The sequence below is a fragment of the Pelodiscus sinensis genome, chromosome 7, assembly GCF_049634645.1.
Source record: "Pelodiscus sinensis isolate JC-2024 chromosome 7, ASM4963464v1, whole genome shotgun sequence".
In the NCBI taxonomy this organism is placed as follows: domain Eukaryota; kingdom Metazoa; phylum Chordata; order Testudines; family Trionychidae; genus Pelodiscus; species Pelodiscus sinensis.
In genome coordinates, this window is record NC_134717.1 from 51,666,508 (window position 1) to 51,788,403 (window position 121,896).

A 121,896-nucleotide genomic window follows, 5' to 3' on the forward strand; every position below is an offset into this window, starting at 1 on the left:
ATCTCTGTTGTAAATTTTATTTTTGTTTAATATAGTCTTGTGGTTGTCAGTTTAAAACCCAGACTTAAGTTTTTATTTCAACGCGCTGCAAACACTCCACTGGTGAATAGATACAGAACGAGGGTCCCATCCTGAAATACCATCCCTAAGCAGATTGGTCGGGATATTAAATTATCTCTCTGGGAAATGTCCTTTAACACCCTTGACATTTCCTTATTCTGTTCGATATACAGGTAACAATAACTGAACTAGAAGAACGGAGTCCTTTGAATAAAAATAGTGTTGGAGAGCATGGTGGTTCTGACTGACACCAGTGGTGGCAGAGAAGGAACTGAAGGGACAGTTGGCTGTGCATGCGTAGTAACGGCACTGCGCATGCAGTCTGCTTCACGTGCACAGCCTACTGGAAGACACTGCTACCAAAAATCTCTGATGAAGGGTATGTCTACACTGCCACCCTAGTTCGAACTAGGATGGCTAATGTAGTCATTCGAACTTGCAAATGAAGCCCAGGATTAAAATATCCCGGGCTTTATTTGTATGTTCCTGGACGCCACCATTTTTAAATGCCTGGTAGTTCGAAATTCCTGCCCACGGCTACACTCGGCACGGGCTAGGTAGTTCGAATTAAAGCTCCTAATTTGAACTACCATTACTCCTCATTGCAGGAATGACTACATTAGTCATCCTAGTTCAAACTAGGGTGGCCAGTGTAGACATACCCAGAGGCTGCGTCTAGACTGGCATGATTTTGCAGAAAAGCGGCCACTTTTGCGCAAAATCTTGCTGCCTGTCTACACTGGCCACGAGTATTTGCACAAGAACACTGACTTTGTAATGTACAAAATCAGTGGCTCTTGCGCAAATACTCTGACTCTCCAGCTCAGGGATAAGCCCTCTTGCGCAAGTATTCTTGCGCAAGAGGGCCAGTGTAGACAGCAAAGTTCATTCCTTGCACAAGAAAGCCCAATGGCTAAAATGGCCATCAGAGCTTTCTTGCGCAAGAGAGCGTCTACACTGGCACAGATGCTTTTGCGCAAAAGATTTGCTTTTGCGCAAAGACACATGCCAGTATAGACGCTCTCTTGTGCAAATACTTTTAACGGAAAAACTTTTCTGTTAAAAGTGTTTGCGCAAAATCATGCCAGTCTAGACACAGCCTAATACTAGACACATTATTAAGTAAGGTCTTCCATTTAACAGCATACCTTGTTCCCTGTTTATCTGGAGAGAGATTGTTTTTAGAACCCTGTCTCAATAGTCTCTTACATGATAATAACTAGCTGTTTGGAGAAAAAAAGAAGTTTGTTGAGAGGTGCTGGAGCCTCTATTTCTCGGCTCTGGACCCTTCTCTTAGATAAGGCAATAAGACAACCCCATGCAAAAGGAGAAAACAGAACAGCAAAGATAGAAAATCCAGTGCCCTGTCTCTGGTGTTGACAACTCATGGCTGGCACACCACAGGCATAGAACCTGACTGTATCAGCCACTACAAGACCTAGCAAATTTGTACCAGCATTGAACTGCTTAGAGCTTTATGTTTAGCAGTTTATTTCTGGTCACTGGCTTACAATAGTGTTGTAAAATACAGTCTTGGCTGGCTCAGCCAGCCTCTTATTAAAACAGAAGTCAAAATGAGAGAGATAAGAAGAAATATGACTGGGAAAGAAGATGACATGGCAAGGATACAGCCTCATATTCCATCTAATGTTTCACACTTCTACCAGCTGAATCCCAATGTCATTGGGGTCCCTATGTTTAGGCTGGTCTGCTCAGGGCATCTCAGAATCAGGATGACAGACAGATGCCTAAGGTCCCAGTAGGGGTGGCAGCCATCTTGGCAAAACTCATTCCAGAAGCAAATTTTCAGTCAGACATCACTTTTCCTCAGGTTTTTTTTAGGATGCCAAAGGGAGTGATGGGTTACATAGCCATTATTAGCTCTTATTATTTTGACTCAAGTAGGCCTAATTTTCAACAATCAGTTTGGGTTAATTGCTTTCTGGTTCCAATTTTCATGTTTGCCAAGCATGATTTTAAGACACTCCTTGAATCTTATCTGCACGCTTTTTTTGTTTGGCTAGTTCAGTCAGTCTCGCTTTTGCATAGTTTCCCAACAACATTTGTTAGTGGTTGAGACAAGAACCTTTATTTCCTTTGTGCTGTTGATCTCACGATTAGGGTTAATTTGTAGGTCCAGTTTACAAGATGCCGAACACAGGACTAGAGACCATGAACAAACTCAAGTTTTCCTGAAAGTTTTTGGCCCAATTTCATTACTGACCAGATATAAAATAGTTGTGCAAATACCTCTTCATAAGCCCAGCGTATTCTTGCAGTTCTGTATTCTGCTTTGTTTCTCAAGAAATGCTCTATGGTTATAGAAGTGTGCAGAGGAAGCAGCAGAGGTTCAGAAGCAGTTAATGATTCAGAAGGAGCTAATGATTAAATACAGAAACTTAATCCAGCCAAAGCATTTTCTAAATATCCTCATTAAGATCTAATCTTAGGATAATTACTAAAATGCTACAAGGGACATCCCCTAGCACCAACTAAACACTCCCACCAATGGTCAATAATACAATTGTGACCTATAAAACTCAAAGAATCATTTGAAGTCAAAGTCTTCAGCTCCTTCAGCCCTTCCCCTGATAAAATTAAAAAGTTTGGCGCTGGCATTTAAGTTGCTGTGGTGTACAGAAACCGATGAAGATGCATAAAATGATGTGTTTTATTACTGTAATTCCCACATGCTATGGTGAGAGGGTGATGAGTCAGAAAACCAAGCACTTTTGAGTATGGATTTGTGCTTAGTGGGAAACCATTCAGGCTGAGATTAAAATTCATGTGATAATGAGAACTCATAAGTTAGTTTTTCACATCCCTATTGCACACTTGTTCCCATTATTTCTAAAACATGTTCTTCAATCTTTCCCTTCCTCCTTGAAATAATGAGCCCCTTTTTTCAACCCATATTTCTAATTTCTCTGTGTTAAACATTTTATCTTTTCGCAAAGTAACTTTAAATTTACAAGCAGCTAAAAGTTGTTGAAATTTGGCGCTCGGAGGAAAACAACAAATTAAACAAATTTGTTTAAACCCAGTAGGTTTATAAATCTTTCAGCATTCCACAGCTCCAACTGCACGCCAATTACTCCAGCCTCACATACAAATTTAAACTTGACATTACCTACTGAGTGTTGCATACCAAATTGAATTTTAAAAATGGGCATTGCTTTCCAATAATGAATTAATACATTATATTAACTTGATATGCTATAGAATAACATTATGTTCATGGGTCTCATTTATAATTGTATTCTTTGAACTTGAATTTTAAAGTTTGCATATTATAGCTGTGCTAATTTTCAGTTTAATGCTTTTAAACAACTAAAAATCATTTGGTTTTGAAAATTAAGTATGTTCAACCTTGATAGTTTTTAACCTAAGTAGGGGGTCATTGCTTTTGTGGAAAAATAATAAAAGAGAAGTGAGGTGCAGAGTTAGCCTATGTGACTTCTACCTAGGATTTAGTTTCAATCCAGTTGCTTGCCACTTTAATTCAGCCTCTCCCCAGCTTCATGGTATGCAAATATTTCTCTTCTGAGCCCCTTACGGCCAATCCAGAATTTGAAAATAATCACATAGAACAGTGTGCAATTTAAGGTCCTGACAACAAGTACAGAAATGTTGTTTTATGCTTCAGGAAACTGTGCACAGACCATCTGCTGCTTTGGTGATTCCCATGATGCCTGTCAAAGTGAGTATGCATGAAAAGGCAAAGAACAGAACAGGCAATATTATCACATTGTTTGGTGTAAGAACCTGAGAAATTTCAGCATCTATGCTGGACATCATTTTGATAATAATCAGATCCACATGGACTATCACAAGCTCACCTATGGTACGTGGGCCTCAGGGGAGCACCTCTATTGGGTGTTTTCATTAGGATGATGTCATATATTATATGGACACTGATTTAAGATATTAATATGATCAAATGCCCCAGAATCATGAGAAGTGATGGGAGACGGAACACAAATTATGATCCTGTTTGTTATGTTCAAAGAAGGTCTATATAAAAAGAGTTTAATTCCCGTATAACATTCCCCCTTTCCCACACACACATACCACCAATGGGGGGTGGGAGGGAATAAATCACATTAGAAAGTCAGATTGCTATATTTTTTTAAAATCACATCCCCAGAAATCCCCTGAGTTATATCTAAGAGAATCAGGTCTCTGACACCTAAAATATAACACTGCCAGAATTGTTATGCTTTACTTGAAAGATACATACAAAAACCAAATTATTTTAAGCTATACTAGAGAACTGCAGCTATTACATTTATTCTAAATACAGTACCTAAAACTTGGGCCATTTGCAGCTAAATGTCATATTCTTCACATAGAAAGAAAGAAAAAAGTATATATACACCCAGAAAACTAAAAGATCATTAAGGTTGCAGAGCCAAGTTTTGTGGCAGGTAAGATGCTCTTGGAGATGGTCAGCAGTGCCACCACCAGATGAGGGGCAAGGGGACAGGGTGGGTATGTTGGCTTTCATTGGGTGCTCAGCACCTGCTAAATTTTTCCTGTGGGAGCGCCATCCCTGGGAGCACCTAAGGAGTAAGTACCTATATATTAACATTGCCTATGTATTCTTCGTTCAGCCCCCTTATGTGTATGTATTATGATACAGTCTTTCATTATGTTTGTTTCTATGCTATTTCTTCCACAATACCCTTGCCTCTTTCAGGGCACAAGTTAGAAGGTACTTTCTTATTGAGCAACTAATTGAATCATGGAGAGAAAGCAGAATACTTCCTAGGGTGTACTTTCTTAAATCTGGAGACAATTAATTTCTTTCTGGGATTTAGGATGATGAAGTTTAGGACAGTTTAAGTGCTTCGCAAATTTTTTCACAAGATATCTGTGAAGTGCGGAGTTGGTATTATCTCCATTTTACAAATGGGATACTGAGGCAGACAAATTAAGATCAGAAGATTTTACTAATTTTGGTCCCCAGTTACAGATACCTGATTTTTTTTTAAGAGTACAGGCAGTCCCCGACTTACGTGGATCCGACTTACGTCGGATCCCTAGATACGAACGGGGTGAGGCAACTCCCGCACATGCGCAGCAGCATTCCCGGGGCTCGCTCACCTGGGTCCTAGGATCCTTCTCCTCCTCGGGCCGGCTCCGACTGGGGTCCCGCAGAGCTGCCGGGCAGAGGAAAAGTGCCTCCCCACGCCCGCTGCCCCCCCACCCCCCTGCCAGCAACAGGCTGCCCCCTCCCCTGAGCAACAGGCTGCCGAACAGACAAAAGCAGCCTCTCTGCCCCTCCTCCCCCTATACATGCCGGGCTCCCGGAGAGCAGCAGCGTCCCCGGGGCTCGCTCACCTGGGTCCTAGAATCCACCTTCTCCTCCTCTTCGGCCGGCTCCAACTGGCCTCTGCCTGCAGCAGCTGGCCACAGGGACAGGGATCCCGCAGAGCTGCCGGGCAGAGGAAAAGTGCCTCCCCACGCCCGCTGCCCCCCCCCCGCGGCCTCGCATCCTGCATGCCTCCCCCCTCCCCCCCTGCCAGCAACAGGCTGCCCCCTCCCCTGAGCAACAGGCTGCCGAACAGCAGACAAAAGCAGCCTCTCCGCCCCTCCTCCCCCTATACTTGCTGGGCTCCCTGGGCAAACAAAGACTCCACCAAAACAAACAAAGTGCGTGGCCTCATTGTGTTAGCAAAAAAAGGACCCTCCTCCTAGAACCCTGGGTGGTGTGTGGAAATAAAGCTATTAGCTCAAAGCATGGTGCAGAGCTGTTTGGTATTTGATGAGTTACTCCTTTAGTCCTGAGTTTGTCACAGGGACAGAAATAGATGTGAAATCTTCTGAACAGGGGAACAGACAGCAAAACAAACATTAGAGGGGAGTTAACCTTTCCCTATGCTATCCAAAACTAAAAAAAATGTTTGGCTAGAGTTTCCCCTACAATATGTACCAGTTCCGACTTACATACAAATTCAACTTAAGAACAAACCTACAGTCCCTATCTTGTACGTAACCCGGGGACTGCCTGTACTGCGCATTACATAGCCCTTTGTTTGTTCAAAGCACAGTTCCCATCAACTTCAGCTCCAGCTGTGAATGCTCAGAATTTCTGCTGAGGATCATATGATTAGTGATCACCTGGGGTTTAAGTGCTTCACCTAGCATCATTAAAAAAAATTGGTAGCAGAGGAAGAGATTTTCTAGTCTGCATTCAACTGCCTAGACCATGAGACCATCCTCCTTTCCCACAATCGGCTGCTTTACTCTTTATATTACACCTCCAAACTTTTGGGACAAATATGGCAGGGGTCTGCAGACCATAGCCACCTTTACTATATAACCCTGATTCATCCTGTACACTCAATGAGGCACACATCTTTTAGGGGAGAAAAGTATGTTCTCATTTAGCTGAAGACTGTATCATAATACATACACAGAAGAGGGCCAACAAGATTGCACAGGTATATCATAATTTAGCTGCCTTAATGCTCTAAAGTAATTTTTCATGTGTAACCTTCTAGGTTTTAAAAAAAGCAAATGGAAAGGATTAAGCTAGTACAGTCAGATAAGTCTACTGATCATATGTGAGATTTTTGAAAGCCTTCCAAAGCTGCCATCTTTGGGCAGATTTTCATGGAGGTGGCCAAAAGGACACCCCCCTGCCAAATTTTCAAGTCCCTACCCCAAAGTTCACTAAAGCAGTTTTACTTCTAAAAAGTAGGCAAAATATATTTCCTTTGGCCCCATACTCAGAAGTTACTAGTGGTGCAAGTAAAGTAAGTTTGGGGGAACAGCACCAGTTAAGGGTGTGGCTGCCCCACATGACTCTGCCCACCTCCAGCCTGGGGCCATCACCCTCTTTTCCTCCCCATTCCATTTTACCTGGAGGGTGGGGACACTGGAGGGGTTACAACAGGCAGAAGGGCTGCCAGCAGTTCTGCTGCTTACCCTGATCGGTCCCTGACAGCAGGGAAAAGGGCAGAAGCCCCAGCCCCTACCCTTCCTCTGGCTCTGTACAGCAGTCAAAGGACAGGGCTGTGGGGCAGGGGAGTAGGGCTGAGGGTTCTGCTCCTTTTCCCACTGGGAGGCCAACAGGAAAGGAGTAGAATGCTGGCAGCTCCTCCCTCTGCTGTACCACTCCCAGCCTCCCCACCCTCAGCCGTGTTCTCCTGTGGGGCTCTGTATACATGGAGCTAGAGGACCAGCAGTTCCATGAAGGGGCTGGGAGTATAGTGTCTTTCCAGTACACCATACTGGCTGGAAATATCTTGCTGCTATGGCACACTGGACTGGAATTCTCGCACTGCTGGAAATTACTGAATTGGGTTCCCCTACACAATAAATGTTCACCTTGAGGCAAATATCCAGCTTGAAAAATGTTTCCTTGCAAACATTTGAAGGAAGTGAAGGGGGGGGGGGGGGAGGGAGGAGAGGAGAAAGAGTTTATAGGAAGTTCAACATAGGGTCAGGGTGGATGAAAATAAAAAGAACATAGTTTGGTTATGGAAAGAAAGTTGGACTGTATCTGAGAAATCTCAGAAGTTTGGATGAGCATTTAGAAACCTGGACATTCAAACTGCTAAAGTAATTTTCGAGTTGGCTGATGTTTGCAGCTTAAGATTTTTTCCCTTTCAATAGGATCTTTTTATAGACTTGACAGATCATCACCACAGCACTTGATAGAGAACAGATTTTATAATCAAAACCGGGAAGCCTCACACAACAGCAAAAAGTAAGTCATCGTTGTAAATGCCCGCAGTCTTTATTATTTACTTAGATGTTCTCTTAGCTATATAAAAGCTGTTATCCTGGGATAATAAATCATTTTTCATGACAAGGATCATGTGGTTTCATTCACTGAGGGCTCAGTTTTTCAACCGAGCTGTATCACTTTGACATCAAAATAAATGTGCCACAATGAAAGCAATCCTGAAAACTCATATGATACAATTCTCTGCAGCAGTAAGTCTCAGACATGAAAATGGCATAGCTGTAGGTTACATAATGGAAGCCATTGTAGCACTTTTGGGTTCAACCCAGAACAGTAAGGGGCTGTGTCAACACCTGTTATGCGTGTCTGGGTGCCTTAAATGCTATGCTGTTAGGGTTCATGGCCCTGACACTAACTGGCAGCTTATGCACATGCAAATCACACACTGAATTCCACCTTCAGTGGGCCTAGACTGTCCACTCCCTAGTCTGGTGGCAAAAGGGCCTAACTCAAGTTATATACAGTATGTTATCCACTAGGAACTGGAGTGTGACTGACTACCCATGCCTCACAAAGCCATTATGGAAATGTACTGCACTTGAAATCCATTTGGCAGTCTCAGTAGATATTTTGAGTACAGAATGGATTTTGTGGGCTTTACCACCTCTGTCACTCTTAGAGACTGTTTCCCTTGGGATTAGCTCCAGATCAAGGCAGGCTTGTGGGACAGTGCTGGGAATCTTACACTGCCCCTGCCTTTGGAGCTAAAAATTCCCGATAGACAAAACTTCAGAATTCGTAAGACTTTCAGGGCTGCCAACTCTCATGATTTTATTTCAAGATTTGCATTGATGTCAATGTAAGGTCAGATCCTTTAGCTGTATTATTGGAATTAGTTTTATTCAAATAAAAAGTTGAAACATTTGAAGAGTTTCAAGAGAGCAAATCAATTCATCATTATACCATTTACTGTGGAACAGCAAACCTCTTGTTTGAAAGAATTCATCTGTCCCCACTCAGCTGGGATTACTGGAGTGTGTTGCGATACAGACCTTCGGAAGCCACTTTCAAAAGCCAAGGTCCTTGACATTCCAGGTACTAACTCTGAGAGCAGGGATATTCGAAGTGAGGCTCAGGAGCAGCAAATGGCTCTTTAATGTGTCTCCTCAGGCTCCTTGTAGGACATGTATTAGAACACCATGAGATTTAATTATTAACCAGTTTAATGCCTTGTCTACACTTACCCACAAATCAAAGCTCCGGCGATCAATCTTCCAGATTTGATTTAGTAAAGACCCACTAAATCAAATGCTGATGGTGCCCCTGTTGACCCCACTGGGTCATGAGGAGTTCCTCACTTCGACCTATTGGCAGTGGTGCTGCTTCAGAAATATGATTTAAAAGTGCATCAATTCCAACTACCCAATTCTTGTAGCTGGTGTTGCATATCTTAAACCTAATTTCTCCCCCAGTGTAGGCCTGGCCTAAGATTTTAACCATTTAGTGTGTAATTAACCAATTGTAGTTGATAAAATAATACTTGGTCAATCACTTGGGTGGAAGAATATTTTTATATAGACACACATACACACCCCTACCTATGTAGAGAGAGAGTAAATGAAACAATTAACACTACTGGGTTTCTTTTGGGTAATGTTGATTGCCAATTTGGCTTCTGAACCCCTGAGGTCTCAGCTCTGAAGAAGAGTATGCTCTGGATTTCTCTGCTCATTCTTGCCCAACTTGATCCCTTCAATCCTATTCCCTCCAATCTATATCTGCCCCAGTCTCACTTCTTCCTCACACCAGGCCCCATTTTTCAGGTTTCATGTCCATTGCCTAATAAATCCTAGTCTCACCTCTTCATATTCCCCATTCTAGTCTCTCTCTTCCCTCTCTGTATAGACCCTGTCTCCTCACCAACCAGTCAAGGTCAGGCCAGACTCTGACTCTAATAAAGCTGGCCAGAGCCTATGAATTTCCAGTTCAGGAAAAATGTCAGAATTTGGTTTTGTCCTAATTTCCAAACTAGAAATTAGAGAAACGAATTGCACGATAGGCTGCTCTGGACCCACAAGTCCTAGAAACCTGGTGGCCCCACATATCTAAACTATCCACATATCTAGCATGACTTCTGGGAACCCTGCTGTGCTAGCAGGAAATTAGGTAGAACAGAATCCTGCCTGGCAGACAGGATTCAAAGAAAGTTTGTCAAGTTTCTGCAAGAAAATCCAGCTGTCACAAAGCATAATATTCTCATGAAGTTAACTAGCACTGGTCTCCTTATTAAGACAGTCCTAGTCCTCTACATCTGAGCCCCTTATCTGCTCATTCTGTCTGGTCCCCACAGCCGCTACCTCCTTCTCTTAAACCTAGTCCCCATCCACGGTTCTTTGTCTCATTCTCTGTCTTCAGCCAGCCCACCTACTGCTGAATTTCAAGAACCTGCTCCAAAGCATGAGATGGCTAGAATGTGTCAAAGAAGTCACCAGAAAGGTCTCATGTGGTCCAAGCAAACTATTTTCTACTTGGAAAGGGCTATTTGTTTGACGTTTTCCAAAATAATTCAGCCTGTGATAGATAACCAGTGTAGAAAATTCCATGCCAAATGGTTGAATGATTTAACTACTACAGGTTGGACCTCTAGTCCAGGCTTCCCTTCTCCAGCAAAATCTGTGATCCAGTTCTCAGACTGGAGCACTCATGAGGAAAAGCCAGGGCTTCGTGATCAGCAACTCTTCCCCCGCCCTCCCTGAGCACTGTACATAGCTTATTTGAGATGTTCACGCTCAGTGACGGAGGGAGGGAGGAAAGGAGAGGTGGGGGCTCAGGAGAAGAGGCAAGGTGGCTGCAGAGTCCCACTGCTGGGAGCCAGGAGCAGGGCTGATGCACTCTCACAGGGCTGCACACCTGGCTCTCAGCCACAAGGCTCTGCAGTCACCCTGCCTCTTCCCCAGAATTACCCCCCATCCCCATTCCCACACAGTCAATGCCAGCCCTTCTGCTGCTGCCAGAGTGGAGCTCCGCAGCCAGCAGCAGCACTGCCCCTGATCCAGCCAATTCCCCAGTTCAGGACCAGTCAGGCCCTGATGGAGTCAGACCAGGGAGGTACAACCTGTACCCAAACAGGGCTGACAGCCTCAATGGGCCCCAGGGTAAGGCCTGCTCTGAGCCTCCATAAGGCACAGAGCCTCAGGTGGAAGGGACAAAGCTGAGTCTAGGCAGCCCTCAGCACGGCCTGGAGAGCACAGTGCCTCTCCCAGTGCTGCCTTGAGCACATTGTGCAGTGCTGCAGCAACCATTTAAAGGGCCTGCTGCTCCAGTCACTGCCATGGTGACAGTCGGAAGCTCTGGGCCCTTTTGTACCACGGAGCCCTGGAGCAGTTGCCCCTCCCCCATCAGCAGACCTGCCTGTACCTAGTTCTATCTTCTGATTGTATCCCTCTGGCTGGATATGCTCCCTATTCGCTTCACTACTTAAACAGAAAAATCTAATGCTGTATTTAATACAATTACTCAAATATCTAAGAAATAAGCTTTGTTGCAGATTCCTTCCATCACATAAATTTAAGAAAGAGGAGGCCAGTTGGAATCCACCATGTAATTGAAAAGTTGTGTAGCAAATATTTTGAAGTAGTTTTGTAGATGTTCCAGTGAACATTGAGCTGCATGAGATGTGAGAGTCCTCTAAATATAGAATAAAAGTTATGCACCATAAAAATGTGTAATCTCAAATTTAATTAGAATATGCTTTTTGCCTTGGATAACCATCATCTATGCTATTCAGCTATGAAGTGTATATCTGATTATTGTTTACAGTCAAGGACAGAAAAAAAAATCAATCTAGTACTGAAAAAAAAATCAAGTCCCAGGTCTCTCAAGGTGAGTGAGAACTTTTGACCTTAGTTTCTCAGTGTGAACATATTGCAAGACCTTGTCTGAAAATTCCTTAATTGAGATTAGATGAATTTTTATTTAATCTGATTACCACCAACTGTTCAAAATGTAATAAATACTGGCTATTTAAACCCATTTGTTTGTCCCTGTAAGAAGTCATTACTCACTGCCATGGCACCTCCTGCTGGTCTCCTTGGGAATTAGCTCTTCAGCCTTGGAGCATCTTATGTTGGCTGGTGTCTTGACCTTAGTTACCTGTCTCTGGCACTGGCACCAGTGCCCAAGGCGCCCTTCCCTCACAGTACTGCCCTGTCTGCCTCTCCAAAGCCCTAGTATCCTAAGGCCTTGAGCAAGGCCTCAGCCTGGGAGTTTGCCTGGCTAGAGCTTCCCAGCTCTGCCTTCCTTTCCCCAGCCCTGCTGTGCTTCAGCTGTAGCTTACCCAAACAGCCAGGTCATTCCTGCTCCACAGCCGAAACAAGAGGATTTTTTTTTCCTCCTTGTCCTCAGGAGCCTCTATTTCTACAGTCCTAGCTGGGCCCTAACTGGCTGCTATATGCCTCAGCTGCTTGCTCCACAGCCACAGCTCCATCCCACAGCTGAATTTAACCTGTGTTAGAGCCAGTGTGATCAAACACCCTGTCACAGTCCCTTTCAAAAATTCTCTTAAGACCACTCGGATATGACGCTATCTATGGAGCAAGCTTACATGGAGTACAATCCTTTATTAGGGAAAATTCCATATTCTGGTTCCATATTTTAGTTCCCACCAGCAACAAAAAAGGTCATTTACTTGTAGACCTTTAAAGTAATTCACTGGGGCTACGTCTACACTGGTGTGATCTTGTGCAAAACTCTTTAGTGCAAGAGTTCTTGCGTTAAAGTAGTTGTGCAAGACAGCGTCTACATTAGAACGTCAGTTTACTTGAACAAGAACATGTTGTTGCCAGGGAAAAGACATTTAAAGCTATTATGTTCAAGATGGAGTCTCTTTAGATTCCATTTTGTTTTCCTTCTTCTCCCTGTGTTACCCTTTTCCCGCCAAAACCTAAGTGCACACGGTCATCTGCTTAGTGCACCCCGCACTATAGTTTGCACTCAGTCCAAAACTGTGCACTGGGCACTAAAATGAGCTGCACACCGCTCAGAAACCCTCCCTACTGGAGTGTTGCACACAGCACCATTTGCTGCACACCACCCTTTTCCCACCTTGAAGGGCTTATAAGCCCTGACCAAGGAAGGGTTCGGGTTCGCCACCGTCCGTATCGTAGCCTGTCAGTCACTGTCTGCTGTCCCAAGTCCTGTCAGTGTCTTGTGATAGAGATGTAGCTGTGTTAGTCTGTTAGTCTCCCGTGGTGATCCATTTTAGTTTGTGGGTTCTGGTATAAGGATTTGTTCGAGTATGGGAGAGAGAGTCTCGTGAGTGTGGGAACGCCCCACTTACGAATTACTGGCTTCTGTCACATGGACTTGAACTCATTTACCATCATCCTTACCCGCTGGATTAGACTGGAAGTCGAAGGGCTACCAAGCGCCGACCCCAGAGGGAATCTACCCAACTCACTGGAGGCAGAGATCCACCTGCAGGAGGGCTGTTCGACTGGGACTACCTTTCCCTGTCAGCGAGGGACTCCCTGCTGTCCTCCCCTAAGGCTTTACACTAGCCACAGGGTGGAAGGTCGCAGGCATCAATTGCCATCTGCCTCTGATTTGTAAAGTATGTTCCCCTTTGTTGTATCCGGGACTTATCTATCTTCTTTTCTTCTGGGATAGGGTGGGTTTACACTGTTGGTGGTGGTGTATGTTCTACTGTTCAAAATATATGGTTTGGCCCTAAACATTGGTCTAGCCTGATTTGTGGTTACCCAATCCAACGGTGATCAGATACGTAACACCAGGCTGAATCTGGCTTCTGGGAGGGGGACACCCGGCTTTAGGCCGTGGGCTTAGTCATTGCCACTAGCTTTAGCTCCCACAACAATTGCTTACCTCAGTTCCCCAGGTAACAATGTGGCTAATGTAGACAGACAGCAAGTTTTTGCGCAAGAGCAGCTGCTTTTGTGCAAGATCCCACCAGTGTAGACACAGCCTGGAAGTCTTAGCATTAACACAGAAGAAGAAATATTATAGTATCAACTAACTAGAAGGAAACCTGAAATTCATTTAAAGACAGAAAACTCATTGTGGAGCAAGAAATGAATGGTTACAAATGAGAAATTACTATGAGTCTTTCATTATTCCATTAAAAAAATATAATTGTGAGTGAAAACAGTCACACTGAAGTCAATTGCAAAACTCCTGTTGACTTCAGTGGGGCCAGAATTTTACCCCATATTCTCTACTTTCTGTGCTCAGATACCATGCCAAGGTCTTAAGCACTTTAAATCTCCTAGTGTAACAAATAAGAGTATGTAACACAATTCCTTCCCATTTTTAGAAAGTCTTGGTAACCGAGGCAACTGGGCATTATAACAGACTATCCAGCTTTTATAGGCTGAAGCCTAAAGTTTAATAATGATCCTGGCAGTGCAAGGAGGGGAGGGAAAGGAGGTCTCACAAGTAATAAAAGCTGCAAACAAGTATTCCCCAGGTAACACCAAGTTTCCACAAACTATTTGTGCAGAGTGATTGCAATTTTCTGGGGAGCATGCAGCTTGCTGTAGCTTCTACAACTACTACAGTAGTAGTTTTCTGGAGTGGAAAAGTAGCTTATGTATCCACTGTAGCATCTCCAGTCCCTACAGCATCTCCAATACCATCATGCACTACCAGGGACTCTATGGGCAGCAGTATGCAGTATGCTCTGTTACAGGACTACTGCAGTTAAACAACTTAACTCCTACAAACAAATGGAAAGAGTATTCAGAGATGAGTTACACTTATCTCAAGTGAATTTGGGCAATAATAATTAAACCAACAGCATTACTAGGCAGGGTGCAAGATTTCCCCTCATGTGTAGGATCCCTGCAGTTTAGCTGTTACACGCCAGAGGCCAAATTTGTGTCATTTATATCCCAAATAATCCCACTGCCTTTAATGCATTTGCACAGCAGGTAAGTAGGCCCACAATGGGCCCCCTGCTGTTTTCACTGTTTGTCCTTTTGGGAATCAACTAACATGTGCAGAGGTGCTCGAACTGGTGGTGCTGAGGGCACCTCCTGACTTAAAATGGTTCCCATCATATATAGGGTTTACAGTTTTGTGTTTTTGGCACCCCCACTATAAAAACTGTTCTGATGCCACTGGTCAGGTGTGCCAAATTATGCAGCAATCGGTGAATAACATAGGAAAAGATTTACCATGAATAAGGGTGATTCTTTCAATCTAATTTCACTTGACATGCCTAACAGGTTCCAAACTCCATCTCAGGCAGGAGCATAATCCATTGATATACATTACTACACCACTGATACGCGACTGATACTCAGTGAATATACTGTCAGTTGTTTTATTACCCATTTGATAAGACGCCATTTTGAGTATGCTTAATTTTTTGCTGGTCTTCATGGTGGAATATTTTTGTGGACATTAAAATACCCAGATGCCAAAGATCAGTCTGTTCAAGTCCCAACATTTGAAAATATCAGAGGAATTTGTTTTGTTTGTATTTAAATGTTTCTTTTTGAAATACATGATTGAGATGTTGTATCCACACACCTGACCCTTCTATAATCTTCCTTTCATCTGTATCAGGGAGGGCAATAAACAGCCCACAGTTCACCAGAGTTATCCCCATTATAAAAATGGGTAACAGCTAGATCGGGGGGGGGAGGGGGCCAATTTTTGCAAGGAGGCCACTGAATGAATTTTGCTACATGGTCATGGACTGGCTCCATCCTCCCCACCTGGAAAGGGTGGGGCCTGGAACAGAAGGGATGGGGCTAAGGATTAGCCTCTCCCCAGAGTTGTTTGGGGCCAGAAGCTTTGAATTAAAAACATAGAAAAGGGCTTGCAGCTCCCAGGCCTGCCACTATCGTGTTGCCTGGCAGCCACTGGGGTTGCTGCAGCTGTTTAAAAGGCTCATGGCTCTACCTCTTCCTGTTACCCTCACAAATTTCTCCATCTCTTCCACACTTTATGGACACCCATCCTTACCCAATTCCTAGGGCTCAGGGTGTAACTTCCTGCAGGTTTGCAGGATCTTTTCCCCACTGAAAGAGCCTTACACAGTAATATTCTTATTCTCTATTTATTGACAATTTCCAAACCCTTCCAGGGTACTGCCATGATCGTGAGCAGTGAACCATTTAAATGGGATCCTTCTGCCTAAGCTCCCATGTGGAATTTCACTGGCATAGGCAACAGGCTATAAATAGAAAGTGGCCAGATACAGTCCAATGGCCAGCTCAAAGTGTTAGGCAGGCTAGATCCAGCCCTTGGGACACATTTTGCCCAGCCTCGCACTAGATGGTGAACCTAGCACCTTTGTGGTAATAGCTGAAGGGAAAAAAATATCCTGTTCTATTTTAAGTTATATATTTCCATACAAAATGAAGATAAAAAGGATGTCAGTTTTAGTTGTCTTTTCCCCCCCCCCCCGCCCCAAATAAAAGGGGGACTACTTCCAGAAAGGCAGTATAGGTGGTTGCCTAAAGCAGCAGAACATTAGGGACAGCAAACGGTAAATGACTGTTTACAGTTTAACTGTGCGCTCTGAAGGTCAGGCAAACTGGAAGATGTTTAAGTCGGGAAAAGCCCTAGGGCTGCCCAAGCTAATGAGATTTTGTATAGATCTACAGCAACTCCCTGTGATAGCACATTTTTAAAAGTCTCAGTAGACAAGCAATAAAAAAGACAGGGGGAAAATCTTGCAGATCTACAGTTCATCTGAACATAATTAAAATACCTCTGTGTACGTGGTTCTGGTCTAAGCATTTATTACAAGGGGAAATCCTAGACTCAACAGGAGTTTTGCCAACTGGACTTCCAAGTGGTGAGGGTTTCTCCCCAGTGTTTAAAGAACGAACTCCAGCTCACCTTATTCCACTAACTAACTCTGTTGAAATCAGTGGGACTGCTGACAACAATAAGACTCAGAGGATTTGGCTGCCTATATCCATTACACTCAGATGCTGGACTGAGCAGTGGGACATTTCTGAAAAAGAAGCTGAATGTATAATACCAACATGTGCCTTAACTTCAGATATTCATGAAGCACATTGCCTTTCTGCTCTCAGTTGCATTCCGTCAACGAGTTTTGCTTTCTCCTTTGGAAGTCTTATAAGGGACTTGTACAAAAATTCCCTATGACTATTCTTTACTCTCCAGATGCATGCTTTGCCATTTTGCACATCTTAAACTTGAAGCTTTATAAATCCCAATCACAAGACACCTGTGAATTCACATGGCACTTGATTACTTGTAAAGCAGTGTTCCCACTAAGCTGAGCACTTGGGTGGTGACCCAGGAGAGATTCAAATGCTCCCAGCTGATTAGCAGAGCACACGTGCTTCAGTATGTGCTTCTACTGGTGGCACGTCTGCACATGCCTTGGTGAACATTTACAAAATGTCTGTTTACAAAAATTCTGCACATGGATGGAAAAAGTTATAGGGAATATTGGTGGCCAGTCCACATTTTTATGGTTCATTAGTCAGTGATAGCCACCAACTAAGGAATTTAGTCTTAACTAAAGTAATAAAAGCTTTGTATTTTAGCACTGGGTTACAAGTCTGCTGACAGCCTAAAGAGGGTTGCTTACATTTGTCTGTTAGTAATTTATTTTGATGTCTCAAACCCTTTGTATAAGCGACGAGGAGTCCTGTGGCACCTTATAGACTAACTGAAGTGTAGGAGCATAAGCTTTCGTGGGCAAAGACCCACTTCGTCAGATGCATGTCTGACGAAGTGGGTCTTTGCCCACGAAAGCTTATGCTCCTACACTTCAGTTAGTCTATAAGGTGCCACAGGACTCCTCGTCGCTTTTGCAGATTCAGACTAACACGGCTACCCCTCTGATACTCAACCCTTTGTATGTTACTTTTGAAAGTCCTGTTTTAATACTTAGCAAGTATACAGCACTTTACATCTTCTGATCACTGTCTATGAAGAAAGGTCTGTAAGTAATGATCCCCTCACCTCATTTTGTTTTGAACAGTTGGGGGCGGGGAGGTGGAGAGAAACCTTAAATGACTTCTCTGAAGCTAGACAGAAAACACCCAGAAAGAGAATTAATCCATTCCTGACACCCAGCTTCCCTTTCAGTTAACTTCAGGTGAAATTCAGTCCTGTACAAAAAGGTCACCACATGGGCTATGCTCCACTTCAGCCCTATTTTGAAGATTTAAGTGGCACAATGGCCTTTGACTGGCCCTAGCAGCATCCCTGTAGTATTTGTACATTTTCTTTATAAGTATTTCATTCTTTACTGCCCTCACATTAATCCTCTTCTGGTGGATTCCCAAGGCTTAGCAGTGCTATTTACTATAGTGGGATTGATCAGACTGGTTCTCACGTTGGGCTGTAGTAACTCGAGTCTGCTGGATAAATTGGTGAATTAAAAATCTATCATAACAATGGTAAAGTTCATCTTCCCTCCTGTCATCTTCTCTTGAGAAAGAGCCCTTCCTTTCAGCCACAAGAATGTGTTCAAGCACAATTAAAATTTGAAAAAAAATTGGATTGCTTCCTTAAGCTGTATTAAAACTATGGGCCAATCAAGACAAGGAAGTCCTAACAGCTGGATCAATTTGTTTTAATTTACTCTGTTTAGAACATATTCAGATTCCTTACCCAAGCTAGACTTTATTTTTGTTCAGGTTTCCTGCTGACATTCTTAGTACAGCTGAATAATGCAGAACACATTAAAGTGTTCTTCAACAAGAACACGGAACATATTCTTCTACACAGATTTGCATTACTTCTGCCTCTAATAGAGCAATTCTCCTTTAACCTAGAGCACACAGGCTTCAGATTATCTAATGGATCATTCAGACATTTTAATATAGATCTTGATTTTCAATACTGGCTAAAGTTTTTTTTCCAAATCTCTTTGGTACAAGATAATGCCAAGCATTAAAATACTCTCTCTCGTGGTATTGTAGAATCTATTTGCTAATGGCTTAAAAAAAAAAAAGAAGAAGAGGGAGCGGGGGGATTCAGAAACAAAGATTGCATGACATTAAAAGCAAAGCCTTCCCAGATAGAGTTTTTTTCCTCCCAACCGCCTCCTCTTTTTTTACTAGATTAAAAAAATGTTTCAGGAATTCCTTTTTATCTAGGTCTACTCAGACTACTACTAAATCATCACCTGCTCTCCCTACTCAATTCAGTACCTCAACAAAGAAACAGGTATTTGTGAGAGGAACCTCACATTAAAAGTTATTAGCATAATTCTATATTCTTGCATTGAAAGAAAAACAAAATCAAGGAAAGCACTTCCTTCTGACGAAGAAAGTGATAACCATGTGTCAGGGCTGTTCCCCACTCTGGCACTCTGAGTGCAGAAGATGAGTGCCTACAAGAGACCTTAAATACTTTGCCTCTATAGGCTCTGTTTACAAAAACTCGCCAGAGTCAGATTCACTGGCTCTGAGAAAAAAAAAAAGGTTACATCTTCAAGTGATTTAATCCTGAAGAAAAAAAACCCAGGATGGAATACTTGAATTCCTACCCATGGGGTACCCGTAAGAGAACTTGAAAAAAAGAAAAACAAGCTGCAGTCTTTGGTAGCTGACCACTCAGTCCTAAGCAAGCAGACACACACAGAGACCCCCTGTTACTTTCCAGGTCACAAGAATCAAATCATCGCCTTAAAAGGGTGATTTTTATTAACCAAACAGAAGATATACTTGATAAAGCATACTTGGTTGCTAAGTATTATAGAGTAAAACAAACTAAAAACACAGAAAATCTCTGGGAACAACTCTTAGATAGTGAATGGGGAGCAGACATGGATTCACACAGAAAAGTTTAAACCAAATAAACCACCAAAATATAGAAAAATACCCTGATTGCGACTAGATACACTTGTCCCTCTACTCATGATCCATGCTGATCTGTACTTCAAGGCTCAATTCACTCATGTCCAGTATTTCTTGTAGGCATGATAATTCGGATTACTGCATCTGCTACCTCCAGCCCTCAACTTAGAATCACACAAAGAGAGCAAGCAAGATATCTAAATACAATTCATATTTCAGCATTGTATCCCCATTGGTTCTTCTCTTCCCTTCCTTCCCTTCCCCTCGCCCCCCTCCCCCCCCCCCCCAACACCCTTGCTAGCTACCTGAGTTTAACCTCTTAGTCACCGGGTGCTGGCCAGCACTCCTCCTATCCATCACACCCAGAGATTGAGGGGGGAAAAAAATCAAGATTAAAATTCAGATATTTATTATTAAACATAAATCTTTCCTCACCATCTTTTACTCAGTTGTTCACAATCATACTTCACTCTTACCAATATAGGTGCTTGTTTACCACAAGTGACAGAAATATGGTTCTGTTAAAAATGTTGCTCTCTGCCCTCATACACCTGGGTTTTTGCTTGGGAAGTTAGATAGAAACAAATATGTATTCTGGATCTAATATTATCTCTGTGTTTTCAGTTTCCTGCCCTTCCATGTTAGATTCTAAACTGGCATTCACTGGGAGCTTTCTATTTTTGCTGCAATATCTTAAACAAGAACACCCATGATATTTCCTTCGTAAGGGCAGACTTTTGTAAGTGCCGGACTTGAGAAATTCTGCAGAGAAAGCCTCTATATCATGGGCTGCTCCCCATGTAAGGTGCTGCAGGTTACTCTACATGCACTCACAGCATTCTTCCACAGTGCATTCATTGCTTAAACAGAGCCACTGCTTTTAATTTCTCACTTTCCCTTGAGGACCCCATCAAGTGTTCCATAATTGAATAGGAGAGGTTTTTTAATGAAAATTGAAAGGCACAGGAAGTGCTTTGATCATCAGTGCTTCCACTTATAGAACAGGTACAGGAGAGTAGCATATCACTCCAAATACATTGTTGAGAATGACAGCATAGTGTCATGTCAACATCTCTCTTCTGTTCTCTTCTCTCAAAATCTCTCTCCAAAGCCACACAGAGAATCTTTTCTTCAAGTTGAACTTTACCACTGAGAAAAGTTGCCTTTATCTCTGTCATTAAGGATCCCTGGATCCCTGTTGGGTAACTTGCATTTAACAGGCAACATTCTGGGCTACTTATATTAACTGCAACAGTCTGAACAGCTTGAACTTCAATAAAGTGTAGAGTAAATGACTGAGGTAATTTAACCTCATTAATCCTCAACCCAATAGAACCATTTGATGTCTGCACACTATAATGTAAATATGCCCCTGTAGGAAACCGCCACCCAAAACTGCAGCAGCCCTAGCTACAGTACTGTCACTGTTGGGTAAATAGTTACATAATTGCCAAACTTTAATTCAAGCAGCATTGCCTTATTCACATATTTTATTCAACCTAGTTAACAATGAGAATATCTTGGTACTGTCTCCCTAGAATTGTTCCTATAAGAGTGGGGCATCTGACAGACTTACTGGGCTGCTTGGCAAAATTTGGAGGGGAGGGGAGAGCACTTCAGGTGCAAGAGGTGAGGCGAAGAGCTAGCCTCCCCGCAACCAGCCTTTTAGCACCTTCCAGAGACCTTTACCTTCAGCTTCAGCAGGGATTTCAAAGGCCAGGAGCCCCAGGCCCTTTTAAATTGCTGCATCCAGGGTCAGCTGCACCTCCCCCTTCTCCCCCCCATACACACACAGCAGGCCTGTGTAACAGGCACTAATCTATCAAGAAGCACAGTTCCAACATGAATGTGTGTCACTAGCAACTCTTCTACAAGTAATGTTATAGTCAAAGTAACTCATTATAAAGTTTTTTCCTAGTATCTAACCAAAGATTTGTAAGGGACATGGTTGAATCCCGCTTTGAAAGTTTTCAAAATAGTTTGGACTACCACCTGTTGGGGATGGTTTAGGTTTACTTATCTCTGCTATAGGTCAAGGGGTTGGACTTTGTAACTTCTAAGTTTCTTGCAGCTTCCATTTCTATGAAAACAAGGGAAAAACATAAAACACAGTGAATAGTCCTGCAGCACCTTAGTGCAGGTGTGGATCCAGCCTACTAAGCCACCAGATCTGGCTCACAGAGGCAGAGGGGAGCCCCAGGCAGGCTCCCTAGCTTGCCCCGCAGCCCCACGTGCCATGCAGACACACGGACATATCATGGAAGTGTGGGGCCCTCGACTACTTTCTTGGAGTGGCCCCCCATCAAAAATTATTGCCCACCCCGCCCTAGAAATTAACAAAAAATGTAGATGTTAACGAACTTTCGTGCACACAACCCACTTCTTCAGATGAAAAACAGTTCATACCATGTTCATATCCATCTCACTACCAAGCATTAGAATTGAGTCATAGGTATGATCAGTAGAATTCACAAAAAACAAATCTTAAGACACTACATAGTTTCAAGTTGGTACTTTCCACCTATTCTATATTTTTGCAGGTAGTATCCTTGCATAGCTAATCTGCCATTTACACCCAGCAGTTAAGATTGTTCAAATGGAAAAAGTAGTTTTAATCTTTGTAAAAATGTCCAGAAAACATTTGTATTAAGTGTTCCTGAACCACAACTACCAAACTTGGAACAGGCTAAAAAGCTAACAGTTACTTATAAAGTCTTGACCTCTTTCCCCAATCAGAGAATTAAGTGCTGTCCCTATAAACGTTACCAACATGGGGTGAATTACATGATCAAGTCATCTGTTAGAGTGCTTTAGAGCTCTATTTTCTTCTTTCTGCTATATTAGTGTGTTTATAGGATACCATTAAGGAGAGAGCAAAATAGTACAGTTACTCTCTTTAGACTATCCATTGAGCAGGCATTTCCCAGATCATTAAATCCAAGCTCTCCAGTCCATATTTTATCACCAAATGCCTTTACTGGAAGTGTGGATGCTTTAACCACTCTTTCTTCATCAACAGTATAGCATGTAAAGGAACAAAAGTGCCATAAGGTTACCTTACCCTCCTAGAGTCACTTTGTTTCAAAGAGCTCAAGTACACTGAGTCCTTTCAAAATAAGTGACTCACCATCTTCTGTAGGCAAGCCAGGAATGAATTCTTTAGATCATGCAAAAGCATTTTAACAATAATCTAAACTAAAAAGGTATTCTCACTTCACTAGTTTCATCATCTCTTACTAGGTATCAGCGAGTGGATTTAAAGTTATTGCACTGAAAACTTCTCATGAAACATGATTTTCCTTCAAACGAAACAAGCATTCTTTAAACAAATTTGCAGTGCCAGCATAATTCTCCCTTACTCCAAGCAGGTAGAGTGTGTTGGATTTTAAATTGCTATTTAACAGAATGCTATTTTGTATCAAAAACAATTTGAAAAAGTGACATAATTCAAGAGTGATAGAATTAGCTATAAATATTGTGAATGAGGGTTTCTTGTAGAGAGAAGCTTTTTCTTAAAGAGAAAAGATTGAACAATTTACATTTCCAAACTGCACTGCATGCCATCTTTTAAATCACTCTCCAGATGCTGAAAAATATAAATCCCTGATGGTAAAGCTGAAATACATCTCACTATTGGGGTTTACCTTTCACAAGCTGCATGAAAGATCAAAAGTATTTCCTTGTTCTAAACACAAAGCCTGGTCCTACACTATCAAGTTAGGTTGATGTAAGTGCCCTTGAGACAACCTAGTTGTCCATATGTCTACACTTAAGTTTGTCTCCCACCACTAAGTGCCCTGTTACAGCAACACAGTGATACCACCACCACCAAGTCATGGTCTATATTCTGAGGATGCCTGCTAGTCTCTCGGGTTCAGGAGACTGCCATGAGTAGCATGCCCACCTCTCGCAGCTGGTTTGCCTGTGGAGAAGGAAGAGAGATGGTCAGTCATCCCAGGAGAGACAGTGCCTCAAGCCTTGCCCTCATCTCTGAGCCAAGAGTGAAAGTTCTCAGCTTAGACAAAGGCAATGTGCTTGGAGCAAGGTCATGTGTACTCTAGCCAGTGGGCCCACTCCTACAGGGGCCCAGATGCCCCTGGGGAGGGAAGCCTCATTACCCTCCCCCCCTCCATCCCAGGGATAAGCAGGCATATGAAGGTGCTGGCAACACTGGGATCTTGTGGGTGGACAATCCCCAGGCCACAAAGACCAAGTAAGGAGCACATCTCAGCCTCTTGCTTCCTACCCCCTGCACCCTGTGTGTGTAGGGAATGTGATGGTACTCACCTGATATGGATTCCCTGGCTTTGGATGATGCTTGGGACATGGCCAGAGCATGGAGTATTCGCTCCAGGGTCAGGAGGGTGACAACTTGCCTAGTCCGGCTCCTCTTCCTCCTCGTCTCTGTCTCCCAGGAGGGTGACGAGCATCTCAAGCCCTGAGTCCACTATTGGGGGGGGCATGAAGAGGGGAGGGAAATGTACTGCCCCACTCCCTAGGATGTGGTCCAGGTCCTTGAAGTAAGGACAGGTGTGTGGTTTCTTCCCAGAGCAAGAGCTGTGCTTTTGCACCCTGGTGTATGCCTGGCGGAGCTCCTTCACTTTCATCCGCACCTGTTCCTCGGTGCAGCTGTGCCCTTTGTTGGCCAGGCTCTCAGCCATCCAGCCATAGACATGCATTTAGTTCCTACATCTAGCATGGAGATCCTGAAGGTTTGCCTCCTTGCCCCAGGCTTCAGTGAGGTCCAGAATCTCTGCACCATACCAGGAAGGCGCACACCTCTTTCAGGCCCAGGCAGGCTCCTTGGAGCTTCCTGACTGTTCCCTGGAAGCAGCAGAGGGCTGGCTGGTAGAAGCAAACTCGCTCATTTTTCTAAAAATGGAGGCAGTGGCAGCTTCCGGGTGGCCTATGGCTGTCAGGGGCTCCTGTGTGCCACAAGCCCTTTCCCCAGAGGCTGCAGCTTTAAGGGCTCCAGGGGAAAAGGCAGGAGTGCCAATCAAGAGGAAGGGCAGAGATAACAAGGTCAATTCAGTCAACTGTCATAGACTCTTTCCTTGCTGCTGTCAAGGTGGCCAGTGTACAGATTCATGAACCAGGGAAGCAAGTAGTCTCTGATGACAGCTTTCTCAACAGTCTTAAAGATGTGAGTGTTTTGCACCTTCCCTGATCAGCCAGCATTTGCATTGGTTAAGTGACTACAGTGATCCACCAATGCCTGCATACCCATAGAAAAGTAGTCCTTTCCATTGATGTACGCTGCATTGATATGGCTTGGTACCAGACTGGGAATGAGTGCCATCTGGCATTCCACATTGGCTTAGGAACCCGATTGCTGCAAATCCATCTGCTAGGTCTTGCACATACTGAAAGTCATAAGCCTGCATAGCAGGATATGATTAGTGACCCTGCACATTGCATGACAATGCCCCCCTAGGGTTCCCCCCCCCCAATCTAAAGTATCGGGTAGCAATTTAGCATTACACTTTTCCGCAAATAACCACTCGCTTCTCCACTGTCAGTGCAGCTCTCATTTTGGAGTCCCACCAAAGGAGACCTGGGGTGAAGTTGGCACACAGATCCAGCCAGGAATGTGAGCTTTCACATCTCAAAAGTTCTGCAACCACTGCTCATCATCCCAAGCCTGCATTACAGTGTGATACCACTAGTCAGTGCTTGTTTCTCAGGAGCAGAAGCAGCACCATACCGTCTGCAGCAGCTCTAGGAATTCCAACCCCATTTTGAATTAGCTTTCACAACATCCCACAGCAATCTGTCCTCCAAGAAATTGTCACATTCCCGGCTGATTCCGTTCTTTTTTCAGCTGCGTAAATACCGGCGGCTCTTACATCCTGTACTTGCAAAGCTTATTTCAACAGCACAGAGCTGTGCAGGCTCCATGCTTCTGTCAGGGAAGGCAGACAGTGAGGAGGACTATGTGGGTTTGTTTTTTAAAATAAATGTGAAGTTACTGACTTACTGCCTCAACTCTCCAAAACAGTGCACTGAATGGTGGTGGGATACTTAGCAATGATGCACCACATACTATACATCACAAGTAAGCATTCCTAGTGAATACATGCAGTTCCTATGCCAGGACCCATGTAGTATATTAATTGTTACAGCTTTATGCCAACAATTTGCATCAACTCAAGTCTGTAGCGTAGACCCAACCTTTTGTGGAAAAATCTCTAACATTTCCATATAACCATGTATCATTCTCACATAAAACTTTGTATTAAGAGAAATTTTGTAAGTCCAGAGAGAGAGAGAGAGAGAGAGAGAGAGAGAGAGATCTTGTCCTTTTAGATATGTCTTTATATTAAGATCTCTCATAGAATCCCTTGTATTAAGAGAAACCTTGATACATAGACGCTTTGTATCAAGCCTTTTTTGTTATAGGTCTTAGGAACAGTTAAGGTAAAGAAAAATGTCTTTTTCTAGGAGTAGAATAGATCTCTCCCCTTTCATGGATTGTCCTGTTGAAATGAAGGAGGTGTGAATGGAGAAGCCTTGAAAGGGGAGCACCTCCAGCAGCAGTTGCAAGGGTGGAGAGGGGCTGGGAGCCAGATCCAAAGACAATAAAACTTGTGAAGTGAGCTTATTGAAAAGAAGATTGGACATACAGACTGCCTTGGGAGTTAAGCAGCAAGTGCCTGAAGAACCCTCTTTGAAGCAGCATTAAAAAAAGGCATCACAAGTATCTCACTGCATATGTAAATGATGACTAACGGGCTGCATGAGAGGGATACATATGAGGCATCTTGAAGAGAGACCCTGGGTTTTCATCTTGTCAACATCGGTGTATGGATCCGGATCAGCAGAAGCCCAGCTCCACCTCTTCCCCATCTAACTCACCTGGCCAGTGTAGTTAGGAGGAGAAACTATTGGTAACAGCAAGACAGAGTGTGTGTGTGTGTGTGTGTGTGAGAGTGCATGAGTGTAATGTATCATATGCATATGACAAAGTATTGATTGATCTATGTATGTTCAATAAATGTGGTGTGTTGCCTTATCCCCCTGAAAAAGATCCTGTGTGCTTCTTTTAAGCACACCACTTTGCTTCCGTGTGGTAAGAAGTAAAAAACAGTGCATAGCTTTCTCCTGATTCTGTTAGTATCCCAGCTCTAACATCTAGGGCTCTCAAACCTTTGATCTTGCTCACAAAGAAAAATAGAAGGTTCATTGTGTGCAACAATAAAATTCACATCGATCATGCACAGCGCTGATTCCATGCTGAGACTGGAAAGCAGAGTCCAGCCTGTAATCTTTCCAGGTAGTCCCATCAGTGCCACTAATTTGTTTCTCAAATCTGTTTTACTTCTCCCAATGCATTTTTATGGACTGCATGCACCAGACTCAGTGGCATTCTTAAATTAAAATTCGTTTCTCAGTGTTCTACTGTGTCCGACATCTGCTCCTTACTTAATTTTTCTTTAATGTTTGTGTTGTAGTACAGTGCTTCCAGCATGGTGTAATGAAACACTACTTCCTTTGCCACTTCTATTAATGCCCAAATAAGTTCGTCCATTTCTGATCTTCTGGGCCTGCTTGCCATCATAAAGGCTATTAACTATCAGTATAATTGGAAGACATTAGAAGCCATAGACCCTACTTATTTTAATGGGCCACTTCACATTGGTTGTTAAAGAGCAATTCAAGAAATGCCTGAAAAGTAAAATACAGCAACTTTTAAGACAAAAGAATAGACATTGAGAATCTCTGGCATTATCTCAGCAGGACTGGCATCACAGACGTACATTATGTTAGTCTAACTAGTTGATAAAAGAAAGTTAAACTTGTAAATGGTAGTATTAGTCATCAGCATTGGAAGATTTAGAGCTACATTAGAGCACCCTTCAAACAACTACACTACTGAAAAATTAAATCATTTATTGTTCAAACAAAAAAGGCAAAAATGTAAATCTGAGGAGGAGGAAGTCTTTAAGGATTTAAATGTTTTTGATTCCCAATAAACCAAGTAACTTTAGGCAAGGTTGTCTCTTCACTGTCATATCAGCATTCTCCCAAAATATTCAGAATTTTGCATTACCAAGATACAAATGCAGATTTAACTTCTAGTCCTGCATCCTTGGAACCTGACCGGTACTGAACCAGAGCATTTTCGAACCATGGGACATGAATTTTGTCCAGCTGTATTACCAACACTTCCACTGCTCATTGGGATCTTAGAAGATATTTAGGGGTAAAAGCAGCACAGAATACTGAGAGCCAGACTGGAGTCTCTAAATAAACTTTATGGGACTGCAGGAAACTTGGCTACACCCATGATAGGTGGGCATCCAGCTAACTAAAATCATTCCAGACCATAGATATTGCCAGCCCAGAAAGAGCCAAACAAGAGAGGTTCAACCTGTAATTTGAACCCCTGTAAATATTAATGAGGAGATCAAATCAGGACTTTGGGAACTCACCCCAATAAAAGAAACATTGAACCCAACCCAGCAAGATTCTAAAGGCTCCTGCTCCCTTAATGTGGGCTTTTGACATAAGCAGGACTTCAACAGAACTACTTAAGTGTTTAAATGCTTTGCTGAACACGATTGAAACTCACATATCATGTGTTTAAAGTGTACCTATGTCAAGTAGCAATAAGGCTGAATAGTTAGTCACTTATGTCTGGGTGATCTGCGCCATTTAGGTATATATCAATTCACTAATACCAAACAAAAAACAACTCATCGAGATACAACCTGAGGATTGGATAAATTGGCGTACCTCCATTGAGATGATCTAGTACTGGGTGAGAGAAGTCCGAATAAAAGGATCTTCTGAATATATTCATTGCCCTAAAGATTTATTCCATTGAATTATTATTTCTTTCATATCTCTAGTCTAAATGCTGTAATTCAGTAAGTGACATCTGTTCCGCTGGAAAATCAAAGTCACTTGTGATAAAATATTTCCAAAAGCACCAGGCCTTAAACAGAAAACATGATTATAAGGATTCAAAACGTCTTCCAAATCCATTCAAGAGAACATGTATTTAAAGAAATAACCTGCAGCATTTTGCTACAAGCAATGAGAGAGTAAAGCACTTGAAGTGCAGAGCCACTAATGCGTTTCAAAGGTATAGAATAATTTCTTCAATTGAACTTCCAATTAATTGGAAAGAGCTTGCTTTTACTTTTATCATGGCTGAGTGAAGGTACGCTTCTATACAACCGCATACAGCTAGCAAAGCAGCAATCCTGTCTTCAAAAGTAAGTCGACACTTCTGCCTATTCCACTTCACTAATAAATTCCTCCTAAATGTTGTCAACCATGAGAACCCAGGCCAACACTGAAGTTTTAGTGATCAATTAAAACTAATATCAAAGCCTATTGTAGCCTGTTGAAAACTTACTGATTTTCAATTCATAGCTTATTTTTGGTCTTTCTAACCTTTGGAGCAGCTTTTTCACACTTCAAGTTAGTTGGTTCCCTAGCCAAAGGGCTAATAGCTTGATCATTTTTAAATGAAATAGTGGATTTTTTGTGACTCACTCAAGTATCAGATGATTTTGTACTGATAAGGTTAGAGATGGATTAAATCATCACCTACAGACTTATTGACGTACGTGAAGTGTCTTGGTCAAGGACACTCCCGAGGGGATTTTCTGTATGTGTGGGCTTCATACCTTATTTTGTATTCATGTATCACATATCCCCTAGTCACCCTGAGACCTGAAGGAAGTCATCCATTCTCTCTAGAGGACCTTATTCAAATATTAAAACAATTACAAAGCAGTAGTTTGTTTTGAATTTAGGTCGCACACTTTGAAGGTATACTAATGATCATTCCATATTTTGCCTAACTTAAAATCAATATGAACTTTCACTAAGGTTTCAAAATGCCTTTCCAATTACTTTGCTTGCTTTTAAAGTAGTGAGGAATCATATGCAGAATTAAAAGATTCTCTAATATCTCTCAAAAAGATGGGTGAAATTCTGACCCTTTTGAAGTCAATATGAATAGTGCTATTGTCTTTAGCAGGCCCAGGAATTCACCCTATGTAACACTTCATGACCATACTAGCTGGCTCTCTCTCTCTCTCTCGTTATTTTAACAGGAAGTTTAAAAGATATTTTCACATCATTCCTCTACACCACATCACCACAGCCTACCAGTCTATCCCAAGCCTTTCTAGCTGCTCTTTAACTACACTCCTCAGTTGATGCCCCTCAGCTGTCAGGACATCCTAGCAGAGTCTGATCATTCCAGATTTCTGCACTGATCTCATCTATTAGTTTCTCTACATGCAAATAGCATCATTATAGTCCGACACCAAACAAATTACACATCAAGTAACCTTTCATGTTAGGGTTTTTGTGGGAATGGCAAGCTGAAATTATTTGTACAGTTTTGCCAACTAGCAAATACTAGAGCGGTTCATTCAATATCTGAAAATTCCACTCACATCTAGTAAGCGAGCACGTAGTGCGGTATCAAAAAAAAAAAAAACAACAGTGAACTTGGGGTAAGAGACTGAGGTGCAGGAGGGCTTGTGGGATCTTGGAGAGAGTTTGGGTGGGGAGGGAGTTGTGACCTGGGGCAGAGAACGGGGGTGCAGAAGTTTGGGTTGTGACCTAAGGTAGGAGTGGGTTATGACCCAGAGCAGAGGATGGGGTGCAGGTCTGGGAGGGGGGTAGAGGGTTTAAGGTTATGCAGGGTAGGTAGGGGCTGGGATGCCAAAGGCAGACTAGCTGGGAGACGCTTACCTGAGCAACTCCCAGCTATCAGCCCAGCAAGTTATTCAGCCAGGCTCCTGCCTTCCATGCACCCACAGGCTTCACAGAGCAGCCAGCTGTAGCAGCCATGTGTGCTTCTCTGAATGCTGTGAGCCCAAGGGGAGAGGTAATTTGTGTGCTGCCTGTTCAAGCAGGCAGCTCCCATTGACTGGAAACTTGCCAATGGGAGCTGTGAGATTGTGCTGGGGATGAGGGCAGCATGCAAAGCCTCTCCCCAGGTTCACAGCATTCAGCTTTCCTGGGTGATGGGTGGGACCGTAATTTGCTTACCCTGATCTAGTTAACTTAAAAGTAAAGAAGCCTGTCAGAGCTATTAGCAGAACACAGAACCTGTGAAAGAGCCATTCAAATGGCAATGAAGCCATTTAACAGGCATTTGCAACCCCAATATATATGGTCAGTTTCTGAATTTACAGTGTTAGTCTAGAGCACTGTTTCTCAACCTGTTTTAATAAAGTACCCATTTAAAAAAAGATAAGTACCCCCACTACCTACAGTTTTCAGACACACAAGACAAGTTATCTACCATTTGTTTAAACAACTTAATCGTAGCTAGGCAGGTGATGAAGTTTTTGCGTATAAAAAGTACAAAATAAAGCGCTATAAAACTTAAAACAAAATTCAGTTTTCTCCAAATTTCAGTTGTGTTGACGTATCACACCCCTCCCCCACCTTCTGTCTCGGGTACCCTTAAGAGTACTCGCACCACTGGTTGAGAAATACTGGTCTAGAGGATCTTAATTTTTAAAGCAAATTTTAAACTATTTAATTAGTGTGTTGCTGAAGATTATAAAAATCACATCTCTAAAATAAAACGCCACTCTCCCCATTGGGCGTAGGGGCACCAGTTTAATAGTACTGTGTAGGGCTCCTTAAATCTTAAGGATGGTCCTGCCTGAGGCTTCAGGTGAGTTTTTGTTAGTGTGGGTATTCGTAAGTCAGATCTTTGTAACTCAGGTAGTGCCTATACTTTATTCAAATTCTGCATTTAGAATATTAATCTATTCATTAAGTGAGGCTCCAATACATATGAACCTTATATATCCCAAAAGACTTCTGGCAAACTTCATTGGATCCAGATGCAAACAACATATTTAACCACAGATACAAGTATTTTATGAAATTTCATTTGTGTTGTAGAGTGTGTGTGTGTAAAGTGCCAGCTACCTTTTAAAGGTCAATGGAGTATAGTAGAGTGAAACATACATCCGCAAGACTGCAATTTATTGGACTTGCTGGCAGGAAGAATTTAAGCATCTGGATTCAGCAACTGCAGCTATGGCAAATGCCAGTTGAAATGTCAGCCAGAGAGTCCAACCCAGCATTTTAAAAGACCAAACATTTGGGGACATCTGGTAAGTCCAGCAGGCGTTTTAGCAAAATTTGGCATTTGAGAGTTAAAGCAGCTGGAGAGATTGACTCTGGTCTGTCAAGTATCACTCACAAAAGTGTCCTTGTTCATGAAAAGTCTTCAGCTTGTGCCTACAAATTAATCTGCTGAAGATCCTTCCTAACAGGAACGGAATGAGTTAAAGCATTTTCCTGAATTGGGGCCTTTGATTATAAACCCCTAAGGAGAGGGATTTGTATACATTTACTAAGTAGTATCAAGTTCATCTAGGAGCGCAACCGAATAAATCATTATCAACAGGCTTCTATTCCACCAACACAAAGCAGCTACAGAAAAAAGTTACAGTATTTCTATATAGTCATATAGCTATTCCCATATTGGAAGAGGAATAGGCTATATTGGAATAAGGCAAATTATACCAATAGAGCTACAGCCCCATTAAGAGTTATACCAGTATAACTAAAAATCTCTTCCCTAACTGAAATAGGTACAAAAGCTGCATGCAGGCCTTACCTGCAGGTGATGCAAATGACACAACTGGGAAAAGCGAAGAGTAGAGCTGAAATGCTTATTGCAACAAGGAATTCTGGGAAGATAACTGGCTATAAATAAATAGGTTAGGGTGCAGAGGAATATGAACGTGTTTATCAGTGCAAGAAGAGCTCTTCTAAAGTTGGAAAAAGGCTTTTTAGTAGTTGGCTGCACCACTCCAAAACAAAGATATCAAAGGCTATAGAATTTCTCCCATGCCAGGGGATCAAGTGTCATTATGGAGGTTGTTTGGTTAATGTGTGTTTTTTCAGCATACAGCTAAACCAAACTAAAGCCTGTTAAATACACTTTGAAAAATAACTTCTCTCACTCCAGAAATTCAATGTTCTTATCAAAACACAAGCCTGACACTGGGGCACATTGTGTTTGCTGTTTAGGTGCAGCTTAGTAGCTCAATGCAATTTCATTTTAAGTTTTCATGCTGCAAGTAGTCCACCTTGCCCTACAGAAGCGCACAAATTTTCTCTTCTGATATTGGCTAAATAATAATTAGCAATAAAATGATGAATGACTATAAGCCTGTATCTATACTACCACAGAAAGTTGACCTAATGTATGCAACCCCAGCCTCATGAATAATGGTGAAAATCAGGTTTGCAACTTCTACTCTTCATTGCTAGAACATTAGAGTCTTGAATAGTATTTGGTTAACTTCAGTAATGGCCTGGGATCTGCTTAACAACGAATATGGTTTCGATTTATTTCTCAAATTGTCTTTTCCTTGAGTAAAAGAAACAAAAACCTACTTTGAGTTTACTTTCCCAAAAAGTCTTTAGTCATTTGTTCAACTCACTCTACCTGTTTTGTTGCTATTTGAAATGGTTAATTAATGTTAGCCAGCTTTAAATCTATTCCCACTTCAGTGTGACAAACACTTAGCCCTGCCAAGTTGCTGTCAGATTTCCATTCATGCTAATGGCAGCCGTAGCACCCACTCTCTACATTTTATTGTTAATGTAAATGCCTGGGAGTAGTGTCAAACTGTAATACTTTTGATAGACAGGTTCTGGCCATTAAACCTACTACAGTAGCCAACCATATCCTAGTGATTTCATTGCACTAAAATAGCAGAGTGGCGTCAAGTTGTCAACATGTTGCATAGATATGGAGATGTCATTTTCTATTCATCCGAATGGACATACCTCCTCCTACCCGGATGCACCTTTACACAACATTTTATTAGGAGCATCTGGTGAAATAATCAGTCTTATTTTCAGTTGGACAGGTAGTATTGCTCATTAAGCCCTAAGCCATTATTAATATCCTAAGATTTAATATAGACACACGGGTTTGAACGAAACATTAATATTAAACATAATTATATCGTTCTTTCACTAAGTCAAATGTGTAAGATTAAAATAATGGAATCCACAAAGTAGAGGATTGGAGAAAACACCCTAGAGAATTATATACTGAAGACAGAAATCCTGGAGAGAGAGAACAGACCACAATCCCTTGCAGATCTTTCCTCATCACTAATTTTAGTTTTTCCAGGACAGTCCAAGAGCTTGAATACAGTTTTAGGTTGAGGCAATGAACTCCTAGCTTACTAGCACAGAATGCTTATCTCTCTCTATTCTGCCAGGATTTTGCAGGCTCAAGAGAACAGTAATTCAAGAACAGCGTAATAAAATACCCATTTAATTTGAAAATGAATATATATTTGCCCTTTCACTTTGTTTTAAGTTATTCCAAATAATCACAAGACTAGAGACCACACAAAATATGTTTTTCACCACAATATCCATTGTCAGGACATAAATGCAATGGATTTAGATCAGTTCAAAAGCTCTACAGTATTTTGTTAAAGAATTACAGGCCTAACATTTTTCTGTTCTGTCAAATGCTATAATTTAAATTGGGGAAATCCTGAAAAAGGGCAGTGAATATTTGAGCTTCTAAATGTATTTTGTTTGACTTTATTCTCCTAGGACATATCTACACAGCAGCATTATTTCAGAATAACATCAATTCTTCTTCGGGTAGTCCCCGTGGGTGCTCCACGTCTGGTGTCGGGCTGGTCCCGGCGCCGCGAATCGGCGCTTGCCATAGCTGTAATCGACCAGGTCGCGCATGCGCGAGTAGCGTTCGCGCCTTTGAACAGACGCGCGCGACCCGGTCCCCGCCAGTTCCTCTCATCCGCCCCTGGTCGCGGACGGAGTTCTTCTTGTCTTCTCTCTACCTCAGAGAAACGTGAAAAAAAAATATTATTAATTAACACTGCCATTTAAACAAAAGGGAAAACTGAGTAACCGGACGTAATTAATCTTAAAACCGGCGGTTCAAACCGCGGCTCCGGTCACTTTCGCCGCAGCCTTAGTCCCACCAGCTTATTTTTTTTTTTAAAGGAAGTAAAGTAATAATAAATAAATAAAATAAAATAAATAATAGAGATATACAAAATATACAGAGAAAATAAAACCAACAAGGAAACGGGAACAGAATATCACTCGCAGAGAGGAGCGCGGGACAAGCCCTCTCAGTCCTTTAAAATGCCGGGCTCTCCCGGCTTCAAGAAATGTTCTGTGTGCAGGGACTCTATGCCGCTCTCGGACGGCCACTCTGCCTGTGTCCGCTGCCTCAGGGAGGCACATATTCCCCAAAAGTGTGGGCACTGTGCCAAACTCACATCCAGAGCTCGTAAGGAGCGGGAAAGGCGGCTGAAAGAAATTTTATTCGATAAGGCGTTGATGCCTTCTACTTTGGCAGGATCCTCTGCCTCGGACCCTACTCTGGAGAAGCGGAGGGCTCCTTCCCCAAAGGCACCTTCTCCGAGCAGGAAGAGAGCCTCTCCTGCAAAGTCCCTGCCAATAGCCCCACAGCCGCAGGGCACCGCAGGAGGAAAGCCGGGTGCCTCTGGTTCCAGGGCACCCCGTGCACTGGCAGGAAAAAAGCCGCCCGGCACGTCAAAGCCGCGGCCGCAGCCGGCACCACAGGAGCCCCTTAAAGGGCCAGCTCCGTCGGCACCCACGCTCCCGGTGCCGACCACTCCAGCCTCCTCACGCAGTTCTCCTCGCAGGGAGCTGTCCTCAGCACCGTGCGCACCGGGAGAGCAGCCTGCAGACCAAATGCCTGCCTCTTCACATTCTATTGAATCTACAACCCTGCAGCCTTCCTCTCAGGAACAGCTCCCACCTCAGGCTTCTAGGGCACCATCCAACTCAGATGCTCGGGTGCTTTCTCTCTCACCCTCTCCGGAGGCATCTTCTCGCACTTTGGGTCGTAGGAAGAGTTGTAATCGCAGGGTGTCTTCTCATCATCACCACCATAGGGAGCGTAGTTGTTCGCATCACAGGCGCTCTAGGTCTCGATCTCCTTCCAGACATTCCACGTACTCATCACAGCGTTTGTACTATGATAGGCATGGCAGCGCTAGAGCATCTAAGCACTCATCACCTGCACACTCTGCTCGGCATGGCTCACATTATCATGACCGTTACTATGACGAATTTTCGCGCTGTAGTCAATCACGATCTCGCTGTAGGTCACCATGCTCTTGTCGCTCAATAAGTCCAGGTTCCACACATTCTGGACGGTAGAGACAGCCTTCCCAGAGACCCGTGCCGTCCCCACGATCCCCGACTCCTAGCAATCAGACCTGGAGGAGGGACAACTTTGAGTCAGAACCAGACAAGTCTCCTAATGCTAATTCTTCAGTATCTTCGGCTGTCAAAGCTATAACTCCGAACGAGTCGTCACTCCCTGATGATCTAAAGGAATTCCAGGATCTGTTTCGCCGTGTAGCACAATCGCAAGAGGTGCAGATTACTGAGACCCAAGGAAAACAACATAAGCTGTTCAAAAATTTGCATCCGAAGCAACAGAGAAGGATCGCCCTACCGATAGATGAAGCCATTATGGACGTGGCCGAGGATATCTGGCAAACGCCAACCTCAGTGCCACCTACTAACAAAAGAGTGGACAAGAAGTATTTCGTACCATCAAAAGGCCTGGATTTTCTTTTCAATCACCCCCAGCCTAATTCGTTGATCGTCGATGCAGTCCGCCATAAGGCAAAGACTTCGCACTTTAAGAATTCCCTTCCGGACAAGGATTCTAAAAAGCTGGATTCATTCGGCCGTAAGGTCTATTCTTCGTCAACCTTACTCCTTCGCATCGCTAACTATGCTGCGCTCCTATCAAACCATAATTTTGATAACTATTCCAAGCTTCCTGAACTAATGCAATATCTTCCGGACAGTAAGAAACATCTTCTGAAAGCTGTAGTTCAAGAGGGACTCGCGGCATGCAGAACATCTCTACAAATCGCTGCTGATGTGGCGGACAACGCGGCGCGAGCCATGGCTTCAGGCATCGCTATGCGTAGGGCCTCATGGCTGTTGTCAGCGGGAGCTCCTAGGGAGTTACAAACCAAGGTCGAGGACCTGCCCTTCGATAAGCAAAAGCTGTTTGCCTCCTCAACCGATGAAATTTTACACTCGGGGAAGGATTCACGTACTACCCTCACAACTCTGGGTATGTACACACCACCTTTCAGACAAAGGAGATACTATCCGTTCCAAAGGAGGTATGACTATTCCTCGTATAGGCAACAGCAGCGCGCACCTGAACAACCCAAATTTCGACAGCGCCCGCAGCGCAAACGCCAACAACAGCAAAATCGTCCACCAACCAGACCTGCTCCTAGGCAGCAGGTTTGACTCACATGCAAAGGACGCGAACATGCCTCCAGTGGTCAGTATACAGAAGCGCGTTTCCAACACATTCAACCACCGGCTGAAGCCCTACATACATCAATGGGCCAGCATTACATTGGACCGATGGGTCCTAGAATTAACAACATCAGGCCTCTCGATTCCATTCATTTCAGTTCCCCCCACTACCCCCCCTACCTTGGCTCTGATTGTGAACCTGTCCCACGAGAACGTTCTTCGAGAAGAAATCCTCCACCTCTTAAACATAGGTGCCATAGAACGGGTCCCGAAGGAGTTTCATGGAAAAGGGTTCTACTCCAGGTACTTCCTGGTTCCCAAGAAGTCAGGGGGGTGGAGGCCAATCCTCGACCTAAGAGGTCTAAATCGCTTCATCCGCAAACAGCGCTTCAAAATGACCACGCTGGTCAAGATCATGCCAGCACTAAACAAAGGAGACTGGTTCGCAGTCCTAGATCTACAGGACGCTTATTTCCACATTTCAATTCACGTGGCACACAGGCGATTTCTACGGTTTGTGGTAGGAAACGACCACTTCCAGTTCAAGGTACTCCCGTTCGGTCTTATATCGGCACTGAGGGTGTTCTCCAAGACACTAGCGGTGGTAGCGGCACATCTACGCAGGATAGGAGTCGCAATTTTTCCTTACCTGGACGATTGTCTGATCAAGGGGCTCACCTGCGCGGAGACCTCCCACATGGTGAAGGTCACTCTAGCTCTATTCAAGTCTCTCGGCCTTGTTGTAAACACAGAAAAATCCCGACTGCAACCAACGCAGATCCTTACTTTCATAGGAGCGCGGCTAAACTCTCTCGAAGAACGAGTGCATTTGCCGGTAGAGCGTTTCCAGGTCATAAAGGACCTGGTGATAACGATTTTGTAGTCTCCTATGCTACCAGTCCACATATACCTGCAGCTCCTGGGTCATATGGCGGCTACTACAATTATCGTGCGGCACGCAAGACTAAATTTAAGGTGCCTACAACATTGGCTGGCCACCGTGTACAATCCCGCCAGGCACAGCGTCCGCAAAACGGTGGTGATACCCATGCAGGTCAAACAGTCCCTCCACTGGTGGACCGACCCCAGCAACATGTTAGTAGGGGTTCCGTTTCACGCTCCGCAACCAGCAAGAGATAACCACGGACGCATCTCTCCCGGGTTGGGGCGCTCACATGGGTACTGAAAAGGCACAAGGCCGATGGTCCCCAGCGGAGATGTTGTTGCACATCAACCTCCTCGAGCTGCGGGCAATATTTCACGCATGCAGACAGTTCAAACAGCACATAAGAGGAACAACAACAAGGATTCTAACAGACAACATCGTAGCGATGTATTATGTGAACAGACAAGGCGGTGCTCGCTCCAGATCCCTTTGTGCAGAGGCAGTTCGACTGTGGAAGTGGTGCACTCGAAACGACATTTCTCTCGTCGCTGCATACTTACCCGGTGCAGAAAACACTATCGCAGATGCTCTAAGCAGACATTTTTACCAGGACCATGAGTGGGAAATTCATGCGGACATCCTCAGGCCCCTTTTTCACCGCTGGGGTCAACCGGACATAGACCTCTTTGCCACAAGGACCAACGCGAAATGCAGAGCTTACTGCTCCAGAGCGGGAGTGGACATGCACTCTCTGGGAGATGCGTTTCTTCGTCACTGGGGAACATCACGGTTATATGCTTTCCCTCCTGTTGTGCTCATTCCCAGGGTGCTAGAGAAGGTTGTCATGGACAGGGCACGAGTGCTGATCATAGCCCCGGCTTGGCCCAGGCAACCGTGGTACTCGACCCTCCTGCAGCTCTCGACTCGGATACCGTACCGATTCCCTCATCTACCGGACTTACTGTCGCAACAGAAGGGCTCTCTTCTCCATCCGAGGCTGGACACCCTTCACTTAACAGCCTGGATGATAGATGGTTCAGCACGTCCGAGATGCTTTGCTCGGACCAGGTAAAGCGCATCTTGCTCTATAGTAGGAAAGAATCGACTAGAAAGACCTCTCTCTCAAAATGGTCGAGATTCACTCGTTGGTGCGCTCCTAAAGACCTCGACCCCTTTCTTTCACCACTTAATGTCATATTGGACTATATTCTCCAGCTGCAGACGGATGGGCTATCCATATCATCACTTAGAGTTCATGCAGCGGCAATTGCGGCCTTCCACATGCCCATCGAAGGGAAGTCAGTTTTTTCCCATCCTATAGTGGCAAGATTCTTTAAAGGCCTCGTTAACCTTAATCCACCAGTTAGGCCCCCGCCACCTGCGTGGAGTCTTGACTTGGTCCTCGACGTTCTAACAAAAACCCCGTTTGAACCTCTAGCAACCGCTCCCTTGCCTCACCTCACAATGAAAGTACTTTTTCTCCTCGCTATAACGTCGGCACGTAGGGTGAGTGAGCTCGCAGCACTGATGTCATCACCCCCATATACAGTTTTTTCTAAGGAGGCTGTAACATTGAGATTACATCCAGCTTTTCTGCCGAAGGTCTGTACCGACTTTCACATCAATGAACCGATCGTTCTGACATGCTTTTACCCAAAACCTCACACGTCTAGATGGGACGCTCTTTTGCACACTCTAGACGTCCGCAGGGCTCTAGCCTTCTACATAGATAGAACCCGTGGTTTTAGGAAAACAGATCGTCTGATTGTCTCCACCCTGGGACACTCTAAAGGTCAAGCCTTATCTGCCCAACGTATCTCGAAGATCATCGTTTCTTGTATTACTACCTGCTACAGCATGGCTAAGAAACCGCTTCTATCACACCCTAGAGCCCATTCGACACGAGCGATGGCTACATCAATGGCCTTTGTCAGAGGAGTACCCTTACGCGACATATGCCGTGCTGCTACATGGTCTTCCAACACGACGTTCGCAAGGCATTACGCAATAGTGCAGCGCTTGGCTTCTGATTCGGCCCTAGCCTCAGCGGTGTTGCCAAGCCACAATACTAGTGATTCCGTAGCCCACGTTTAGTGGATTACTGCTCCGGAGTTACCAGACGTGGAGCACCCACAAGGACTACCCGAAGAAGAAGAAGAAGAGGTTACTCACCTTCGGTGCAGTAACGATGGTTCTTCGAGGTGTGTCCCCGTGGGTGCTCCACGACCCACCCTCCTCCCCGCTACGGAATCTTCTTTATTATCTTTTTCAGATGGCGGTGAGAGGAACTGGCGGGGACCGGGTCGCACGCGGCTGTTCAAAGGCGCGAATGCTACTCGTGCATGCGCGACCCGGTCGATTACAGCTATGGCAAGCTCCGATTCGCGGCGCCGGGACCAGCCCGACACCAGACATGGAGCACCCACGGGGACACACCTCGAAGAACCATCGTTACTGCACCGAAGGTGAGTAACCTCTTCTTATTCCAAAATAATGTAGTGTGCGTCTACACAGCAAGCCCGTTATTTCGAAATAACAGACTTCTTACTCCGACTTCTGTAAACCTCACTGTATGAGGAGTAAAGGAAATTGGGGAAAGAGTGCTATATTTCAAAATAAGTGCTATGTAGATGCACCCAAAGTCAAAATAAGCTATTTTGACTTGAGCTACGTCAATGGTATAGCTCAAGTTGCGTAGTTTATTTCAAGTTTATCAAAGTTTCCAATTTTTTTCAGAAAGTGAAATAACCTATATTTAAATTAAATGCTGTGGCAACATTTTATAATGAGACTTGTAGTTCAGGTGCCTTGTTTCCCCTACTCTCCTCTATGACTGAGTTCCCCATCTACAGACTGTATCTCCCATGAGATACAGGACCAGGAAATCCCAATATGCACCAAAATTGCAATCCAAAAGTCAAGGCCATGATGAATCATGGAATATATGAGCCATTCTCCCTGGTTAGACTGTAGAGGACTATGAAAGCATGAGAGCTCAGCAGTCCAACTGCCATATCGGACCACAACATCTCAAAACCATAATTTGGAGTTTGAGGATATTTGCCAAGAAGTTACATTTTTCTCTGCACGTGCTTAGAGTGTATATGGCAGGATAGGGGAGTGGAAGATGAAGTAGAAATAGGTTGAGATGGGGGATAGTTTTCCCAACCAGTTCTAACATGACAAGCATGGTCAACCCATTTTTCCTCTTCCACTTATAATGCTAAAGTATGGTCAACTGTATTGTATAGACTTTTGAGGTAGATTTCCACTTGGTGATAATTTTGTTTAACAAATCAATGGAAGTATGGTTTAAACTAGCTGAGAAGTGAATTTAAAGATTTAGTACTGCAAATGTATGTTTTTCTGTACTGTTTACTCTTTTAAAACTTCACAAAGAACAATACTCAGGGTGAGTTTAAAAATTCAAATGTTAAACTCAAGCCTTTAGTAGAAAGTTACAACTTTGGGACACTGGGCCTCTCATTTTGGGTGACAGCAAGGGACCTAAGAAAGAAAGTAAAATAAAACAGGGGGAGAAAGGAGAATTGCTGCTATTAACTGAATGGAAACGAATATCTTCATTTATTTCATTGGCAACAACAGTGCCTTTTCTGTTCACTCCTTTCAGTGAAAAATGTTAGGAGGCCACTGAAAACAGGAATAGTCAAAATGTCCACTAAAGCTACCTCACTACAGAGGGCATCTTTCCTTTCCAAGTTTTAAATATAATGCATTTTCTGCAGCATTGCCTTGCTGTCATGCCACTGGCAGGAGTCCTGAGGGAAACCACAGCATTTCTAGACAGAGGAAAATGACTACCCTCCACCTAGAACCAAGTGGCATTTTCAAAGTCAGCCCTGCCCCAAATCTTGGCATCCTCAGAATGCTCTTCCATTCCATAGTGAAATTCCAGTACCTTTGGATTGCTAGCAGAGTGGAGTTTGAGGTCAGTTAGGTAAGTACCTAGAGGCAATTAATAATCATCTTATTGCTGTGTGAAACAGAAAGGTTCATTCAAATGAATGAGAGGCCAGTCTCAGACAGAAGCAGGAAGGAAATTCTCAGGTCAGTCTAATAAGGCTTGTTTAGAGGGGAACTCAGGAAATTCAGGTACAGATGCAGAAGTGAAGTGGCCTTAGCTCACTGTAGCTTTGCAAACTAAGACCTATTTATTTCTTAATGAGAGCATGCATATGGGGGCCAACATGCTTTCACTGACACACACTGACTGCATAACTTGAGTGGATTCATCTTAGCTTCACAGTGTGCCAAGGGAGGTCAATGATCACACAGGCCTGGGTCCTCTGACATGCCATCCCCAAGCCAGTATATGCATTGAATTGGGAACCTACATCTGTCCCTGGATAGATTAATCAAATGACCTCAGTAGCCTGTGGAATTGAAGATCACTTATGACTGCACTTCAAATTAATGTAAATTGGTAGCAACTTTGACCAGATGGAACCTCTTTAAAGGAAAAAGAATATTGCTCCATAATTTAACGTAAGGTACTTTTTGCTGACACCCATCCAGAGGCTAATTTCCTCATTCTCTTCCAAATCTGTATATGCAACTATTAACATTCATGCAAGCCACAGGACAGCGTATAATAACCCCATCCAACTATTTAATATTCTAAAGTACCTGTTCATACCACAATGCATTTTTCAAGCCAATGCTTGCATAGGTCATAAAATATTGTACCCACTCAACTTAGAGGAAAATGATTGCCAGTCACTAGCAGGTGAACAAAATGGATATATGGCACATGATTTGCCCAAAAATGTGACCACAAAAGCAGTCATCCCTTAGAATGTCACTATAAGAAACTGACAAAGATATGAACCCTGATGCTACAAAGTGACCTTCTAGTTGCTAGCACATCTCGTGCTGTGTGACTGAATCAGCATTCTCTAAATGCCTTTAAGCAATAAAAGTACCCACATCAGCTTTCTTATAAGTAATTTTTAGATGACCATTGATTTGACACCATTTACAACAACATGTTGTTTTCAGGCACAATATTACAGAATATCATTGAAGTGTTGAGCCCCTTGTAGCCCTAAATATCTCTGCAACTCAATTTTTTTAATTGAGTTTTCTTTCTTTACACGAATACAAGCTGCTATCTAATCAAATCTGACAACAATTGCAAAGAACATTCAGCCTCCCTCAACACAAATTATACTGGCTACAAGAATTTCAATCTTGGAAAAGTAAACTGTTTGCTGCTTCAGCCTTTCTTTACTTTCATGATAGATATATTATTTCCTAACTGCAGGTGTTTGGGGAAAACTGCTTGAATTCCCTTAAATTATGTCTATTAAAAGGTTACTAGTGACAGACAACAGATTGGTGCATATAAAACAGACCTTTTGTCAGATTATTAGCCCACTGTTTGGCTGTATGAGGCCACTTACCTAAGTAGATTTTTTGTTAATTTACGAGCAGTATTTGAAGCACACAAAGAGAGGTAGCAGCATGAGTGACATGTAGTCCAGTGTCAATCAGCCTAAAGACAAGGTGGGTTCCCCCCCAAACCCACACACAGAGAGCTCCAGAGGAAATTTAGCAAGATTAGGAGAGAGAGGCAGTGAACCTGTGAGAAGATTATTGCCATTTTATTTCTTGCATTTTTTACATAAACAAGGCTGACATCTTCTGGCAAGCAGCAGTTAGGTTTCCACACACACTTAATTAATAACTGTTTGGAGGCTACACAGGACAGAGCCATACTGTGTACTATTACAATGTACACAACAGGATGACTATGAAGTCCAGTGAATATGACTGAAACAATCCCATAGAAATAGCAGCTAGAACAGAGGGGCCACCAGATTGACATTAGTTACAAAATGGAAGAGATCTACTATACTGAGTCCATTCTTCTTCCAGTAGAGGGTTGTTTCCCAACAGCAGACTCACCTTTGTTTTGTCTAGTAACTTTCTTTAAAAGACCCAAATGAGATTCCCTTGTGAGGCTCATTCACATTCAGGGGCGGCAGGTTTGTATAATTTTTGGTGGTGCCCCATTAGCCACACTTCCTGACCCCCCATTAACCAGGCCTCTGGAGGTAACACACTCGGGGCAAGATGGACACATGACCACAAGTAAAAAGCATCATGTCACCCCTCTCGAAGGGCTTTTCCCACCATCCTCCTACCAACAGGGATTAGTTTGGCCCCCCATCAAACCCCCCTCATGCAACTATCCTGCAATTGCATTAACCCAATGTGTGTGACATTAACTCAGGGGCAGAGAGGCTGGGGGAACGGTTCCCTCTAAGGCTATGTCTACACTCACGGCTTCTTGCACAAGTACAGCCGTTCTTGCGCAAGAAAGCTCCAATAGCCACGTTAGCCGGAGGGGTTTCTTGTGCAAGAAATCCCTGCCGAGCATCCACACTGCCCTCTTGAGCAAGATAACTTACACCTGTTAGAAAAGAGTGTAGCTCTCGTGCAAGATGCTCCCTCTTACCATACCGTACTGTAAATTTCCTTGTGCAAGAGCAGGTAGGCAGTGTAGCGGCTCTGTGGATTCTTGCGCAAGAGAGTGTCCACTCTGCCATGAAGGCTCTTGCACAAGAGCACAGCTCGCACATGGCAGTGTGGACGTGTTCTTGTGCAAGACTTCTTGCATAAGACCCCTTGCGCAAGATGTTCTTAGGCTATGTCTACACTGTTCTTGCTCAAGAAGCTGCCAGTGTAGACATAGCCTAAGAGTTTCCTTCCGTGATCAGAATGAATTGTGTTGTGCACCAGTACTGAGTTCATGTGGCTTGTTTACATGTGCCATTGTGGCACCTAAGTTATTAATAAATATTTTATAAACCTTTACCTTTTCTCTCTGCTACCATGTCTCCTACCCTTGCTCCATCAGCTCCCCTGGTGCCTGCTGCCCCCCAAACTCCTCACTCTCCTCTGCTGTCCTGACTCCTGCCCTTCTCACTGCCCTCAGCCCTCCTGCGACCCTCCACCCGCCCTTCTCTGCCCCCTGTGCCCACTCCTCCAGTAGCCGCACTCTGATCATGTGAGCTACCCCTCTTCTAACACCTCCCTCGCCTCTCTCCTCTGGTGCTGATCCCTCTCCTGCAGGTGTCTGCCCTTCCGCTTCACCCCCAGAATCCCCTGGAACCTGCACCTTCCCTTAGCCCTGCACTCTCCTGGTGCCTCCCCCTTCTCTTACTGCTTCTACCCCCTTTGCCTGCTTTTTCTCTGATGCCCATCCCCTCACCACTCTCTACCCCCATTCCTCCTTCTTTCAAGCCTTCTCCCAGCACCTCCCCCTCCCCCTTCTAGCCCCCAATGCTCTTACCCTCTCCTCTCCCAGCATCACCCTGTCCCCCCTCCCACTGACACATCCCCTCCTGCCCTTTTCCTCATTGCCTGTACTTGGCCCCCTGGCATTTGTCTCTTCTCCACGCTCCCCTCCGTGCCTTCCCCTTTCTTCCCCCTCCGCACAAGCCCCTTCCTCCCCTCACCTTACCTTCTGCCTTCCGCTTTGCAGGGCCGGAGTCTGTGCTCAGGCCCCAGACGTCCCCGAAATCTGAACGCAAAGCTTGGCCGTGTGGCACAATGTCGTGCCAAACAGTTTTAAAGTCCCGGGCTGTGACGTCACCCCACTCACCCGTAAATGCTGCACATGGTAGCAGCAGCCAGCAGCACGCGCTGGCGAGGGGGAGGTGGACTGAAAGCTAGGGACAGGACGGAGGGGGGATGCTCTGGGGCCAGGGTGGGAGGACGCGTGGGGGGGCCAGCAGGTAGGGGCCGGGGCTCACTCCGGGCAGGGCCAGGGGAGAGACCCAGGTCCAAATATTGGTGAAGCAGAGCCCCAGGCCCACAAGCCCATATAAATCACAGCCCATGTCCACATTCCTGATAGATCTCATTCTTAGTTCTTGATCCCGCAAAATAGTTTACACATCCAAAACCCTACCTGCACACGACGTTCCATTGAAGGTAGTGGGCATCTGCCTGGTCACAAAATTTCTATCTGATAAGATCCCATTGCAGGTTCAGGGCCTTAATTTGAAAACCCTAATGCAAGTCCCCCTCAGTTGCAACATAACATCAAAGACACTAGAAATTATTCTTAACTGGCCTTTAATTTAAGAGCAAGAAAGAGTAAGCTGTATGACGGTGTCCTTGTACAGAATTCCCAAAAACAAAATGTAAGAGGAATACAATATAAAAGTGTCTGACTCCAAAAGGTCATTTGCAGGTTCGGGGCTTTAAATACTAAATTACCTCTGTCCCTATGTTATTCCTTAGTTCTGTAAACTAAACTTAGTGGAAGTTTCATAGTGCATATACATAAAAGTTATTTTTTCCTGGAGTATTTTACCCTAAACATCTATCCAGGAAACATCAGTGGTGAAATTTAGCTATCTTGATTACACTCATGCACAAAGAGGAGAAAAAAGCTTTAAATGTTTTTTCAGAGATTGTAATTTTTTTTTTTCAAAACCCGTGTCTGAAAAAAAAAAAAAGTCATCTTTGGGCTGGCATCAAAATATGGCAAATTTAAGGTGAAATGACTTATTCTTTTAAAGAGTGTGAGCTTATTCAGTTAAGGCAGGACAGCAAAGGGAAATGAAGCTGCGATTTAAATAATCGCCACTACATTTAAATCAAAATGGCCGCCACGCTGTGCCAATCAGCTGATTGTCGGCACAGCGCAGCAGTCTAGACGGGGATCTGCCAACCCCATAATCCTTCCTTGGCAGATCTTTTATGCCTCATTTCATTTCAGTTGAAGTCTTTCCTCTGGATCAAGCTTAAATCCTCTCTGGTGTCCACTATAACAGTATGGCTCCCTTTCCACCCAGTCCTCCTCAGCACAGAATACTAAACTTACCTCACGCACAGTGTCTACTCCACTATCTGGTAATGGAGCATAGGGTTCAAAGTACAAACCTACATCATATTCACACTGAGAGAATAATGGCCTGTGAGTAATGAATTGGTGGTCTCAGTCCACACCACATATCCAAAACTTTCCCTCCAACATCGGTACAAAGGACAAAATTAGCAGATAAACCAAGGCCTAAATGGGCAAAGAGACCGACCTACTCTTCCACCCTTGGAAATAGTCCCTCCAAGTCAGAGTTGACTGGTCAGATGGCAGGAGAACTTTGCTACCCTGCAGCTATTGCTTAAATTAACAGCAGCTGTCAATCAAGTACCTTTCCTAGCACAAAAACTCAATTTAGAACATCAAGTGCTATAATATCACATCTAAAATACTTTTGGGCTATTTTTCAAAGCTAGAATAAATGTGGCATAAAGTCATCCATCACCTACAGGCCATATCATTTAGTCAATTAAAAAAAGACCAGATTGCTGAAAGATTTATAAGTCCACATTTATAAAAAGTGCGAAATTCCAAAACATTAATAACAGTTCAAGAATATGAAAAAATTAGAAACCTGTACATCAGAGCAGATAAGCATCCATTTCTCTTGAAGATAAGAAGCAGAGCAGCCAACAAAACTTACAGTAGCAACAGGCTTGCAAGATCAAGGTGAAAACGAAATACCATTAAACACTTCATAAAGACAAGTCATATGGCTTTTAAGGAAATTAAAAGTGAGATAATAGCCAGTTAAGAATGTTAAGGCACTTGACTTTGTCTTGACTCCTCTTAACTGGTTATCTACCCAGCAATATCCTTAAACCAGAGTTATGCAAAATATGTATTCTAATAATACATAGACTTTTAAGTCAGGCACTGGATAACATTTTAGAAGCCAAGCCATTTAAAATGGCTTTTCAAGCCTCATAAAAGACTTACTAGATCATCTTATTCATTTTCTGCATATACATGTTTTTCCACTATAGTTTCAGGTACTTTACCCAGGCTGGTGTTAAAAGTCTTATATAATTAGATTCTAGTATTACCATGGTATATCCCACACTCACACAGCATACAAGCATTCATCTTCCAACTTGGTGTTAGCAACTTTCCAAGAGATGTGAAACATTACTTACTTTTATATAGACAACCATCTCTCTTTTCCTTCCAGGACTATGCACAGAATTTGAAAAGGACTTTTTAGTCAATGTGTTAAATGTTTAGCCACCTCCAAAATTAAAAATAGGTAGGAGGCACAGGATATTGACATGTTTTTCATAGATCTAAAGGTAAATAAAAATATAGCTGTAGAGTAAAAAAAAAGACATCTTTTTACTACTGCAGTTATTTTGCAAATGGTGCAGGTATTAACAGTGGTGGTTACAGCAATGACAGTTCAAGATAGCAGAGAGAGAATTGTTCCCCCTACTGAAAATGGGATATAGAGCCTTCAACCTAGATCCCGGTAGTACTCAATGTTATAATTAAAAAGGTCTGCAGGAAATAAGAGGCTCATTCCAGTTTTGGCGGAGTGGGGGAGTAGACATCTCTCTCACAAAATACATCTACTAATTGTCCATCACTGCAAAAAATTCAATGACTGTGTGACCCAGCAAGCTACCACTGAGGCAGTGGAGAGAAAAAGCAGAGAAGCACCTGAAAGAAACTAACTCAGGTGAGCATTCTAATTATAATCAAACCCATCATAGAATACTGGAACTGGAAGGGACCCCAAGAGGTCATCAACTCCAATCCCCAGCCCGCCCAGCAGGACCAACCCTGATATGAAGGCCAAAAGAAGAATTTCAGAAAGAAAAATCAGCAGCAGAGCACACACGGAGGTACTCTCCAACCCAGGCATCTATAAAACTCAGAGAAATAACTGAGTGTTCCTTCTGCATTTAAAAGCACAAGACCTGCCAACACTCTGGAGTTGAGCCACCATTTTAAATCATGTAACTGAGCCTGCAGATTATCCTCATTTATGACCTCAGCAGCACCACAGTTCCTCATTCAAAGAAAGGCGAAACCGTAATTTTCAGTTCATTTTAATTCTTTGTGATGTGTATTTTTTAATTCTGTATTCTCTGGTGTATTTTTTAATTCTGTATTCTCTGTATTCTGTATTCTCTGTATATCTTCGTTCTTCCTTCTGCATAAAGGAAGCTCAGTAGAAATAGTAATAGTCTTTTAGAACAGAAAAGCCAAGTTTAACCAATGCATCAGGGTGAAAGCTAATCTGATTGATTGCACGGAGTTTGGAAAGTGTGGCTGCTTGCATTGTGTCCAGATGCTATATATAAACTCAGGGACTGGTTTGACTTAAATTGAAGTAAACCAAGACACTCCCATTAACTTCCACGAGCACTGGATCGAGTCCTTAGTTTAAGCAGCTTGGGTCAAGCTGTACAATAGTGACAGGATACCTGTGCTTTGGTTTATTAACTATTATACTTCATCTTAATACTTAATTGCCATCTACAATAGACAGAGTTCTTCCTTTCTCCACTGACCATTGTACCTCTAACCAGCCAGAGTTTCATTGGAATAGATACTGAAATACCCTCTCAGGGAGTCCTTCTAGTTTGGGAATAAGGCATAATACTGGGTATTGCAAGAAAACTTGCTTCTCTCCATAATGCACTTGTTCTGCAAATAAACAAAGGGCTTCAGTTTGCAAACCCGTGATGCCTATACTCTTCTGAGTCACTCAGTTTAAAACAGAAATTAAAAACCTAACCCCCACTCTATTTTAATACAGTTCCAAAATATTAGAATTAAGGACCCAGAATTAGAGGCCTTTGTTTGATCCATCTACTGAACGTGAAATCATGCTTTTATATAATAGTCAATTACAATGGCTAATGCCAGGTTAACAGATATAGAAATCCACCCACTTGTGCCAGAGTAAGTCCGCCCTATAATCTGCAGATAAATCTTCAATTTGAATTCTTTCTAAAGTATAGTTTATATTATACTGAGCAGGTATAGGCTAGGAGATGCACTATTGATACTAACTACTTTGGCATCATCTGTATCTTTCGGAATCAGTTTACTAGTGTGAACATTTCAACTATACTTGTTTAATTAGTTCCAGAGTTATGCTGTTCTGTTCTTGACCTTTCAATCAAAAGCAGATGTGCATTCATTAATACGCTTATGCTATTTCCATCCTGATTTTAAGGCCTGTAACTGCCCCTACTTACCTTAAAAAACTGAAGATACTGTAGAAGAAAGAAGCCTGATTAATTCTGAGTTTAGATTAACTCATCAGCACCATCTGCATAAATACTTGCATGTTTGCTTTTAATGATGAGAAGGAAATATCACTCATTACATCAAAGGCACATCTTGCAATTATCTACATTCCATCTTTAAACTACTTATTAGCTTATTTGTTGCTCTAACCAATTAGCTGTTGCTGAAGTTATTATTCAACATGAGGAAAATGAGTTTTTGTGCTAACTAGAGCTGATTAGAACATTTATACAGACATTTCATCAAAATATGCTATTTAGCCACAGATAAAACATTTTTTAGAGATCTATTGGCTTGGCTCAAATTTTCATTAGAAAGAAACAGACAGACTTAGAGCATGTTCTCACACTGTGTAGCTTGGTGATTAATGTACTGGCCTAGGATGTAGAAGGAACCTAGTATGAATCTCTTCTCTGCCTGATTCAGTATGACTTGAGATGAAAAACTCTGCAGTATTTCAGGCCAACACAACATTGAACCAGCATCTTATGTTTCAAGCCAGTTCTCCAAACCTAGACTACATAAACACATGTACTGTCCCAAAAGCTCTAGTTTTGCTCTCAAAAACATTTCCACACAATTTTGTTCTCATGGGAAAAAGTGTTGTTGTTTCACAAACTAGTTTTGAAACCTCACAAGTTGCCATAAAACAGAATGGGTAGTTCTAATAGTAACCTTATTCTTTCCTTCTCTTCTCCCCACTTCCCTATTACATAAACTTTGTTTAGACTGAGATCCCCCAGAATCTTTCCCCTCTCCCACCATACACACATTATAGCTCAGAGTGTAAAGATCCAGAAATCCAGTTACCTATAGTAAATTGATAGTCTGTACCAAACAACTAAAACCCCCATTTTATACTTAATCTAGTAGATAGCTCAACTTTTTTTTTTCAGTCATCAGTGACTCAGACACACGTTCTCTTATTTTTCCCAGTATGCCAGATCCCCTTCCTATCTGACCTTTTGATCCTCCCTAAAGAGGTTATAAAAATTGATCTTAACATTTCAGTCATGGGAATCATCCTAGCAGGTTTCACTAATAGCAACTAGATCACATTTGTGCTTGTAAATGGTTCTCCTATTTGAAAATAAATCTCTTGATGACCTTTGTTTCCTTGAGGAATTTTATTCAGAACACCAGGGTGCCGTGCTAAATGAGTTCTCTTTTCGCCCACCCCTTTTGCTATTAGGTTAATGCCACACTGACTACCCTAACCAGCTTCACCCAGGAAGTTTAGTTCTCTGACAGTGGTCACTTGTGGAAAAACTAGGAGACAGAGAAACTTTGCCTCTCTTTCCCTCCTTCAGTGATGGACCAATTACCATCTACCTCAAATATTCATTATTGCCTTACTTAGTCAAGGCTTTAATAAAATGGTTTTCTGGTTTGATAAGGGAATGTAGGCTCACTCGTTTCTATTTGCTCAAAATCCAGGACCCTGTATGAGGAATGTTGTATTTGTGTGGCAAGAAACTCATGTCATCACTTGCTTTAAGCAGTAACAATAATCTCTTATTTTGTTTTATCAGAACACAGAAGACTGCATTCTAGCGAGGAGGAAACCAAACAGAACCAGCCCCCCTCCTTAGGAAATCCCTTCCTCTCTAGGCAAGAGCTCATGGGTAATAACAACAGCATCCCTAAGGAGTACATTCTTCTACAGAAACTGCAGTGCCCCAATGCATACATAACAGTCTCTCCTACCCACTTACTGGGTCCTTGGCCTACTTACTACTATTCCTCTCTTGCAGGCTGTTCATCAGGAGTACACTCTGAGAATCTCTTCTTATAGGGGCAGCTTCCGAGAAGTATATTCCAGGAGGTAAGTTACTTACTACAGTTCTTCTCTCTCAGTTCTTCCTGTATAGGAACCACCCAGCCCAGTTTTTCCCAGCTGTGCCTAATCTATAATGAGCTGTCTCCCCTCCAGGTGGCACATAATCAGCTAATTGTCCTTGCCAGCTCCCATTAACCTTTAACTCCCATTAATTGTCTCTGCCAGTACAGGGGTTTATATACAGCATCACATTCCCTTTCTATGGAGAGAGAAGCCATCCCAACTGTACAGCTGTATCTTTCCACAAGTGAGTCAATGAGACACAAAGCTAAAAACATCTATGTTACTGATCTAACCAGATGTTCCCTTCCAGAATCTTCTGCTTTCTGTCTGTCTTCCATTGCTTGTGGGATCAGGTGAAATGCCAAGATTATTTGGATATTCCTCTGTTTCAGCACCCTTCTGGGTTCTTGAAGTTTCCTTCAATACAGAGTCATTAGTGGGGCTCCATCTCTATCACAGAGGTTGTGGAAGTCACAGATGCTGTGATTTTCTGCAACATACGTGATTTCTACAGCAGCCAACATGGTTCAGCCAGGGTGGCCCATGTAGCTGGCTGGGTGAGCCTAGGGACAGCCACACAGGCTGCTGCTGGAGCAGTTCTGCAGCCAGACAGGGGTAGAACAGCCTGGGGGGCCAGTCATACCAACCACTTCTAGCACTGCCCTGAGCAGCAACCAAGCCTAGAAAGCTCCCCAGCAGCTGTTATCAGCAAGTCCCAGCAATGAGCCTGGGGCAGCTGGAGCAGCCACTGTCAATGACTCCCAGGAGCAGCCGTGGGTCATCCCCTACAGCTGGTGCTGCTGACCCCACAGCCCCTGCCAGCAGTGCCCCATCCAGGACATCTCCGCAGCAATGATCCCCAACAAGGGACCCCCAGAATAGTTCCCCAGCAGTGAAAGTCCCCCAAGATTTAGTCAGGGGTATTTAAAGTATTAGTCATTGACAGGTCACAGGTCAATTTCTGTTTATTGTCAGTAACCTGTCCCTGACTTTTACTACAAATACACACGACTGAATCCTAGCCATAGTCATCACTACCGACCCATACCATCTGCAGTGGCTCTTTGCCCCTTGACTTCAGAAGCCTATTTAGTGTTGGAATGATGGCTAGTATCTTGACTCTGAGAAGACAACAAACCATAGCAGTGGGGTTGACAGACTTGCTGGGCCCCTGGGCAAGGCAGGGAATGGCACCACACCCCAGAAGTGGTGGGATCTTGTGTGGAAGGGGCAAAGATGAAGCTAGCCTCCCCCGGCAGCCCTCTGCGCTGCCTGCAGTGTGCCACACAGGGCTTTGGCCGTAGCCACAGCAGCCTGGAGCCCCAGGCCATTTTGAATCACTAAGTGCCAGGGCAATTGTCCTCTTTGCCCTCCCCCACATTGGCAGGCCTGCATCATATTGTTGTCTGCCTGACCCTTGCAGAATGTTTTTTCCATCCTTCTTATTTTATAGTCCCCAATAAAGACCATCTTTCTTCCTTGAACAGATGAAGATCCTTTTGGGTGAGTCTACACTGCAGGACTTAACTCAAAATAAGCTATGTAAATTGAGCTACATCAATTGCATAACTTATTTCAAAATAGCTTATTTTGAAATAGGGAGCATCTACATGGCACTTATTTTGAAATAGAGCACTCTTCCTCCGACTTCCCTTACTCCTCATACAATGAGGATTACAGGAGTCGGAGAAAGACGTCCTCCAGCTTGACAGTATTTTGACACTATTTTGAAATAACTGCCTGCTGTGTAATCACAGACTATGTTCTTTTGGAATAGCTCTAGTTATTTTGAAATAGTGTTGCAGTGCAGACATACCCTTTGTGGACAATCTTGATTTTTTAAAAAGTTAAGCCAATGAGCATCCACAGATGCGTCCCATACACCCCGCTATTACATTGACCAGCCAAATGCTGAGAGAGAACTTATATGGTTCTATGCTGGGGAATTGGTATCCACTGGAAACGTGTATCTTAGAGCATTCCCACCTGGTCCACTTATATCTGGTGGTCAGAAGATACACATCTGGAAGCAGACAAGGATGGGTAAAAATGACACCTTGAATTCTTGTGTTTATGAAGTATCCTGATTTGGTCTCTCTCTGGGTATGTCTACACTGCAACACTATTTTGAAATAACTAGCACTATTCTGAAATAACAGTCCATGTCTACACAGCAGGCAATTATTTCATCGCAGCCACCAACTTATCCTTCATACACAGGAAGTCCCTTCTGGCTTCAAGCAGGAAAGAAAAGAGGACATATTCCTTGCAGTTCAAAGCCACAGTTCCATCATTTGTCAGCATGATATCAACTGTAAATTATACCTAGAAGTAACATCTCACACATGCCCTTTCTGAAATGTTCCTGTTTGGTACCCCTGATCACATCTCATGAGTTCACCAAGCAACTGACTTTTGATTACAGGCTGTAATAATAATTCTAATGATCAATTAAACAAGGAAAAATTAAAGGAAGAAAATGAGGTAACAGCAGCCACTTTTAAACAATTTTTCCTTCATCTAAAACTGACTTACTTGTACTGCCTTATTACATCTGTGCAGTCTAACTAGAATCTGCTTTATTTCCTAGTCATCAAAAAAAGCCCATAAAATCCAGAGATCTGAAACTGGAGTTATCTGTCAAGTGACTAATTGCTCTTGATAGACCTGGTTCAGGGTGTTATATGCACTCTTAAATCTTAGACTTAAATCTGGGTAAAAAAGGAGAACCATTAAACACACTTAGTGATCTAAGTACTAACCATTTATTTCATAGAATTTAATTCAGGAAGACAGGTAATCTGGAGTCAGGGGATGGTTCCTGAGCTACTGAGTAACATTAAATCCAAAGGAAGATAAATCACATTTAGTGGTTAATTAATAGTTTATTATGTTTGTTAACGCTGGGACTAGGTCAGAAGGAAACCTAATATATTTTGTAGGAGTCAGGTCAAAGGAAGTCGTTAAAAACACCTTGCACACATAAGGTTCCTGGGTACTATATTTAAAATCAATTGAGCCACTGATTAAATGAAAGATTGGCCACAATCATTAACAAAATAACAATCCACTGTAAACCAGCATGGAAAACAACACCACACATATAACAAGAAATAGTTTTTCTTGCTACAGGGAGCATGTAACCAATCAGGACCTGATCCTTTACCACTGAAGTCAATAAGAGCTTTGCCAAGTTCTCAGAGTGTAGAAAACTATCCTCAATGTAGTCCTTGTGACAGATGAACTTCAGAAATTTTGGCATTTTAGAACCAACTCTCACTGGTTATAATAACCATCCACATCCCCTCTGGATGGATATTTTTCAGCAAAGTTTGGAGGCATATTTCTTGGAACATATTATTTAATTATGCTAATTTTTTTCAGAAATGAATTGGACGTCTTTACTTAATTTTCAATACACCACTATCACACTGACGATATGACTGAAGTCTCCATCCTCCAACCTTTTTCCTCCATCCATCTAACTTCTCCATCCTCATATCAAATTTCATCCATGCATTTTTTAATTAACACAGAATTTTTCCTCATCCCCTGCTCAACTCAATACTTCTCCCCATTGTCAAGCATTAGGACAACGGCAGATTTGTTAACACCATTCAGTGTGACTCTTCCATGTTAACTTGAGATTTCTAACACTGAGAGCAGTTCACACTATCTGCCCAGCATTCCAACCCATTCAGGGCTGATGCTGGCAAGTGACATTAACACCTAAGATTGGTTCAATTGTAGTCAGTCAGTTCCATTTGTTGACCTGAATATGTTGGCATGCCCCCGACTGACAGCCAATAAATGCTTTAGGGAAAAGATGTTGACATTCACACCTAAGAGTCCTCTTGTACTGCCAAATAGAAAAAACAATTTTCTTTCCTCTTTCTTTTGATTTTACAATGTGTGTTGTCTGGGTTATTGCTAAAATTGTACAGCATGCTCATACCTGTGAAGGGCACAAATAGCTGTGAAGGAGGCTTAGTAATAAACTCCCTCATTCCAGGGTGCCTCTGTAGTGTCAAGCTGCAAACTCATTCACATTGTGGTTGTAATAGTCCCCTCAATCCACACTGCAACCCTTTGATGGCAGGCACTCAACTAGCTGCTTCTTGGTTTCCTCTCTACCCTCTTCACTGTGTCTATCTGGCCTTCACATGGCCTGCACCTCTTTTTAAACAGTTTCCCCTAACAGCTCCCTAGCTATACCTCTTGGGCTTCCACTCTACCTTGTCCTCCCTCCTACCCCCTGCTTCCTTCTTCCTAGACCCTGCTACCCACCAAAAACAAGTTCACAGATTTCATCGATTCCAAGGCCAGACAGGCCCATTTTGGTCATCTAATCTGACCTCCATATCATAGGCCATAGAACTTCTCTGGAATAATTCTCAGAATAGATCTTTTAAAAAACATCCTATTTTTATTTAAAAATGTTCATTGATGGAAAAACCACCACACCCTCTAATACATTGTTCCAATGCTTAATTACACTCACCATTAAAAATGTACATATTATTTCCAGTCTGAATTTGTCTAGCTTCAACTCCCAGCCATTGGATTGTGTTATAACTTTCTCTGCTAGCATAAAGAGCCCATTATTACATATTTGTGCTCATGCCGGTATTTGTAGACTATCATAAAGTCATTCCTTAACCTCCTCATTGCTAAGCTGAATAGACTGAGTTCTTTGAGTACAGTAATTCCTCATTTAACACGATAGATACGTTTTAGAAAATGATCGTGTTAAGTGAAAACGTGTTATGCGGGGTCAATTTTCCCATTGAAAATAATGGAAAAGGTAGGGGTTGCATTTCAAGCAGTGGTGTCGAAGTCAATTTTCTATTGGTGCTGAGTCGTCAACATCAACATTAGAGGATGTAGATGAAACAGGGCTATCTTGTTCATCAGATGATCTTTTTTTAGGTTGAACATGAAAACAACTTTTGATAGAGAGCTGCTTTGCTGCTTTTTGTTTTTCATTGTAAAGTTGCTGGTAGCAAGATATAGCACTTTCTAAGCTTTTCGCTACTTTTGAGCTCTGTACGCGATCAGAATCGTTCTCATAAAAAATGTTTACTGCATCACTTATAAGCTTAAATGCTTCAGCCATAACTTTCATTGATAATGTTTGAATAACTGGCTCAGCATGTTCAGGCTCATTTTCCAGCCGCTGCTCATCCAGAAGCTTCAACTCGTCGATAGACAACTCCTCCCCATGAGAGTCAAGCAATTCTTGCACATCAGTAGCATCCGCCTCCTCTAATCCTGCTTCATGGGCTAGGGCTACAATCTGCATTTTAGCTTCAGATATTTCAGTGTCAAACTCCCTAAACTCATGAACACATGCAGGCCATATACGGTGCCAGACTGCATTAAGGCAACTTGATGAAACTTCTGCCCAAGCCTCTACTATAATATCTATAGCATCTTTAATGTTACATTTTCTCCAGAATTCCTTGATTATAGGCTTATTCTCGCTATCTGTCTCCCTTATAAGCCTAGCAAACGTACGGCGCAAGTAATACGCCTTGAAAGCAGCTATCGCTCCTTGATCAAGAGGTTGAATTAATGAGGTTGTATTGGGGAGTAAAAATAACACACAAATATTTTCTGACAGATCAGTAAGGCAAGAAGGATGCCCTGGTGAATTATCTAGAAGAAGTAAAATTTTGAAAGCAAGATTTTCTTGCAAACAGTAGTCTTTCAACTCAATAGTTAGGCGTTTGCAGAAGTAGTCTTTGAAGATGCTTGCAGTTACCCATGCTTTCACATTAGATCTCCAAACAACAGGAAGATGATCCTTTGAATACCCAGCTAAAGCTCTAGGGTCAGCAGAATGGTAAACTACTACCGGTTTGAGCTTGCAATCCCCGTTGGCATTGGTGCATAGCATCACAGTGATACGATCCTTTGTAGCCTTAAAACCAGGTGCATAAGCCTCATCATGAGAGATATATGTGCGTGCTGGCATGCACTTCCAGAAGAGTCCTGCTTCGTCCAGGTTAGACGAAGAGCCACCTTCCTTTATAGTAGCTTCAAATGTCGCTGGGAATGATTCAGCAGCCTCCATGTCAGCAGCAGCTTCTCCAGTTATTTTTATATTATGTAAGTTTGAACACTTTTTAAAGTGTTCGAACCAACCATGACTTGCATTAAATGGCTTTGCATCAGTTTCATTCAATTCTCTTTTAACAGAATCATATAAAGCTTTGGCTTTTTCCTGAATAACAGCCAAATTCACTGGCATCTTTCGTTGTGTTTGGTCTTCAATCCACATAGACAATCGCCTCTCCATATTTTCCATTAGGTTAGTTCGTGTACGAACAACCTTCTTCAAACTTACTGGTGTTGCATTTTTGCAACTTTCCTTAATTTTCTCAGCTTGGGCATGGATTGTGTGCACACTAGACTCGTGTATATTGAAAGCGCAGGAGATATCACAATTGCGTTCACCTTTTTCAATTCACTTAATCACTTCAAGTTTCTCTTCTAATGTAAATGATTTTCTATGCTTCTTGCTTGCAGAAGCAGACGTATCATTTTCCTTACACTTTCCACTCATGATAAGGGATACAGTAACACACAGCAAGATACAGTACAGTATCTAACAATTCAGTACAAGACGTCGTGGTTTGTTAACTCAAGATAAACATGTGAGTGAGAGGAGGAGCGCTGTGACCACGTGCACAGTGTATTCATCTGCTCATGCGTACAGTACAGTACAGTAAAACTCCCAATAGGGCATCAGCTGGAACTCAGAAGTGCGCCTGTCAACCGCTCTCTCAGCAGGACTGCTGAGAGCCGCACGTGCGCTCGTGGATCTAGCCTGCATTTGTTAGCAGCCGGGACCGGGACATAAGGTTAGGGGAGAAAAGGGACTGGGTTACAGCAGGGAGGGGAAGTGTTTGGCTCTGGGGAAGGAAAGGGGAGGGGAGGAGAGGAGAGGGGGATTGGGTTGGGAGTACAGTATGTCCCTGTGACGGGACTGACGGGACCTGCACTGTGTCCAGCGAGGGAGGGTCGCCAGGGAATGGCATGGTGAACAGCGAACCCTCCGCTGCTTTGCAGGGGGAGAGGGAGCCCCATGTAGCCACCGGTGACAGACCAGGTGGGGAAACCCAGCCACCGGCCTGCAAGTGGGGGTGGAGGAGAGGGAGCGAGGTGTCCAGCGGGAAGGAGGGTCGCCGGGGAAAGGCGCAGCGAGTGGCGAACCCTCCGCTGCTTTGCAGGGAGGCGGGGAAAGCCCTGCACAACCGCCGGCGACAGGCCAGCTGGGGAAACTGTTATTTCGGGGATGGTCATGTTATTCAAAAAACCATTTTATCAATATCCTTCTTGAACTGTGGATACCACAACTGGATATAGTTTTCCAGCAGCGGTCACACCACTGCCAGATACGGGGGTAAAATAAACTCTTTCCTCCTACTTAAATTTCCCATGTTTGGATATCCAAGGACTGCATCTACCTTTTTGGACACTGCACCTTAGGTTTGCATCTGATGACCCACTATGACATCTACCACAACCCCCAAATCTTGTTTCTAGCCACAGTGTCCCAGCATATAGTCCTACAACTTGTACATAAGGCTATCATCTGTGATCCTAGAGGCATATATTTATTTAACTGTATTAAAATACATATTTTCTTGTACCCAGCTTACCATGCAATTCAGATCACTCTCCATCTGTGCACTGTCCTCTTCATTATTTACCACCTTTCTCAACTTTTGAGTCTTCTGCAAACTTTCTCAATGACGATTTTCTGGCAAGTCATTAATAAAAATGTTAATTAGCCCAGTGCCAAGAACAGATCCCTATGAGATCACCCCCTTGAAACACACCCACTTGGGTGATTCCCCATTTACAGTCACATTTAATCAATTTAATGTGTGCCTAGTTAATTTTATATACTTCTAGGTTTTTATTCGGAATGTCTGCAGTGCCAACTCAAATGTCATACAGAAGTCAAGGTATATTACATCACCGCTATTATCTTTATCAGCCAAACTTCTAACCACATCAAAATAAGATATCGAGTTAGTTCGACAAGATCTATTTTCCCTAAAGTTCTCTTGATTGGTATTAATTAAATTACCTTCTTTAAATTCTTTATTAATTGAGTCCCATAATAGCCACTCCATTATTTTGCTTGGGATCAATACCAGACTGACAGGCCTATAATTACCCAGGTCATCCCATTTACCCTTTTTTAAATATTGGCACAACACTAGCTTTCTTCCAGGCTTCTGGAGCTTCCCCAGTGTTCCAAGATTTATTGAAAATCTACAGGAACAGTCAATTGAGCTCCTCAGTGAGCTCTTAAAATGCTTGCATGCAAGTTATCCAGACCGGCTGATTAAAAATGTTTAACTTCAGCAGCTGCTGTTTAACATCCTCTGGAAATACTAGTGAAATGGAAATGATTATATCCTAGGACATGACCATATCCTCTTACTTTTTCCCAAATACAGAAATAAAATATTTTGAACATTTCTGCCTTTTCTGCATTATTATAGATAATTCTGCTAGTGACTTCTAGTAAATGATCAAAACTATTATTATGTCCTCAATATCCCTTCAAAACTCCCTCTTACTGTCCTTAACTCTCCTGGCCATAGATTTCTCCTTATGTCCCTTTGCTTCCATTATCAATTTTCTACAATCTCAAGATTCTTTTTCACATTAATTACTATCAGCTTTCCCTTCTTCAATTTTTATTTTCTATATTTGTATGGTTTCTAGAGTTCGTTCAACACCTATTTCCCAATCCACCAAGTTCTGTCCCAGCCTCCCATCTATTGTTATCCCACCACTTCCTACTCCTCTCTCTATATCAGTCTCTATCCTATTTCCATCCTGCCATTCTAGATCCTTTTTCAACCAGTTCTACACCTCCAGACTCCCTCAAATCACCTGCATCCTTCCAACCAACTACCTTTTTAAATGCCTAAATGGACTCTTAAGTGAGACTTCCATCTTAGGTAAATAAACTGTGGAAGGAGAGAGCTTGCTATGCAATAATCTACCATGAGAGCTGGGAGGATTTGGATTTTCCATCCCAGGTGCTATTCGTCAGGAGAGGTCAGGATTTACTCTTCACAGGTCTCTGGCTCTGTTGATGAAGATAACCAGAAGGCTGCTTGTGTGTGTGCTCAGTGATGGGTTCCATGTCAATTTGTGCACTCAATCTCCACTGCAGACCTGAAAGACCACAAATCAGATAAGAATCGAAAGTTCCCAGCCAGGTTTATTGTAAAGCCATGTGTAGTAATAGTTGTCAGTAGACTCTATTGAACCACTACGCATATGTACTCTGTAACAATGGAATGACTCAATCAATGGAAAATTTCCATTGCCCTGTAAGTCATCCAAAGACTGTCCCCTTAGACACCACTTTATATACAGGTACTATCAACTTACACATCACTTCTGACATGTCAGGTTACCACTCATTGATGCTACTTAGATACCACCCATCTGTACCTCATGGTTTAATTAGATCATCTCTATCCATCATGCTGTCATTTTAGACCCTTTCCTGAACCTGGATCTGTATCTGTGGGAAGTGTGCACTAAGGTCTTTTTTTAATGAGCTAGTGGTACCATGTGCTTTCAACTTATGACCAGTACCAATTACTGTTCTACACCTAGGCCTATTACCAATTAATGTTTTGCTCTCTCAGCCCTGTTCATGACAAGTTGTGTGGGCCTGCCTCCCACTCACAGTTTAGCTTTGCTTTATGTCAGCCATGTTTTGTCCATTGTTAGCTAGGCCTCACACCAGGCCTGTGTTACATGGGCTTATGTTTTAGGCCTTCATCTTCCTACATCAGGAAGGGTGAAATACTTTGATAGGACTCTTTTGGTTCAGGTAGTCTCCTCCCAGAAAGCAATTCTAAAATGTGCCGTTTATTGTCTTACTATAAAACAAGTGATCAGAAATAGTGAAGTGCCTTTACCTTACATTTTGGCTATACCAGTTAGAATTGTGTCTCTCATTGATTTAACTTTTAGAGTATACCACCAGAAGGGCATTATTAAAGTCAAGACTGTAAAATTATGGCTCCACCATCAGCTCCACTATTTTGTAAAACTGTATATTTTACGGTGGTTATCATATTTCAGTTTTATCCTCACCTACATTTTCCTATATAGAAAGATCTGTTCTGGCCTCCGTTATCTGTGGCATCAGTGCCCTTCTTTCAGAATGCGATCTAAACATTTTTTAACCCAAAATCTGATGCAGGCAAAGTTGCTAGTCAGCAGCTTTCTTAAAACTGGTTGCAAATTTATCTTTATTTACCTTATCGATGCTCTAAATAAAATAAAATTCATTGTATTATCTCTGAGGATTACATCACTTTCATTATGAAATAACAGCCCTACTTACTGGGCTCCAGCATTTTCCACCTAACTGCCTGTTACTACTGTCCAGGTTTTTTTCATTTGATTATAGCAAGAGCTCCCCCTGCTGATGTAATCAATTACTTCATCTTTCCAGAAGGAACAAAAAACCTTAAGACACATGGGCCTGCACTGAAAAATTCAGATCTGGAGCCAGGGTAGGAATCTGAGCTTTTGGCTCATGACTTATTTTATTATAATTAGTTTTTAATGATAAGCTGTCATATTGCTTCACCGGCCCCATATGCTGCCTTTGGAATTCATTTACAAATAACCCAGTAACAAACTGTAGGTAACTGGTGGGCAGGCAGACAATCTCTAGAGATTAATCACCAACACCAGCATGATATAAAAGGAATCAGAAGCACCATCCCCAGCCCATAATTTGAACATGAGTTACCTCCTCTCCCAACACTCAAAAAAGCCAAGATTTTATAAATAGATTGGCCTGGCTCTGTGCCCCAAAGATCATTAAATGTGGAGCCCTAGCACATTCGGGAGGAGAAGGGCAGGCCATGGGAACACTTTGTGAGATGGACAGTCTGATGTAGGGGGATCTAGGTAGCTTTCCTGAGTCCATCAGCCTCGTTATTATTTTTAATATTGGTATAATCCTAGTGCCACTGTGCTAGGCTCTGTACAAACAGAACAAAAAGGCAGTCCCAGTTGCCAAGAACTTACAATGTAAGAGTAAGACAAGAAACAACAGATGGATACACACAGACTGTCGAGGAAGTGCAAGGAAATGGTGAAAGAATATTGAACATAAGAACATAAGAATGGCCATACTGGGTCAGACCAAAGATCCATCTAGCCCAGTATCCTGGCTGCCGACAGTGGTCAATACCAGATACCCCTATTGGTCTGCATAATAGACAGCAATCTCAGTACACCAACATCCGAGCTCCTCTCCAGTTTTTTATAGCATCATGTCAAAGGCGAGCTTTACAGTTAATGAGGTGGCCTTGTGGGCGTTTATTGGGAGCTTCACCCAAATGTGAAGGGCAACATCAGAGAAAGCACAAAGGTGCTTGTTTGAGAATTTAATAAGAGGGGGATGGAGGTTGGCCTTGTGGGCAGTGGGAGTCAAGCTCTCTATAGTGAATGAAAGAAAATAAGTAGAGGGGAACTAAGTCGTAAAGGGCCTTGGAAAGTGAAGACAAATAGTTTATGTTTGATGCAGTGAAAAAAAGGGAGTTGAGGGATTCACTGTGCCATTCCACATCCCTCCCACCAAATTCCTGAAGAGGGGAACTAAGTCGGGCACTGGGGCCCATGTAGCTGGAGGAGTAGGGGAGAAGAGTTAGGCACGAGAACCCAGCTCCTAAAGAAAAGTGGTTGTTTCGGCAAATCAAGACAATTTTAAAATTCGGATTCCATCTCCCTAGTAAAAGTTACTGTATTTAAAATAGCTAACATTCAAACCTCAGTTTCTTACAGCTAAATATTTCAAACCCTATCTGACCTTATTTGCAATTTAATGTCCTTTGTTTTGGAGTATAATTATTGGACTGGATGTCTGCTTCACTCTCTAGGTTTCTTCTTGCTTTTAGCAGCCTTCTTTCAAACTTCATAAATTGTACAGAGGACAAAGTCTGCCTCCTTAATTTGCAAGTTGCACACAAACTTTAAAGAGGCTATTCATCCCATGGCACTACTGGATATCTTAATTTGCCCTCTTCAGATCCGCTTCCTCCTTCAACACCTTCCCCTTAGGCAGGGAAATCATGTAAGTACCCTTCAGAGAAAAGAGCCCAAATCATAAACACTTCATGGGAGGAAGTTTGAACATCTTATGCTGTTCTTTTCAAGTTTTGTTAATGTCAATTTATACAATTCGACACATGCCTCACTTCATCTCTTCTGTAGGCAAAAAAACAAAGGGACAGATCTCTAACTGGAGTAAGTCAGTATAACTCTCCTTGGATAGAACTCCATCGATTTACAGCGTTAGAGGAGCAGACCCATAAACATGTTTAAAATACCAGCAAATGGCAAAGCACAAAACACAGTTTGTGGTGAATTTTGACTTGGTTATTCTGAGGGAGCCTTATTTTCTCCTTAGATTATAAGGATGTTTATATAGAGTAGATACCTTATATAATGTGTATAAGAAGGTCTATAATGAAGTGTTGGCTTCACCCTGAGTACAACAGAAGCCAATTAGTTATTTCTATCCTGCTTAGAGAGATAAGAGCCCAAATAAGCTGAGCTGACAAGATTGGCATTGTGCAGTCCATGCTGGGAAAAAGGGCAGTACATAGCAGTTCTAAACCCAGCGCAGAGATTGAATTATGGCTCTGAGATGCTTTTCCAAGTGTTATTTGCTTCCAGGCTATGGAGTGGCAGCACAGATGTTCTGCAGCGACTACTCTGGCATCAGGGTTATAGCAACATGTGCAACCCTTCCCCTACCATTTCCTGGCAAGCAGATCTCTACAGCAGTAAACCCACAGGCACAACTCCATGGTGCCATGATAAAAGCCCCAGCTGTAGAGTCATAGAATTACAGGAGTATCTTAACTTTTGTTTTTTAAATGCATCTTTCTAGCCCTTATAATTGCAGAGAACAGTTGGAAAATTTGAACGCTGCAGGCTTAAAAACAAGATGGCAAATAAAGTGCTAGAATGTATTATTTTTAACTAACTCATTATGTTTAAACTAATCACATGGTGATTTGGGGGAGTCTGAATAATTTATTTTTTCAGTGTTAGGACTGAGTCCTGCAATTCCACTCCACTTCTGTCCTGAGCCCCTGATCTACTGCATCCAGCTGGGCATATAGACCATTTCATGGGCTCCATACCTAGTTCTCTCGTGTCTATGACCCCCTGTGACCCTGGCTGTGGATGAAGGGGCAAAATTAAGCAAACTATATTGAGCATGTAGAAAGACATATAAAAGGATTGTATAGTCTGTGAAATGTTGCAGAACCCTGACATTTATGGTTAGATAGTGGTGCTGAAATTATATCAGCATCTAAATTAAATTACCCAAAAGGAAATCTTTTTAGTTTCTCCCTCTAATAGCCAGACTCCTATGGGAAAACTTTTTTTTTTGCCATCTCTATTCTGTTTAAGAGTAGCTATAGTTCTACCACAAGCTCCCATTCAATGCAGAGCATTCTAGTAACAAGAAAGAAATTTCAGCAGTTATTTAAACTATCAAAACCCAAGTCTCTTTTCTTCCAAAATAACATTTGCTCCTTTCAAGTGCATATAATACATCTTCTGCTACTCAGTGTTCTTGCTTTATTTTTAGCAGACCTAATGGAAGAATTCAAATTGACTGATGCTTTCAACAACCTTTAACCAAGTAAAGAGATCAAGATTTCTCTGCAAAGAAAAGGACAATGGTTCTAATGCCATATTTTATTTCCTGGTGCACGGATCAATGGAAATAATTTCTGGGTTCAGTTTACTGAATAGTTATAAAAGCACTTGGTGATCCCTGAAGATTGGGTTACATATTTATCTGCAGCCAACAGGTCACTTTGCTTTCAGAGATAATAAAGTCAGTCACAGCAGAAATGGAGGAGCTGAAAGATGCAGAAAGTACAGAGACAGCATTGCTGACAAGTATGCAGCGGTGATTATAAGGGTTATAAATGGCAGTGCTGTGTCCCGAATATATGCATCTATGTACAGCGAGACATGTTTTACAGTGAACATCTGTTTTGAAAAGATAACAGAAAATCAAAAGTTAATTACAGGTCATAAACTGCCAGCAGAAAGGTAGTGAGGGACACTTGATGGTAATAAAGGGCCAGCTCATGACCTCTGATCCCAGTCTCACTGAAGTCAAGGGGAGCTGAGCATACACATTCAAAGACAGAATTTATCTCCACCTCGGGAGGTGTATAAAATAATTCTTAGCTTGTTTGGATGCCAGCCAGCTCTCCCAAATGCAGAGAATCCAGGGAATTTTGTGGGGAGAAGTAGGTTCAGGTGGCAAAACCCTATGAATATTGAGAATAAATGTATCAAAACATTAAAAGGGAAAATATGCAGATTACCACACTCAAAATGCAGCAAAAATATATGTTCTAACTTACCTCAGGTTGGACCTCTGTGGTCCAGCACCCTCAGACCAGGGAGTTTGCTGAACCAGGAGAGGTCAATGCTCCCGTGCTGGTGGCCCCACTCCTGGTCTCCTCTCTTGGGGCTTCCTGAGCTGCCACTGGCTCCACTAATACTAGCCCAGCATGGCTTCCCACCCTGCTGCCTGCCTGTTACCCCCAGGATCTCCCAGGGTTCCTGACTGGGACTACTGCCTCAGAGTGTTCCCCGGGGTTCCTGGCTGGGGCCACCCGGACACTACTGGCCTTCCTGCTGCCAGAAGTTCTCTGGGTGGGGTGCCTACCACCCCATCCCACTGCTAGGACCAGCCCTGCTGTCGCTGGGGATTCTGGCCACCCACCCTGCCAGTCCCGCTTCAGCCGGGGGATTCCCAGCAGAGGCAGCTCAATAACCCAGATCCTGCTGTCACTGGGGGTTTACTGGGATACCTGGCAGGGGCCACCCAGCCATCAACAGCTCCACTGCAATTGGGGCATTCCCCAGCTAGCTAATCCTGGGGGTTCTCCAGCCAGGGTGGGGGCTCCCCGAATTCTGCCTTGGCCCCACTGATGCCAGGATTTCCCTGGCTGGGGTTGGGACTCCCCAGATGCTGCCTGGCCCCGCCAGGGTTCCCCAGTCCCTGCATTGCTCCCACCCATGGGGCTCTTTGGTCTAGCAACATCCATGGTCCTGCCGGACTACAGATATTGCCAGATCAAAGAGTCCCAGATTTGGGAGGTTCAACCTGTATAGCTATATGCGTCCAATATAATTTCCATTAAAGTTAATGGAAAGACTCCTATTGAACTAAGAGGGAAATAGATCAGACAACTATTTACTCTAATATACAACAAAAAATATCTACAAAAGATCTTCTGGTGTCATCTCCAATTGCAAAATCATGTGAGGCTGTAGTATTGTAACACTGCATGCTGATCAATGTTAGAATAACGTTTGGGACAGATTCTTTGTTCACGTAGACTAGCCCAGTCCCATTGATTTCAGTGGAACTAATTCAGTTCACAGCAGCAGAGAATTTGGCCATGTAGGAAATGGAAAAATTTCTTCCAGGACCTGATCCAAAGCCCACTAAATTCAATATTGATCATTCCACTGACTTCAAAGTCATTTGAATCAGGGCCTTAATGTTAATATTACTTTTCTATTCAATTATTTGTGATTCTGTACATTGTGCCACAAGCATGCCTGGTGTGCCCATTGATTTTAATGAAGTAAAGGGCATCATACATTTGGCACATTTTGACATTTTGCCGGAGAAGCAAAATAAAATTTCCCTGATGTCACTATTTCTTGAATGCATTATTTCCACCTCTTGTAGTAGTGGACATCAATTTATGTAAAGAACAGCTCAGGAAGATTAGCAAGATACACACATGCTTCAAAGTAGATAGGACAGTTTGGAATTATAATGGAACAGCCACAGGAAAAAAAGATGTTGGAAAGTGTATGAATGCCTGTATATAACAATTACAGAGGCTCAAGAGGAAATTTTTTAATTAATAGTCATCTCACAGTTTCCATTTATTATGCCTATATTGCTGCTATTTCACCCAGCTGCATATCAATGTGAATAAGCTTACCTCTCAAGTGCCCTCTGCTAGGGATGTAATCTTTATGTGGTGCTGAATGCCTCCTACGAGGTTTGAGCATCCTCAATGCCCATTGAATGAATTGTTGGATCATACACTAGAAAGTTCTGCATTTCAGCTCTACATTTACCCTCATTCTACAGTAATCTCAACATTTTCCATCTGCCTTCTTACATTCTCCTTCCAGAAATGCAGAAGGGCATGTGTGTATAAATAAATAAATAAATACCCTTTTTTTTTAATTGCACATTACCGACATCAGAAGAATTAAACCAACATACAATGGAAATTATGGCCTAGCTTGCTTGAAAGGAATTAATCCTCTTTTTAATATTCTGGCATCTTTCATTCTGGGTACCTGTGCCATGCACAGCAGTTTGAAAGAGCAATAATATAAGGAAATTATCTCATGCAAGATATCTCCTCTACTTTTAATAACAGAGCACACAAGGACAGCTACTAGTATTTCTTACTGCTTAAGGGAGAGTAAAATGTGGTAACTTCTAAAATATTTATCCACTGGCCTTTTCTTTAAAAGACTAGATCTTTTAAAAGACTAAAAGATTAGTCTGTTAAAGCAAAGACCAATGAAGATATAGTTTAGACTTTACCATATTTACTTTCACATAATAAGTTTTTTCCATCTTTAGGAATAAAAAGACACCTTTTAATACTTTAACTGAAATACACAAGTCATCAAGTTCATGGGGAAAAGCATTACAAAATGTACCATAGGGAATAATCTTACAGTTCCATGGACCTGAACTTGGTGCTCATACATTTCTTTTCAGTCTTTAATTTGAGGAAAAATGACATTCCCTGTAAGCAGGGTCAACTTATTAACTTCAGTGGAACTACACCTATGGCCTACGTCTAGAGTGGCATGATTTTCCGCAAATGCTTTTAACTGAAAAGTTTTCTGTTAAAAGCATTTGCGGAAAAGAGCGTCTAGATTGGCACGGATGATGTTCCGCAAAAGCAAGAAAGCCCGATCGCCATTTTCGCCATTGGAGCTTTTTTGCGCAAAACAGTTTTTAGCTGTCTACATTGGCCCTCTTGTGCAAAAACATTTCCAGAAAATGACTTTTGCCCAAATGGAAACATCAAAGCATTTGCGCAAGAAGCACTGATTTTGGACTGTAGAACGTCAGTGCTTTTGCGCAAAATCAAGCGGCCAGTGTAGACAGCTGGAAAAACTTGCCAGTCTAGACGCAGCCGTATAGCCCCAGGCATGAGCCACACAGATTAATCATGTGCTCCTAATTTACAGAAAGAACAGAATCAAGACCTGTGTGTTCACCACAAACATCTGTGAATTACCTGATAATATGCATCAAAGTTACGAACATCCTTTGTAACTTTTGCTGCTCGTTAGGGTATTGCACAAAGACAGGGTGAAAGTGAACCACTTGTACCTTAGCAGTTAATTATGTTCATGAGAGATGCTGGCATATTTGCCCAAATCTCTCATTTGTTTCATATGAGGCTGCAATAGAGCAAATAGGGATAATAAAATTTAAAAAATTATGACCAGTGGTTAAACCAATAAGACTATCACATACTCTCCAAAAGAAAAAGAAAAAGATTTGTATTGAAATGCCAAGATTTGTCCTATTACCATTTCTGGGTAAGAGATTGGCTGAAGATACCTCGGAGAAGTGAAATACAAAAAGACCTGGGCTTGGGCAAGGCATACGTTGCATCTCTAAGGTAAAGGTGGGTTTCTATATTGTATGAGTGGCATTCATGCATAGCCAAATCATTCATTTATGACAAGTAAGAAAACCAAATGAAGGAGAATTCATCCCCAGTGCACTGGAAGGTTGGAGGGCAACTCCTTAACCCATCCATAGTAGCCACTCGAGCCCTTAAGAAAGGCAGACATTTGAGCTGGAATCAAAGTTGCAAACCCTGCACACCCAGCTACGGTTTTGTAGATGATCTCGCCCTGCATCACTAGGTGAATTTTGGGTATGGCATAATGCTTTACCATGAACAAGAGTTAATTAATGAGTGGAAGTTTCACTAAAACATTTAATTGCCTCTCTGTACCTGTTGGTTTCTTAAAATATATGTTTACCATTTTGGAAAAAAATAGAAAAACAAAACTCATCTGACCTATGTAAATGCTCATTGCAGTGGCAGCAAAAAGAAGCAGAGGGAATAGCCACTCTTATCTAAAGAGGTTTAGCACTTTTAATAAACCTAATTAATATCAGCAAACAATGTATACTGACAGCAAGTTAAATCGGAGAAAAGATGAAATCTATAAAGTAGCACCTTTTCATTTGCAAGTAAAGAATATGATTTAGAACATAAATCACATTAAACCTTTTTTTTTTTACTGTGGCTATCTACTAGTGCTATGAAAAATATCTAAATGCAGATTTCTTTCCTTAAGCCCAATATTTTGTGACTAAATTTAATGTGCCCTTAACATGCATAGAAAATGTTGAGAAGTGCTAACATTTTCAAACAAATCTGATGACATTATAGAACATGATTCTATTTTGTTACTTGTGAAAAGAACATGCACTTGGTGCAATTGATTTTATACATAAAAGGAAACGCTTTGAAAGACCAACATTGCTATTTTTGGCCAGCAAGTAGAGTCTGATTCTGAGAGCTGATAACAGCTCTGACAATTAATTACAAGCTAAAGATCAAGCATGTCAAATCATTGTAAAATCCCTAGACATGAATCAGAATGACTTCTGATTACTTGAGTTGGGTTTTAAAGAACTATTATTTTTTGTTCATCTTTCAGTGGATTTCCAAGGAACACGCACTCTTGAATTTTCATTCTGCTAAAACAATGCTGGCTAGAACAACTAATTTATTGTTTTGGGGTATTTTTATATGACAGATATAACCATTGGTAACTAACTGGCCCATTAAGCATTCTTATGTATTAGACCTGGATGAATGTACTGTATTCACAAACATGCTTGTAACTTCCAGGTTGCAATTTGATCCAGTCATTTTTATACGCTTTGATTGCTTGCTTTTCCATAATCGAACGAGTGACCTATTTTGTATTTGCATGAATGTTTGAGACGCTTTTTGTTTGCGCATCTACAGATATGTGTTAACAAATTAGTCAGAAAGGAGGCTCAGACACTGGTGTGGGCACTGCTGGAGGGCAGTGTCTGGAAGAGGATGCCGTGACCAAGGACAAATGCAGGGGGACACCACCTAGAGAGAGGCGTCCAGCGAGGCAAGAGAGCTAATTCCCAGCACAGCCAGCTGCGGGCGCCAGGGTGATATCTGCACCACAACAAGCTGAAAGTCCGAGCAAGAGCGCTCACAGCAAGTGACTGTGGAAACTCCTGGAGGCCAAGAACATCGACTTTCACAGTGCTGCATCTTCACTGCCATAAAGTCGACCATGCAAGATCAAATTTACCACTTACTCCTCGTGAAAAGCAGGAATATCGAAATCAACTTTAACGGACCTTATAGTTGATGGAATGGACTTGGTGGTGTGGACTTATTGTTTAGAAATTTCACCTAATGCAGCTAAATTCAACCTAAACTCCCACTGTAGACCAGCCCTTAGTATATATATTCAACAGTGAGTCAATTTCTCTTGTCTGTAGCCCCTAGTAATATTCCATGCACTAGGATCCAGTGTTCACCAACATGACATCAAAGAGCTAAGCAGCTTTTCACTAACAAGAATAGTCCTGGCTGTATCCTATTACTAGGAAAAATCCAAAAATTTATTTGTGATCAGTGAAGAAGAGGGGAACTGTAGAGAAAGAGTATGCCTACACTACGCAGCTTTTAGCGACATGGTCAACACAGCCATGTCGCTAAAAGTCAAACCATGAAAATACTGTTTTGCCAAAAAAAAACTTCCACGCACCTATGAGTATGTCTACACTAGGGAGTTATTTCAAAATAATAACTCCCAAAAATAACATTACTGAAATAGCTCTATTCCTCTTCACAAGCAGAGGTTATTACTTTGAAATAACAAGCCCTTTATTTCGAAACAATGGGCTTGAGAGTATGGATGCTCACCCTGTTATTTTGAAATAAGGGGAGTTATTTCAAAATAACTGTCTAGTGTAGAAATGCCTTATTAGGGCTCTGGCCGACAAAGCACTGTTTACAGTAGTAATTGCTGCATCAAAGCATTTTTCATTTTGGGGGCTTGAAGGGGAATTTAGTACCTGTGAATGACAAAAGTTTTGTTGCCAGGGTAAAGAAAGCCTTAGTTAAATCACACCCCATTGATATTTTTCAGGGGCTGTATGGCAATGGTGAGAGAAAAGATTAAAATGCACACCATCTCAAATGTTTCAGAAAAAATATTTAAATTAGCACAGTGGTGGCATATCAAAGCTAAACTGATCTCAAAACAAACTGTTTAAAGCCTGTTATGATCTCAAAAGGTATTAAACTTGCCTATAAAATTAAATTCTGACTTCTGTTACACTATTATAAGTCCAGAGTAACACCCATGATTTCATGGGGTCCCTTCAGATTTACAGAAGTGGGAGATGAGAATCTGGTGCTGCAGGGTGGATAAATGCAAGTGCAAGAGGAACAGGCAACTTGTGCAGACATGGCCATGGAATGTGCTGATTACAAGAGGCAGTGAAAAGTATGCCATTCCAGTATACCAATTCACCAGCTGTGGCCACCGTCTCTTTTACCTAGGTGCAGAGTACCCAAGAATTGTCGTATTGGAAGGGACATAGATGGAAGTTTGTCTCTTGCATTGATGCTGAGCCTTCATTACAGCACTGAAAGGAGCTGATAGTCATTTCCACCCTAACGTTGGGATTCCTTGCTAAGACAAGCCAAAAAGGCAGCCCTTTGAGGCTTACTTGTGCAGGAGCCTCACAGATCCATACAACTGCTGTAGCTCATGGAGGGTATGTCTCTACTACAGAGTGTTTTTGGAAAAACAAAAAAACTTCAATTATGTCCACAATGCAATTGCATTCTTTCAAAAGAAAATCGAAAGAACAGAGGGGGTTTTCCGACATTGGTAAAGAAGCCTTTTTCCAAAAGAGCTCATTCAGAAAAAGGCATGTGTGGAAGGAGAAGAGGGAGTTCTTTCACAAGAAGAGAAAAGAGGAAAAAGCACAGGTGCCCTGGTGGACATTCTACCCGTAGTAATCACAGCTTACATGCCAAATAGTGTCCATTCAGTGTGGATGCCATCTTTCGAAAAAGCAGATCACTTTTTCAACGCACTTTGGCAGTGTGGACACTCTCTTTCGAAATACGTTTTTTTGGAAGATCTTTTCTGGAAAAACTTCTTCCCAAAGAAGCCTGCAGTCAAGGCATAGCTGGACTAGCCTTCTTTCCACTTACAGCAGTTCTAGTGGAGCTGGGGGGAAAAAACACCCATCAGCTGATCAAGTCTCTTTTGCAAACAACTGCCCAAGGCTATGTCTAGACTGCAAAACTCTTTCAAAAGAGGCTTTCGAAAAAGCCTCTTTCGAAAAAGAGCGTCTAGACTGCAAGTGGAACTTTCGAAAAAGCAAGTTGCTTTTTCGAAAGAAAGTAGCGAGTGAGTCTGGATGCTCTCTTTCTAAAAAGCCCTGTTGGCATTCAAGAACGCCTTTTTTTGAAAGAGCACTTTCGAAAAATGGCGTTCTTCCTCGTGAAATGAGGTTTACTGCTGTCGAAAGAAAAGCCACATTCTTTCGATTTAATTTCGAAAGAATGCGGCTGTAGTCTAGACACAGGTGAAGTTTTTTCGAAAAAAGGCTACTTTTTTTGAAAAAAAAACCCTGAGTCTGGACACAGCCCTAAAGGGGAAAAGTCTAATTCCTGAAATTACCTTTCCCTGGTAGCTTCAGTGCCTTTTGAATCATGAAGCCAGCCCCAAAATAACTGGTAAGTCATAGGGTGAATTAAAAACTGTAAAAACTACAAGCTGTCACACTAATGTGCAAGGTGTTTCTTGGTTGTGCTTGCAGGCTAGGGGCTTTGTAGGAAAGCGTGTAATCAGTCAGCCTAAAGTGAGCCAGCTTAGAGTAAGATGGGGTGAATTTTGCTTGTGTTTTAGGGAGCAGCCTGCTTTGTCTCTCTCAGGGACATCTCCTTTGGGTGTGTGCTATCTTTTGTCTCTCTTTTGGGTGTGTGCTAGCATTATGATTACTGAGAAATAAAGTCGTTACAATGCAACCTTTCAACAAAAGTGTTTTATGTTTTTAATCTAGCTTCTCTGTGTGTGTATACTGCAAACATTATAGTTTGCAACAATAGTGCCAGTCTTACTTTCTATAATTTTAATGTGACTTTTGCTAAGCAAATTTTAATAGCAGAAATAGTGAAGTGCCGAGCTTTGGCAACTATTCATTTTAAATGCTGGTCCTCTTTGCAACAGCCAGATTCTATGAGAAAATAAATTAGTAGCTGTCAGGTGAGAGGAATAAATAAAACTTTTTTATTATATCCATGATAGTATTTATACCATATTGTGTGAAAAGGGAATACCCCCATAGACATAATGCAGATTGAACCATCTCTCTAGTCCCTCCTTTATTTACAGTCGCAATGTTGTTGGAAGCAGTGCAACAGCGGAAAGTAGACATGTCCAAATTATATCCCTCTTCAGGCAGCTGAGAACACAACTGATGACTTCCAGAGTAAACTTCATTTTGGAATCATTTCATGCAAAGATTGCCACAAGAAACTGTCACAGCTGTGATGAGAAGAAAGCTAATGCATCATTCCTGGTGTACATTGTGCTCAGGACAGTGATCAGAAATGAATTAGAGGATGCAAGTGCAATCATTAACATCCAAATATCATACTTTGCCTTGCTTTCATCTTTTTTTATCTGTTATGATGAAAGCCCCTCAAAGTGCACAAAATTTTAATCCTGCCTTTGAGTGTCTGCAGTTTCCAAATTACCTGAAATAAATACTCTGTCTGTAACAGGCTGTACGACTTCCACAGCAGGTCAGAAATCACCCAGTTGGAATTCCAGGACAGCACCAGCAAAGAGTATGAAAAAGGAAAATGCAGGGAAAAGAGAGACACAAGGCAGGGCTGGCACAAGGGTGGGAATGAGCAAACCAAGTAGAATACAAAATGAATTGGGTGGGAACTTTTCCCATACCTTACCGGAGCAGTTATCCAACTGTGGGTCAGGACCCCAAAGTGTGCTGCAACCTCGTTGTAATGGGGTTGCCACAGGTAGTGGAGACATGCTGCAGCATGGTGCCAAACCTCAAGCCCCACTACCTGGGGCTAAAGCCTAAAGGTTTCAGCCATGGGTGAAGGGACTCAGGTTACAGGTCCCCAATCCAGGGCTGAATCCTTCCGTCCAGTGCTGATGCCACCAGGCTTTCACTTTGGCCCCCAACTGAAGGGGGCAAGGCTCAGGCTTCAGCTTTTCCCCCCTCCCCACAGGAGGCAGTGGGGCTCAGGTGTCTATCCCTCCTCCTGAGCATGTAGTAATTTTTTTGGTTAGAAGGGGAGTTACAGTACAATCCAGTTTGAGGAGCCCTCCCTTAGCCAAAGCATTTCTGAGGTCCAGGATTTTTTTTTCTGAAATCCTCCCCTCCTCCACCATCTTAATCATAGAACTGGAAGGGACCTCAAGAGGTCATCGAGTCCAGTCCCCTGCCCTCACAGCAGGACCAAGCACCATCTATATTATTCCTGATAGATGTCTATTCAACCTGCTCTTAAATATCTCCAGAGATGGAGATTCCACAATCCTCCTAGGCAATTTATTCCAGTGCTTAACCACCCTGACAGTTAGGAAGTTTTTCCTAATGTCCAACCTAAACCTCCCTTGCTGCAATTTAAGCAAATTGTTTCTTGTCCTATCATCAGCAGTCAAGGAGAACAATTCTGCTCCCTCTTCCTTGTAAAATCCTTTTAGATACTTGAAAACTGCTCTCATGTCCCCTCTCAGTCTTCTCTTTTCTAAACTAAACAAGCCCAATTCTTTAAGTCTTCCTTCATAGCTCATATTTGCTTGCCCCCTTCAGTTGGGGGCCAAAGTGAAAGCCTGGTGGCATCAGCACTGGACGGAAGGATTCAGCCCTGGATTGGGGACCTGTAACCTGAGTCCCTTCACCCATGGCTGAAACCTTTAGGCCTTAATCATTTTTGCTGCTCTTATCTAGACCTTCCATAATTTCTCCACGTCTTTCTTGAAATGTGGTGCCCAGAACGAGACACAGTACTCCAACTGAGGTCTAATCAGCACAGAGTAGAGAGGAAGAATGACTTCTCATGTCTTGCTCACAACACTCCTGCTTATGCATCCCAGAATCATGTGGACTTTTTTTCCAACAGTGTCACACTGTTGACTCATGATTAACTTGTGGTCCACTATGACCCTTCAATCCCTTTCAGCGGTACTCCTTCCTAGACAGTCACTTCCCATTCTGTATGTTTGAAACTGATTGTTCCTTCCTAAGTGGAGTACTTTGCATGTGTCCTTATTAAACTTCCGCCTGTTTATCTCAGACCATTTTTCTCTAGTTAGTCCAGATCATCATATATATAGTAGCTCAATGTCTGTGACTTTGTAACGCTGATATGCTGGCTGTTCCCTCTGGGCGGCGCTGTTGCCTCCCGTCGTGGCACTCGGCTAACTTCTGCGATGCTCAGCCAGATGGGAGCAAGTAGTGCAAGCGGCCGTTTGGGGTCCGCACTCCCCATGCAGCAAAGGAGTGCTGCATGGGGAGCGCAGGGCCCAAACAGCTGCTTCTGGCGCTTGCTCCCACGTGGCGGCCCAGCTGAGCAGCACAGAAGTCAACCAAGCGGCACGGCGGGAGGCAACAGTGCCGACCAGAGGAAACAGCCAGGAGGTGGGGCCTGGATGAGCGTGCGTCTCTGACGTCAGGAAAGGGCGCTGGATTCAAAAGGAGGAAAGTGGAGCAGACACAGAGGATGCAGAGGAGACAGAAAGGAGAACAGAGGAGGTGGAGGACAGTGAGACTGAGAGTGAGAGAGACACAGCAGGAGAAGAGATACACAGAGTGAGAGGCGGGGGGGGAGAAGAGAAAGAGAGAGAGACGGAGTGAGAGACTGGAGGCTCAGGAGAGAAGACTGACGTGGAGGAGAGACCTGAAAATCCCATCTTATGGCGGGCTAATTGGCTAGTTTTGAATGTTGACCCCATCTTCCAAAGCATTTGCAACCCCTCCCAGCTTTGTACCATCTGCAAACTTAATAATCATATACTCTATGCCATCATCTAAATTGTTGATGAAGATATTGAACAGAACCAGAATTGAGCACATTAATGCCTCACTACTTGCACAGGTCATTATAAGGAGCAGCCAGATGTAGTAAGATGAAGGCCTAAAACATAAGCCAAATAGCACAGGCCTGGTTTGAGGTCTGAGGCCAAGTTACAGGGGGAGGCGGCTAGGTTGAGGAGCACCCGCATCCATGAGGAATTCCTGGACAGTGTTCATGAGGAGACAGCTGAGGTAGCTGTCCCAGTACACAGGACTGTGGATACACCACTGGTGGAGGAGGAGATGGCTCAGGGTGGACACTGGCAGCAGGCACTGCTTCACCCCTGCTCCGAACCCTCCTGCCGTGGTACTAGGAAACTGTTATGCTCTTCTTTATACAGGATATAAGCAATCACCCCCTACACCGGAGGAGGAGAAGCCCCGTACCCTTAAGGCTGGGAGGTCTGCTGCCACCGCTGCGAATAGGAAACGTAGGGTAGTGGTGGTCGGAGACTCTCTTCTGAGGGGAACGGAGGCACCCATATGTCGCCCTGACATTTCATCTCGGGAGGTATGCTGTCTGCCAGGAGCCCGTATCCGAGATGTTACAGAGGCATTGTCGAGGATTATCCGGCCCTCTGACTACTACCCCATGCTACTCATCTATGTGGGCACTAATGATACTGTGAGGTGTGAGACTGAGCGGATCAAGAGTGACTATAGGGCTCTGGGTGTACGGGTGAGAGAGTCTGGAATGCAGGTGGTATTGTCTTCGATCCTTCCTGTCGAAGGTAGGGGCCAGGGCAGAGACAGGTGCATCCTGGAGGTGAATGCCTGGCTGCGAAGATGGTGTCACCAGTAAGGCTTTGGCTTCCTCGACCATGGATGCTATTCCAGGAAGGACTGCTAAGCAGGGATGGTGTCCACCTTTTGAGGAGGGGGAAGACCCTATTTGGACACAGAATGGCTAACCTAGTGAGGAGGGCTTTAAACTAGGTTCGACGGGGACAGGTGAGCAAAGCCCACAGGTAAGTGGAGAACATGGGGACCTGGGAGATGGGTCGGAAATGGGAGGGAGTGTGGGCTACAATGGCAGAGAGAAAGGAGGGTCAGGGCAAAACTAGGAGGCAAGGTCAAATCAGGATCTTAGATGCCTATATACAAATGCGAGAAGTATGGGAAACAAGCAGGAAGAACTGGAAGTGCTAATAAATAAGTACAATTATGATGTTGGCATCACAGAAACTTGGTGGGATAATACATATAATTGGAATGTTTCTATAGAAGGGTGCAGCTTGCTCAGGAAGGATAGACAGGGAAAAAAGGAGGAGGTGTTACCTTATACATTAAAAATTAACACACTTGGAGTGAGGTGGAGATGGACATAGGAGACGGAAGTGTTGAGAATCTCTGGGTTAGGCTAAAAGGGATTAAAAACAAAGATGATATCATGCTAGGAGTCTACTACAGGCCACCTACCCAGGTGGAAGAAGTGGATGACGCTTTTTTTAAACAACTAACAAAATCATCCAAAGCCCAAGATTTGGTGGTGATGGGGGACTTCAACTATCCAGATATATGTTGGGAAAATAACACAGAGGGGCACAGACTATCCAATAAGTTCTTGGACTGCCTTGGAGACAACTTTTTATTTCAGAAGGTTGAAAAAGCTACTGGGGGAAGCTGTTCTAGATTTGATCCTAACAAACAGGGAGGAACTAGTTGAGAATTTGAAAGTGGAAGGCAGCTTGGGTGAAAGTGATCATGAAATCATAGAGTTCACAATTCTAAGGAAGGATAGAAGGGAGAACAGCAAAATAGAGACAGTGGATTTTGGGAAGGCGGAGTTTGGTAAGCTCAGAGAGCTGATAGGTAAGGTCCCATGGGAATCGAGACTGAGGGGAAAAACAACTGAGGAGAGTTGGCAGTTTTTCAAAGGGACGTTGTTAAGGGCCCAAAAGCAAGCTATTCCAATGTGTTGGAAAGATAGAAAATATGGCAAAAGACCACCTTGGCTTAACCAGGAGATCCTGCATGATCTAAAAATAAAAAAGGAGTCATATAAAAAATGGAAACTAGGACAAATTACAAAGAATGAATATAGGCAACACAGGAATGCAGGGGCAAGATTAGATAGGCAAAAGCACAGAATGAGCTCAAACTAGCTACCAGAATAAAGGGAAACAAGAAGACTTTTTAAAATACATTAGAAGCAACAGGAAGACCAAGGAGAGGGTAGGCCCACTGGTCAGTGAGAAGGGAGAAACAGTAACAGGAAACTTGGAAATGGCAGAGATGCTCAATGACTTCTTTGTTTTGGTCTTCACTGAGAAGTCTGAAGGAATGCCTAATATAGTGAATGCTAGTGGGAAAGGGTTAGTTTTAGAAGGTAAAATAAAAAAAGAACAATTTAAAAATCATCTAGAAAAGTTAGGTGCCTGCAAGTCACCAGGGCCTGATGAAATGCATCCTAGAATACTCAAGGAGCTGATAGAGGAGGTATCTGAGCCTCTAGCTATCAACTTTGGAAAATCATGGGAGACAGGAGAGATTCCAGAGGACTGGAAAAGGGCAAATATAGTGCCCATCTATAAAAAGGGAAATAAGAACAACCCAGGAAACTACAGACCAGTTAGTTTAACTTCTGTGCCAGGGAAGATAATGGAGCAAGTAATTAAGGAAATCATCTGTAAACACCTGGAAAGTGGCAAAGTGATAGGGGACAGCCAGCACGGATTTGTAAAGAACAAATCATGTCAAACCAATCTGATAGCTTTCTTTAATAGGATAACGAGTCTTGTGGATAAGGGAGAAGCAGTAGATGTGGTATACCTAGACTTTAGTAAGGCATTTGATACGGTCTCGCATGATATTCTTATTAATAAACTAGGTAAATACAACTTAGATGGGGCTACTATAAGGTGGGTGCATAACTGGCTGGATAACCATACTCAGAGAGTAGTTATTAATGGTTCACAATCCTGCTGGAAAGGCATAACAAGTGGGGTTCTGCAGGGATCTGTTTTGGGACCGGCTCTGTTCAATATCTTCATCAATGATTTAGATATTGGTATAGAAAGTACGCTTATTAAGTTAGCAGATGATACCAAGCTGGGAGGGGTTGCGACTAATCTGGAGGATAGGGTCATAATTCAAAATGACCAGGACAAATTGGAGAAATGGTCTGAGGTAAATAGGATAAAGTTTAATAAAGACAAATGCAAAGTGCTCCACTTAGGAAGGAACAATCAGTTTCATACATACAGAATAGGAAGCGACTGTCTGGGAAGGAGTACAGCAGAAAGGGATATAGGGGTTATAGTGGACCACAAGTTGAATATGAGTCAGCAGTGTGATGCTGTTGCAAAGAAAGCAAACATGATTCTGGGATGCATTAACAGGTGTCTTGTGAGCAAGACACAAGAAGTCATTCTTCTGCTCTACTCTGCGCTGGTTAGGCCTCTTTTGGAGTATTGTGTTCAGTTCTGGGCACTGCATTTCAAGAAAGATGTGGAGAAATTGGAGAGGGTCCAGAGAAGAGCAACAAGAATGATTAAAGGTCTAGAGAACATGACCTATGAGGGAAGGCTGAAGGAATTAGGTTTGTTTAGTTTAGAAAAGAGAAGATTGAGGGGGGACATGATAGCAGTTTTCAGATATCTAAAAGGGTGTCATAAGGAGCAGGGAGAAAACTTGTTCATCTTGGCCTCTGGGGATAGAACAAGAAGCAATGGGCTTAAACTGCAGCAAGGGAGGTTTAGGTTGGACATTAGGAAAAAGTTCCTAATTGTCAGGGTGGTCAAACACTAGAATAAATTGCCCAGGGTTTTGGAATTTCCATCTGTGGAGATATTTAAGAGTAGGTTTGATAAATGTCTATCAAGGATGGTCTAGACAGTATTTGGTCCTGCTATGGGGGTAGGGCACTGGACTCAATGACCTCTTGAGGAGCCTTCCAGTCCTAGTATTCTATGATTCTATGAAGAGACAAAACATGGCCAACATAAAGCAAAGCTAAGCTGTGAGTGAGAGGCAGGCCCCTGCTCATAGTACTTGACACGAACAAGGCTGAGAGTGCAAAACTAACTGGTAATAGGCTCAGGTGTAGAACAGTAATTGGTACTGGTCATAAGTTGAAATCACATGGTACTACCAGCTCTTTAAAAAATACCTTGATACCCACTCCTCACAGATACAGACCCAGGTTCAGGAAAAGGTCTAAAATAACAGCATGATGGATGGAGATGATCTAATCAAACCACAAGGTATAGAGTGATGGGTGGTATCTAAGTAGCATGAGAGGGTGATAACCTGACAGTGTCAGAGGGTGGTAACCTGATATGTCAGCACTGAGGTGTGATTTGTTTGTACCTGTATATAAAGTGGTATCTTGGGGGAACAGTTTTGTATGACTTGGGGGCAGTGGAAATTTCCCACTGATTGAGTCATTCCATTGGGGCAAGTACATATGCATAGTGGTTCAGCAGAATCTACTGATAACTATTATTGTATTTCACTTAACAATAAACCTGGCCTGGCACCTTCGAACCTTATCTGGTCTATGGTCTTTAGGGGCCTTCTTGGGGTCTGCTGTGGTCATTGGGCCCACATCATTGAGCACACACACAAGCAGCCTTTTGGTTATCATCATTGACGGAGCCAGAGACCTGTAAGGACATCATGGCTGTAAATCCACCTAACTACACCAGCTACCAACTCTCCCACACACTGAGGGAGTAGAGTGCCCCCCCCCCCCAAGCCTTGTGCTGCAATGTGGTTTCAGCATCACGTGGTGAGTTGTGGGTACCAAGGAAACCACAGAATTCAGTTCAGTGGTGTGTCAGCAATTGAAGTAGGACCCTTCATAGGACCACTGCCACTGTTGTTACCATCACCAGAGACAAGTGTAGGGAGGATGTCTCACCAGTGTGCCCTGAAACTGTGCGCTTCTCTCCCAGGAGAGAGCTCCAAAGGCCGCCTGGCTTATAAACATGTGTTTCTACTAATGGTGCACATCCACACATGGGTCAGTGTACATAAAATTTATTCCTCCCATGATGGAAAAAATTAGGGGGACGTTGTTTCTCACTCTACCGCCACATTGTCCCAAGCCTTCTTCTGCCGATCCTTTTTGCAGAAAAAGTTTTGTCACTAAAAAGCCCCATTTGGATGGGGCCATGTATTGAGGGGGAAAAAACCCTTTTTCGCAAGATCCTGTAAACCTCATTTTTTTAGGAGTAAGGAATCTTGCGAAAAAGGGGGGGGTTTCCAACAAATGGCCCCATCTACACAGGTCTTTCTAGTGGCAAAAACCTCTTCCACAAAAAGGATTGGCAGAAGAAATGCAAATCAGCGCAATTTGCATATCTTCTGCTGGAAAAACCCAGCAGTGTAGACATAGCCTCAGAGCGGGAATCAAATCCAGTCTGCATGGCCTTTACTATTGGAATTCCTGTCAAAACAGAGTAAAAACAGAGTCTGATTTTCAAAAAGGGAGGGATCATTTCATGGCTACTAGCATTTTTATGCAAGATCAGTGCCAAAATCTAGCTTGCCTGCATCCTATGAATTGTCCCATCAGATCTATAGATCCATTCGAATAGTGGATCTGCCCCTGTTACAAAAGACCAGTCAAACTTCCCACACACTACTCTTTTGAATCTCCTTTTCAGGGAGCACCTTCACGCACTTCTTTTTTTAAAAAAGAAGTAGAGAAATATCAATACATTCTGTCTACAAATAAATTCTTAATCAGAGCTAGGGAAAGGAACAGGGGAGAGAGATTAAGGTTGAATGAATAAAGGGCTTTTGCTATTTGAAAAACAATGATCTCTGTCCTTTGAAAATTTCCCTGCAATGCTGGAAACCAAAATGCAAGGCGGTCAAGATGTGACCTAGCAAATGAAACTGACTGGAAATGGAAAGCCAGCTTCCCAGTTGGTATACAGTAAGGAAGCTCCATTGACCCATTACATCGGATAAAGATCTGGCCCAAAAAGTGAAGCTGTTTAGTTTTAGCATCCAAGCTGAAGAACAAGCTAGTCAGGAAATCAACAGTGAAAATGGAGACAAATCAATTAGGTTTTGAAAAGTTTTTCTGTCTAAGTCATCTGAGGTTTTTTTCTAATATGTGATTTATATCTTGACAATTCCCCTTTTAATATTACAGTATCATTTAAGTGACCTAGATTTCTATGTAATTGCATTTTTAAAAGGCAATTATTTTGCTGCAGGTATAATTTAATCAAACCCATTTTTAACAAGGTTGAAAACAAGAGCACCATTCCACTTTTGATCAGCTGTTTACAGTGAAATATCACAAGAAAAAGAGAAGCCCGTTTTATAAATAGTTATTGCATCTTGAGTTTTCTCAGGGTAGCATGCTTGGTGTATTTCCCAACAGACAACTTAATGAAAATCCAAGCATGATTAATTGTTTAAAACCCTTTTTAAGTTGCAGAGCCATATTTTAATTAAAAGAAATATTGGCGCAATACACCACAGAAACTTTTTTACATGTACATGACTAAAACAGTTCAAAGTTTTTACATTTTAGAACTATTTTTGTTGTTATTTACTGATCATCAAAAATGACAGTTGTTCTAGAATTCCCAAGAGCCTGAAGAACCTAAAACTGCTTGAATTGCAGCTTAAAAAGTGTTTTATTGATTGGCAAACAGGATTGGGGTCTGATATTTCAGTATCCCATGAAATCTTTATAATTGACAATACTTCAACTCTGTATATTGTACAGTCATATTCTATTTTTTAAACAGTACATGTGAAGATTAATTGTGCATTGGCATTTTGCCAGTGTTTCTAACCAACATGTGTCTACTTCTATATCCAAGGCCAATAACATTTACTACCCCTTCTGTTCAAAAGAGAGTAAGTACATACTACACATCCTTTGAGATATGCAATAGCTGATGTGTGCATTGCTTATGACAGAACAGTAGCAAATGTGTCCTTCCAATATGAGTGGACTTCTTAGAGCTGTGTGAAATTTTGCAGAATAGTATATTTGAAGAAGACTATCATTTCAGTTAACCTACACTATTTGAAAATTTGCCAAATTTGCCAAAAAGTTTCAGCCAAAAAAAATAATAATTTCAGGTTACATTCACAAACCAAGGAGGTGGCAGCAGGAGCAAATGATCATCATTTGGTTGGGCACTCACCTGGGAGGAAGAGACCCAAATTCAAATCTTGCTCCATTGGCTATTTAAGTATTTGTACCAAGTAAAACAGGACAGATTAAAAATAGTCTGTTACCGCAAGTAAAGGCAGTGACCTGGGTGCGGCGAGATGTGGGTTCAAATTCCTGCCCCAGTAGAGAGATCTTGGTCTCCTCCATTCTCCAGGTTAGTGACCTAACCAGGGGGCTAAAATATATAAGTGCCTCCTCCTGCTGCCATTTTATGAATCTCTTCTTTCAAATAGACTTTCAATTCACCATTTTTTCCTGTTTTCAGATACAATTTGACCTGAACCAATATTTGTTTTATTATTTTTCAGACCAGCCATTGAATGGAAAAAGTAGCTCTGTTGTTGATTCAGGTGCACTTTGGCTTCTATTGGTCATATAAAGGTAAAGTCAGTGCTCCTTCTCTTTCGCAGTATTAGCATGACTGTGGAATGAGGGCAGCCACTCCACGGTTCATCCAACAGCGTTTGGCTTATAAGCCTGATTTTTGTGGATTTGAGTGGGAAGCAAAAGTCTAGTTTTTATCACTGGTAACAAACAATAACACCCAATGTACTGGAATTGTGTACCTGAGATCTAGTGAAGAAGGCCAAAGTTTAGTTGATTTAAAGTCTAACTTCAAAAGTTATCAGGATATAGGTGGCCAGAGCTGGCCTACCACAGTCACTTATTGACAGTCCCATACAACAGGCAGAGGAATAGGTGAGGGCTAGGAAATAGGGCTGCTCTCTCCCTGAATCTCCTGTATGATGTGAGGTGACCAACATGGAAGCAATGTCCCCTGGATCCCCTATCTCCTCTCATCAAGGATCTGCTCCCTGTGACCTCTTGCAGACCTTAAGATATCTGCAGTGAGGCAAGTGAAAAGACTTGATTGGCCTTGGGAACCTGCAGTGTCACTTCATTGATTCTACCAAAGCCTCCTGCTCTGTAGTAGCCTCTTATTTCTATACACATGACTGTTGGACATGTTTCAGGCTGTTGGACGTACATAGTGGCAGATCCTTTTAAAACTTCCTGTTGGACCTCCTACACCTCTCCCTACTCACTATACTGCAGTGGAATGGAATCGTGCAGCATGCAGCACTTGTGGCATCTCCCGATGCAAGCTTAGGGTTGCCAGGCATCCGGTTTTCTAATGGAATGCCCGGTCGAAAAGGAATCCTGGCAGCGCCAGGCAGTGCTAACGAATGGGCTGTTAATAGTCTGGTCAGTGGTGCATCAGGGTAAGGCAGTCTCCCTCCCTCAGCATGGCCCCCAGGAAGTGGCCGGCAGGCCCCTGCAGCTCAGGAGCCAAGAAGGCTCTGTGTGATGCTTCCCCTGAGCATCAGCTCTGCAACTTCTGTTGTCAAGAACTGCAGCCAATGAGAGCTGGGGGCGATGCCTGCAAACGCAGGCAGTGCATGGAGCTTTCCTGCCCATCTCTCCCTCCTCCCCCCGCCCCATGCACCTAGGGGCTGCAGGGAGCTGCTGGCCACTTCCCAGAAACTGCCTTAGGTAAGCACTACCTGGACCTTGCACCCTGCATCCCTGCCTGCACCCCAATCCCTGTCCCAAATCTCCTGTCCCAGCCCTGAATCCCACAGTCCAGCCTGATGCCACTCTTGTACCCTAAACTCCTCAGCCCCAGCCTCATAGCAGAGCCCACATCCAAAACAGAACCCTCATCCCTCCCCCCTCACTCTCCAAACCCCAATCCTGAGCCACCTCCTGCACTCCAAACCCTCCTGGCCCCACCCCAGAGCCTATACACACAGCTGGAGCCTGCACACCCTCCTGCACCCAAACCCCTTGCCCCAGCCCTGAGCTCCCTTCCCACACCACAAATACCTCATCTTTGCCCCATCCCAGAGCCAACTCTCCTAGCTAGAGCCCTCACCCCCTTGCACCCAAAGCCCCTGGTCCAACCTGATGAAAGTAACGGAATGAGGGGCTGGAGTCTCAGAAGGGGCGGGGTGTTGGTGAAGCGCTGAGCAAGGGGTGGGACAAAGCTGTTTGGTTTTGTGCCTTACCCCAAGCCTAAACCCCACAGGACCTTCCACATCCCAGTGATAGGGAAGTAGCATTTGGCTAATAGGAAAAGCTGTTCTGGTACCATACAATTTAGGTAAGGAAGCAAAGCAATGCTCTTTAAAAGTATAGACTTCTATTATTGTTTTAGCAAGCACCCATATATTATGTGATGGGGAAACTTTCTACTCCAGAAATGAGCTGTTAGCAATCAGAGCATAAAAATGAAACAGTTCAGAGATGTAAAAGTCATTCTGAAGGGGAAGGCGGGAGCAAAATTGTGTCATTATTAAACAAAGCTGAATACTGATGTCTTCCTTTTAATAGTTCATTATGCTTGTTTTATTGCTCTCATTCTGTAAGAAAGCATACAGTACATTTTTCAGTTGAGTCATTTGCCAAATGGTAAGCTGTAGGAACCAATAAAGTCATTTGAGAGGCAGACACGCAATTGTATTAGCTGAATCTCTGACTTGTTTCAAGTATATTAACAATATGAAAAGGCAGCTGCAAGGTTAGATGAACATGCACAATACAAATCAAAGGCCTTGATTCTTCTCTAGTTGCTATTGGCACGGGCCCCAAGCAACAAAAGAAAAACCAATTGTAAAATGTAACATGAAACGCTGCATTTGCTGAATGATCTCTGGTGCAAATGTGTCCTGGAAAGAAAGGACACTCTTTTCATAGCAACACTAAAAATAAATCACATTGGCATGATAACTATAACATACAGATACAAAATCTCTGTGTTGTGGTGTGAATCTGTTATGTTGATGGTTATCAATATTTTATATCATTGTCCAGAAAAAGTTCCTAACATCCCAATCGAACACCTGCTATGCAGCAACATGACTGGTTACATGAAAAATCCCAAAGTCCTTTGCCAGCTTTCACTCACAAAACTACCATCTCATCAGCTAATTTATTGATTTTTTGCAGAAAAGAAACTCCTGGCAGCAGAATCATAGAATCGTAGTACACTCAACTGGAAGGGACCTCAAGAGGTCATCGAGTCCAGTCCCCTGCCCTCATGGCAGGACCCAGTACCATCTAGATCATCCCTGATAGATGTCTATCTAACCTGCTCTTAAATATCTCCAGAGATGGAGATTCCACAATCTCCCTAAGCAATTTATTCCGGTGTTTAAACACCCTGACAGGGAGTTTTTCCTAATGTCCAACCTAAACCTCCCTTGCTGCAGTTTAAGCCCATTGCTTCTTGTCCTATCCTCAGAGGCTAAAGAGAACAATTTTTCTCCTTCCTCCTTGTGACACCCTTTTAGATACCAGAAGTTACTTGTTAATAGACTTCACTTAGGGTACGTCTAGACTACATGCCTCTGTCGCCAGAGGCATGTAGATTAGGCTACCAGGCATAGGAAAATGAAGCGGCGATTTAAATAATCGCCACTTCATTTAAATTTACATGGCTGCCGCGCTGAGCCGACAAACAGCTGATCAGTTGTTTGTCGGCTCAGCGCCGTAGTCTGGACGCGCGGGTGTTGACATCAAAGGCATTTGTCGACCACCCAGGTATACCTCATCCCAGGAGGCATACCTGGGTGGTGGACAAATGCCTTTGATGTCAACACCCGCGCTTCCAGACTACCGCGCTGAGCCGACAAACAGCTAATCAGCTGTTTGTCGGCTCAGCGTGGCAGCCATGTAAATTTAAATGAAGCGGCAATTATTTAAATCACCGCTTCATTTTCCTATGCCTGGTAGCCTAATCTACATGCCTCTGGCGACAGAAGCATGTAGTCTAGACGTACCTTTACTGTGAGGAATAGGTATATAGAAGAGCTATGCTTGGAGACTGAGGCTTAACTGAAACATTGTAGGATGGTGACCCTACTTATTACAGTTGCATGTACTTCACCATTATGAAGGAAGAAGCTGCCTGGATCACTTTTGATTTCAGTGGGTTTTGAGTTTTTCTGAGTTAGGATTTAGACCTCAATCCACAAAGGCATTTAAGTACCTCCCTCCTCCTGAAGTCAATTGGAGCGAGGTGCCTAAATGTCTTTTGTGAATATGGACCTTACAAACTGATAAGTACCTCCAATGTTGACCCTATAGATGTATTCCTGAAAGTGATCAGAGAAGCAGTGGAAGTTTTGTTAAAGTATAGAAACTGAACAATTCACAGCTTGTTTGTGACCTACAGAGGTGAAGCCCACACAAGTGTAACAAACATTCCTGGAACATTTCTACTGTGCATGCATCAATCTATGATGTGAGTTCCCTTGTATGCTGTGGCCCAAGGATCTTTCCATACTAACTGCCAGAAGGCACAGTTATACTAAGAGTGACAATCCCTGGGTCTAGCATCTACCTACTAATCCACCAAAGAATGTCACAGGAAAAACTTAAAAAACAATCAATAGTGTAGCAAAGACTAACAAAACATGTAGATGGTATCATGAGCTTTCATGGGTACAACCCACTTCTACCTGCCTTCCCTTATTTATTCTTGGATGTGGACTTTTAATACTCCAGTCATCTGAAGAAGTGGGTTATACCCAAGAAAGCTCATGATACCATCTGCATGTTTTTTAGTCTTTAAGGTGCTGCATGACTATTCGTTGTCTTTTAAGTTTTTCCAACTGTAGACTAACGTGGCTATCCCTCTGAAGCTTTTAAAGAATGTCATGTTAGTCATAATCAGTGAGATGTATTCACAGAAATGTGAAGTCTTTTATATGTGTATATTCAGGAGCGGCCTGAGACGCGCGATCGGCTGTCCCGCCCACAGGGCCGTCAATGGGCTGATGTCACCAGGTGCCCCGGGCACCCCGTGATGTCATCATCAGGCACCCTGGACGGCGACACCCTAGGCAGTGGCTGAGTCCGCCTATAGCCACGGTCCGCCCCCGTGTATATTATATTTTAGTGTGCATCTCTCTGTGCATCTGTTTCTTCATTTGTTCACGAACTCCACCTAAACCATAAGAGCTAGGACCACCAAATTTGGAATGCCGCTTTCTGTTATCCTAACAAACCAAGATCAGGGTTTGGTTGTGTTTGGAAAGTGGGAAATGCTGGGAATGGGACTATTTCCCATAACATCGGAGGGGAGGGGGCAGAGAGAGTAGGAATGCAAAAGGGAGGGGCACAGACATGGGAAGGATGTGATACTGAGAGTGGCCACTGGGGGGCAGCTGTAGCACCAAGAGAGTGGCTAGCAGGCCACCATCTTGACTGCCAGCACACTGGTAATGAGCCCCCTTCCCCCAAACCTGGAGCCAACCCCCTGTGGAGAGCTTGCGGGGAGCGGACTTCTGAGGGGCATCCCACGAAGCCTTGCACCCCAGTCTGCAGGAGGGTACTGCAGGAAGGGGCAACCCCTGGAGCCTGCTCCCCCCAGGAAGGCCATGGTGGGGACCTCTTAAGGAATTGGCAACCTCCAGAGCCTGGTCCCCCTCAGACTACCTGAACCTGCCTTGACTTCAGCACTCCCTCCCTCTGCTCTGAGTCCCTCACCCCTCCCAATCTTCTGCCCTAAGTCACCCACTCCCTGCCCCTCCTTACCCCAAAACTCTCATTTCCTTTTTGAAAAATACAATAAGTGAAACAATGTATATTTTTCATTTATTTTTCCAAAATAAGAAATTCCTTTAGTTACAAATCCGAGCAATGCCTGGTACATCTGCTAGTGTGTGCATATGTAACTACTAAAAATTGTGTTCTCTAGCCTGTGAGTTAATGGGAATCACTGAAATGTGAACCACCTAATCATGTCAGGTTGGGGGATGGCATTTTATCCCTCGGTGGCTGGTCATGTGTCAATTAAGTACTGTATGATTCACAACTGTTGGTCATTTACAGTTTGAACAAACAGCTGGATATTGGAGGGGGAAAAAACATGAGTTATTCTGTTTAAGGAGTAAGACAATGGCCTTTTGAAACTTTATAGGAGGTGCAGAATTGAACCATCCACTGTTACTTCAACCTGAGGCCAAACCACCAGCAGACTTGATCTTGTGAGAAGGGTTACTAGCCAAACTGACTGAGAAGTCTGGAAAAGGATTTAGGTTAAGCAACCTTGTAGGAGATAGAGGAATGCCTTGTTAAGTTTAGGCTCTAGAAAGCAAGCTATGATTGTTTTTATATGTAACGATATGTAATTATTTCCAGTTCAATTCTCTATCAGTTAATTCTGTTCTTTGAGAATAACTTGTTCCAATTTTCACTCTAAAAATATCTAAGTACAGAGTAAAGTGTGAGCCTGAATTGACTCTTACAAGGTAGTGGGTGGTATTCTTTGAGTTCCAATCTAAGAGTTCTGTGAGTGTTCAGTGCAACAAGGGCTGAGCACTCCATGGGGTGGACCAGAAGACTTGGGGCTTGGTGGACACAGTTCATACAGACAGCCCACATGCTGCATTTGATTTTCATGTGGACATGGTCTAGGGTCCGCATGCGTCCCTTCTCAGCCAGGCTGGCAGCCATATGGCCATAGACATCGGCATTCCTCCTCTTGGTGTAGGTCGATCTCCCCCCAAACCTCAGTGAGGTCCAGGATCTCCGCAGCAGTCCAGGCTGCTGCCCTTTTTCATCGCTGGTGAGGGGCATCCGAGGGTGCTGCGAGAGTGCTGGCAGCCACGGGGGGGTTCAGAGGGAGCACTGGGGTTGGTCATGGCTTGTGGGATGGGTGCTGTGGGGCACGGAGTTGGCAAAGCTCTTCTCGTGCCACAAGCTCTTTCCCTTCTGCCTGCAGCTTTAAGCTCTGCTGGAGAAGGGGAGCAGAGAAGTTGTCAGAGGTGTGGCCAGAGCAGTCACACATGAAACTGTAAGAGGCCTCTGGAGGCCAATTATTTTGAAATAGCAGCAGCTGAGCATCCACACTAACTCTATTTTGAAATAATTTCAAAATAAGCATTATTACTCATGAAAGCAGGAGTTATTATTTCAAAATAGCCAGCCACTGTTTTGAAATAATGGGCTTGGTACAGTGGACACTCTGCTTGTTATTTTGAAATAAGGGGAGTTATTTCAAAATAACTTTCTAGCGTAGATCAGGGCTCTCATGCTAAAGAGAGGTGGTGGGAAGGTGCAGCATATATATATATTTGGGCAGCAGTTTAAGAAGGTGGTTATATCTTATTCTCCATTTCTTTATGGGGTACAACAAATGTGCCTACAATAATGTATATACTTTATAGATAAACCTTATTTGAATAAATACCCCCAAACACAAAGGGTCTTTATGAACAGACTTTACTTTGTATTGTGTTTCTGAAGTAAACAGCTGAGGAACTTCCCCATAAAAGACTGTTTTTCTTCTGTACAAGACATTGCCTGTTGTTTATTGGAAACTCAACAACAAAAATCTTTAACTCCAATTTAGCTATTTAATCTCTTTAGAAAAAGATTAAGTCTAGGCTATATTTTTGAATTGCTTAGCGCAGCCTGTTGATTAGCTTGCTTTATGACTAAACAAAGACGCAAAGAGGTCTGCTGTGCATATACAATTAAAAACTAAGAATAAAGAACTACACTCAATCCTTTATCTTTGTATAAAGCTTCCATAGACGTGACCAGACCTTCTAGGTGTGTCTAGACTACAGGGTTTTGTTGACAAAAGTGGACTTTTGTCAACAAAACTATACCTGCTTCTACACTACCGCCAAGTTCTGTCGACATAATGTCAACAGAACTTGGCAGTTTTGTGGATGGCAGTAAACCTCATTCTACAAGGAATAACACCTTTTGTCAGCAGAAGGCATTATTGCATCTACACTGTCCTTTGTGTCTACACTCTCATGTCGACAAAGTGGCTTGCTTTGTCGACAGAACTGGATGTAGTCTAGACCCTCTTTGTCAACAAAAGCTTTGTCGACAGTATCTGTCGACAAAGCCTCTGTCGACAAAAGTCTGTAGTCTAGACATACCCCCTGTGTGCAAAAGAAGAGTGTAAGAAACATCTAGATGAAGTCTCCTTTCTCATATCCTCTTCTGCATACATTTAAAATTGACAGCTCTTGAGCAATGTCAAATGACCTGGTTATCTGAATTTTGAAAACCCTGTAACAGGCTATGTCACAAGCCACATAGCACTGAAACACTCAACAGCTATCTATAGAAATAACATTGACTGCTTATCGAGCACTGCAAGGGTGTGTCTAGACTACAGTAAATCTAAAGAACGCGGCAGTTTTTTTGACCACGGAAAACCCCATTTTACAAAGAAGAACGCCTTTTTTCAAAAGTGCTCTTTTGAAAAAAGGCGTTATGTAATGCAAACTGTGCTTTTTCGAAAGAGAGCATCCAGTCTGCCTGGGTGCTCTCTTTCAAAAAAGCGATTGCTTTTTCGAAAGTACTGGTTATAGTCTAGATGCTCTTTTTTGAAAGAGGCTTTTTCAGAAATATTTTTTGAAAAAGCCTCTTTCAGAAGAGGCTTGTAGTCTAGACGTAGCCTCTAAAACATGTTTTTGTGGATCTGTATTTGACAAATTCTCACTGATGTTTTATCATAGCCTGTCTTCTCCATAAAAAGACCTTCTGAAAGTCTACAAAGAAAGAATATATATGAATTCACTGTCTTTGTTGGCAGATGGGGAGGAAGGCAGCATTTTCCCTTCCTCCTTGCAGTAAAGAGAATAGCTTGACACCAAAGCCCAGTGATTCCAGGGGGCTGGTTAGAGAACTAAGGATCTCTGCCCAGGCAAAGCTCTGTGCATCTGCAACAATTTTTGGGACCGTCTGCTTCCTAGCAATACAAAGCCTTTGAGGTCAGACTGACAATGCTTCCCCTACCAGCAACTGGTTCTGAAGCACCATGTCAAGATGGATTCCATAGTGTTGTAGCTGGGCTGAGCTAGCTACTAGTAGTGTTAACCTTGGGATGTACCATGATGTACATCCACCCAAGCTCACCCTTCAAAACATGCTCCTGGACCCAGTAAAGATTCGTGTGAGTCCAGAGAGGGAGATATTGCTGTAAAGGGGGCAATTCACCACTTCTTTTTGTGTGAGCTGACGGGGAAATATCTGCACGTCAAGGTATGATGGGTCGTTACCCCTGGTGTACAGTCTGGGAGTCGTGGGAACCATCGCCTCCTGCTAAGGCACAAATGGGTTGGAGATGCAGCCTCAACCAGGTTGTGATATTACACAACACAAGAGTAGGTGGAGTCATCCGAACGGGGCTACCAGAGTGCAGACAGCAGACAGTTTCCTAGCTCCCCAGGCATAGACTCCCTTCTAGAGTATAAAGCCAAAATTATACTGTTTTGTACTATACAGAGATTTATAGTGAGCAAGCTCATTGGTATGTCCACCCCCACCCCTGCCCCCATATGATGAGGAATGTCCAAAACATGCTTGTGTTAAACCAAACTGAGGGTATGTCTACACTACCCCGCTAGTTCAAACTAGCGGGGTAATGTATGCATACCGCACTTGCTAATGAAGCCCGGGATTTGAATTTCCCGGGCTTCATTAGCATAAGCGGGGAGCCGCCATTTTTAAATCCCCGCTGCTTCGAACCCCGTGTAGCGCGGCTACACGGGGCTCGAACTAGGTAGTTCGGACTAGGGTGCCTATTCCGAACTACCGGTACACCTCGTTTCACGAGGAGTAACGGTAGTTCGGAATAGGACCCTAGTCCGAACTACCTAGTTCGAGCCCCGTGTAGCCGCGCTACACGGGGTTCGAAGCAGCGGGGATTTAAAAATGGCGGCTCCCCGCTTATGCTAATGAAGCCCGGGAAATTCAAATCCCGGGCTTCATTAGCAAGTGCGGTATGCATACATTACCCCGCTAGTTCGAACTAGCGGGGTAGTGTAGACATACCCTGAGATTTTCCCCAGAAACTTCAGCCTAAGCCACACTGGTTTAAATTAAACCATAAAACAAGTTTATTAACTACAAAAAAGACAGTGTGCATTATAAGTGACAGTAAACCGATCTAAACAGATTATCCAGTAAACAAACAAAACCAAAAACTAAGCCTAGAATACTAGAACGATTGGATATGAATTAGCGAATTCTCACCCTGACTGATGGAACAAACAGGCTTGCAGATTCTCAAGGCACAAGCTGCACTTGCTTTGCCAGTTGGGTTCCTTACTCCTATTCCAAGTCCTTTTCCTTAGAAGCTACTCTTAGGTGTTGAGTGATGGGGGAATGAAGAACAGATGATGTCATTCCCTGTTGTATACAGCTTTTCAATACTGTGGAACCCCTTGGTTCCAAAACCAGTAGTCCCCATCCAAGTTGTGAAAAAATATAGGTACCCAAAAAGGTGTCCTAAGTCATGTGGTCAGGTTACAGGCCCTTGTAGAGTCATAGCAGCCATTACTTGGGCTGCTACTAGCATTCTCAGGGAGATTTACCAGGTGAGGGATAAGGCCTACTGTTATTCCTAATGGCCTGTTACCCTTCCCAACCAGCTGTCTAGGCCAGAAGCATTTTGCCTAGTGGATGTCACCCCAGTATAACTACGATACATAGTTAATATTCATAACTTTGGATAAAAAAATAAAATCATCATATTTAGCAAATCATAACTTTTCCAATGATACCTTATGACATCTGTACAAATTGCATCATAATCATATCAGTCATGCAATCATACATGCAATGTCATACAGGGATCCACCCTGTACTCTCACATGGATCCAGAGGGAATGCTTCCCACAAGGGCCTGATGAAGGATGGTAAAACTGAGGCCCGTGTTATGTTTTAGTTTTGACAAGATGATCCCAATGGCCCCTTTTGGCCTTACAAAAAAAAATCTGTGTCTCTAAACTATGGTAATGTTTCTTACTATTCAAAAAACAACAACATTGTTTATATAGCAAGTTAAGGTAAACAATTCAGAGTAGGGGGTATGTCTACACTACAGCGTTATTTTGAAATCGTTAATTCAAAATAAGTTATTTCAAAATAACGCATCTACACACAAAATGCATTTCGAAATAGCGTTTTGCTATTTCGAAATAGCATCTCCACACTGAGTGGAGGCTGAATCGCATTTAAGGCTGGCCAGAACCAGGTCCGGCAGGACATCAGGTCAGGAGTTACTTTGTGTGGCTGCTGCCTGAGGCCTGTGCTTAAAGGGATCCTCCTGGACAGCCAGTTCTCAGGTTTCCCTGCTTGCTTGCCTACATCAATGAGGGACAGCAAAGCATTTTTTCTCTTCATGCTCTGGTTGCCCTCACTTGGGACACCACAGCACTCTGCAGCATGGAGCCGGAGCCGCCCCAGGCACTCTGGTGCTTCTCTTGCACGCGTTGCTGTGAGCCTGGCTGCACTTTATTCAGGTGGCCATCCGGGAGGTCCATCGGGGGGCTGTCAATATCCAGGAGGCCCTGCGGGAGAGCTTCCACCCTCAGGAGCACTAAGAGCTTCCCTGGTCTACCCCACTGGGGGATTGTGCCTCATTCCTCCCTCACGTCCTTCCACTTACCCCTCCCTATCCCCCCTTCCTGATGGGAAATAAAATACATGTATTTTCATGAACACAAACTCTCTTTATTTAACAAAACTGGAGGGAGGGATGAAACTCTGGTGAGACTGGGGAAAGGAGGCGGGAGAGGGGAGAAGAAAGGGTGGCAAAGGGGATGGAGAAACCCGGGAGGAGGGAGCTGGAAGGGGGAAGCAAGGGGAAGAAGGGGGAGGGCAAACTCTGGGTTGGGGGTCTCGCCGGACCAACTTGATTTTCATGCAAACCTGCTCCTGGGTTTGTATGTGGCCTTTGGTGGCCAGGCTGGCAGCTATCCACGGAGATCATGAACATTGGGGGCATCCCCCCCAAACCAGAATAAGGTCCATGATCTCCACCCTGGACCAGGAAGGCGCCCACCTTCTCCGGGCCCTGGCAGGCTCCTGGAATGTGGCAGACTGCTCCTGAGGAGAGGTGGAGGGCTGTCTGCCAGTGGCTTGCTGGCTTATGTTTTGGGGCCACTGGGTCAGGAGCAGTGACTGCTGGCTCTGGGCTGGCAGGCTTAGAGCTGGCACAGGCACTGTGGCCAGAGTCGACCCCTTTAAGGGCTCCGGGGAGGTGGGAGGGAGAGGAGTGTTCTTGGCTGAGGCTGGAGTGGCCACCAGGGCACCCTGGGAAGGCTATAGGCCCCCTATTTCGATATAAGTGTCTACACAGCACTTATTTCAAAATAGTTATTTTGAATTTGGCATTATTCCTCATGGAATGAGGTTTACCAAATTCAAAATAAGTGCTCCGTTGTTATTTCATTATTTGCTATGTAGACTTACCTTAGGTAATTAATGAAGTAGTAGTTGCATGGATCTGCCTCGGAGCTCAGTGATGAGATTTTCTCTCGCTAAGGGTCCAATTTAAACTCTGGTGAAATCAAAGCTTCTAATTTATTTTCTTTATATTTATTAAATGGTGCGGGTAACGGAGTTTGGGCCTGATCCAGTGTGTTCTGAAGTCAAGGAAAGGCTCCTGTTGACTTTAAGGGATGTTGCCTCAGGTCCTTTTATAAGAGAACCCTGTTTCAGCATGTCCTCAAAATGCGTGTATGGATACACGAATGTGTATGCATATATACTACCATGGAGTTCTATGTCAAGAATATTGCTAATCTGCTATTCCTAAAGGCATATTTTTGTATTTTAAAAAGTCTAATTTGAAGAAGCTAATTAAAACATGTAATTGATTCAGCACTGCGGTGTTTGGGGATTATAAAGGAACATCTAGATTAGATAAACATGTAAACAATGTTCCCTCAAAATACTGACTTTTTGTTTTTCTTGCATATTTGAATTAGGAATTACATCAACAGAAAAGCAGCAACAGCAGATAGAGTTTGTTTGGGTAAGAGGAATGAGTGCTGATATTTACTTTTTTCTTTATTTTAAGCATGTCATGCTTTAAAATTCTATTTTAATCTTGATATTTACAAATTAATCTGTTGTAAGGGAGAATTTCCAAGCACTCTGCTGTCAGTGTCCACTGGTTTATGTAATTTGCCTTGGTGAAAAGAATAACTCCCCTCAACATAAGTCTGAAATTGCTACTCATTTTTGACAGGCTGGCTCCCGACTGCACTGTGATGATGTGTCCTCACTCCAGATCATGACATTGGTAAGAGAAATGTGCAGAATAAAAATAAGGGCAGAGCTTTCTAATATATGTTCTTTAGCTCAAAGAGATGCAGTCTGACTCGCTCAATGTTAGCTGATGTGTTCTAGACGATATTATGAGAAAATTAAAGTCTCCAAGTATTGGCTGATGGAGATGAATTATGATAAGTTTCAGGAGGCAGTTGTCTAAACCGGGAGTTGCTGATTAATTTCCTAGTAATAATTTTCTATTAAGACGCCTATTTCCACATGTGCTCAGCAAAAGCATGAGTATTAGACAATAAATTGTGTCAGTACAATTCCGACTACACAATATTTGTGGCCACAGACTTAGTAATAAATTATATAGATTGCTTTTTAAAAAATAAGATAGTTAAAAAAAGCAATGATCAGAATAAGTGTGTTGAGTATGACCATGCTAGATGCTTTTTGAACATATGAGGACACAGTCCCTGTCCTGAAAAGCTTTTTTTAGCTAATATTTCATACCTATAGGTCTTTCACAAAGCATAGCTAAGGGCATACAGCAGTGTTCCTTAAACTTTTTAAGACTGCAGAACACCAAACAACATTTTTTTTAAAAGTGCAGAACACACCAGGTTATTTTGCTGAGTTTAAAAAAAAAAAAGCTAAGGGAAATGCGGTCATGGCCCCTTTAATTGCTGCGTGTCCTGATTGAGCATCCATCAGCCGTCATGAAAAGAAAAAAAGGAAGAAGAGGTTGCAGTACACCTCCAACTGGCTCATGGAATACCGGTGTGCCGTGGAACACAGTTTAAGAAACACTGGCATACAGTCTCTGAGTGCAGACGAGGGACCAATTTTTGCCCTCATGTATATCTTGCATGTAATGGAATAGAATGGCCTCCCTCCAGCACTGAGGGGGTTAACTCTTCCTGCCCCACTTGTAACAATATGGTTTTTCTATAGTCATATTGGAAGGCCTGTAGCCATAATGGAAGGCCTAAAGCCTTCCTCTGCAGCCAGACTGAAGAACAGCAGCCATTAGCCTAGGAAGTAGCCCAGAGAAATTAGACTTTGGTCCTATTGTGCTTCTGAGATGTTATGAAGCAACTGCATATTTCTCTGCTGACCCTGTGGGGTGATTTCCCATCACCTCTAGGGCCCTAGGCTGGGACCTGGTGGAGCAGGATGGGTCTGGGTTTCTCAGCCTCATGCTTTGTGCTGGGTGTGTGCTGGCCTTTAGGCTAGAAGGCCAGCAATATGGACTGTTTATTTGCTCAGCCCTTGTGCGGGAGGCCTGAACCATAGACTGAAGATGATCATCTCAGCCAGGAAGCCTGGGCTACTAGCTGTTTGTTTATGCCTGCTCCAGAGGTTTTAACTGCTATTTGCACAGTTGCCTGCCAGAGCGCCTAACAAAGTGTCTGGCAGGTGTTCTGCTTCCCTGATACCACCAGAGGGGATGCCCTGGCCCTGAGAGCTAAGAAGCTTACACTACACAACTTCATTTAAGTGAATGAGCTTGCATGGAACATAAGTGAGGGAAGAATTTGGTCTTAGGTCTGATGCTCAAAGTGTTAATACTGTCAACTAGTGACAGAACTTAATTCAAAGTCATCTCTGCAGCTTATGACCTCCACATTAAAATACTCTTCAGTCATACAGCAGGACTATTCTCATGCATACCCCTTCTTACCCATGATTATCACTTTCTCTCCCCTCGGCTACACACACACACTCAGTCACCTGAGGAGTAACTATCCTGTTAAGATTAGATCTTAAGTGGACAGGTCTCTGAAGGGTTCATCATCAATTAGATAAATGAATTACAGCACTGAAAAATGTGAATTGTGGCATAAGTACTTTACAAGAGTTGTTCAGCATGTTGCTGCTCCTTCAGGAAATAACCCAGTGGAATATAAAATGGCAGTTTTTCCTCCACCTGACTGGGTTTTTCTTAACAGAAGAATTGCCGTGTAAACCTTTTATTCTTAGAGGGAGTTTTCTCCATATTTTCTTTTAATAGTAACCCTGCTAGTATATTTAAAATCCAGAAATTTCACAATGACATATTTCATGTTCAGAAAAGCTCTAGCACTTTGTGGAGAATGGTGGTCATGTGATTAACAGGCTGGCTTCCAACTCAAGATAGCTGGATTTGATTTCCAGCTCAACTACAGACCTACATGACCTAGGTTAAGCAATTTACCTTAAGTTATTTTCTGTATTTCTCTTATCTTTTGCCTGTTTGGAATGTCACTTCTTTGGGAACTCTTGCTTACTAGGTTTGTACAGTGTCTAATAAAATATAAAACAAAAGATTCCTGCTCAAAGAAAAGTCTAAATAATGGAAAGTTGTCAGCCTCTTTGTCTTTGGTTGGCATGACACATCCAAAAGGAGAGCTGGAGATCCAAGTCACAGTAAAAGATTATCTTTGACTTGAAGACTTGCCTGAAATAAGAATAGTTTTTAGGGTATGTTTGCAGTAAGTTTTAGTACATTAGAACTAGCTATGCATTCTCTTTTCATTTTAGTTCTGTAACTTACTTCAATCTGTCTGTTTTTACTTACAACCACTTAAATGCTACTGTTTGTACTTAAAAAATATTTTTACAGTAGAGTCTCGATTATCCGACCTAAACAGTACCGGAGGATGGTCGGATAGCGGAAATGTTGAATAATACGGAATACTAATAAAAAACATGGGTATAAATATGTACAAACTCAATTTATTACTAATTCTAAGGAAAAAATAAACAAACAAAAGCACTACTGCACTCATGTGCATGGTGTGGGTGCATGGCGTGGTTTGTGATTGGCTGTTGTACATGCTGCGTTCTTATTCGTCAAGTTGTCACATCGGTGAGCGGCACGTGACAGTGAGCGGCACGTTGGATAAAATGGAATGTTGGATAAGGAAGATTGGAAAATCAAGACTCTTCTGTATTACTATCAAGCCCAGTGTCAATAGTTGTTACCTGCGGGGAGGGAGGGACAATGCACACTCTCCTTTCATTGATAAAGAGGGCTTGCCCGAATGAGCTTTCATTATGTAAAACTTACATAGAGAAAGACAGATTTATTTGGGAATTTGATCCCATTTGGTGGTTGGTTTCCTGGATACTGGTGTGCTATTTTAGCGTCTGAATTGATCTTTCTGGAAGTGGGGGGGGGGGTAGTTACCCCCACTCTGTGCCTTATCTGGGGGAGGCCAGAGAATCTGGCCCAGCAGGACAGTGTGGTGGGGAACCTCAAAGAGCAAACTGAAAAGTGTTAATGGCATAATTTTCACACCAGGGAACGGTCCCAAGGGGTCTTCTGTGTCCATACCTACCAAGTTAGAAATCTTGTTTCGTAGTATTTCAAACAGTTCTCACCAACCTTCTTTGCAAGAAACAAGTTCAACAGCTGAGTGTATGAAAAATTAAGCTTCCAGCCCTGCAATCCATTTCCTAGCCACACACCCACTTCATGAAAGCTTATGCCCTTATATCACAAGGCATTTTGCCCAACCCCTGGGGAGGGTAGCATCAGGCCCTCAGAGACTGCTCAAATAGCAACACACCCCACATATGTCCATTCTGGGTAGCATGGCCTAGCAGCCAGAGTCTCAACATCCCTCTCTCTCAGGGCAGTGCAGCCTAGCAGCCAGAGTCTGTCACAATGGCGGGGGGGAGGGGTGTCCCCTCATGGGGAAGGTGAATACAGGGTAGAGGAAGTAGAGGAACCCAACCTCTCCACACCAGGTCCCAGTCAGTGACAGAGTGGACTACCACGAGCTCAGCACTAGAAATCTCACCAATACACACCAAGCTCCCAGGATCAATTCCCCACCCTGGGCTACCTCCTAGCAGTCTCTTCTGGGTAATCCTCTCTATCTCTCCCCTCCCAGTGGTTCCCCCTCGGGCACTCCAGCAGCACCTCTTTCCCCAGCAGCAGTCAGCCCAGACTGAGCAGCTCCACAGGCTTTTATAGCTGGCATCTCCACCTGGAGCATGCCCAGCAGGGCTGTGGAGGAGGGGCTCTTCAGCCAGGTGAGCCAGGTTAACCTTCTCAGCCCCAAAGCAGGGTTGATACACCCCATCACACCCTAATACATCTATTAGTCTCTAAGGATACATCTACCCAGCAACATTATTTCAAAATAAGCATTTATTTTGAAATAACATTGAAATACTGTCAAGCTGGAGGTCTTCTTACTCAGACTTCTGTAACCCTTATTGTACGAGGAGTACGGGAAGTCAGAGGAAGAGTGCTCTATTTCAAAATAAGTGCTGCGCAGAAGCTCCCAATTTTGAAATAAGCTACACAACTGACATAGCTCAAATCGCGTAGCTTATTTCGAGTTAAGCCCTGCTGTGTAGACGCACCTTATGGTGCTACAGGACTCCATGATGCTTTTCCGAATCAAGGGGCATTTGAGCAGAATAAGCTGCAGGACCAGGCTCAAGATTGCTAAAACCATAAACTAGCTAAAAAGAAGAAAGTCAAATAGTACTGTGAAATAAAACTAAAGCCTCTTCTTATCCAACAGTGTAACAAGAGAATTCAGAGTTGTGATTAGAATTCCTTGTCCTTGATTTACCCATTTGTGTCTTGCAGACACCACAGATTGGTGTGTAACACTGCACAGCATATGGGCTACAATATTTCTATGGTGTTTTCTTCCCATTTTTCTTCTTTCACATTTTCATTTCTTTCCAGGCTCCTTCCCAATTTTTTTCCTTAAAAAAAAATGAGGTGCCCAATGTCATATATTGATTAACATCTGGCAGTCAGCAAATCATGACTACACTGGTCAGCAAAAAGTACTCAATGAATCGCTTCTTGGTCTGAATCCCAGATTTTCAGATATGAGAGGACCCCACAGACCTAATATATTAGAAGCTGGGGAACACAGAAAAAAGTAATCTCTTTCAAAAGATTAAAGGTAGAAAAAAATAATCTTGGGTTGCAATTTCAGGTTGTCCTGTACATTCTTACATCTTCCAGTTCTGATTATCCTCTTTTTCTTCATTAATTCTTTTGTGTATTTCTCTTCAATTTCATTCTCTCACCATGTTATCTTTTAAAAAATTATTCCTATTATTTTGGCTAGATCCAAGGACAACAGCAAAACTTTTTCTGATTCACGAGCAGGCCCTACTAAGGTATTAAACTTTTTCCCACTCTCAGCCTTTTTGAAGTCCTTTACCAACTAAATCCCTAATCCTGGAGATACACGTGTCCCTTTATGGTCATGAGTTCAATGGGACTGCTGATGTACTTAAAATTAATAATGCATATAAGCGTTAGCAGAACATAAACCTTACTGTTGGGAATGTTCATGCATGTGTTTGGGGACAGGAGAGTCTGGACTTGGGGGCTGGTATAGCTTTACTTCCTTTTCCCTTCAATGCATCACAGTACATTATTACATTAATATGACTTCGCACAGTTTAATCCGATTGTTCTGTTAGTTACTGTATACAAAATATTGTCCATGGTTCAAAGAGCTTACTAACACTAGTGACTATAACAGGGCAATATGAAAGTAGAGGAAGGGGGGCAAGTGTTAATAACAGTTATGTGGACTAGCATGGTTTTATGGTTAAGAATCATGTGACAGTGGGGGAGGGGAGGCAGTTCTTTTCCAAAAATGAATAACATTTTCCTGACTGACCTTCAACCCAACATTCAACCAGCCTACTGCCCACTATTAGTTCAGAGAGTTGTAATTGTGATGCCCCCAATGCCTTATGAGAATTGGCTTGTGAATATGAATATGAATATGCATAACTCAAAGATGCTTTATGCAAAACAGGTTATGTAACATTGATTTTACAGTTACAATCTCTTGAATCTGTATATCCTATTTTTGTGCACGTATCATTCTTGTATGTGAAGTTAGAAATATGAAGTTTTGATCTTTTAATAGTTCTAGATGGTGCCCCAGAAGCTTAAGTACTCAGTGATCAACTAATCACCTGCAAACTGCTTTGTTTACCTTCAGAAGGGTAGCCGTGTTAGTCTGAATCTGCAAAAGTGGCGAGGAGTCCTGTGGCACCTTATAGATTAACTGAAGTAGTCTATAAGGTGCCACAGGACTCCTCGCCGCTTTTGTTTACCTTGTGAGCCTAAAGGACGGTTGGTCCTAGGAAAACATGTAACCATACCACCTAGTACTGAAATCCATCTTGATTCTAGTAATTTTCCCTAGAGATGGGAGATGCAAAACAAAAGATTCCCACCCTGGGGGAAAGTCGATTTAAGCAGTAGGAAGCAATCAGCATTTGTTTTCAGCTAGTATTTGAAACAGCCTGGCACACCCTAAGAGGATACAAAAGAATTTTGAAGAAGGCTGTAGATCCGTGTCAGAGTAAAAGACCAGCTCTGAAATAAGAACAGCTGTTTAGAGTAAGAATTGGCATGCAACAACTTTTTTAGGGGATTAGAACTAGCTATGCATTTTCTATTCATTTTACTTTAGTAACTTACTTGGATCTGTTTTTACTTTGTAACTACTTAAATCCTACTTTTTACACTTAATACCAACTCTTTTGTTTATTATCAAGCTCGGTGTAAATAATTGTTACCTGGGTGGAGCAACCACTGTGCAGATCTCTCTTTCATTGATAAAAAGGACTGATCTTATGAGCTTTTTCTCTGTACAAAACTTTGACACAGAGAAAGGCTGTTTTATTTGGGGCTTTAATCCCTTTCGGGGGTTGATTTCCTGGGTGCTGAGCCCTCTTGGATGCGAACTGGCTCAGTGACTATGTTGACCTGCAGAGGGTTGGTAAACCCAACTCTGTGCCTGGTCTGGGGGAGACCAGAAGGTCTGGCCCAAGAGTACAAGGTAGTAGGGAGCCCCAGAGAGCAGGCAGGTGTGCTTCAGAGACATGATCAGCACATTGGAGAACAATCTCAAGGGGACTTCTGTGATCACACCCCACCACAATAGCCACAAAGCCAAAAGTCATTATGGAGAGGAAGTAGTGAAAACTGGAATTAGCTGGTATTATACAACTCTATGTAGTACCCACTTACTCTGGAAAATCTAGGTTCACCTGAAAATTGCCATGTTTTCTCATGAAGATAGAAGATATTAATGTTTCTGAATACCTGAAGAAAATTAATTAAACTTTTCTTGAGTTACAGGTGGTCACTTAAAAATATTACCTGAATTTGAAATTCTGACTTTGGACACATATCATTATGCCTCTGTAATTAAAACACCACAGATCAAAATCAGAGGTTCCTCAAGCTTTTCAATGTGTTAAATTTCCTTGAAATCTCATGCACTGGCTTTCCTCAAAAAATTACAGTCTGGTTAAGCAAAGTTAATGTTAATAATTTTGTTCTGAATAGTTTGGGGCCCAATATGGGAGGCAGGATGATCGTATGGCTAAGAGATGCCCAGGTATAGTAAAAGGATTTTTGTTTTGAAGTATAAAGCTGCGCAAAACCCAAATCAGGCACAGAACATTCTGTATCTAATAACCCTGACATAGAAAATAAAAAAGGCAAAGTTGGGAAGAGAGGGTCCTGAATTATATCTTGATTGGGAAGGAGCAGCTCAATGATTTGGAGGGAGCACACAGTGGTAAGTGTGGTGACCATATAACAGGCTCTTACTGCAACAATACAAAAAATAATGATGTGTGGTTTGTAAACAGTGCAAGGGGATATTTTCATTAAAAACAAAACAACTAAAGGAAACAATTTCTCTTGCACTTACTGCTGAGTATCATATTTCACTGGTGAGTAACACCTGTGTCACATAAGTCAAAATCAGTTGGGTATATCACCCAAAAACTTAAGAAAAACAATCAGCAATACAATAGGGACTTTATTTAGCACCCAAATACAAGAGTATACACAGAATTGCGCACAATGCTTTCAGGGTGTTTAGGCCAAAAATCACTTTATCTAGTGCTGTATCCACCTTGATCCATTAAAAGCACATGAATGTGCATAGTGCAGCAGTCAAGTATTTCCCAAAATCTATTTTCCCTTTAAAAAAATCTAGTTTGTAGAGGTGGGAATAATGAGATTCAAATGTGATTTACTTCCTCACTTTGCATTATTCCTTTTACCTTGTTATTTTCTACAAGGAGAAAAGATGTCAAGTTATTAATGATTTTTCTCCTGCAAGGAGATCCTGCCCCTTGACAGATTCCTGAGGCATTAACATTGAGGCTTCTGCCACTTTCCTCCCCCTATTCCAGACTGTGACATACTTGAAGGCTGCCGATAAACAACCAAGGTTACTTTGTCATGAATATAGCTTCCCTTTGACTTACCCTTGATTCTAAGAGACTGTGTTCATTTTTATCCATTTGTGTTTAAGATCCTGTGCAAATAGCTAAAACTTTTTAAATGTACCAATAAAATATTACCATTCCGTATATTGTTTGCTTGTTAGTCTACTTGAGCTAGGAAAGTCAATATGCTAACAAGCCAAGAATAGAATAATGAACAAGTTTATTGTTGGTTTATTGCTGACTCCTTTTCTTTCTTCCTTTGCCAGGCACCTAGAAATGTAAGAGGTCAGCATTTCAATAGTTTTTCCTTCGGTCCCTTTTTTATCATCCAACTTCCATTGTTCTCATCTCAAAGACCTACAAGGGATGCTAGGTTTAGAGTTATCTGATGTTCATCAATTGAAGCTCTAAAAGCTAATCACTTTCATTGCCTTTCAAGCTGTTAGCTAAAGCTCAGCTGCTCATTCTACATTACAAAATCTATATCAATATCTTGATAGACCTTTATTTATGTCAGTTGATGTTTGCTCTTAAGTTTGTAAAGGGTTAAGCAGTCCCTCTTTTAGAAAAAACAGCTCCATGGAGAACTGGAAAAAGAAAAACAACTCTTCATTTATCTTCCCTGGGCTTCAAAGGCCCACAAGAGATACAGTTCTAAACACAGGTACAGAAATATTAAAATGTAATACAGATTGAGCCTCCTTGGACCTGAGTGCTACGGATCGAGGGATTTTGTTGGACCTGGTGAGGTCATTTCAGCTCCCCCTACCACTAGCTCAGCTCCTAGCCCTGCCACAGCAGACCCAGCCTGCTGGCATTCCAGCCACCCTGCCACTAGCTCAGCCAGACTCCCTCAGTAATGCTCCTGGCAATTGGGATCCCTGAAGCCAGCTTGGCTGGATTCCCCCCCTCTGCATGACTCCTGCTTCTGACCCTTCTCCGGGACTCTCTGGTCTAGCAACATCCACGGTTTCCGGACCACAGAATCCCATTTAAGAGAGGTTCAACCTGTACTTGACCCAGAGGTGATTCTGGGTGATTCTGCAATTTAAAAAAAACACACACACCTTAACACCTAGAATTGCTGAAACAGTATATATCTGTATCCTCCATGCATTTGTAATAGGCAAACATATGTAGTCTAAAAACTTGCACCAATGGCAAGGAACTAGTATTAGCTATGGTTGAGAATTATTTTCCATACCTGGATCTTTCCAAACCATTCACCTTTGGGAATAAAGGTTTATCAACCAGGTCTCTGTATGCAGCTGAATGTTTGGGGAGAATTAGAGCAAAATCCCTTTTACTATTTTTGAATTATATAGAAAAATTGTAACATGGAATGGGAACACTTGATTCACATATCTTTTTAGGGGATATTTCAATCCAATAAAGTGGCAGAAGAGCCCAGGATGCACTCCTAATAAGTACGTGTCTGCCCTGGTATTGTACAAAATTCCTCCACCCTGCCTACTACTGTGATATAGCTTGTATTGATTTTTTTTTAATGAAGAAAAGAATGTTCCATTCACACTTAGTTTATATTGACAATAGCTTATGTGGCCTCATCATTTTGATCTCCAGTTAGTAAACCTCATTTATTCTATCTAAAAACTGGACAGGAGAGAATATGAACCAGGAACTGTAAACAGCATAATTACTGGTATTAACTGACATTTAATTAAAACCAGAAATTACATTCAATATTCTAGGGATTTAAAAGGGGACTTCCTGAGGCAAAAAATAGGTGTTAGCACTCACTACAGCTGAGACATCTTTAAAAAAAAAAAAAAAAACAGAAAACCCAACACACATACACACACACACTTTGCCCAGGGAGGTGGCATGGTTGGCTCCCTTGTCCATGCAAATGATAGCTTATTTATTTTGGTTACTGTAAATCAAGCGCGTCCATATGATATTATGAAAATGAACGTGAATAATACTGACCCTCTTCTGTGTGCTGCTTGATTATTTTATTTTTTTCTTCTTTGAGTTATTGTTTATTTCATGTGAGAAAGGAAGAAGGTTTTTCAAAGACACAAATGGAAGTTAAGTGCCTAAATATCACTGATATTTTTCCCTTGGGATTTAGACTCAGCTTCTTAGGCTCTTTGGAAAATTCCACCTAAACAATTCCTGACCTGGAAACTGGGAGGCAAAAGGATGAAAGGTAGACTATTAGGGTGTGTCTAGACTACATGCCTCCTTCGACGGAGGCATGTAGATTAGCCAGATCGGAAGAGGGAAATGAAGCCGCGATTAAAATAATCGCGGCTTCATTTAAATTTAAATGGCTGCCCCGATCTGCCGATCAGCTGTTTGTCGGCAGATCGGGAGAGTCTGGACGCGATGCCCCGACAAAGAAGCCTTTCTTCATCGACACAGGTAAGCCTCGTGAAACCAGGTTTACCTGTGTCGATGAAGAAAGGCTTCTTTGTCGGGGCATCGCGTCCAGACTCTCCCGATCTGCCGACAAACAGCTGATCGGCAGATCGGGGCAGCCATTTAAATTTAAATGAAGCCGCGATTATTTTAATCGCGGCTTCATTTCCCTCTTCCGATCTGGCTAATCTACATGCCTCCGTCGAAGGAGGCATGTAGTCTAGACACACCCTTATTGAGCTCCACACAGGATCCCTGATTCTGCACTGGGATATGATGGTACAGACATTGTCAGGGTAAGGGCCAGTGTATCCCAAAGCTAGATCAGTACTAGAACAGATTTGCAAACTCAGCTGGGTAATGGAAATGGGTAAAAAAAAATTTTTTTTGTTTGAGTGAGAGAGAGAGAGAGAGAGAGAGAGAGCTGGGTATAACAAGACATGGGATTCAAGACATGGGATTCAGAGATATTCAGTCATCTGTAGCATAATATAAATATTTGTGGCACTGTGTATATTTAAACAATTAACTGCTGGAATCTTTTCTAAAGCTATTATAATGAACATTTTTCATTATTTAGATTTCAAGAGTAATAAATGAAAATGGTGTGAAGTTTCCCTAAGAAAAGATGTCAGGCATTAGCCCAACACTGCAATTCTTTAGACATTTTACTATGTCTAGAGTCTCCCTCTTAGCACATTTCCAGCTGAAGATGAAAGGCAGGATCATCCAATGATTAGGACACTGGAACAGTCTATACTCTTATATCCACCTCTTTTTACAAAATTATGATAAATCTTGTACAAAGTGTGAGGTATCATTTGAAAGCTCATAATCTGCTGAACATTAGTGTCTTGGTAAACTGTATGTGGCAACCTTGTATGTAATAAGATTCTACTATATTACTTTGTTCTAAATCTAAATGTTGTAAATCTAGGGAAAGAGCTTGAAACCAGTTTGCCAGAGATAAAAGGGTAGCCAGTACCTCAGCCAGTTGTCAGTGAAGTAGATTATTACATGATTAAGTAGCCCTTCATTGGCAGGAAGAAGGATGTAAGTGAGAAATTTACATTTTGGCAATGGTACACTTGGGGTTCCAATGTAAACAGATCACCAAAGAGCAGAAGAAAAGATATAAAAATGAGGAAAAGACCTCCTAAATCACCTCTCTCCCCATCTCTGTTTGAAAGACAAAGAAAGCATCATTGAACTAGGAGGGGATTGTGGTCAAAGACATCTAGCCAGGCTCTTATAAGAGAGAGAGAGCTTCAAATGCATTTAGCTTGTTACACTAGCTATTAGCTTATGTTTTACATTTTATTTCTTTGCAACCAACTCTGACTTTTATGTCTCATTACTTGAAATCACTTAAAATCTGTCTGTTAAAAAGCTTGTTTTGTTTTGTGTTTGATTTGAAGTGTTTGGGAATCTTCATTTTAGAAAACAAGGTTTGCGCAGAACATTTTCTATTAATAAAATGCTGGACTTACAATGAGCTTGTGTCATTCAGGAGGATACTGAGCAGTACAAGATGCACATTTCCGGAAACAAGTCTGGGACTGGGAATTTGTTGGTGTCACTCTGGAATATAACTCAGAAGTGGCTAGCTAAGAGCACTCATGTAACTCACCTGTGCATAGTACACATGCTCAAGGTTATACGTAAGCACACTAGCAATGTTGCTCTCACAACAAAGCAGTATAAAAGGCATCTCAGGCTGGAGAACTAAGGGGACGCAGCTAACAGTCTGGGTAATGTGACAGGCAATGGGAGAGCTAGATTCAGTTCCCCACATATCTATAACGTGTGACCTTGGACAAGCCATTTAAGGAACTACACTTCCCTTCCCCTTCCCCACCCTTCCCAAAAAAATGGCTGCAAGTCTCAAAGCCCAGGTCACCTGAGTTGGTTTTGCAGGACTTAGGCTATGAGGCTAAAAAGAGCAGTGTAGACATGGCTGCCCAGTCTCTGAGACACTCCCCCATGTGGGATTTCAGAGACTGGTCTCTACCCCAAGCAGGAATGGCTTCTCCACTCTGTTTATTGTTGCAGTCAGAAGGATGGAAACATCACCTAGAGGAGACAGCAACAACGTTTCCTCATTGATAGCAGAGATTTGGTCTCTGTGAAAGGGTGTGTTCACCACCGGGGTGACTCCTGCTGGCTGTCCTAGAAATTAGCTCTTTTCCCCAGCGCATCCTCATCAGGTGGCATCACGCCCAGGGCAGATTTCCGACGAGACAAATGGTGCTGTGACCCAGAGGCCCTGATGACAGAGGGGCCCCACATTGGATCAGCAAAGCAAATAAACACCTCGTTTTCCAGCTTTGTACTATAGGTTTATGTTTGCTCTTCTGGTAATGCTCACAAGAGGTTTAGCCAGCACATGAAGGCAAGGGACAAGTCAATAGTGAAGTTGAATGTCTGTCTCATTAAGGAACACTTAGATCTGTCTGCATTAATAGACTTTTCCTCATGCAGAAAGTGAAGGGGCCAGGCAGAGATACTAATTCTGAATCCACCATTGGTTGCACCACCCTCCCTTCTGCTTCAGGGACCCATGTCACTCCCAGCACCATGACATCCTCTTTGTGACTTGGTCTTCCATCTGTGCCACACTCTGTGCTCCTCTTCCAGGGACAGAATCACAGTCCACTATGCAGCCACTTCCCTCAGGGGCAAGTGGAGGTGCGGGAGGGGGGAGGCTGGGCCCACACACTACTCCAGGTCCTAGCCCAAGGATCCTGAAGGCAGCCACTGCTTACACCATCCTCACCAACTTCTCAGTAGATTTTCCTGGGCTGTAACCCCAGCACCCTCTTTGCCCTTGGCTGCGGTCCTCAGCCTGCAAATCCCTGCAATCCACAAGGAGCTGCCTTTAGCTCTCCAGGTCTCTGTCTGCAGTATTACTCTGAAGAGGGTGTTTGCTGCCTTCAGCATGAAAGGCTGACAGTCTGCCTTCCTCCTCAAATTCCAGGGGATGACTGCAGCTGCTTTGTGCTGTAGCTCTTCTTATATGGGCCTGCTCAGCCCTGACTGGCTGTTCCTATAAGCCCTTCTGTGATTTGCTGCCTTTTGCAATAGCCTTCCTCAAGCTCCATTAACCCCTTCAAGCCCAATTAAGCCCTCATCCCATCAATGCCTGTAGTGGACTGTTTTGGCACCCCTGTGAAGGGGGGTATTTCTGTCTGCCAACAAATGCAAACAAGAGGTCTGAACCACCAAAAAAAAAAAAAACAGCCTCTTGAGTAGCAGTTTTAGCTGTTTTCACAGCTGGTTCCACTTTAGCTTTACTCTGGGGATAGGCAGGGGACAAGATGCAGTGATCAAATTCCCATTTGTATGCAAATTCCAGTTGAATTTTCCTGAGGCAAATTAGGGTCTGTTGTCAGTGAACATTGTGTCTGGAATGCCATGTATCAGAAACTAGATGCGTAGGTGTAAGGTTTGCCAATCACGGACTTGCTTCTTGTATTAGGCAGGGCACTGACCTCTTAAAAATTGAATAAAATCCATTATAGCCAAGCATTACTTTTCACTGATTGTAAATAAGTCTTTTCCCACCTTTTTCCTATGGTTGGGTGAGCAGCTCATGTGGTAACAGTCTCTTTCAGCTGGTGGTTAAATCACATGACTGGCAGGTCTAACACCCTTCTATCGAGGATGAGAGTTATGTATTTATTCACAGACAGTAAAAAACAATTTTTGAGCCTGTCTATAACAGCTGTCCTTGCCTAGGTGTGAGGCATGTATTTTTTACATTACATCCCTATGTAATGAAGCAGGAAGAACAACTCACTGTCCTTGATACATGATTCCATCTGCACACTTAGCTTACATTTACTTTGAAAATACAGTTGTGCTGCTACAGGTACTTAGCTTGTCTTCTGGCCACCCTGCTAGTACTACTCTCTTAACTGCCTGCAGTTGGAAATCCTTTTCCATCTCTTTCATTTCTAGTAGCTGCACAGTTGAAACCAGACAATAATGCAGCATGTTCGTTGATCCAACATACTCATCCCCTCCCCGAATTTGCTGATGCTAGGTCCATATGCCCAGCTCAGAGTGTCATCTAACACCAGTAAGATCCATCCATCCATCCACCACCACAAAAGGCTATTAGCCAGGGGATAGAAATGGTGTCCCTGGCCTCTGTTTGTCAGAGGCTGGATAAAGATGACAGGAGACAAATCGCTTGATCATTGTCTTCGGTCCACCCTCTCTGGGGCACCTGGTGCTGGCCACTGTCAGCAGACTGGCTACTGGGCTAGATGGACCTTTGGTCTGACCCAGTACGGCCGTTCTTATATTCATCTGGGATGTAACATTTCCTGGGCAGCTCTCACCATATGTTATTAACTTGTGAGTGCTTTGTGTGTATGTTTGAATTCTATTCACCCCGGGGAATCACATTACAGGAGGCCCAGCTAATGGACGAGCATTTCTCCCTTACCATTATTGCATGCACAGTTTAGTATTGCCCCTTGTTGCTTTCCTGTCCTAACAGCCTGAATCTCATATGCTCTTGGACTTCAGTCATAATGTCATTGTCACTGGCTGGTGCACCATCCCCTCTCATACGAGTCTCACTGAATCTTTCTGAGGTGCTTCTGCGCACACTGCTAAAATGGTTCAATTTACCTTAGTTCTTGAAATGCTCCTAATGAAGGGCCCTTTTCCTTTATCCACTCATGTTGTCTCCTACAGTGAATGCATCTCTCAGTGGATATGGAAATCCTGGCCAGCTGCTCTCCTTTGCTATCGTATCACTGCATGAACTTCTGAGAGTGCTCTATCTCCTTGGGGTTTCACCCTATTTCTGGATGCTTCAGCTGCATGCCCATGTCTATGCCTCTGTCTAAAGTCAGATCACCTTCCCAGAGCAGGTGATCCCAAGTGCCACAGACTATCCGGTCCCAATAAGGAAGTCTGTAATTAGTAGCCAGTGTGTGAGCTTGTAACACAGGAATATATCCCTTCCTCTTTAGAATAGTCTCTAATGAAAATGCGGTGTCACTCCAGAACTTCATTCTGCTTTGCAGAGCAATAAGATCCCTATGACTCCTAAAAGATTCGAGGCAATGGAGAGCTTCGGATCTGTCTGGCTTGTTCCCCAGTAAGAAAGAACAAGGCTTTAGTTTCCAGCTGTTGTCATCCTCCTGAACAGCTATGTCTGTGTGCTGCTTGAACTTCTCCTTTCACCAGATCTATCACTGTCCTAGGTTTGTGTCTGTGTAAAAGCTGAAGGATCAGCAGGTCAGAGTGAACCTGGGGCCTTAGGAGCTAAAGTTACGAGCCTCTGCCTCACAGCCTGAAAGCCAATGGGCTCTTAGCTAAGGCTCTAAAACAGACTTCACTCTCCTTTTTCAGTGCCTCTGGGTTACATCCAGAGTTGCCATGTGTATGTGTCTGGTTTTGAACCAGACAGTCCAGTATTTTAGCTTTCTGTTCGGGAAACAAATTGAGAAAATATAAATGAGAAAATATAAATGTCCGGTATTTTCTAAATAAGATGTAATGTAGATTGTGATGTAATGTCAAGTGTGTCTGGTATTTTTGTTAAAACCATCTGGCAACCCTAGTTACAGTTGTATAATAAAGGGCTCCTGCTGGCTTCACACCAAGTTTCATGGTTCACACTGCCTGCTGCTGAGAGCTCACAGCTCAGACAATGCCACCATGTTTCATTAGTAAAGCGTGAAGATAAATGGAGGCTAAGCTGAACAAGTGGAACTTTATTAAACCCTATGCACTGGGCTGCCCATTTGGCTGCCTGATTCCAGCCCAGAAAGTAGCTGCCCTTCCCAGGAACATGGGCCTCTAACTCCAGCACCACTGGTCATGATACACCCACAGACCACCGACAAGAGAAAGAGATGTCCATACTTTTGTAGCAAAGGATTCTGCAGGACTAACAACTGAGTAAGAAGGAAGCTAGGTGACCTACAGAGAGTGAGAGTCTCCACAATTTAGAGAAGCCATGTTCAAGAGAGGGACTCTGGACAGCCCAGGCCTGCCCTAGACCCAAAGAAGTCCTCAGTGTTGAGGAAACAGAGGCTGAGAAATCTGTACAGGTGTCTTTATTATTTTTTCTAGATCTGTACATTTGTCATGATATCTTAAGAGTACGTTGTTTTAGAACCCTGAACAAAATCTGTGTGTTTGCTTCACTAGCATGTGAATCTGTAGAGGTGAACTAGAACAGTGTTTTTCAATCAGTGGTATGAGTACCCTTAGGGGTACTCGAGAGAAGTCGGGGGAGGGGGAGGAAGTATGTCGACACAACTGAAATTTGAAAAAAACGGAATTTTTGTTCTAAGTTTTACTATGCTTTATTATTTTTGTACTTTTAACACCCAAAAATATCATCGCCCACATGGCTACAATTAAATTGTTTAAACAAATGTGTTGCAATGGCAGAAAAAAATGTGTGTCTGAAAACTGTAGGTACTGGGGTACTTTTTTTTTTTTTTTAAAGGGACACTTTATAAAAAAAAAAAAAGGTTGAGAAACACTGAACTAGAATGCCCACCTGGCTCAAGTTTGGGAAAAGGTGATCTTAAAGCAACTGGACAGTCTGAGGCTATGTCTACACTACAGAGTTAGTTCGAACTAACGGACGTTAGTTCAAACTAACTTTCATAGGCGCTACACTAGCGCTCCGTTAGTTCGAATTTAATTCGAACTAGCGGAGCGCTTAGTTTGAACTAGGTAAACCTCATTTTACGAGGATTAAGCCTAGTTCGAACTAGCTAGTTCGAATTAAGGGCTGTGTAGACCCTTAATTCGAACTAGTGGGAGGCTAAGGCTTCCCAGGTTTCCCTGGTGGCCACTCTGGCCAACACCAGGGAAACTCTATGCCCCCCTTCCGACCCCGGACCCCTTAAAGGGGCACAGGCTGGCTACGGTGCCCGTGCCAGGTGCAAGCCTGCCAGCACCCAGCCAGCAGACCCTGCACCTGGCACGGATCGAGCCAGCCACCCGATGCCCCCCAGCCCTCCCCCTCTTCCCGGGACCAGGCTGGCGGCTCCCGGGAGCTTGCCCGGGACTGTAAGAGGTGGGCACCCGCCTGGGCTAGTGCGGACATCGTGGACCTTGCCCATGATCTCCGCACTAGGCACAGGAAAGTGGCTGGCTTGGGCATGAGAGCTACCAGCCTGGCCACCCAGGAGCAGGTGTGCATGAAAATCAAGGGGGTCCACTGAGACCCCCCGACCCTGAGCCCTGAGCTTACAATGGCCGTCCTGGGTCAGACCAAAGGTCCATCTAGCCCAGTAGCCTGTCTGCCAACAGCGGCCAACCCTAGGGACCCTGGAGGGGATGGACCGAAGACAGTGACCAAGCCATTTGTCTCGTGCCATCCCTCTCCAGCCTTCCACAAACTTTGGGCAGGGACACCACTCCTACCCCCTGGCTAATACCACTCCATGGACCCAACCTCCATGACTTGATCTCACTTCCCTTTAAACTCTGTTCTAGTTCTAGCCTTCACAGCCTCCTGCAGCAAGGAGTTCCACAGATTGACTCTTTGCTTTGTGAAGAACAACTTTCTGTTACTAGTTTGAAGCCTGCTACCCATTCCTTTCCTTTGGTGTCCTCTAGTCCTTCTTTATGGGAACTAATGAAGAACTTTTCTTGATGCACCCTCTCCACCCAACTCCTGCTTTTAGAGACCTCTATCCTGTCCCCCCTCCGTCTCCTCTTTTCTAAGCTGAGAAGTCCCAGTCTCTTTAGCCTCTCTTCATATGGGACCTGTTCCCAACCCCTGATCATTTTAGTTGCCCTCCCCTCTCCCAGCCTCTCTCTTTCCCTCTCCCACCTCCTTTTCCCAGTCTCCCCCCGTTTTGTTCAATAAAGACAGATTCCATTTTTGAACACAATTGTCCTTTATTTTGTACATCAATAAGAAGGGGGGCTAGGGAAGGGTAAGTGGAAGGAGGTGAGGGAGGAATGGGGTACGAGCCCCCGATGGGGAGGACTGGGCTGGCTCTGTGGGCTTCTGGGGGTGGAAGCTCTCCTGCAGCCCCCCAATTGTCCCCTCTCCCCAGATGGCAGCCTGCGGCAAGTGCAGCCGGGCTGATGGCTGAGTGCTGTGATGGGCCCAACGTGGGCACTCCGGGCACTCCAAGCCAGGACTGGTTTTCAAGCGGGGCACCCCTTAGAACTGTCTGTCCGGGGTGGGGGTCGGGACCCTTTAAGCGCAGCCCTCGGCTAGCCTGAGACAGCATCTCCACGCTCTAAGTCCTCCTCTGATGCCCTGCCGGCACTGCTTCCGACCATCCTTAAGCCCTGTTCAGGGTCCACTTAATGTGGACTTGCTAGTTCGAATTAGCAAAACGCTAATTCGAACTAGTTTTTAGTTCTAGACGCATTAGTTCGAATTAGCGCTGTAGTGTAGACATACCCTGAGCGATCAGTACTGGTCCCAGAGCCTCAGCAGTTGAAATGGGATAGCTGAGCTCTCAGGACGGAGTGAGACACCAACAATCTGCACCCTACCGTAGACTGCAGCCAGCGGGCAATGCCTGGACTTTATTCAGGCTCACCCAGCCTGTTGAAGGAGGCTCCAAGCACAACAGCCTAATGAATGTCAAACTAGAAAGTGCTCTACCCAGACTCTGTGTGTGAGAGAGAGATAAATATATTTATCTGAAACTAGTATCAGGAACAATTAGGTCACAAAATGTAACTAATCTTGGCTAAACTCAGTTAATCAGCTGTACAATCAGGAACCTCTAAGCACTCTGCTGGGGTAAAAGTTCAAACAGATTAATAAGGAAAAATGCCATCTACTGAGTCACTGAGACCAACACGCTGTTTGTTATTTAATGGTCCGTGTGAGGGTTCGGGGTGCGATCACCCCCTCTCTGCCCGAGAGGGGGGGCCTGCAAACCCTCTTGTCCCCTCTTGGTTCCACATCGACTCTCGGGTCCCCGCTATGGGGCCCTCGATAATGGGTGCGATCACCCCCTCCCGGGAGGAAGGGGGGATCAGTGAACCCTGCAATAGCTACCCGTCTCTGCGGGGTGGGGCGAAAGGCCCCCGGTTTGGGTTTTCCCCTCGCGAGGTTGCACCTTGTACCTTCCCTTCGTTAAGGTCTTGGGGAGCGGGATGCTCCCTTAGGGGAGGGAGGGGGACCCGGTCCCACCCTCTCTCCGGGTCCCAGCCCGGGGCCCTGAGCGGCGGAGCGTGCTAATGCCCCGGTGCGGTGGATGAGGGGGTCATTCCCTCCGAAACTCATCCACCCATGGCCGCCAAAAGTGCCCTGCCCCGGGCTCCTTCCTCCCTCTGGGTGGCTCCTGCCGATCACGCCCAGCGTCCCTGAACCTACCCTGGTTCGGCGTCCTGTGGTGTCCCGTGCCCGGGTGTGGCCTCCGGGGAGAGTTCTCCAATCCTGGTTCACCTCTGGCTGTCCCACTCCCTCCTGGTCCGGCGCGGTGGGGTTCGTCCACCGTCTGCCGAGGGGCTGAGGGATCGCCAGGGGCAGTGGCTGTCCCGGAGGCCTCGGGACCAGCGCCGGGCCGACAGCCGCGCGGTGTGGCGCTCGGGCTCCACCGCGAGGAGCCTGCGCCCTGCCCCATCGGCGGCGGGCCCTTTTGAATTGGCCCGCCGCGCCAGCTGCCACCCGGGGCCCCACCCCTTCCGGGCACATCCCGGCATGCGGCCCGGCCGAGCAGCTGCGTCACTCCGCCCCACCCCCGCCGTGCGGGGCTGCGGGGAACGGGCCGTGTTTACACAGCCGGCGTAGGCGCGGGGGTAGTGCCCCCGTCCGCCGCCTCCTCCGGCTTGCGTTGGGGGAATGCTGGGGGACCCGAGCCTGGCCATCAGCCCCCTGCCGGCGGGGGCTCTGGCCGCCCCACCCCCAGACCAGTGACAGCCCGTCACAGTCTCCCATTGTCAGATCAGACTTGACCCAACTTAAATTTGAGATCTGACAAGATCAGAACCCAATTTGGAGTCATATAATTATAAAAGAAATTAGAATAAATGCCTTTTCCCTGAGAATAGCTCATTTAAATTTATCACAGATATAGATTGGGTAGATTGGGCTTAGTTAGGCAAACCTAAACCAGAGAAAGAGATAGAGGATTTTTCCCCCTTTCCTACCAAATAAGGAGTCCTTTATATAGTGTGCATGCTAGTCACCAGGATAAAAAAAATCTAAACTATGGAATTTTTACAGTTTCCAATTTCAATAGCGATGCAAATCTAGCAATCTAATTTATGCCTCATGCAGCACCCAGTCAATTTTCAGAGACGGAGTGGGGGACTTTATGGTATGAGTTATCAATGCAACAAGAAGATGAAATGAGAATCAAATTAACTAAAAGCTAAATTATACACATCTATTTAACAATCCCATTGTAACTGAACTTTTCAGTCTTTGACCCTGGCCATGCAAGATCAAGTTTGTAGCTTATTATAATTGTCTAATTGTGGTCATGTAGGTTAATCAACAAATGCAGATTACAGCAATTTAATTAAGAAATCTGAAAATTATTAGAATATTGAGGTGGAAATTCAAAAAGGTAGTTAGATGTCTAGCTCCCAATAGGCATCTTTCTATATTTAAAATATCTTTGTCCTGAACAGCATTTGTCAGTCTCAGGATGCAGTAATCTTTTTTTTTTTTTTTAATTATTATGCATATAGTGAGGTTTGAAAAACTTTTGATGATAGAAACCATCATGGAATCTTATCACATGCAATACAGGAGCCTTTAAGACAGAGTTCTATATGCAGAAAAGATTACTTCTAAGTTTGCACCCAAAGAAAGTCCTCAGCAATCTAATTTTACACGCTAAATATGTGGATTGTTTGCATATATGGAAAATCTCTTTAAATACAGCCTAAGAAAATAGAACAGGTTTCTGATTAGAAGAAATCCAGGGGAAATGTATAACCTAAGTGCAAATTTCACAAAGGTATAGCTGTTTATGTGGCAGTTTTGGATTGGCCATTTGGCACATCAAACCAATAGTTCATGTGTTGTAAATGAGTTCTCTCCCTTGTGGTGAACAGTATGCTCCTAGTCAGTAAAATAACTCCCTCATTTATGAAATTTCATTTAGAGTCTCATAGCCCACAAGGATTATGGCTCACCAGAGAAGTATGCCATCTTCTGATAACCCTCTTCTATAATAATTCCAATAAAATAATTTAACAGCAGCCCCAATTAACTCTAGAATGTATCAGGTTTAAGGTCTGTTCTTGATGCTATGAGCAAAACAACCACATAATTCCTTTTAACTATCATTTGCAAGAGAAAAGAAGCAGTCCATGCTTCCATCCCAACAATTTCTTTATTGGAAAATGGCATCTTCATTCAACAGAATCAACTCACAGGAGGTAGCTGCAATTTGCATGAGCTCTCCCCTTTCCAGTTGCTTGGTTTTCAGTGTACAAGACAAAAAGGAAATATCATAGCTGTAGAGAAGATACTGTATAATTGGAAATAGAAACATTGTTTCATGCTTCCTCTCTTAAAATGTAATGTAAGCAATTGCAGGCAAATTCCTGATGGAGGTACAGTTTGGACCTCCGTGGTCCAACACCTTGGGGACCTGACCAATCCCAGATGAGGGATTTTGTCGGACCAGGCAATATCAGGCCATAAATATACCAAATGTATTCAACAAATTTCTTTTAGTGGTCAAGAGATTCTGTGATGCTTAATTGAACAGCTAATCCTTGTTATTCCTCAATGAAAAACTGTCTAATTTGCAAGTAAATTGCAAAGGGACCAGACTCAACAGCCATTGAAGTCAATGGCAAGACATCTAAATCAGGAATGGGTATAAATTAGGTTAAAATTTCACAGCAAAAGACTGGGGAAATAGTCATTTTTAAAGAGTTGCAAACTAGTATTGCTCATTGACATTATCCAATACATAAAACACAATAATAGGCCCACAAAATTATGTATCAGCCTTAGGCCAGTGAGCAAAAACTAGGTGCATATTTGGGCTTGTCACATAACTGTTATCCAGTAACAAATAGTCTAGCACCACTTTAAAGACTAAAAAAACATATAGATGGTTTGTTAGTCTTCAAGATGCTGCTAGACTATTTGTTGTTTTTTAGGTTTTTCCAGTTAGGGTATGTCTAGACTGCATCCCTCTATTGGCAGAGGGATGCAGATTAGGCAGGTCAACATTGCAACACTGCAAGGAGGTTTACAAAGGCTTTCTTTCTCGACAGATCCCCCTCTAGACTGCCTCTTTTTGCCAACAAAGTGCTGAGTTGGCAAAAACGGTGGCCATTTTTATGCAAATTAAGTGCCAGCTATTTAAATCCCCGCTTCATTTGCAATGTTGACCTGCCTAATCTGCATCCCTCTGCCGACAGAGGGATGTAGTCTAGACATACCCTTACAGACTAACTTGGCTACCCCTCTGAAGAGTTAAATCTAAGTGTGTTCTTGTTAATGTGGTTTTGTGTCTGTTCATCAAGCTGCAACCCTTGTGTCCAACACTGGTTTTGACAATATGTTCACCTTGGGGCATACAGTGTAAAACTGTAGACATGCAGATGTAAAACTGACATTGAATATAATCAGCAAGGGAAGCATACAAATCTAATGCTTTATATATGCATTTCTTTATCCAAAGCAGTGGCGGATTAGCCACTGGGACTACAGGGCCTGTGTTCAGGGGTCCCACCCAACTGGGGAACCCCAAAGCCCCAGGTGGGCAGGGAAAGCTCCTACACTGTGATTCCCCCTCCTGTATAGCAACACCAGGTGAGTGAGGCAGCACGGCAACCAGGGAAACCCCAAACATCCTCAGCAGCAGCAGGGAAAGACCCCAAATCCCAGAAGAAGACAGGGCACCACAGGGGAAGCCCCCAGCAATCCCTGATGCCATCCCTGGCAGAAGCCATCTGGTGGCAGTGGAAGCCCCCTGGCTCGAGGACCCCAGCTGTATCCCTGGAACTGGAGGAACTCTTGCTATCTGCAGTGTGGTGCTGTGTGGGGTCAGAGCTTCTCCGGTCTTGGGGCCACAGTGGGGGTATGAATGGGAGGGACCCTGAGATGAACAGGGCAAGCCCTGAGGGAGGAGTAGAAAGGATCACATGTGGAGGAATGTGACCAGGGGCAGGATCACAGGTGGGATGGGCCCCCACTTGTTCTTGCCCTGGGGTCTATGAAACCTTAATCTGCTTCTCATTCAGAGTTGCTTACGAATAGATCTGGAGTAAGACTGAGCTATGGAGTAAATGGATGTAAGTCTATTGAATTTAATAGCACTGCACCCATTTGCATCAGGTTGGAGTTTGGCCCAGAGCTGTATCTCAAGTGTGTCATCAGCATGACCTCAGTAACATAAAACTGAAGAAAATCTCACAAATAATGCCTATGGCAAACCAATACAGAGAATATTTTCCTCTGAATGTAAATTTTAGTAGGTTTTGTGGGAAATCAAGAATTCCATTTTGTTAAACAAATCCTATTTCCACATTTGTTTTTGTGCAGAGTGAAAATGATACCTCATTTGAAATGTTTTGAGAAAAAGCACAAGAGATGTCCACTTACCCCAGAATAGCCAATAGCCCAGTCTTAAGAAACTCAAGTAGGATATAGGAGATCTAGATTTAAGGTTAGTCTGCCTGATTTAGAACTAAGGGTATGTCTACACTACCCTCCTAGTTCAAACTAGGAGGGTAATGTAGGCATACCGCACTTGCAAATGAAGCCCGGGATTTGAATTTCCCGGGCTTCATTTGCATAAGCGGGGAGCCTAGTTCGAACTACCTAGTTTGTGCCCCGTGTAGCCGTGCTGCACGGGGTTCGAACCAGCGGGGTTTTAAAAATGGCGGCTCCCCGCTTATGCAAATGAAGCCCGGGAAATTCAAATCCCGGGCTTCATTTGCAAGTGCGGTATGCCTACATTACCCCGCTAGTTCGAACTAGCGGGGTAGTGTAGACATACCCCAGGAGTGTAAGGTTTCCCACATCCCGCATTAGTGCCTGCTGAGCTATAAAATCAGTCTTTCTTTTTGCTGATGTTCATTATGTATAAATAATTAAATA

At 43.2% G+C, this 121,896-nt stretch overlaps 1 long non-coding RNA gene across 1 annotated transcript; it reads right to left on the minus strand.

Annotated features, from left to right (window-relative positions):
- Nucleotides 1-31,951: 31,951 nt before the first annotated feature.
- On the minus strand, nt 31,952-117,560 carry LOC142830205 (uncharacterized). The gene is made up of 3 exons (XR_012905244.1): nt 117,196-117,560; nt 59,409-59,509; nt 31,952-34,402 (listed from the first exon to the last, which is right to left on the minus strand). It is a non-coding gene; the product is annotated as an uncharacterized LOC142830205 (long non-coding RNA).
- Between the last annotated feature and the right edge of the window lie 4,336 nt (nt 117,561-121,896).